This window comes from Aphelocoma coerulescens, chromosome 28, assembly GCF_041296385.1.
Source record: "Aphelocoma coerulescens isolate FSJ_1873_10779 chromosome 28, UR_Acoe_1.0, whole genome shotgun sequence".
Taxonomy (NCBI): domain Eukaryota; kingdom Metazoa; phylum Chordata; class Aves; order Passeriformes; family Corvidae; genus Aphelocoma; species Aphelocoma coerulescens.
In genome coordinates, this window is record NC_091041.1 from 3074964 (window position 1) to 3196859 (window position 121896).

The window sequence follows — 121896 nt, forward strand, 5'->3', positions numbered from 1 at the left end:
TCCCTCAGGGCAGGATTTGCTGGATGCTTTCCCAGCTCAGCCCCAGCTCTGGAGTCTGTGCCCAGTCTGCCCAGTTTGGCTCTGGCAGGACCCTCTTCCATCCCTCCCCCTCTGTCCTGGAGGCGACCACGACAACAGGACCTTGCTACAGAAACTGGGAGATGCTTTTCCACCGATTTGTGGACACGTGCTCAGTCTCACACTCCTCCCTAGGGCTGCATTAATGAAACAAAGCTCTGGCTGGGATATTTTATTTCCGCTGGGCGCTCCCACCTCTGCCTCCGGAGCCCTGTGCGTGAAAGATCAGAACCCCAGATAAAAACGGGGGGGTGAACCATACATGGACGTGCTCACGAGCAATCTTCTGGATCTGCACACACGTCTGACAGGAAAAGTCATGGTTTTCACTGAAAAACCCAGCACTTTCCACGTGCGCTGCAGATCTCAACAACAGATTCGGCCGTGATCTGCTTTCCAGGGTGCTCAGTGCTGCCTGCACCTTTCCAAAATCGAGTTATAAGGGTTCACTCTGCTTCAGAGAGCAACACTGGGAGTTTTATAGTGAGACAGAAAGCAGGAGAGCCAAACCCCTGAATACTCTGTTCTTCCCTGGCCCAACCTGTCCCACCAGAGTTACTGCAGAGGCTCAGCTGAGGAATTGTTTAGAAGCTTTCCAGAGGCAGAAATCAGTTGGTTTTGTAAGAGACTTTTAGGGTTTAAAACACTCAGCCCCTGCGGGGTTTTTTGGCCAAAATAAGAGGGAATCTCAGAAAAACGTGGCTGTGTTGGGCATCTTGGAAGCAGAAGGATTTTCTGTGGGATCTGAGTTCAGGGTTGGAGTCAATCACTGAGAGAGGCTGGGGTCTCTTCCAGCTCTGTCTCTGCCTGTCTTTGCTGTCCAGTTAATTCCTGATAGGCAGAAACATCTCTGAAGTGCTGGGAGAGAGCAACTGGTTTGGGTGAAATTGTCACAAAAGAAGGTTTGAGGCTTCACATATTTTCTGCAGGTGCTGGAGTGCTCCTGGTGTACTTGGTGGATCAAACAACCCCAGAAATGGTGCTTTTGCTGCTCAGGGTTTTCTGCTTCGCAGTTTTCTCATCCAGTGCTGCCCAACCCAGCCCCGGGCAGAATCCAGAGAGTCCCACTCACTCCATCCCACCCACTCCAAGCCCTTGCCAAAGCTCCAGGTGGGTGAACTGGGAGGCTCAAGGTTCTGCTTTGGGATTTAACTCTTGCAGCAGAGGATTTTCTGAGCATCCCAGAATATCCCGAGCTGGAAGGGACCCTCAGGGATCATCAGTGCAGCCCCTGGCCCTGCCCAGACACCCCAACAACCCCACCCTGGGCATCCCTGCGAGCGCTGTCCAAACGCTCCTGCAGCTCTGGCAGCCTCGGGGCCGGGACCATTCCCTGGGGAGCCTGGGCAGTGCCCAGCAGCCTCGGGGGGAAGAACCTTTCCCTGAGCTCCATGCCCAGCCCTGACCCAGCTCCAGCCGTTCCCTGGATGTGTCCAGGAAAGATTTAAAATTGCTCCTGTCTGCTCTGGGAGCTCAGAGCTCCCACCTGCAACACCTGGAGGGATTCTCCCAAAAGCATTTCCCTGTTCCCTGTCCCTTCCAAGGCTTGAGCCCAGGTTTTGTCCAGGGTGAGGAGAGCTTTGCTCCTTGCAGAGGTGCTGCTGGTGCTCTGCCCTTGTGCCACATCAGTTCTGGATTTCGGGGTGGCTGAGGGGTGACGTTGATGATCCCTGTCCTGAGGGTGAGGACGATGAGGGAGGCAGAGGAGCTCCCAGCAATGGGCTGGAGTTTTCCCAGGTGAAACACTCGTGTTTGCACCGTTCTGCCCCCAGGAAGCACATTCCTGCTCTAGGAATCTGGGATCTGGGGCTGTGAAGGAACAATCCCTTGGTCACCCTTACATCTCTTCTACAGCCAGCGAGGCTCAGAACTGAAGTTCTTGTGCTGTTCTAAAATCCCGTGGGATTTTCAGAAAAATCTGGCATTACCTGAAGCCTCTTACCCCATGCCTTGTGCCAGAGCCCTAAATCTGTCTGAGTTCTGAACTCCCTGCAGGAATTTTGTGTTGTCTCATCCCCTCAGGGGCACCCAGGAGGTGAAGTGGTTGCTTTGCCGTGAACTTCGGGCTCATTCAGAATAAAAAGAATAAAGAGAATAAAATAAAAGAATAAAACGACTGTGGGTGTCTCCCAAGGTTCAGGTGACAAGCCCTGCATAAAGTTTCAAATTTTTCAGCATTTATCCTGCGGGGTTTGGGTGCATCTGTCCCTGCTGAAGGAATTCTGTCACTGAGGGACTCCTGGATCCTTCTGGAAGCCAAAGAATGGCTGGAGAGGCTTCAGTTCTATGATTTATCAAAGCACGGCTTGGCCAAGCTTGGCTTGAACTGGGAGATGCTGGGATGGTGAACCCCAGGGGTCAGGAGCAGTCTGAGGTCCTGCTTCTGCTGCAAATGTCACATTAGGTTGGGAATTGAGGTTCCCACATTCCCCCTTTGGTTCTTGCTGCTCCCAGGGCAGTGGGGGATGGCTCCTGGATTGCCCAGGGAATGTTTGATGCCCCAGGAAACGCCTTCCCAGCTCTGTGGAGAAGAGCCAGGGCAATGGAAACCTGGACTGATGGAGCCTGCACTGGAATCTCCTGGCTGGAAGGTCAGAAAGTGGAAAATTAAAACAGAAAGTTTCGGAGCAAGGAAGTTTATTGAGCATCAGATGCTCTGGTTGGAGTTTTAACAGAGGAAAGATGAACCTAAGGCTGAAATCCAACCTGCCACAAGGAAGGGAATTCTGCAGGATCCAGCTGAGAGCCCAAAATCCTACGTGTGGAATGTCCTGGTGGTGGGTGATGCTCTGGAAGGGTCTCCAGGGAGTGGCAGCTCAGACTTTGCCTGAGCAGTGCTGGAACTTTATTTCAAAGCAGAGAGAGAACGTTCCTTTCTTCGTCTGTGTTCTGGGGATTAAACAGGAATCCTGGCTGGGCAGGACTACAGGGTGGCCAGAGGAAATTCCCAAAGAGGAAATTCCCAAAGAGGAAATTCCCAAAGAGGGAAATGAAGACACCTGGGAAGTGAGAGGGGTGCACATGAGCTCCTGTGCTGCAAGAAACGCTCCCCTCTGCGGGGTCAGGACATCCCTGCACGTGAGCGGTGATTTGCCAGGGGCAGTGGGAATCTGCTCCCACATTCCCTGAGTGTGGCAATGCTCCCCTCACTGGCAGCTTGGCATCCCTGTTTTCCTCAGCAGAAAGCTGAGGCAGAGGGAAATGAAAGGGTCAGATCTGGCCAGGGCATTGTGTTTGTTTTTAATTACGATGGCAAAGGGGTTTTGTTCCAGTGATTTGGGTGGGATGTGGGCAAATGGAGTTATCTTGGACTGGTTCGTGTTCTACCCTCGTTGCCTCCCTCACTGGGGCTGGAATTTGATGCCTGGCTCTGTTTGGAGTTGGTGGGAGCTGCCCATGGCCCCCATGGGATCTGTCCCATGTGCTGGGCTCTCTCTGCTATGCCCATTCAATTCCACACCCAGCAGAGCCTTTCCTGGTGCCTCTGGGGTACTACAAGGCTAAATCAGCACATCCAGGGATCAAAGCTGGGTTTAAAAAGGCACATTCCTGCTCTAGGGACTAAGCAATAGACTGACAGCTTGTATTTCAATATAATGTAATGTAATGTAATGTAATGTAATGTAATGTAATGTAATGTAATGTATTTTAATATTTTCAATATCTTTCAATATCTTTCAATATCTTTCAATATAGTTCATTATATTATATTAATTGTATTTATCATATCTATGTCTATACTTTAGGATGTACTTAAAGCCTGTATTATGTTACCCAAGCATCAAACATTGGGGGTGTTCACCTGGGGAGGAGAAGGCTCCAGAGAGAGCTCAGAGCCCCTTGCAGGGCCTAAAGGGGCTCCAGGAGAGCTGCAGAGGGACTGGGGACAAGGCCTGGAGGGACAGGACCCAGGGAATGGCTTCCCAGTGCCAGAGGGCAGGGATAGATGGGATATCGGACAGGAATTGTTCCCTGGGAGGGTGGGCAGGCCCTGGCTCAGGGTGCCCAGAGCAGCTGGGGCTGCCCCTGGATCCCTGGCAGTGCCCAAGGCCAGGCTGGACATTGGGGCTTGGAGCAGCCTGGGACAGTGGGAGGTGTCCCTGCCCATGGCAGGGGTGGCACTGGATGGGATTTAAGGTCCCTCCCAACCCAAACCATTCTGGGATTCCACGGCTTTGATTCCCAACCCATCCATTTGCTGTAACCACCTAATCCTCCCTATGAGTCCACAGAAATTCCTGGGAAATCAAGCACTAAAAAAAAATGTGTGAGGCCTCCAATCACCCGGGAACAATTATTTGAACTTTTGAGTATTTCCAACCCTCCAGAACTTCCCGCTTTGCCCCACAAAGAGCCCTCCCTGCTCCTTTCTCTTCCCAGCCACGTTACCCAACTCAACCCCAAATATCAGAGGTGAAAAAGAAATCCTTTCATTGCCACACTTCACCTTCAGCCTCTCTATTTTGTGACTCCAGTCCCACCTGCTCAGGGTTTGGGTGTGGAAAAGCTCGGCTTAACTGACACATCTTTGTCCTTTCTGACCTTTGCAGCTCAAGCTCTGTGCCTGGTTGAGTGGGTTTGCATCACAGATGGAAGCTGGGCATTCCCAGGAATTCTGCTTTTTGTGGAGCTGGGTGCTTTACAGAGAGACTATGGCATCATCCTGGTTATCTGAGAGTTTCCAGGAAAGCCTCTTTCCTAAGTTCTTAATGGGAATTAACTTTTAAAGTTTTATATTTATACATGTGAGCTCTAAATCCTACCATGGCATCACCCACATTTCTTTAGGAAACCCCATTCCTGGCAGCATAAGCAAAGTTTCCAGAGAATTGGGTCCCTCTTCCCAGGAGGGAAAAGGAGGATGAGGGATTGAAAACAGCAGAATCATAAATAAATAAATCAGGAAGCACAGCCCCACAGATCTGTCTGCTCACCCACTGCCAGCGAGGAGCCTGATCCCTTCTCCAGTTCTTCCCTAGGATGGGCTTTCCTGATGTCCCTGTGGGGTTTATTCCCAGTCTAATAGATAGGAAAGGTTTTCTGAGGTTCAAACCCACCTTTCCCTTGTCCCAGGTTATTCCCTAACACCCCAGACTGTGTTTGGGCTGATTTGGAGCTGTGCCTGTTTTCACCGAGTAGCAGCAGAGGAGATGCCAAAGAAATCCAAGGAAATAAAAGTGACTTTGCCTCTGGATCTCAGTCTGTTTGTTGTTAGGATGGGCAGCAGCAAATCCCTGAAGTGCTCTGGAGTGTTTGGAGCATTATCCAGCAGGTGCCAGGTATCCTAAATCCTCCCACATTGCCACCAAGATCCTAAACCTTCCCACACTGCCACCAAGACCCTAAACCTTCCCACACCGCCACCAAGACCCTAAACCTTTCCACACCACCACCAAGACCCTAAACCTTCCACATTGCCACCAAGACCCCTTTCCACACTGCCACTGAGACCCTAAACCTTTCCACGGTGCCACCAAGACCCTAAACCTTCCCACAGTGCCTCTGAGGCTCGCAGGAAGTTTAAAGAGAAGCTTCCAGAGTTCTGATGCCATGTCCAGAGGCAAAGGGACGGGGATGGCTGGCCAAGAGTGTTGGACCACGAGCCATCATCCCCTCATCTTCTGACCCATCTAAACCCCCTCAGCTTCCAAAAGGACGTGATGCCCCCAACTCAAGTCCATTTTTTTCCAGTGGAGTGATCAGTGGGAAGACAAAGGTCACATGAGGAATTAATCTGGAATCTTAACACCAACATTTCACGGGATCCTCCTCCCTCCGAACCCCCTGATGCTGCAGAAAGGCACCGGGCAGGGAGCAGAGCAGCCATGACGCAACCGCCACCCAAGACACCAGCAGCGATCGAAAAGTGCCTCTTACCTGCTCTGCCGAGGAGCACAGCAGCTTCAGGGGCTCCCCTACAGCAGCTGGGAAGCAGGAAAGGCAAAAAGAGGGAAAATAATCTCTGTTGAGTGAGGGTTGTGCCGATTTTGGGAAAGAAGAGGCCGCAGCATCCAGTGAGAGCTCCGGCATTCGCAAACCACCTCTCGCTGGGTTTCTCTGAAATGTGACCCTATTTCCTTGTTTCACAGGAAAGGAAAGGAGATCAAACAAAAGCTGTGCTGCTCTGAGGAGTGAAAGAGCTCTGAGATCTTCCCCGTGCCAGGGCAGGGGTCTGCTGTGGAAGGGAACAGATCAGAGGGAGGTGGGGAGGAGCTGTTGTTGTTTAAATGAATGTTTTAGGGGGAGACATTGCTTGGGGAGCAAAGTTCTCTTCTTGAGCAGCTCCCACCAAGCAGATGTTGGTGGGAAGGGAATCTCTGTGCATGAGGGTCTTTGCCACAGGATCACAGAATCAGCTGGGCTGGAAAAGCCCTCTGAGATCATCGAGTCCAAGCTGTGCCACATCCCCACCTTGTCCCCAGCTCAGAGCACGGAGTGCCACTTCCAGGCCTTCCTTGGGCACCTCCAGGGATAGGGACTCCAAACCTCCCTGGGCAGCCCCTGCCACGGTCTGACCACCCTTTCCATGAGGAAATTCCTCCTGATGTCCACCCTGAGCCTCCCCTGGCACAGCTTGGGGCCATTTCCTCCATCCTGTCCCCATTCCCTGGGAGCAGAGCCCGATCCCCCCAGCTGCCCCCTCCTGTCAGAGCCGTTGTCACACCAGGCTGTGCCTCTTGGAAATCACAGAGGAGTAAGGAAAACTGAATTTCTTTGGATTTTCCACATCCAAGCCAGGAGCTACTGAGAAAGGCCCTCTGTGAAGGCCTACAAAGCTCTGATGGACCAGAGCTGGTTCAGGAACCCAAGAAGCCTCTCATGGCCTGGTTCTCCTCCCTATTTCAGTGATATTTTGTGGTGCCAGAGTGGCCAGAATGTTGTCAGCTGGGCTGGGGACCTTCCATCTCCAGTGCCACCATCCATAGCAGGGCTGGGGACATTCCATCTCCAGTGCCACCACTGTCAGCTGGGCTGGGAACCATCCAGCTTTGGTCCCACCACTGACAGCTGGGCTGGGAACCATCCAGCTGTGGTCCCACCACTGACAGCTGGGCTGGGAACCATCCAGCTGTGGTCCCACCACTGACAGCTGGGCTGGGAACCATCCAGCTTTGGTCCCACCACTGACAGCTGGGCTGGGGACTGTCCAGCTCCAGTGCCACCAAAGGGTGTTTATGTTTTGCAGGGTTTCCAGCTGCTCCTCAGGGCCAGGCCTCCCTTTCCAGAAGGAAAAATCCCCGTGTTTCATCCCCATCTCGCTGCCACCTGTCCTGGAACTGATGGGTTCAGGAACAAGGGTCAGCCTTGGAGAAAGGCTGTGGCACCACAGAATCATGGAATGCTTTGGGTTGGAAAGGAACCTTAAAGCCCATCTTGTTCCAACCCCCTGCCATGGGCAGGGACATCTCCCACCAGATCAGGATGCTCCAACCTGGCCATGACTAATTCCTGCTGAATGCAAAGAGGTGTCCCAAGGACAAGGTTGGGCAATCCCGAAGTTTCTTGCTTTTGCTGGCAGAAAATTGTACTGTAGAAGTCGGGACTAAGGAAGGCCCTGATCCCAGCAGGATGAGCTTAGTGATGTTCAGGACTGATTGGAATAAAAGAATTTGGGAATAAGGTGGGATTGGCAGAGTACAAGGTGTCCCTGAGCATCCCTCAGCCCCATGGAATGTCGTTGCCGAATCCCCCCAGGAGCCCTTTGTTTACATTTTCACGTGGAGCTGTTCACGCCGTTTACCCAGAAATCCACAACAAAGCTTTTTCCAAGGACAAGGTGAGATCCTGAGGTGAAAATGCAGCACCCCAACACCCCTCCCCCACAGCGCCCTCAGCAAAACCCACCTGAATGTTTGTCCTTTGTCCCAAAATCCCCACAAAATTCTGGGATCAGGCACAACGATCTGGACAATCCTTGATGGCTCCGCTCTCAAAGCCTGTGGCTCCTTCCAGCCGGAGTTACACGTTTGGGAAACACCGACCCTATTTTATTTAACACCTGGGACTAATTAAGCCCAGCTTTACTGTTGGGCAATTAGTTCACATGTCTGTGCCCCGGTGGAAAAACAAACCCATTTGTTTCGCTCGCAGGTTCTCAACCTGCAGCCTCTGGGCTCCAAACAAAGCCAAGCACTTTGTTTATTGCTGCAGTAGCTGAAGGGCTGAATGGAGCTTTGTTGTGTTGGGTGCTGAACAGCCATAAAAAGGGTGAGTCTGTGGCCAAGGAGCTTGTCCCAACATGGACTTGGGGCCAGGCTGTGATGTAGAGCCAGAGCTGGGAACTCTGCCCAGGCCCTGCAGTTCAGACATAGCAAGGGAGGGAGAATATTTCATTTTATGTACAGAATGCTTACACAGAATTACCCCATCAGGCCTCAGCACCGTTCCCTGTGCATCCTAATGGCAGCTGGGATGGAATCTGCAGCCTTTTCAAGCCTTCAGATGAGCCCTGGCCTCGGTGCCGTGCGGGGTGGATGCGTTGGGCGTCATCCAGCACCACTGGGAAGCACCAAATCAGCCTGGAAGTGTCGGTCTTTGTGCTTCCCTGGGGTTCAGGCCATCATCCCAGGGGGTTTCCATCATCCCAGTTGGGTTTCCATCATCCCAATGGGGTTTCCATCATCCCCCCGGGGTTTTCAGCATCTCAGTGGGGTTTCCATTATCCCAATGGGGTTTCCATCATCCCAGGGTGTTTCCATCATCCCAGTGGGGTTTCCAGCATCCCAATGGGGTTTCCATCATTCTGGCAGGGTTTTGATCATCCCAGTGGGGTTTCCATCATCCCAGGGTGTTTCCATCATCCCCCCGGGGTTTCCAGCATCTCAGTGGGGTTTCCATCATCCCGGAAGGTTCCCATCATCCTGGCAGGGTTTCCAGCATCCCAATGGGGTTTCCATCATCCCAATGGGGTTTCCATCATCCCAGGGTGTTTCCATCATCCCAGTGGGGTTTCCAGCATCCCAATGGGGTTTCCATCATTCTGGCAGGGTTTTGATCATCCCAGTGGGGTTTCCATCATCCCAGGGTGTTTCCATCATCCTCCCGGGGTTTTCAGCATCTCAGTGGGGTTTCCATCATCCTGGCAGGGTTCCCAGCATCCCAATGGGGTTTCCATCATCCCAATGGGGTTTCCATCATCCCCCTGGGGTTTCCATCATCCCAATGGGGTTTCCATCATCCTGGCAGGGTTTTGATCATCCCAGTGGGGTTTCCATCACCCCAGGGTGTTTCCAGCATCCCGGAGGGTTCCCAGCATCCCGGCCGGACCCGGCGCGCTCCGTGCAGCCACAGGAGGGTGCAGTGTCCCCGGGCTGCTCCCGGAGCCAGGCACGCTCCTCTCCATCCCCGCGCCCCGGACAGCGAGGATTTCAAATATCTGCTGGAAATTCAGCCTCGTCTCTTCATCCTAGGGGGAGGAAGGAGCTGGGTGATTTTGGAGATGGAATTTGGGGGTTTTTTCTTGCCTGCAAAACCATTTTTTCAGGCAGATTTTCAGGCGGTTTCTGATACCAAGCTCATCTGGAAAATAAACTTTCTAGCGACCTCAGGGACTGAAAATTCCTATTCTTTATGCTATTTATCACCTCCTCCTCTTTGCTGTGAGCCTCTGGTCTTTTTACCATTCCCTGTTTTCCAGGATTTGTGCAGGTGATAGAAGTCTTGGCTTGTGAGGGTGGTGCAGCTCCATCCCCTCCTCAGAGACAGGTCAAGACTGGAGTAAAGCCCGGTTTTGGAGCTGGTCTGGTGCAAATCTGAGGGTCCTCGGAGCAGTGCTGGGTTGGGGGAATTTGCCTTGTAAGTCAGGAGTCTCTAACTCTGTATTTACCACCCAGGAGGGACTGGAAATTCTGCAAATCAACGGAAAAGAAGTTTTCCAAAGGGTCTGGCAGAACAGAGCTACTCACCGGGGAAGGAAAACTGGGAATCTGCCCCTCAGTCCCTGTTCATTCCATGCTGAGTGTGTTTGAGACCAACTCCAGCAGACAGAACACCCCTGGAATGGCACCGGGCCACGCTCGCAGCAATTAGTCTTCCCTTGGCCAGCAGCAGCACCATTCAATTAAACCCCAAATATTTTGTTCAGTTGCTCTTTTCTGGGTGTGCTCTGGGGGCTCAGACAATGGCCAGCGTGGCCTGGGGAGGAAGGAAACCACTCTGTCCACCCAGCCAGGGAACTGGCCCAAAATCCAGCCCAGCAATCAATCCCAGTCCCTTTGAACTCAGTTTTCCAGTGCAGAGCCAGCCCTTTCCAGTCTGGACAGAGAGAGTGGCTGGAGTGGAGCTGGGGGCTGTGATCTCCCACCCTCAGCCAGCTCCTCCTGGGAGCAAAGGATGTTTTCCTTGTTTTTTCAGGGCTATTCGGATCAGCAAACCTTCCAGGCAGCACAAAATGTTGGAGGACTCAGGAGGTCCCTCCTGGGCACCTCCTGCTGCTGCTCCATCCCAGGAGGGGCATTCAGAGGGCTCCAAAAAGGCTTTAAACAAACTCATGGCAGAACATGAATTACAGCTGGCACAGCTCCTGCTCAGGTTCATCCTGCTTTGCTGACAGCAGAGGATTCAGGAGAATCTGCCACAAAAATACCACAGCTTCTTGCTTTTTCCTTCATCCCTTTGGTTTGTTTTTTTTCAGGCCAGCATCCCATCAGAACACGGAGCTGGCCAGGCCTTTGAGGCTTTTTTCTTTCTCCATCCCCATCTCACGGTCTGGTGGCTGCAGGCTGGTGCTGGGGCAGCCTGGGTGGCACCAGGGACCGTGGCCAGGAGCTCCCGTGGCTTTGGCACTGGCTGTGCCTGGAAGGGTCATGGCAGGACACGAGGCTGCAGGGGCTGTCCTGGTATCCACGCCAACTGCCCAGGGGTGCAAATCCCATCTCGCTGTCCTGGAGCCCCCCTGCAATCCCCTGCTGGGGTCTCGGGTTCAGGGAGTTCGCTTTAATACATATATATAATATATTTATATATGTTACATCTCCCCCCGGCAACTTCGCACCCCTTAACTGTTCATTCAACTCCTCCTGGAAGAAAAGGCACCTCCGGGGTGGTTTTGGGGTTGCTCTGTCCTCACAGAGGGCTCAGGCTGGGGGTCCATCCACACCCTGGCGCTTCCATCCTTTCCCCAGGGCCCCCCTCTCTTCCCAGGGAAAAGCAGGGCAGCTCGGAAAGGCTCCTTTTTCCAACATTTGCGGCACTGCCAGGTAATTCTCTCTCCACCGAGGCTCCCAAACTCAGCTTTGGAATCCCAGAGCCGCCTTCAGAAGGGAGGAGGAAATGAGCTCCTGCCTTTCATTGTTGCTGATCTCTGAGATGTCCTGAGCGGGGGTTGTTTGGAAACAAGCAGCATTTGGTTATTTCCAGTGCTTATTCTCCCCTTTGGAGGTGGGTTGTCCTCGGTGGGACACTCCACGGTGGCAGCAGGGCAGGAGAATGCCGGGATCACCGGAGCCAGCGGGGCCCGAATGATGTAACTGCAGAGGGAAGGGACTTCTGAAAACATCGGCGAGTTCTTGAGGGCTTTTTTTCGATTCAAAGCCAATCCCTGCCATTGCTGTGAGCACGGCTGCCTTTCAGGCCGTTTCCTCACACACTCCCTGGGTTTTTAAAAGCATTTGGAAAGCTCCGATTAAAATGAAGGATGGGGGTGGTGTTTGTTGTTGCGGGGGGGGGGGAGGAACCAAACCAAAACCAATCCTGGCTTGCTTTATCTGCTTTGTCCGCCACTATCAGCACGAGGTCTCTGCTTTATGGCTTTTCCTGGGATGTTTTATCCACCGGGGAGCCGCCGGCATCGCCTCCAGGGCTGCCCCGAGCTCCCTCCCTGCTCCTCCACAGAAAGGCTGATTAGTTTTATACTCTTTCAGCCAAGACCTGCCTTCTGCACTGATGTCAGCAGTCAGGGCGGGACTTTTCCAGCCTGTGGGTTTGGGGATTTTTTTTTTCTTTTTTCCTTTTTTTTTTTTCTCTTTTGGATAATCCTGGCAAAATTCCTGAGCAAAGTTGTTGGTTTGTTTTTTTTTTTCTCCCTCTTTCTTTCTTTTTTTTTTTTTTTTTTTCTCGAGCAGCCCCTATCCATGTGCTGCCTCCGAGCTGCTCTCTTATTACTGCTCACTTCCTGAAAGGAGACTTTTTAGCAAAGGCTCCAGCTCCAGCTCTGCCTGGGTCTGACAGAAGAAGGTTCTTGAGGAAGGCGACACAAACCCTCAGCCTGGAAACTTTCTGACACGCGCAGGGCTGAGGGGGAGAGAGGAGCTTTTGGCTGCTGCTGGGAAAAAGAAGAGAAAAAAAAAAAGAAAGAGAGAGAGAGAGAGAGACGCTGAAGGAATTAAAAGGGAAAAAAAAAAAAAAAGAAGAAAGAAGGGAAAGCACTCGAAAAGGTAAAACGCTCTTTAAAATAATTTTTCCAGAGGAGACTCTTTGAGGTTGGAGTGGGGTGGTCTGGGGTGGAGGGAACGCGAATGTTCTTTGAAATCAGAACCGTCTCCCTGGAGAAGGAATGAGCCCGGAGAGCCTTGCACGCTGGAAAAACATTTATGAGAATGAAAACCATGTTCACCCTTCCCCAACATTCAGAGTTTCCATAAAAACGCAGGCTTGTGTTTCAAAGTGGCTGCAGGCAGCAGGAGCCGGGATCTCGTGCGCTGCTCCCCCGCCTCCCCCAGCCCCTCTCGGCTGCACTTTTTTAATTGCATTAACCCAGGGATCGAATGTTTGCTGCTCTAAACCCCAAATCTCCTCTGCTGGGCTGCCCGGGGCGAAGCTCTCAGTTACAGAGAGCAGCAGCTCCGAGCCCCGCTGCAGAATGAAGCGTTCCTCGCTGCCTTCATTCCTGAGAATAAACACAGCCCGCGCTCTCTCTCCCTCTTTCCCTGTCTCTCTCTCCATCTTCAGGAGCTGCCAATGCCTCTCTCCCTCCTGATGTGCTCAGAGGATTTATAAAGAGTCTGCCCTGAAAAAGTTGCAGTGTCACCGACTCCTTGTGCATCCCCAGGCGCTCGGCCCCACTGCTCCGCTCGTTTCTTTCCTTGCTTTGATTATGTTTTAAAGGTGTTTTTTTTTTTTTTTAATTATTTTTTTAAAAAAGATAAATCAATCCCTCAGAAGATGTTATTTTAAACATCAAAGTAAATATTAGTGATGGTGAGATGCCAGAAGATTATCTCATTAGAGCTGAAGGAGCTGGGCTATAAATAGAGAGGAGTTTATAAAATAACCTTGGCAAATATCTGCCAGAGGGGAAGAATCAACCAAGAGGGAAGTGCGGAGCTGCGCCGGGGGCAGGTACCCTCTGCAGCAAAATGTAACATTGCACACCGAGGCCCATTTTTGGGGACTTTGTTTTGTGGTCAAGATGCAAACCTCAGGGGGCGTTTGTGTTCCTGCCCCAGTCCCTGCCGATATCCCTGGTGCTGGACACGGCTCGGCCCCACCAGAGCTCTGGTTCTGGTCGTGCTCGGTCTTATTCTCCTTAGCAGCGCCCAGCGGTGCCAGGGTGGGATGCAGGGCACGGCTGGGCATGGCAGGAGGGGGTTGGGAAGTCTTTGTTTCCCTCTGGTCTCCCGAAATGCTCTGTGGGACGCCCAGGTGATTCCCAGCGCCGGGATGTTCCCTGTGTTGGGAACAGCCTTGCCTGGACTGTTCCGAGATGCCTCCATCGGTGAGGCTTCCTCCAGTTCTTGGGAGGTTGTTCCCAAAGTTTCTCCATATATGGAACGTGCTGAGTGCTCCAGTTGCTCCATCCTCAGCCTCCCGCTGTTCCTGCTTCGCCCCAGGGCAGCACCCTCTGCTCCCCTCCTCCTCCTGCCATCCCAAAAACCTCCCGGCGCCTCTTGGGGCGGCTCCAGCTGCATTCCCCAAGCGGCTGCTCCTGGGGTGGAATGGGAAAGGTGCTGTCATCTCCTGCAAATCAGCTCTGCCCGGATAAGGCTGGGGGGGCCGAGCTGTTTCCTTTGGCACAGGGAGGCCCCGATAAGCCGGGCCTGAGCAGCCGCGGAGGGGATGAAGAGGAGCCCCGAGGGGAGGAAGGTGCTGCTGCTCAACATAAACAGTGTCTGCTCCTCAAACCTGAAACATGAGAGGCTCTCTTATCACCCATGGCTTCAGGCCACCCAGGGACTGCTGGGGAGGAGCTGCTGTTCTCACCATTCCATGAAATCCTGGTCCAGGGACAGCCTGGGCTCCGCTTCCCAAAGGAGCAGCTGCAGGAAGGGCCCTCAGCGCAGGATGCACCCAGGGATGATCCCATGCAAACCCTTATCTCCAGCTTATCTGAAACCCCCGGCTCCAAACCCCACTTTTCTGGCCAAGTTTCCAGCAATTAATTCCTTCTGAGCCAGGAGCACCGCAGGATGTGTTTGTCACGTCCTGTCCTGCCTCGGTCTTGAGTTAACACAAAATGAGCTTGAAACAAACAGAATTGGGACCAAACTCGTCACGTTTTCAGAAACAATCGCTGGGTGATGGCAGCTCAGATGTGCTGAAGACACACAAGGCACAGAGGTCTTCGCTTGACCCCACCACTGCAGGAAATGTTTGCAGGGCGAGGAGTTACAAACATTTCCCGGGAATCTGTGAGCAGGTCGGATCTCATGCGGCGACTGGGGAGTGAGACACGTGGACAAGCACCAGCCTGGATACAGCCTTGTTTTCCAGCACTGAGGGAGGTTTAAAGGGACACCATCCAAGCCAATTTTCCCACCTTGGTTACTGTGAGGGCCTTCAGTGAAGTCTGCAGCCGACTGAAGGATTGGGGGAGTCTCCACTGGGAAACTGCCGGAATATTTCAGCTCCGTCCGACTTCAGCGGAGCAACATCAGCGCACGTGTGAAGTGCAGGGTCTCCATCCAGCAGCACCATTGCTGCTCCTCTCTCACCTTCTGCATCCTCCCAGGCTGGGAAATGCTTGGGATATTCCATGTCTGACTGCTCAGTGTCTCTCATGGAATCATGGAATGGTTTGGGTTGGAAGGGACCTTACAGCTCATCCAGTTTCCCCCTCTCCCATGGGCAGGGACACCTCCCACTATCCCAGGTTGCTCCAAGCCCTGTCCAGCCTGGCCTTGGACACTTCCAAGGGTGGGAGATGCACAGTTTTACACTTCTGTTTATCACCCATTACCAATATTGTGTTTCCTACTCTTCCATGGTAGCTTAATTTAAAAGGAAAAATGAGTTTAAATGAATCTATTCCTGTGCAGTCCTGCAAATCTTCTTGAACTCAATCACTCCTAAATGTTGGTCCCAACTGAGCTAAACTGGCAGGTGAACTCCTGGCCTCCTCCTGTGGGATTTGTGACCTCGGTGGGAAGTGGTTTTTGACCAAATGAAGGTGCAAAGGATGAGTTCAGTCCTGTCAGGGTTAGGGACTCTTCATTCCCTGGCCATGGAGGAAGGAGCTGCATCTGGGCCACACCATCTGTGTTTCCCTGAGTAAAGAACCTACAGGGAGGGGAAAAGGGCCCAAAAACTCTGCCCAGCAGAGTCCCGGAGCTCCCAAGGAGCCAGAGCCTGGGCATGATCTGCAGGTCTGTCAGGGCTGGAGGGATTCCACAGCCAAAGCGTTCTGCAAGGCTTCATCCCACAGGAGGCATCCCTGTCCCTGCAGGGCTCCCCTGGCATGGGGTGACCTGTCCTGGGGCTGTGGGTGCCTCTGTCAGGGTCACTGCCCTGCACCAAGGGGACCCCCGGGGTCACTGCCTGGGGGTGACCCCATGGTCCTGCACTGACTGTTCCCTTGGCTGTCACCAAATCACTCTTGGTTTGTCCTGCTGTGGAAGAAACATTCTCTGTGTCACCATGATGTCACTTCTCTGACTGGTTCTGGTTTCCTGGGAGGACAGGGAGGTCCAAACTGGCTTTGCTGCTTTAGGATCCCTCTCCACAGCTCCCTGCATTTCCTCCGAGCCATGCCTGTGACCCCGTGGCACAGCCTGGGCTGGGTGGTCCTGATCCAACATCAAAGGTTACCCAGTTCTGAGAGTGGGATGGGACCAGAGACCCCCTCATGTCCCTTCCAACCTCACTTATTCCTTGATTCAGCCTGGCAGGACCAGCTCAGCCCAAGGAGCTAGAGTGGGCCATGCTGTGGATCCGTCCCCCTGGCCAGGACTGGGCCACTGCTGGATGAGTCTGTGCTGGGACAGTGACAGAAGGAGCTGCTGAGCCCTGGGCTCACTGCAGGTCTGTCAGTGCTTCTCACAGCTCTGCTGGAGTCACCTCAGAGGCTTTTCTGGGGAAATTCAATGGAGTTCTCCAACTCCAGCCTGAGACTGTGGGGGCACAAGGTGCGGCACCTGGTGACAGCGGCTGTGGGGGACTTTACCCTCCCCTGTAGCACGTCCAGCCTGATAACCAGACACATCTTTGTCGACTGGGAGGGTGGGCAGGCCCTGGCACAGGGTGCCCAGAGCAGCTGGGGCTGCCCCTGGATCCTTGGCAGTGTCTAAGGCCAGGTTGGATGGGGCTTGGAGCAGCCTGGGACAGTGGGAGGTGTCCCTGCCATGGCAGGGGGTGGAACTAAATGAGCTTTAAGATCCCTTCTCACCCAAACCATTCTGTGATTGGGGTACGGCCCTGTCCTACAGCCTGGCTGACGAAGAGCCAAACTGCAGGTGTGAAGCTCGGCGTGGGAGAGCTGTGACAGCTGCACAAACCACATAAACCACGCTCCTGCCTCAGCTGGGACTCCCAGCACGGAGCAGCTCCCGCCTGGAGAGGGCCGGGGGGGTTCCGCAGGTGAGCGGAGCTCGGTGTTGGCACACGAGGATGTTTGTGCAATCCCGGGGCTCGGTGCCGTGCGGGGGTGGGTTGTGTAAGCACCGGGACTGCTGGAGGGCAACTGCGGGAGCCAGCCCTGCCGGGATGGAGCCGGGAACCAGCCCTGCCGGGATGGAGAGGGGAACCAGCCCTGCCGGGATGGAGAGGAGAGCCAGCCCTGCCGGGATGGAGCCGGGAGCCAGCCCTGCCGGGATGGAGAGGAGAGCCAGCCCTGCCGGGGTGCAGGTGGCTGGGTCAGTGTCTGCTTCCCTGCCCACTCCGAGGTGTGAGCGCTCCCGGCCTTTCCCAGAGCCTGGGACGCTTTCCTGGCAGAGCCCTGGTGCCGCTCCGTGCGGGGAGGAGCAGCAGGGGCACAGGGAGAGCTGCCCGTGCACAGGCCCGGGAGCTCTGGATGGAGCTCTGGATGGAGCTTTGGATGGAGCTTTGGATGGAACTTTGGATGGAGCTCTGGACGGAGCTTTGGATGGAGCTCTGGATGGAGTTCTGGATGGAGTTCTGGATGGAGCTCTGGATGGAGTTCTGGATGGAGTTCTGGATGGAGCTCTGGATGGAGTTCTGGATGGAGCTCTGGATGGAGCTTTGGATGGAGCTCTGGATGGAGCTCTGGATGGAGTTCTGGATGGAGTTCTGGATGGAGTTCTGGACAGAGCTTTGGATGGAGCTCTGGATGGAGTTCTGGATGGAGCTCTGGATGGAGTTCTGGATGGAGTTCTGGACTGAGCTCTGGATTCTCTTCTGCCTGTGCTGAACCCCACAGAGAGGGAGCACTTCATGGAGGCAGAGGCGGCCAGGGAGATGCCGCATATAAAAATGGCATTTGGGCATGGAATATCCGCAGGAATGGGATGGCAGCACACGGCGGGTGTGGGCATCAGACCTGTCTGCAGGTGGTGTGTGTGTGTCCACATGCAGGTAACATGTTATCAACATGCAGGTAACGTTATCCATGTGCAGATAACATCTATCCACATGCAGATAACATGTACCCCCATGCTGATAAGGTGTTATCACACGCAGATAACGTGTATCCATTTTTAATCCACATACAAACCCCACGTATCCCCATCCCCAGCAGACAGGCAGCTGCAGCAGTGTCCTGGCTGCATGTGGGTGACACGTGTGTCCCTACACTCCTGGGACATGTGTGTGTCACTGGCAGGGCCCTGTGTGATGGGCGATGCACTCGGTTAATGGCTGGCACTCCGTTAATGACTGGCACCCTCAGTTAATGACTGGCACTCCCTGGTGTAAGTTAATGACTTGCACCCTCAGTTAATGGCTGGCACTCCGTTAATGACTTGCACCCTCAGTTAATGACTGGCATTTTGTTAATGACTGGCACCCAGTTAATGACTGCCCGGTCTCTTTCTAATCCCGCCACTCTGTGCCTGGCTGGAGCCAGCGAGGAGAGCGGTGGCAGAGCGCCAGCAAGTCTGGGTCACATGGAGCGGCTCCAAACTCTTGCATAAGTCCCGTCTGAGAGTGGACCTGCTTGGTGGAGTCCTCTCTCTAGAGCAGAGGGAGTCCCAGGATGGGAGCACTGGGAATCTCAGTGCCCACCTTCCACCCCGCTGGAATTTGGCAGCTCCAGCAGGGCTGAGCCTTGCCCCGGGCCCAGTTCCCCATCCCGAGGAGGATCGGAGCTGGCACTTCCCTGCTGCTTTCCTGCTGAGGACCTCCGAGCATTTTACCACACTTGGAGAAGTGCAATGACCCCGGCGTTCCAGATAGGGCCAGATCCTTATGTAACACAGGGATAGGATTTCCAGAAAGCCAAGCAGGCGGTGTCAGAGCAAGGTCGCTGCTCCCAGCTCTCCTCTCACTGCCCTGCCTTTGGCACGGGCTTCTTTTGCCCCTTTGCTGGCAAAATTAAAGATTTTGGAGAGGAGCGAGGGGGGAATTCAGCCCTTTCCTCACCACGATTGCACTGCATAGATTTGACTGTGAAACAATTCTCGTGTTTTTGAAAGAAACCCTCCTCCCACACAGTGCTGGAGCGAGCCCAAAGCCCCGTGAAGTCGCTGTACAAAGGGATGCAGGGTGTGCCCGGCCAGAGCACAGCAGGGCCGGGTGTGGAGCACCACGGAGAGCCTGCAAGAGGGAGCTGGTGGTCCAAAGGCAGGGAGGGAGTGCCCCTGGCACCCAGGCTGGCACCGGGGTGCTGGCAGGGGGACAGAGACCCCGGGTCAGACCCCTCAGCTTGCAGGGTCACACTGGCAGTGTCAGTCTGGATTTCCCACGTTGCTGGGGAGCGCCTTTGGATGGGGTCGGATGTGATTTGAACGGTGTGAGAACGGCATCTCCCCTCCTGGGGAGCTGAAATCGGACCCGCAGTCACTGCGGGGTGCAAAGAACGGCTCTTGGGGCGAGGTGAATCAACCCGAGCGAGCCAGGGGGGCTGCACTGAGCGCCCTGGGCCCCCTCCCAGCCCCGAGGGTGCCAGCAGGGAAGGGACAGGCAGAGCCCTTGGCATTGCACGGGGGGGGGGATTGGTGTCAGGGGCGAGCAGAGGGGTGGCAGGGCAGCCAGAGGGTGGCTGGGCAGGCAGGAACCATCCCAGGGCTGGAGGCTGCAGCGTTCTGGGAACAGGGATAACTCCGTGTTTCTAATTCTTCACTCGCCGTGGCCCCAGAGAGGCCACGCTTGGAGCAGCAAAGCAGATTATGGCTCAAGTTCTTGTTTTGTGTTCTGCAGACCTGTGACTTTAACCCCTTGCTCGCAGCTTGCAGATGCTCCTGGCAGCAAAAATGCTGATTTCTGTGGGTTTAACCCCTACAGCTGAGAAATGACTTCCCAGTGGAAGTCCTGTCGTGCTGGCAAGATGACTGCGGGAAGACTTCTGCCATCTGCAGCTCAGCATGTTTTCCACTTGGCAGCCCAGCCAAATGTTTTGTCGGGAATATCAGGACGTTCTCCTCCTGCTGGAAGCCGGGGAGGTCTCTCGGACAGCTTTGCATCCCCCACGTGCTCACCCCGTGCCGCGGGAGGAGCAGCCTGGTGGGGGGAGCGGGGCTGTTTATTCCGTGCTCAGGAACGTGCAGGAACCTGCCAGGAGCCGGGAGCAGGGAGCTGGGAGGTGGCTGAGCACGCACGGAACACCCACGGCCCCGGGGAGTGCAGCGGGCGAGACCCCCCCCAGCCAGCAGCAAACACAGAAATGCATCACAAACTCTGAGGGACCTGCCCCTGCCGGGCCCTGGGGTGTGCAGAGAGGGGGGAGGAGGAGCAGGGATGCGGAGAGAATGAGAAGGGTTCAAATATCGCCCGGGCCAGGGAGGGATTGTCCCGCTCTGCTCTGCACTGGGGCAGCCTCACCTCCAGTGCTGGGGGCACTCTGGGCACCACAAGATCAGAAGGGTCCAAAGGTGTTGGAGAGTGTCCAAAGGAGGGACACGGAGCTGGGGAAGGGTCTGAGGAGCGGCTGAGGGCACTTGGCTCGTTCAGCTGGAGCAGAGGAGACTGAGGGGAGGCTCCTGGGGGCTGCAGCTCCTCCCGAGGGGAGGCGGAGGGGCAGGGGCTGAGCTCTGCTCTGGGACAGGGACAGGAGCCCAGGGAACGGCTGGAGCTGGGTCAGGGCTGGGCATGGAGCTCAGGGAAAGGTTCTTCCCCCCGAGGCTGCTGGGCACTGCCCAGGCTCCCCAGGGAATGGTCCCGGCCCCGAGGCTGCCAGAGCTGCAGGAGCGTTTGGACAGCGCCCTCAGGGATGCCCAGGGTGGGGTTGTTGGGGTGTCTGTGCAGGGCCAGGGGCTGCACTGATGATCCCTGAGGGTCCCTTCCAGCTCGGGATATTCCATGGTTCTATGCACAAATCTTTGATTCTGTGATTCTGGAGCCCCAGGAGTGGCTGAGGGAGCTGGGAAAGGGGCTCAGCCTGGAGCAAAGGAGGCTCAGGGGGGACCTTGTGGCTCTGCACAAGTCCCTGACAGGAGGGGGCAGCCGGGGGGGTTCAGGCTCTGCTCCCAGGGAACAGGGGCAGGAGGAGAGGACACAGCTTCAAGTTGCCCCAGGAGATGTTCAGCTTGGATATGAGGAAAAATTCCTTCACTGGAAGGATGAAGGTCGATTCCAGCTGAGCGTTTACAGCCAAAACCTGAGGCCCTCCATGAAACAGTGACCGCAGGTGACAAGGGGACTGTTGTGTCAGGTGACTTTGGGATCAGCATCCAGGAGCTACCTGCACTAAGGAGCTGTTGTGTGCCCTGAGGGGCAGCTGGGACCCCAGCAGCAGGAAAGAGCCCCCTGTGTGTGGCAGGGGACCTGTGTGGGTGGTAGGAAAGCCTGAAAACCCTGGTGCTGCTGCTGCCAAGTGCCCTTGCTGCACTGGCACAGCCCCTGGGCCACAGATCCCTGCAGTCCCTGCTGTGTTTAACTTGGATTCCGTAGCAAATGAGGCCTGTGGAGCCAGCCCGGTCCTCACAGCTCTTCCCCCCAGAGATAAACTCTGACCTGGTGGAACAACTCCCAGCCTGGAGCGGCTGGAGGAGCAGAAATCCCTGTGGTGCTGTTTGTAGGGGCTGGCAGGGCTGCTGTGGGGCTGAGGTGCTGCTCAGCCCCTTGGGAAGCTCAGGGGGCACCCATTGCTGAAAAGGGACCAATCTGTGGGATGTGGCACCACGATAACCCTGATAGCCCCAGTGTGGTTATGGGGTGGTGACAATTCCCTGTTTTACAGAAGGATAAAATAACCTCGAGGCTTTCATTCCTTAAAATAACACAGCCCAGAAATGTCTTTGGGCTGGTGCAGCTGTGGGGTCCTGCTCCCACTGCTTTCCCACTGTTCCCAGCGCTCCCACTGGGGTGCTGCTCTCACTTCTCCACTGCTCCCAGTTCTCCCAGTGCTCCCATGCCCGGAAGCTGTCAGTGGAAGGCCTGGCAGGGGGTGCACTGCAAGTATTCCCTCCCCCCCGGGCAAGCTGGAAGCAGAAATCTGTGTTTGTATTTATTTCTCCCTAAAAAAAAAAAAAAAAAAAAAAAAAATTAAAAAAAGGGAAAAGGACACCTGAGCTCATAATTTGCAAAAGTTGGATGAGAAACCTGGAAGCCGCCGGGCCCTGCATCTTTAAAAGCAGTTAAATTCCTCTTCTCTGCACTAGGAGGCACCTTGAACCTTCCTCTTGGCCCCGAGCAGCGCCCATCTGCTTCCTATTACCTTCCCCTGGCGCTGCCTCTGGAGCCGGCCAGGCAGCCGAGCTTCCAGGGAATTCTGTCTGCAGCGCCGCGGCTGAAATGAGGAACAGTTGCCATCCGCCTCGCTCTTTCTTCTCTTCTCTTTGCGCTTCATTCCAGCTGGGATTTTACACACCCCCCCCCCCGCCTCCTTCCCCAGCCCCTTCCCCCCCGCGGGTTTTTGGGGTGGCAGAGGTGACCCGGCCGCTGCGGTGGCACCGTCGCCTGCGTCCCTCGGGTTCACGCGGCCAAAGCCACCTTGGCACCGGGAGCCGGCAGCGTCAGCGCGAGCCGAGCCTGCCAAGGACAACGAATTCCTTGGGAAGGAGCAAATCGGAAGCGGCCCAAGCGAGGGAGGCACGAGACCGGAGAGGTCACCCCGTGCCCCCGAGCTGTCCCCGAGCTGTCCCCGAGCTCGCCCAGCCCGGCCCGTGGGACCCCCGTGTCCCGCCGGGGCTCCGCGATCCTCGGGGTTGTCCGGCCGCGGAGCGAAGCTGCGCAGTGAGGTTATGGAAAAGTTGATAGGGATGGAAGCACCAGCGCTCCTCCGGCTCTCTGCTCCTTCCTCCGGCTGCTTCTCCTGCTGCTCGGGGTTTGGGAATGAAGCACCGCCGGGAAGGGGCCGTGTTTTCCCCGCTGCCTGCAGGGAGGGATCGCGGCCGGGCCCTTCCCCCGGCCCGGCCCGCAGGAATTTTGCAGCTGTAATTCCCGAGTTGTGCTGCTCCGAACGCGCCTCCTTCCCCCAAGGTCAAGGCTGAGGGCTCCTGGCGCCGGCGGCTCCCGCTGTTCCGGGGGATGCTGAGCAGCCGGGAAGGGCACAGGGGACACGGGGGCACCGCCGAGGGTCATGGAGAGGCGGGGGGAGCACGGGAAGCAACGAGAGACTGGATGGAAAGGGTTCGACAGCTGGAAAACAAGGGAATTCAGCGCTGTGAAGCCCAGGAGAAAATACACTTGAACTGAGCTCCGTGGGCTTTGGAGCCGTGACAGGATTTGAGAGCTGGAATCTCGAGCTTTAGGGAGATGCCGAAAAATGCTGACCTAGGAGAAGGCTTTGCTTTCAACTTCTCCCTTTTCCAGCCCAATTCCCGCAGCCTGGAGCAGGCACAGATCAGCCCCCACCTGCCACGGCCCGGGGGTGGCACCACAGGTGGCACCACAGGTGACGCTGTCACCAGATCTCGGCATCCTCATGTGGGGGTGCAACGGGGCAGAATTCCTGCCCCAAGCCTCTTCCCCCCTTTCCCTGCTTCCCGTTACCTGTCCCAGGGAAAAGGAGCAGCCCAAGGTGGGAGTTTTCCCCCTCAGGCCGTTTATTCTCAGGGCCACTCGCAGGATGCACAATTTTGGAGGCCACCATCATGCTGTGTCCGGGCTTTGCAGAGGAAAACCTGGCAAGTGGCCCCAGATGGGATCGGGGAGTCCAGGCCAAGGCCTCACCGAGGATCTTTGGCCATTATTAACTGTAAATGAGCAGTGAAAAATCCTAATCTTCAAATTATGCAACTCCAAGTTGTGTTTAAAGCTGCGTGTTTCATCTGCCACCATTTCTGCCTAGTAGGGAAAAAAAATCATTGATTTAGGTTAATGGCTTTAAACTGAAGGAGGGGAGATTTAGATGAGATTTTAGGAAGAAATCCTTCCCTGTGAGGTTGCCCAGAGCAGCTGTGGCTGCCCCTGGATCCTGGAAGTGTCCGAGGCCAGGCTGGATGGGGCTTGGAGCAGCCTGGGATGGTGGAAGGTGTCCCTGCTCTTGTGGAATGAGGTGAGCTTTAAGGTCCCTCCCAACCCAACCCCTTCTGTGATTCCCACAATAAATTTGGGGCAGGAATGATCTCCTGGATTTGTTCCTCCCCTGTGCCACCTCAGGCCTGTGCTGGGTGTCACTCCGAGCCCCGGCAGCACAAATGGCACAGAAACGATGGGAAAACAGGAGCAGGAATTCACTTTCAGGGATTCAGATTCCCATAAGGACACGAAGGGGAGCACAGCAGATCCCAGGAGGACCCGGATCCCCTGCCCTGAGCTCTGCCCAGCCCAGCCTTGGCTGTTTAAACCACCCCAGAGAAGAGCAAGGCAGGGGTTAAGGATGTTATTCCAAGCGTTTCCTTACTGGGATGAGGACCACACACAGGCCCTGGCTGTTGACACCTTTGGAAAGAGCACCCTCCTCCCATCCCCAGCCTCTTCCCAGGCTCAGGAGCTCATCCTGCCTTTCTCAGGGAGCTCATCCTGCCTTTTTCAGGGAGCTCATCCTGCCTTTCTCAGGGAGCTCATCCTGCCTTTCTCAGGGAGCTCATCCTGCCTTTCCCAGCCCTGCTCCAGCACCACTGCTGCAGATCTTTATCTGTCCCCTCTGTGGGGAGGTTTGTGTTTGGCTGCGGGGCTGCACCACTGCTGGGATATTTGGGATTCTCCGGGAGGTGAGGGATGTGCTGCACTCGTCCCATACTCATGGAATGGCTGGACAGGAACAAAACCCCACAGGTTTTGTGCAAGTCCCCAGCACAATGTGAGTTTGGTGTAATGGCCTCAGACTGAGTGGGAATTCTCTGCCAGCCAGGAATCTTTCACCGGAGCAATCAGCAAAGCGTTTTCAAGAACAAATGCCATTGGAATCTTGGGATCCGTTTGTGGATGGGGTTGAGGGTGAGTTCCCTGAATGGGTCCTTTGTTTTCCATCACTTTTTTAGGCTCAGCCAGTACACTCAGAGCTCTCCCCTCAGTGCAGTGACAATCCTTGAAGTGTGTTTGAAATCCGGGGAAACCGCAGAGGAGATTTCTGGGTTGCTGCTCACCACCCCCCTGCCAAGGCTGTTATTTCCTGCTCTCTTTAAGGGATCGAGTAACCCAAGGCAGTCTCGGGGCTGCGCTTCCTCGAGAATTCCCACTGATCCCGAGCTCCAATCCACAGGTACCTGATAGATCCCAGCTGGGAGAACCCCCGGGAGTGCAGTGTCTGCAGAGCAGGAGCTGATGGGGTTAATTCATCCTCAAATTCATCCTTTCCTCCTCTTCTCCTTTCCTTCCATCCCACTCCTGCCTCCTCCAGGATCCAGCTTTCCTCATTCCCCTGCCGGCCTTGTGTCCTTCTCCTCCATCCCTTCACTCATCCCCACCTCTCACCCGCAGGGGCAATGCCGGTGCTGGGGATGAGCCCGTGCTGACCACTCAGTGCTGGCCTGGCACTGCCCACACCCCGCCAGCCTCGGGAGAGCACGGAGCGGCCGAGGATGCCTGCGGAGGGACCCGGGACTCCTCTCTGGACATAAGGGGTGGCCGAGGGAGAGACATGTGGGGACAGAGCCCTCCCAGCCGGCACAGATCTCCCTGCTCCGACGCGAGCGGCGCTGACCATGGCCACAGCTTGGAGGCTCCTCACCTGGACGGTCACCCTCGGCCTGGCTGTGGGCACCTTCCCCGGCTACTCCTTCCAGTCACAAGGTACAGGTGGGATGGGATGGGATGGGATGGGATGGGATGGGATGGGATGGGATGGGATGGGATGGGATGGGATGGGATGGGATGGGATGGGATGGGATGGGGAGCTGGATCCATCCATGGACAGGGGAGTTGGATTCACTTCTGGGGAGGGGAGCTGGATCCACTTGTGGGGAGAAGAGCTTGATCCAGCCATGGTGAAAGGGAGCTGGATCCACCCCTGGGGAGATGAACTGGATTCCCCTGTGGGGAGAGGAACTGGATCCACCCTTGCTGGATCCACCCATGGGAAAGGGAGCTGGATCCACCGCACTGCTGCTGGCAGAACCCTAACGCTGGCCTGGGAGGGACTTTGGGAGCAGTGGAGACACCTCCAGCGCTAATCCTGCCCAGCTCCTCCCGCCCCCCTGGCCGGGGTTCTCTGTCAGCCCCCAAGGAACGGAGGTGTTCTGCTCTCAGGTGTTGCACTCGGTGGCTTTCGGAGGAATTCAGAGCGGCGGGGTCAGTGCAAGGCCGGAGCCGTGATGGGCTTGGGAAGGAAGGAGCTGTGGTGGCAGCAGAGGCTGTGCTGGGAGGAGCACAGTGTGTGCCTGGTCCTGGGCATGTCCAGGGCTGGAGGACGGTGCTGGAGCACCCAAACCCTCTGCCCAGCTGAGCCCGGACAGGAACGTGCTGTGGGAGGAGCAGGGTTGGTTTGTTGGTTTGTACACGCGTTTTTTTCAGTGTGTCTGTGCCCGTCTCGTGTGTCTGTGTCTGAAGGACTCGAGTTTACACAGAGTCACACTCGGGGACTGCGAGGACAGGGGAATGTGGGTCTCTTGTCCAGAGCTTTGTGCTTTTGCACCTGATTTTATTCCAGGTTAGGAGAGAAGGGGCCGCAAAATGGGGGGGAGGGGGGAGCCTTGAGCCCAACCTGGAGTACAAACCACCCTCACAGACAACAAAGGGGAGTTAAACTGATCAATGGCAATATTTGTAGGATTATTCCTTAAGAAGCAGCGTGAACTCTGCCACCAGGCACCAGAGAGAGGTGCGAGGAGCGAGCCCTGGAGCAGGGGATTTATCCATGCAAGCTGTTCAAACCTTGGCAGGGTCACACAGCCATAACCCTGCACCCCTCGCGTGCCCAGATCAGCCCTGGCAGGGCCACAGCCGGTGGCATTCCCGGGCTGGTGAGCGGGGCAGGCCATGGTGCCCAGGGCCATGAGCTGGCTGCAGAAGCAGAGCTGGGAACAGGGACAAAAGCAGCCAGAGCCCCTCAGCATCCCGGGCAGGCAGCACCAGGAGAGCAGCCAGCCCCAGCTGGGAGCCGGGCACGTTCTCCAGGCAGGTCGGGATCTGAAGGACACCCAGTTCCTGCTGCTGCTCTCCACAGGCTCTGGCAGTGCCTGAGGGGCTGCTCTGGGCCTCCCGTGCCCCTCAGTTCACGCTCTGCTCCATGTGCAGCCCCCCCGGGACGCGCTGTGGGATCGGCCCCATCCCAGCTCCCAGCACCGGGACCCCCCTCTCCATGGGGTGACACAGCTCCATTAAACCCGGGATTAACAGGGATTAACCTGTGCTCCCCTAGAGCAGGCCCTGAGCAGCTCTGGGGATGGGGCCCAGCCCGTGGAGTTGTTGGGATGTGGTGCCATGGGGTGGATGTGGTGTGCTGGGAGCACCCATCCCATGCCAGGGCTGCAGCCTGTCCCTGCCCAGTGCCTGTCCCCCACCCTGTCCCTGTCCCCCACCCTGTCCCTGTCCCTGTCCCCCACCCTGTCCCTGCCCAGCCCCTTTTCCCTCCCCAGTCCCTGTCCCTGTCCCTGTCCAGTGCCTGTCGCTGCCCAGTCCCTGTCCCCCCACTCGGTCCGTGTCCCTGCCCAGTGCCTCTCCCTGCCCAGTCCCTTTTCCCTCCCCAGTCCCTGTTCCTGTCCAGTCCCTGTCCTCCACCCTGTCCCTGCCCAGTCCCTGTCCCTGCCCAGTCCTTGTCCCTTTTCCCTGCCCAGTCCCTTTTCCCTCCCCAGTCCCTGTTCCTGCCCAGTCCCTGTCCCTCACCCTGTCCCTGCCCAGTCCCTTTTCCCTCCCCAGTCCCTGTCCCTGCCCAGTCCCTGTCCCTGTCCCTGCCCAGTCCCTGCTGCCCCAGGGGCCCCTCTTGCTGGCAGAGCGCTGTTTTTGGCGTCAGGCTGTTGATGTCACCCACCGCCTCTCCCGGCTGCTGGGACAGTTCCTAATCCCCGCAACGCCCTCTGGAGAGGGTGAGGCGCTGTTATCTCCTGGGAGCAGCTGGAGAGCGAAGGGCAGTGTTATCCCCGACCCCAGGGACTGGCTGCAGGCCGATCTGGAGCAGGATTCCCGTGCCCCACGTGCACCACTCCACATCAGCGTGTTTGGTTTGTGCAGGAGGGAGATTAAGGTGTCAGCCCTGAGCTCTAATTATCTTCGTGGGGAGCAGCAGCCTGATGCTGAAGGGCTCTCCAAGGCAGCAGAGAGGTTCAGAGGTAGCCTGGACACTCAGGGTGCAGCTTGTAACAGCTCAGGGAGCAGCTGGAATCGTTGGAACAGCTTTCCCAGAGGAGCTGTGGCTGCTCCATCCCTGGCAGTGTCCAAGGCCAGGCTGGACATTGGGGCTGGGAGCAGCCTGGGACAGTGGGAGGTGTCCCTGCCCATGGCAGGGGTGGGACTCGATGAGCTTTAATGTCCCTCCCAACCCAAACCATTCCAGGATTCTGGGAGCTGACCGAGGATTCAGCTCATGCTCACGGTGCTGGGTGGGTTTTAATCCAAAGGGAATTCCTGCTGGACCCTGGTGTAACTGTGGGGACAGCTCAGACATTCCCATTTCACAGAGCATCGGGTGGGGCTCATCCCGCTGTTCCCAGCTCACGGGTGAACAAAGGGCCCTTGGAGGATGCAGTGAGGCTGCCACGGTGCCAGGGCAGCCTGGACCAGGGGATCCCAGCGCATCTCCACAGCCATGCCTCGGGAATCCTGTCTGGGCTGCAGCTGGGGCTCTGCCAGCCCCTCACTCCCTTTGGTGCCAGCACCACAGCCTGCTTCTGCTTCCTTCCCATGCTCCGAGCAACTCATGAGAGAGGAACAAACCCTCCCTCCTCCATTTCCCCTTCTCTCTCCCCTTTTTGCTCAGCTCCCCCTCTGCCCCTTTCCCTCCCTGTGCCATCCCTGCTCCATTGCCACCAGTAGTGGGACCCTGGGGTGCCTCTCTCCCCAGCCCACCCCTCCTCCTTCCCAGCTTTCCCCCCTGCTCTCTCCCTGTGCTCCCCTGGGGGTGCCCAGCGTCCTGCCCAGCCATGAGCAGGCTTCCCTGGAGAAAGGCTTTTTATGGCCTCCCTTCCTGGCAGTCTGACAGGGCTCTGGCAATGCCAGGGCTTATCTGCAGCACAGACCCTGCTGGGCACAGCCTGGGCCAGGAGCTGCTCGTGGAGTGGGAAGTGCCTGAGGGGCAGAGGGCACAGGAGGGAAGGGCTGTGGGCTGGAATAGAGGGAGCACGAGCAAGACAGGGGTGAGGAAATGCAGGAATTGGGAATATGTGGGATGGTGGGAGGATCACGCGGGGTTAGGGAGGGAGAGATCCAAATCTCTTGGAGCCTGAACTGATCTTTTAGGGCAGAGGAAGGAGGCAGTTGTGGCGCTGGACAGTCTCCCTTCATTGTCCACGTGACACGAGGCTGTCAGCAGAGCTGTCACACGTGTGACACTGGATATTGGGAATGTCACATTGAGGTGGGATATTGGGAAAGAATATCCCACCTGGGAGGGTGGGGAGGGGCTGGGATGGAATTCCCAGAGCAGCTGGGGCTGCCCCTGGATCCCTGGAAGTGTCCAAGACCAGGCTGGACGGGGCTTGGAGCAGCCTGGGACGGTGGAAGGTGTCCCTGCCCACAGCTGGGGTGGAATTGGATGAACTCTAAAAGTCCCTTGCCACCCAAACCATTCCATGATTCTATTCCATGATTATTTTTTCCATGTGTGGCATTCCCACTCCACAGCACCACTTCCCAAACCATTTTGGTGATGCAGGGCACTGCTCTTGGGCTCTTCCTGTGCCTCAGTGTCCAGAGGGACATCCCTGAGGAGATGCAGTGCCCACCCTACACCAGCACCAGGTTCTCACACACCACCTCACCCTCAGGCTCTGGACACCTTTTTCCTCCTGGAAGCACCGTTCAGGTCAGGATAGAGCCTCCAGCCCAGAGTCCCAGGCCCTTTGTAGCCACAGCAAGCACAAACCACCCTCTGATTCACTCTTTTCCAAGCCCACATGGACTGCAGAGAGGCAAAAAGGAAAACAAAACACTTCCGACAGCAAATTTTTCCAAGCCTGAAGTCATTTCTAAGTGCAAAAAGTCGCCCTTGTTTGCCCGGCCCCATCACAGGGAGGTGCTGGGATGCAGGGAAAGCTGGAAGTTAAAAACTTAATCATTAATTCTGGCAAGGCAGAGGAGCCAGGAGTGTTTATGGTCAGCAAAGATGGGGGCTCACCCCTAACCCCAGAGGGTGGAAGGGCTGCCCCGTTCCTGGTGGCCGAGGAAAGCACTCTGTCAGGCTCCCCCACTGGAAAACAGAGGGAAAGGAAACTCGGCAGTGCTGCCCGGTGGTGAGGGTGCAGTTTGGAGCTGGCCGAGTTTCTGATGGCCGGGAAGGCTTTGCAGGTGGGGGCTGTGGAACCAGGCAAAGTTCCCTGGAACAGCCCAGCCCCTCCTGTTTTCTCGGGAAACAGCAACAAATGGGATGCAAAAAGCACAGGAAGACTTTTCCAGAGGGAACAGAGGGAAAATCCCCTCCCATGAGGGCTCAGGAGGCTCAAACCCTCCAGAGGCATGAGGGGTTCAGGAGGAGCTCCAGCACACAGATATTTCCCATCTTCAGCCCAAGCCTCCGGGGCTGAGGGCTGTCAGACACAGCCAGAGCTCTGCTCAGATCCAATCTGGCAGCCCCTGGGACATTTTCCTTTGAAAAGGAGGAGTTTTTGCCGAGCTTGCAGGGTGCCAGTTTGTTGGGGGCAGAGGGGCTGGGGACAGTGCCCTCGTCACAGCCTGGGTGGCACCGCACACACTCAGAGCTCAAGGAGCTCCCGAGGAGCTGCTGAGCCAGGCTGAGCTGAGAAAAACCAATCCAGGGAGCTGGGAAGGCAGGATGGGGTCACAGACATCTGTGACTGGGAATTTGGGGTGTCTGACTTCCACTCCTGCTCATTTTCAGCACGGCTTGGGGAATTCTGGTTGCCCTCTCTCCTGTTTCGGTATCAAGATTGGCATTTCGGTGACTTTGTGCCCCTGTGGCCCCTGCCGCTCTGATGGGGGGGTTGGGGTGGTGCTGGTTTTGTGTTCTCAGAGTCAGCAGCTGCAGATGTCCCAAGGAACCCACAGGAGACTTTTCTCCTGAGCCACTGTCACCCCAAGGCTCCTTCTGCCTCCCGTTGAAGAGCCCTCATGGATGGGTCTGTTCCTGGAAGGATCTGGGTCCAGATAACCCCCCAAAGCTCAGAGCTGGACTCTGCACAGCCTGGATTCCCTCTGCCCAGTGGAGATGGAAGGATTTGGGATACTCCAGGTCCAGAGCCACAGTCGGGGTGTCCTGAAGGGCCCTTTGGGCCAGGCTGTTCCTCTCCATCACCCGCAGAGGAAGAAGTTGCATTCCAAAAACTGCTATCCCAAGGCTCTGTAGGCTGCAGGGTTTGGGGAATATCCCAAGGATCCTTCAGGCTGGGCAGAGCCTTGAGATGCCAATTTTTGGAATGCTGTGACAGGACCCTGGGCTGGCTGTGGCCACGCTCAGGCTGGCATTGCTGGGTGTCCAACTCCCTCAGCAGGCTGCCATCCCCACGTGCATCATTCCCATGCGTGTCCTTCCCTCCCCAGAGGAATTCCTCTCCAGCCTGGATCACTATGAGATCGCCTTCCCCATCCAAGTGGACCAGAACGGGGACTTCCTCACCTTCGACATGCGCCGGCAGCTGAAGCCGCGGCCCCGGCGCTCCCTGCCCTACGAGCCCTCGGAGCAGCAGGTCTTCTACAAAGTCTCTGCCCACCACACCCAGTTCCTGCTCAACCTGACCCTGCACTCCAACCTGCTGGCTGAGCACTTCACCGTGGAGTACTGGAAGCGGGATGGCATGGACTGGCAGCACGACTTCCACGAGGACTGCCACTACGCCGGCCACCTGCAGGACCAGTACCTCAGCTCCAAGGTGGCCATCAGCAACTGCAATGGGCTGGTGAGTCCAGCTTTCGCCAGCCAGGGGCGATGCCAACAGCTTTGGTCCTCCAGCAGGTGGATCCGTGTGGTGGGAAAAGCTTGGGATTGGTGGCAAGTGGGAATATCCCACACTGGCATCACAATCGGCGGAGGGCGCGGGCATCCCTCGTCACGTCCGTGGGGGTTCCTGATCCCTGTATCACTGCTAGCCCAGTTTCTGGGCCTTTTCCCATTGGTTTTGATTGGAATGGGATAATCCTGGCTCTCTGGGGTTCCCCAGACCTGGCTCTCACCAAGTTCTTCCAACAGCAACGGCAAAAATTGTTTTGCGTGTGCTGCTGCGGGCGGGGAGGGATTTCCCAGCGCCGCTGGAATGTCAGGAGTGCATCCAGATCCCTCCAACTGCAGATGCATTCCTGGGGTTCCCAGTTGCTTCTGCCCATGTTTTAGGAGCTAAAAAATTGTCGCTTCTGAGGGGAAAGAACTGAAATAATCAGTTTTTCCATATGAAAAAGGGAACGTCAAGACAGGGCAAGGTGGCATTTCCTCAAAACCAGCAAGGCTGCGGGAAGGAGGGTGGGAATGGTTGATTTTCCAAGTCCTGACAGCTCAGACTGAATGTCCTGGTCCTAAATATCAGCAGGGAATCTTAGTGGTGGACATGAGTGTAAGAACAGCTGAGCTCTGGGCCAGGTTGCTTGGAGAGAGTGAGATCTTGGGAGATCTTTAGGAACAGGCCAGACAAAAGGCTCTCAAAACCCCTCCAGGTATGATTCATTAGCTGTCCCAGCCCTGGGAATAGACTGAGGACTTCCATCCCTATTTTTCTGTGATTTTCTGATATTTCTGGCTCTCACAGCACATTTCCTGAGCTGCCAGATGGAGGGATGGAGCAAACAAACCCCGTGAGTGAATCCCAAGGCTGATGGCTCCCTTGGAGGGGTAGAAAAAGTCTCTCCAGGCCAGGTTCACATTTCTGCTGCAGCCCCACCTCCTTGCAGCATTCTGGCAGTGAGGAAGAGCTTCCAAACGGGAATGAATTCCCATTTGATTTATTACTGGGTGACCCTGCCAGAACAGTGCTGTGGGTTATTAACAGAAATGAGAATCTGACTCATTATATCGCAGAGTCTAAAGTTTCCAGCTCACAGCCAACACTCCGAGCCGCTTCCCGAGCCCTTTGTTTGGACGTGGGAACTCTGCTCCAGTCCCAGGGAATTTCGTGGTGCTCCCAGAGGGTGAGCTGGGTGCTGCTGGCAGTGAGAGGGATCTGGCATCGCCCACCCCACAGGGCAGCAAGGCTGGGGCAAGCACTTGGAACTGGGAGAATTCGGTCCCCAGGCTGTGTTTAGCTCTGGAGAGGCACCAAGAGCTGTCTGGAGGAAAATGCAGCCAGGCACAGAGAGGGACAGGGGGTCATCCAACAACCTCTCCTCTGCCTGAACTCTGTCCTTCTGCCCTCCGGAGTTACGGACACGGCGAGGATGGGGGAGGGGAACGTTGGGCTCAGTCAGGACAAGTGGGGTCAGGAATTTGGGCAAGAGGAGCCTGGAATGTTTTTAGCTGGTAGAGAGGGGGCTGGACTTGCCGTGGGAGATGTTGTGCAGCGCTCTGGGTGACCAGTAACCCTGATCCACTCGTGCCCACCCTCATCCCCAGCAGGCTCTGCTCCAGGAGGGCAGCACCCACTTTGTAGGGGACAGAAGGGGGTCCCCAGGTGCTGGGTCCTGCTGAGGGGGCACCGCACTGACCCGGCTTTGCACGGGTGATGCTGCCCGGGCACTCGGGCGCTGTGGTGGTGACCGGGCACAAACTGGGACCCGGTGCTGGGTACGGGGTGAGCTGAGCACGAGGAGGAGGGAAAGGGGTTGTGTCCAACAGCAGTAGCAGTTCCAGGCCATCCTCCTGTCCTCCAACTCCCACATCCCTTAGGAATTCCTGTGCCTGCAAGCACAGAATTTGGGTTTGAACCACTTTGGTTTTGAACACTCCCAACACAACCCTCACAGTGCATCAGCTTTGGATGCCAATACCTGGACATGCTCCCAGTGACTCCTCTTCCCAATTTCTGGACACTCAACCATTGACTCGTCTTCCCAATACCTGGACACTCTCCCAGGGACTCCTCTTCCCAGCCACAGGCACTGTCACCCCGGCCCGAGGGCAGGCAGGGGGCAGGGCTCACCCCACACATCTCCCACACCCTGCTGGGCTTCAGGCTCAGCCAGCAGAAAGTCACCCAGTTCCCAGAGCCACAGAACCACAGAATATCCTGAGCTGGAAAGGACCCATGAGGAAATCAAAGTCCATCCTGGTCCTGCACAGGACAGCCCCGACCCCACCACGTGGCCTCTGTTGGAAGCAAAGGGTGACATGGTCCGTTCTCAAAAATATTCCATGTTTTGAGCTGCCAGAAGGGCCAAGCAGCTGGGAGCCTCCAGGGAGCAGCTTTGCCTCAGCTGGAATCCCTGTGTTTGATCCCAAGAGATCCCAAGGATCCAATCACAGCCAGGAGAAAACACTGAGCAGAGAAGGGATGTTCTTTCCCCTCTTGTGGCAGAGGAACAGCTAAAGGTCAGGTCCTCATCAGAGAATCCCAGAATGGTTTGGGATGGAAGGGACCTTAAATTCCATCTCGTTCCACCCCCTGCCATGGGCAGGGACACCTTCCACTGTCCCAGGGGGCTCCAAGCCCCATCCAGCCCGGCCTTGGGCACTGCCAGGGATCCAGGGGCAGCTTTCCTGGTTAGTCCCCTGAGCCCAGCACGGACAGGAGTGCCCGGAGGGACCCAGATGAGGAGGAATGGACTCAGGTGGCTCCGCTGCCACACGGCTCTTCCAGGAGCTGGGAGAGCTGGCCCAGGCCGGGCTGTGGTGTGAGCTGACAGTGCAAACCCTCCCCGCTCTGCAGCTGACCTGCGTGAATCACACACAGGACATCCAGCCCAGCTCCCCCACAAACCACAGGGCTCTCTCAGGACCTCTCCCCACCCCCTTCACCAGCCCTGTGTCACATCCAGCGCCCAGCCCTCAGAGCTCAGCCCTTGGGGTCAGCGATGGGACAATCTTCAGGCTGCTGTGACATCCCAGCCTCGCTGCTGGAAGGTGCCAGGCAGGCGTGGAGCCTCTGCAGAGGTTGGGGTGAGCACATCCCTTTTCCAGCAGGATGGGTTTGGGGCAGGACGCGCTCTCCCCGCCGGTGCTCTCCCCCCATCCTTCTCACCTCCTTCCCCCCATCCCACAAAGCCTTTCCAGCTGGCTCTGCCGGCACTCGGCTCCCGCCGGAGCCCGGCCAGGGTAACCTCACAGTACCTCGCTTGTGTTGGAAAAGGTGGAGCCGAGCCAAGAGCAGCAGAGCCCGGGGCAGGAGGAAATCCCCCGGCACTGGGGGCCGGGATTCGCCGCGCACACACTGCCCCGATTGAGCTCCGGCCGGGGAGGGGACAGCGACAGCCCCGGCAGGGAGGGACTGAGCCCCCCGAGAGGCTCCCACACCCGGTGGTGAAGCTGTTCCAGGCGGTACTTCCAAGGAAGGGATTGAATTCCCTACTCCCCGTCCTGGCAGAGCAGGGCTCCCATCCCTCGGGCACAGCGGGAGCTGGAAAAGCGCTGTCCCTTCCCAAGGATACCCCTGGAGGCAGGGCAGGGGTGTCTCTGCACCCAGAGCTGCCTTTGCACACAGGGAGGGGGGTGACAGCCGGGACTTTTGTCTCTTGGACTTTTGGGATCCTGTTTGAGCCATGCCGGGCACATTCCTGTGCCTTGCCACTTGCTGGTGAAGTTCAGCTGAAGGGACACCGCATTCCTTGGAGAATTCAATTCCTCAGTGCCAGGAATTGGGATGGAGCTCGTCTTGGGCTACCAGAAACTTTTTGGGTTGCTCAGACCTTTCAGGCAGAGGGAACGTTGCTGTGAGGGTGGAGAGGAGGGACCTTGCAAGTCCCTGGTGGGTTTGGTGACCATCCCACCAGGATCTGCTGCTCCTGGCTGTCACTGCCTCGTGTGGGTCCACTCTGAGAGCAAAGCCTGGGCTCACAGAGATTGAGTCAAAGAATCAAAACCTAAAATAAGGCAGCAAACCCCAGCTCATCTCACTGACGTGGCCAATCCGAGGTGTACGAGGGGCTGGGATGCCCCATGCAGGCTCCAGAGAAGGGGTTTGGCTCTGCTGGTGGCCCCTGCTTAATCAGCCTTCAGATTTTGAACATTTGGGGTGTTTCCCAAAGCCTCTGAGTATCCACCCCTCTTTGCAGCTCCGAGTTCCCAGCTGGTGACGATGGTGCTGAGCTGCTCGGGAGGGTTTTTTGGGGAGGCTGAGCTCGGAGCTGCAGTGTCTGAGCGGGCGGTGTTTGGGATCCCCCAGGGATCCTGCTGAGACCGAGTGGGTGGAATAGGAAACAACTCATTCATAACTCAGACCGTGATTTCCAGAGGACTTCAGTGAACACAGATGTCCCAAGGCATCCACCACCATCTGGCTGGGCTTCCTCTGCTCTGTGGGTTCCTGCAGCTCAGTGTTTGTGCAGGATTCCTCCACAACTTTTGTCAGTCCCCAGAAAGTCGGGGCCAATCAGCAAAACCCTCACTGCGAGCAGCCACCTTTGTCCCGCAGCTCTCTCTGCACCTCGGTTATTGCCTCCCCTCTGTTCCCTCCTGCAGCACGGGGTGATCGTGGCGGACGAGGAGGAATATTTCATCGAGCCCCTGAGCCCTGGAGCCAACGTCAGCGCGGGGGGAGAGGGCAAGGGCAGCCCCCACGTCGTGTACAAGCGCTCGTCCCTGCAGTACCCGCACATGGACGCAGCCTGCGGAGTGCTGGGTACGTGCTCTGTCGTGATCCGCTCGTTAAAGTCCTGAGAAATGCCTCTGCCTGAATCAAGGTGCAGACGAGACCATCTGCCAGTGGCAGCAGTGTGGGTTTTATTTGATAGTAAATAGGAGAGAGAGAGAGAGAGAGAGAGAAGAGAGAGGAAGAAAGAAATAGAAAGTAGATGTGTTGGACAGAAAGAGAGTGGCAGGGACAGGATAAGGCAAATATCACCACTCCATGGATCCCAAGGATGTTTTGTTGGTCCTCTCCAGCTGGTCTTGGTGGTGAAGGTCCCCCCAAAAAGCACAGAATCCCATGGGTTAATAGAGCTGAGGCCGGGTAGGAAAACCCAGGCACCTCCCTGGGGGGGGAATTTGGCATTTTCTCTTACAACAGAGCCCGGGTTTGCTGCATCACTGCAGCCCTGCGCTGCAAGGCCTCAGGAATGACTCAGGGGGGAACTTCGGGGGGTCTTTGATGGATTCTGACACCCCCTCAGCTGCCTCTCCCCTGAATGTCCCGTGGGTGTGGCGTGTGGGGTTGGGGGCTCTGCAGCTGGGCCGGTTTGTGTAAGGGAGGATGGGTGCTCAGTGCCTCTGAGCAGAGGTTACACCCCAAACCTCCTCCCCGCCCTCATTTCGGGGGGGGGGGGGGGGAGTAAACCTGGCTTCTGCACCCCAAACCCAGCCAGGGAGGAATCTCTGCTGCGTTTGGCTTTCTTGTGGATGCATTCCTCTCCCTCAGCCTCCTTTGTTTTTCCCTGGGGGCCGGGATGATTGAACAATAGCGTTATCTTGGTGGTTTAACTTACAGTCCAAAGTCCCAGTCAGGCACCTTCAGGGAAGCTTCTTTGGTTGTAGCCTCTTTATATTTTGTGATAATGGGCAAAACTCTTTCATATCAATGTTTGAGGCATGAACTGTTTCAGTCTCTGACACGCTCCCACCACCTCCTCCTCCTCAATCCAGCCCGAAACAGGCTGGGAAAATCCTGCCAGAACAGGTCCACCCTGCTCCCCGTGGCAAAGAATCAAATTTATCTCCCAAATTCCAGATTTTTCTGTGTTACTTTTACCCATTTCTGGTGGCCTGGGCTCTGGGAAGCTCCCAACCTCTCCTCCTCGCAGCAGGGCTTTAAAATTTGTAAATAGAGCATGGAATAGAAGAGGAAAAAAACACCTCTTGTTTTTCTTCAGAAGAATCCTCCCGGATTTGGCCAATTTGCAGAGTGTTGGGAAATCACAGCTCACGTGTGCTCAGCACAGCCTTGGCTTTGGGGTTTGGTCACTGCAGGTCCTGTCCATGTGGGGATAACTCTGCTGCTGATGGGGACCAGCTGGAAAAGGGCCTTGGAGGGTGGGATGTGGGGCCTGGTCCAGGATGTTTAGTGAGGATGGTGACCGCACATCGACCCCATTTCTGCACCTCCAGGGCTTTGACCCCCAAAAGACCCACAAAGGGCTGCCCTGGCCTCTCCCCGTGTGCCCTTCTGGTCCTTGCCCGTCCCACCAGTCCGTCCCAGAGCCTGGCTGGAATCCCTGGCCCTTGTGAACAAGCAAAGTTTCGCCGTCTGCCCAAAAGGCTGCGGGTCCAGAGGATGCCACTCCCTCAGCCCAGAGAGGCTCCCTGAGGCTGAGGGCAGATGCCAGCCCTGCAGCAGGGCCCGGTGGTGTTTCGTGGGTCAGTTTGTGGGGACAGAGCAGAGCTGGCCCTGCTGCTCCTGCTTGGGTGTCCCTGCAGGGTGTCCATCACTGCCCCAGCGGTGACACTTGAGCAGATGAGGTGTCACTGCTGGAAGGGATGGAGCCTCTGGGGACACCAGGGCACTGTCACCTTCTCTGAGTGTCCCCAGACTCACCAGCACCTCTGGAGCCGCCCTGTGCTTCCCTGGCCTGCTGCCCATCCCAGCTCCCAAAGCCACGCTGCATGAAGCTCCAGCAGACTCCCCTCGTGCTGACTCTCTGCCACATTCCCCAGCTTCCAGAAATAATTTAGCCCGCTCCTGATTGCTTCTTGGAAAGCAGAGATGTGCAGTGGGAGCCACGGGCCAAGGGGAGTTTAGAACAACCACGGTGCAACGGCCCCAGCAAGGCCACCCCATCCCCTTGTCCTGCAGGCTGGACCTGTCCTGTCCTGTCCTGCCCTGTCCTGCCCAGCACTCCTGGTCCCTGAACACCCCCAGGAGCTCCCCTGGATCAGCTGGAGGAGCTGGAGCTGGGAGGTTGTGGGGCTGCCTGGGGTGTGCCCGTGTTCCCAACCTCGCTGGGTGTTTGATGATCCAACCTCAGAGCAGGGGAAAGGATCCAGCTGGATCTGCTGGCAGGGCAGGAGTGGGGCCGGAGCCTCCCAGGCACCTCCCCTACCCTGTGGTGGTCTCCAGGAGGGGAATTTGGAGCCGATGGCCCTGCTGGGGACATCCCCAGGCTCAGGTCAGCAGCGCTGGAAGCAAAGTCCTACAGAGCTGCTGCTGCTGCTGCTGTGGAGGCTGCAGCCCTTTCTGTGGTGGAAAGGCCAAGTCCTAAATCCAGGTCCTGGCAGGAAAAGGGAAGAGGAGAGGGTCTGCAAGGGCTTCATTTTCAGGTTATGGTTGTGCAGTCTCTAAACGCAGCCTGGGGCAGAGGTGAGGGCAGGGCTGTGCAGCCCGGAGGGGTTTGGGGCTGTGGTGGGATGGGCACAGAGCTGTTTGGCAGGAGGGGACAGGAGGGCAGGTGAGATACCAGCAGGAGCCTGGGGACAGCCCTGGACTGCCTTTGGGACATTTTCTGTGTCCACACGTGGTGCACAAAGAGCCCTCCGTGGCCTTTCCTCCCCTCGAACCCACCCCTCACCCCTGTGAGCTGGCAGCTCCTGCCCGAGGGCACCAGAACCGTCCCGTTCCCTCCGCAGATGAGAAGCCCTGGAAGGGGAGGCACTGGTGGCTGAGGACGCTGAAACCCTCCCCTCTGAAGCCATCGGGCAACCACAGCCAGCGGGGGCAGCTGCCCCTGAAGAGGTCGGTGAGCACCGAGCGCTACGTGGAGACCCTGGTGGTGGCCGACAAGATGATGGTGGGGTACCACGGCCGCAGGGACATCGAGCAGTACATCCTGGCCATCATGAATATTGTAAGTGTTACACCCACACCAGGAACCTGGCGGGCTGGGCGGGAACTCCTCTTCATCACCCCAAATATCCCGGCTGGGAAAACTTTTCCTGCGAGGAGTGGGATGGGGACGCAGTGGGGGAATCGGATCTGTTGCAGGCTGGCAGTGGCTTCTCCCCAGGCTCAGAGCAAGGCTTTGGGGTCAAAAATCCTGCCAGGCTGCTGCTGCTGGTGGTGAGCAGTGGGACCCCGGAGGCCGGAGAGGTCAATCTGGCCGGTCTGGCCGCGCTACGGCGGATCCGGGCTGCAAGAACAAAAGCCTTTCTTTGAACAGCATCTCCCAGCTCAAATTAGCATTGCAAATGCGGCCAGGCGAGCTGAGAAACACATGGGAAAGCGTAAGGACAGGGAGCTCTCACGCTTGGGGGCTGAGCAGCGAGCGGGGCCGGCAGAAATCGCCCCCCCGAGCTGTGGCTCTGCTTTGGGGCACTGCTGGCGGCGGGGTACCAGGCTGGATCCATGAGCAGCCTGAATCGGCCGTGCTGGATCCTCCTGCGAGGTGAGACGGGCTGGGAAGTTATCCATCAATCCCCTGAAAGCCCCTCTGGGACGGCTCTTTGTCCCGGCCTCCGCAGGATCGCTTTTCACGGCTTGCATTTCTAAAGCCGACGCCAGATTTCCGAACAATCCGGGTTCGAAGCGTTTCATCTGCTCTGCAACACCCACAGACGGCACATTCCCGGGGCATCTGTGCCCTCCCTCATTCCCGGGGCATCTGTGCCCTCCCCGATTATTCCCGGGGCATCTGTGCCCTCCCCGATTCCCGAAGGATCTGTGCCCTCCCCCATTATTCCCGAGGGATCTGTGCCCTCCCTCATTCCCGGGGGATCTGTGCCCTCCCCCATTATTCCCGAAGGATCTGTGCCCTCCCTCATTCCTCAGGGATGCTGTGCCCTCCCCGATTATTCCCGAAGGATCTGTGCCCTCCCTCATTCCCGAAGGATCTGTGCCCTCCCCGATTATTCCCGAAGGATCTGTGCCCTCCCCGATTATTCCGGAGGGATCTGTGCCCTCCCCTCGGCAAAGTTCCATCCCCGGGGCTGCACAAAATGCCAGGAACAGGGGCTTCCCCCAGCTGGGTTCTGGGCAAGGAGCAGGTGCTGCGGGATTTTGGCTTCACTGCTCTGAGACAGCGAACTCTGAACGTGGTTTAGGGAATTCTGCAATCCAGGTGATGGTGTGGAGTCCTAGTCCCACCCCTGCTTCCCAAAAAATTGCTGTGTTCAGACCCCAGCCCCGACTCCCTGCAGTGCCCAGCCCTCCCCAGCTCGTCCAGCCACAGAGCTCATTTTTAAGACTCCTCTTTTCTTGTTTCTTGGAGGTCAGGTTGCCAAACTTTTCCAGGACTCGAGTCTGGGCAATATTGTCAATATCCTGGTGACCCGGCTGATCCTGCTCACCGAGGATCAGGTAAGCTGGGCTTTGCTGAGCCTCTCCTGTCCTGTGTCTGCCCTGTGTGTCCCCTCTGGATGTCACTCCCAGGAATTCCCCCCCCCCAGTGCAGTCTGGCTGCTCCACATCCTCCCAACGTCACTGGGGGACTGGGCTGAAGAGACCTCTGGGAATCTGATTTTTACCATGATAAGGTGACTTTAGGGAGGTTTAAGCAGCTTGAGTTCTCCTAAAGCCCCAATTTTCTTGCTTTCCCATGAGAAACTGGGGGTGTCTGCCGTGGTGTCAGCACTCTGCCAGCACGGAACGGGCAGTGCCTTCTCACCAGAGCTTTCCTGGGCTCACACTCTCCCACTGCTTCCATTCCAGCCCACGCTGGAGATCAACCACCACGCCGGGAAATCCCTGGACAGCTTCTGCAAGTGGCAGAAATCCATCGTCAACAGGAACGGCAACGGGAACGCCATCCCCGAGAACGGCATAGCCAACCACGACACCGCCGTGCTGATCACCAGGTGAGCACCGTCCCTTCGGGGGGAGGTGGCAGCTGTCCCCAGCCTCTGCCCAAGGGGCTCATCCAAGGCTCCCTGGCCCTCAGTTGGATGCAGATTATTGCAGTTCAGATGGTTATCACCTTCCACTCCACTCCAGATGGTTATCACCCTCCAGTTCAGTTTGTTATCACCCTCCACTCCAGTTCGTTATCACCCCCCAGTCTTCCCTCAGTCTTTGCTGGGCTCTCAAGGAGCTCAGTTTGCAGCCACGGGGCGTTTCTGCCCCAAAAGGCAACAGGAGCCCAACCTGGAATCCTGGAGCTTCCTGCCAGGATGGAGAGCCCTGTCAGCCCCTGCTCTGAAAGGGGAAGAGGATTCCAGCAGGATCCTGTGACTGGGACCGGCGCCAGCAGCCCAGGATGTGGCTCAGCTCATTTTAGGTGCCTCTGTGTCAGGATGAGCTCTCTCCTTGGAACAGCCCTGCCCTGCCGGTGTCCCTGTGCTCCTGTCACCACAGGGGAGGTCAGCGCAGGGACCTGGGTGCTGGGTCAGGCCCTGAGAGCTGCGTGAAGGGCTCTGAGCTGCCACACCCAGGACAAAACACCCATCCGAAATGGTGGGTGCTCGAGCCTGGGGCAGCAGAGGTGTGGGAGGGATGGATGGATGGATGGATGGATGGATGGATGGATGGATGGATGGATGGATGGATGGATGGATGGATGGATGGATGGATGGATGGAGGGATGGATGGATGGATGGATGGAAGGAGGACACAGAGAGGATCACAGGCACAGTGGAAGGAATGGCAGGGAGGGAGGGGAGAAGGAAAGGAGGGAGGGAAGGAGACACAGAGAGGATGACAGGCACAGTGGAAGGAATGGCAGAGTGTCTGGAAGGCCACAGGACAATGGAGGGGATGGGGAGTGCTGAGCTCTCCAAGTGCTGCCGGCTGCGTCCACGATTATCCCTCCAGTCCCCACAAATCCCTGCTTGGACAGAGGTGAAACATCCCGGGAGAGGCCCGAGGCAAACCCAACATTTGTGCCTTTCCCCCCTCTCTTGCGGAGCGGGAGAAAGCCAGGAAAGGAAAGTTCTGGAGAGGGGAGTGTCCAAGTGGGAGCCGCTTCCTTTATCCCTGCGCTGCTCTCCTGCTCCGGTTCCAGCGCGAGCCTGGAACATCCCATGGACAAGACCCCACAGAGGAGCGACAAAAGGGCCCCTCGGACCCAAATTCTCCCCCTCCCGAGGGGACCGCGGCTTTTTCCTGCCCTCCCTCCGCACGCGTGGGATGCAAACGCCGGCTCCGAGCTCTCTGTCCTCCCTCCAGATGTTGGAGCCAGCCCGGAGCCGCTCGCTGGGCTCGGACAGCGCCCGGCGCATCCGCCCCGGCCCCAATAAATCCCCGGTGTCCCGATAAGATCTTGCTGAGCTCGGGGCTTTTTTCTCCTGCGGGGACGTGTCCAAGCGGAGCCTCCGAAGGCTTTAAAGGCTCAAAACAAAGCCGCGAATGTTCTGCGCTCGCTCGGTTTCCTGCTGAGAGCAGCGGAGAGGTTTGGGCAGTTCCAGGGAGTGCCAGGGGCCGAAGGGATAGGAGCCATCCCCGGGAATGTGTCGCACTTAACTCCTCGTGTGCTGGCACTTCTCACCCAGCACCCTCATCCCTGTGGGGTCACCGGGGCGAGCGGTCCTGCCCGGTGTCCCCAGACCCACACTGGGGTCACAATCCCCTGTCCTGCTCACCCCATGGGTGTCCCCAAACTCGCACTGGGGTCACAATCCTCCATCCTCACCCCATGGGTGTCCCCAAACCCACACTGGGGTCGCAATCCTTGGTGCAACCCCATGGGTGTCCCCAGACCCACACTGGGGTCACAATCCTCTGTCCTCACCCCATGGATGTCCCCAAACCTGCACTGGGGTCACAATCCCCTGTCCTGCTCACCCCATGGGTGTCCCCAAACTCGCACTGGGGTCACAATCCTCCATCCTCACCCCATGGGTGTCCCCAAACCCGCACTGGGGTCACAATCCTTGGTGCAACCCCGTGGGTGTCCTCAGACCCACACTGGGGTCACAATCCTCCATCCTCACCCCATGGGTGTCCCCAAACTCGCACTGGGGTCACAATCTTCCGTCCTCACCCCATGGGTGTCCCCAGACCCACACTGGGATCACAATCCTCCATCCTCACCCCATGGGTGTCCCCAAACCCGCACTGGGGTCACAATGCTCGGTGCAACCCCAACCCGGCTCTGGGGTGGCCCAGCCCAGCTGCCACTGGTCCCCCCACTGGTCCCACCCTACCCAGCTCTCAGCCTGGCCCCTTTCAGCCCAGATTTGCAAACCCCAAATGTTTATCTCTGCAGGGACATGAGAATGTTCCCTCTCTAACCCAAACTCTTTTGGAGCTGCTGGCTCTTCCCATTTTGAGGGTGCTGCGTTTCCATTTGGAGGAGGTTTTTGCTCTCCTTGTTTTGCCTTTCCTTGTTCCCTAATGAAGTGAAAACAGCGGATTCCTGGATGCAAAGGCTGGAAATCGAGGCCAGGAACAGAGGGAAGAGTCACCTCGAATCAACCCAGATTGGATTTGTTTGGGAAATTCTCAGTACAGCACTGAACTGAAAGAAGAAAAAATACAAAAAATCACTTGAGCGTTTTCATGAAACCACAGCGGGGTTAGAAATGGAACATGTTTTCAAACTGAAATGTTTTCCTTATTTTTATTTTATTTTTAATCAGAATTACCGATTTTTTAATCAGAAGTGCTGATATGCCCCATCCCTGGCAATGCCCAAGGCCAGGCCAGGCCAGGGCTTGGAGCACCCTGGGACAGTGGAAGGTGTCCCTGCCATGGCAGGGGGTGGAACTGGATGATTTTTAAAGTTCCAACCCGAACCATGCTGGGATTCTGGGTTTCTCTATTTGATTGATGCCATTTCCTGCACCTGAGCTTACAGAGCAGAGGTTGGCCCTGTCCTCTCCCCCCTGTGCCTGATGCCTCCCGGGAGTGCTGGGGAGCAGAGCTGGGCCCACCCAAACCCAAAGAGCTCCAGCTCTGTAACAGCCTTGTCCCTGTTGATTTATGGAATCAAATTTATGGAATTGAGGTCGGAAAAGGCCTCCAAGATCATCGAGCCCAGCCTTCGACTGACTCCCCATTGCCACCAAACCACATCCTGAAGTGCCGCATCTGCTCATGTTTTTAACACCTCCAGGAGCGCCCACTCCACCACCACTGCCCAGGGCAGTTCCAGTGCCTGATAATCCTTTCCATGAAGAAATTTTCTCCAATATCCAACCTGAGCCTCCCCTGGCCCAGCCTGAGGCCGTTCCCTCTCCTCCTGTCCCTGTTCCCTGCCAGCAGAGCCCGACCCCCCCGGCTGCCCCCTCCTGTCAGGGACTTGTGCAGAGCCACAAGGTCCCCCCTGAGCCTCCTTTGCTCCAGGCTGAGCCCCTTTCCAGCTCCCTCAGCTGCTCCTGGGGCTCCAGACCCTTCCCCAGGTCCGTTCCCTTCCCTGCTCATGCTCTACCACCACGTTTCATCAAAACCAAACCTCTGGCCTGGCTCAGCTCTGTCCCAGAGTTGAAGGACAGGAAATGCCATTATTAAAAACCCTCAGTGAATCCCAGTCTGGGCAAAGTGGGCATTGTATAACCTGGACCAGGGATGTCCTGCTTGTCACCATTGGTGCTTCCCGTCCCAGGAACGTCCCACAGGCTGGTTTGGAATGGTTTGGATGTGAACACATCGGTGAAATGACAGCCCCCAAAATCAGACATGTCCTTAACGCTGCCTTCTCTCCTCCGCAGGTACGACATTTGCATCTACAAGAACAAGCCCTGTGGCACCCTGGGTGAGTGGGATCCTGACACCCCCTCAGCAGCTCCCAGCAGCACGCAGAACCTCGGGAATGTGGCGAGGGTGGGCTGTGCCATCCCCTTTCCAGCTGTGCCATCCCCTTTCCAGCTGTGCCATTCCCCTTTCCCACCTGTCCCATTCCATTTCCAGCTGTGCCATTCCTTTCCAGCTGTGCCATCCCCTTTCCCACCTCTCCCATCCCCTTTCCAGCTGTGCCATCCCCTTTCCCACCTGTCCCTCTTCTTTTCCCACTTGTCCCATCCCCTTTCCCACCTGTCCCATCCTCTTTCCAGCTGTGCCATTCCCCTTTCCCACCTGTCCCATTCCATTTCCAGCTGTGCCATTCCTTTCCAGCTGTGCCATCCCCTTTCCCACCTGTCCCTCTTCTTTTCCCACTTGTCCCATCCCCTTTTCCACCTGTCCCATTCCATTTCCAGCTGTCCCATCCCCTTTCCCACCTGTCCCATTCCATTTCCAGCTGTGCCATTCCCCTTTCCCACCTGTCCCATTCCATTTCCAGCTGTGCCATTCCTTTCCAGCTGTGCCATCCCCTTTCCCACCTGTCCCTCTTCTTTTCCCACTTGTCCCATCCCCTTTCCCACCTGTCCCATTCCATTTCCAGCTGTGCCATTCCCTTTCCAGCTGTCCCATCCCCTTTCCCACCTGTCCCCTTCCCCTTTCCCAGCTGTTCCATCCCTTCCCAGTGAAGGTGAAGCTTTGCCCCAGCACCAGCAGCAGAGCCAGGACCAGAGCAGTGCTTTCCAGCCTCTCCTTCCTTCTGTAAACACCAAACCAGCAGCCCTGAGGACTGCTCCATCCCTGGCTTGAGCCCAGCCCGATGATTAAGAACCACTCACATTTAGGGTTTGTCCATGGCCTGGTGGAGCATTCCTGGCTGGGCAGGGAGAAATCCGGCGGTTTTGTGATGCCTGTAAAGGGAGTTCTTTATTGACACAGACAGACCCTGCAGCTCTCCCTGGCTGCAGCTCCTCATTTGTCTCGCCCTGGTCTAGACGAGCAGGCAGGGAGGGATTTCTGCCCTGGATCACTGCAAAGGGGAGAGCTGCTGGATCTCTGACCTGATGGGGCTGCAGAGGAGGAGCCTGGGAGGGAGGCTGAGGCTGGAGGTGCTGGGCTGGCTCAAATCCTTCCCTGGCCTGGGGCAGAGGCACAGTTGGTGCTGCTGGGGTGGGCAGAGGAAATTTGCTGTCAGAGTTCAGGGGGAATATCAGCATCATCCAGTCCTCCAAATGGAGCCAGGCTGGTGGGTGCCAGGCTGGATTCCTGCTGGTTGCCAGGCAGAACCAAGGTTGGATCCTGGCTTGCTCAGCTCTCCCTGGCCAGGTTTGGGTGCCCCAGAGCTGGTACAGCCCATCTGACATTCCCCCACTGGGGTTGTGCCAAGGGCTTCTCCCCTCTGCACCATTTGGATATGAAATTCAGAGGATTTTGACCCTGTCTTAGCATTTCTGAGCCTGTCACTGTTAATTTATCATCAGTGCCGAGTGACCACATCCCGTAATAGCCATGAGTCCCTCCCACAGCCCCGTGCTCTGGTGAGAGGGAGCTGGTTGCGCCCAGTGTTACAGAGTGTGAAGCACATCGGGCAGTCCCCACACCCCTCCGTGTGCCCTCAGACGCCCTGTGGTGGCCCTGTGTGACAGCCCTGTCCCCCTCCCCAGGCCTGGCCCCCGTGGGCGGGATGTGCGAGCGGGAGCGGAGCTGCAGCATCAACGAGGACATCGGCCTGGCCACCGCCTTCACCATCGCCCACGAGATCGGCCACACGTGAGTGCGGCACCACGGGCACCCCGGGCAGCTCCTGCTGGTTTGGTCCTGCCAACAGCGGCTGGAAACCCTTCTGTGGATGATCCAGATGTGTTGATGCCTTGTGGGACTGCCTGAAAACAGAGGCTGGACCAAACCGAGAGAAGAAAAAGCAGTTCTATGAATTGAAGGGCCTTCAAGTAGTTTTAGGGCAGACGAAGCCCACCCAGTGGCTACACCCAAAAAATGGACAATGGGTCACGGGTTTTCATGCTTTAATTGATGCCTTGGGATTTAGCTTTTCTATTTTCAGACCCTGTACTGCTTTAGTGTGCAACTCTAAAACTCCACACAGCCTGTTAGCTACTGTTAGACATAACAAACCCTCTCCAGGCCTGGACTCAAGGACACCTTGTTATCCCAGGCCCCAGAATATGTAAACTGAGCCTCTGGGAAGGGGGGAGCAAACTTGGGGTAATGACATCATTCCCTGAAACTGTAATTGGACTAACCTTGATATGCAAATAGACCAAACTTATAAAAGTGTGAAAAACCTGTGACCCGGGGCCCATCTTGGGTGCAGCCCCTCAGGAGCTTTTTGGCTGCCCAAGGTGTTCCTATCGAAGGCCCTCTATAAATACCCACTTTTATTCCCTTCATCTTGTCTAGCCTCTGTTTTCAGGAAGCCACTCCAAGGCATCGTTATAAGTTTGGTCCATTTGCATATTGGGGGTTAATCCTCCAATTACAGCTTCAGGTAGTGAAGTCCTTTACTCCAGGTTTGCTCCCCACCAGCTCACTGTTGTTTACATTTCTCGAGGCCTGAGGCAGTGAGGTGTCCTTGATTTTCAGGCCTGGAGAGGAATTGTTTTGTCTGACGGAGATGGGAGAGCAGCAGCTAACAGGCTGTGTGGAGTCTTGACACTTTATTGGGCCCTAAATTGAGTCTCTCCTGATGGGAGAGAATTTGCTGAAAGTCCTTGCAAGGCGTTTAGAAGATGAAGCGAGATGTCTTCTGTAGTTTCAATGCTTCCAGATAGTTGTTTATTAAGTCTTATCAGAGAAACGGAGCCACTGTGACCCAGGTACAGCATGGAAGGAGGAAAAATAGGAGTGAGAGTGAGAAAGACCAATTATCAAGATTTACACGGCCTTTTAAAGACATTTTAACCAATAGTTACTAAAAACGTACATTATTTTCACTTTCTTACCAATTATTCAGTAACACGACTAGGAACTGTGGAATTCTCTATCCAATCAATCCAAACTACTTTTACTGAAAAATATGGAGTGGTAGAAGAAGGAGAAGAAGGTTTAGAGAACGACAACAATCCTCCACTTTGATATTTTTTACTCTTATCTATTTACTATAAAAAGAAGCCCAAAACCTCTAAATCTTTCACCATATGACAATCTTACATCGTAGTCTATCACCTAATTCACACCGCTGTCTTTTCTAGCTGTTGTCTGACTGTTGGTAATTTTCTCCAAGGTTTAAAGCTATACCAGTGTTGTCCAGGCGGGGTAAAAACCCTTAAAAACAGGCAGAGAACTATTCTCGGCACTCTGGGCTCCTACAGAGCCTGGAGTTGCAGAATTACAAATGTGTGAGCAGCACAAGAGCTGAAATCCTGAGGCATCCGTGTCAAAGCCCGGCTGACCTTCTCCTCTCCGTGCCGCGGCCGTTTCCAGGTTTGGCATGAACCACGACGGCGTCGGCAACAGCTGCGGCTCGCGGGGCCAGGAGACGGCCAAGCTGATGGCTGCTCACATCACCATGAAGACCAACCCGTTCGTGTGGTCCACGTGCAGCAGGGATTACATCACCAGCTTCCTGGAGTAAGGAATCCACCTCTCCCTGCCCTTCCTCCAGCCTCCCCCAGTCTCTTCAGAGAGTGGGGAAAGCCAAACGAAGCCCCCAAATCCCCCAGCGCTTTCTCTCTCGTCTCCCAGAGCCACGTTCTTTCCTTCTTTTAGGCTTTCCCGTGTTTTTCCTGCCTGTTGAACATCTAAACCCATTTGTGTTGCAGCTGGGAGAGCTTTATTTGGGTTCCCCACGTCCAGAAATTTCCCAAACAGATCAGTCCCTCCTGGAGGCGTTTGGGTGGTTCTGAAGTGAAGGAATTGCAGGGAAGGGTTGGTGTGGTGGGGAAGGAGGGTCTGGGGACAGGACTGGGTCTGCGTGGTGCAGGCGCTTTCTCCAGGCAGTGAGGAGGAGTTTTCAGTGTGAATGAGCACAGCAGGGGAAAGATTTTGGTTTTCTTTTTTTCCAAAGCACCTTTAGGATTCAGGAGAGGGACAGGACAAGGGGGGGTGGATTCAAACTGGAAGAGAGCAGTTTAGATTTGGTATTAGGAGGAATTTCTTTGTTGTGAGGGTGGGCAGGCACTGGCACAGGGTGCCCAGAGCAGCCATGGCTGGCCCTGGATCCCTGGCAGTGTCCAAGGCCAGGATGGACGGGGCTTGGAGCAGCCTGGGACAGTGGGAGGTGTCCCTGCCCATGGCAGGGGGTGGACTGGGATGAGCTTTAAGGTCCCTCCCAACCCAAAGCATTCCATGATTCCATGATTTAGGCTCCTAAATCCCAGAGTTTCAAGGCTGTCATCACGCCTGAGCCAAACCCTTGTGCAGGGTTCCGGCAGCCCCTGGGTTTCTATCCCAAAACAATCAGTGGGGATCCATTTCGGTGAGATTCTTTGTAGGACAATGGCACTTCCTGAAGGAAGGACTGGCAGGGCTTGAAGGATGACTGGAAGCAGCACAAGTGTGGGGTCAGTGTGGAGGGAAGCCCCTGGGGAGTCTGAACAGCAGAGCTCAGCTCCTGGAACGCAGCAAGAGGAGCAGCCACGGCTCCTCCCCGAAGGGCTCCCTCTGTCCTGCAGGGCTCGGCCAAACCTCGTGGCTCAGCAGCAAATCCCACATCTGTCCTGCAGCTCGGCCACAGCCAGGCCTGTCCCCCACGCTGGTGACCGAGGCACGTGGCACGGCCAGGCTGCCTCGTCCTCCGCTGACCCCGAGCTCCTGGCAGGGCCACAGAAGGATGGAGAGTTCATTCCTGCTCCTCGTGCTCCGTGCTGGCCACCCCGGGCTCCAGGAGCCTCCACTGGCACATGGGGTGTGCAGGATTTGGGGATGGGGGTGATGACAGCGGCCTTGATTTAGGGGGAACTCAGAGAGCAGCGGGAAAAGGGGAGGGAGAGGCGTTTCTGGCCAAGTTTGGATGCTCCTACAGAGCTCTGGTGAGCAGGAGGTTGGGCCTGGAGCTGGGGGCTCCGGTTGCTCGCAGCTGGGGCTTCACAGCTGGGTGGGGGAGCAGCCCCTCTGCCCACCCGCTGCCCACTGAGGGTGCTGGGCACACCGGCCTGGGCACACCGGCCTGGGCACACCGGCCTGCACTCTGCCACAGGGACAGCCAGGGGCTGGCAACAGCCAGCGGAACGGCTGGAGCTGGGTCAGGGCTGGGATGGATCTTAGGGAAAGGTTCTTCCCCCCGAGGCTGCTGGGCACTGCCCAGGCTCCCCAGGGAATGGTCCCGGCCCCGAGGCTACCAGAGCTGTAGGAGCGTTTGGACAGCGCTCTCAGGGATGCCCAGGGTGGGGTTGTTGGGGTGTCTGGGCAGGGCCAGGGGCTGCACTGATGATCCCTGAGGGTCCCTTCCAGCTTGGGATATCCTGGGATTCTGTGAACCCTCAGATCAACACCTCCAGAGTTACCTTGGAACCAGGATGTGCTTCCCAGTCTGGGGCACACAGCTGGAGGGATTTCAGAGCTGCTTCTCTTGCCCAGAGCAGACCCAGATTTGTCCTCTCAACCCCAGTGGAGCCGGGAGTGGCGGCTGCCGATCCCACCCCGGTGCTCTCTCTCCCCTCGGCCTTCCTGAGCTCTGATTCTCCCTTTCTGGTTGCAGCTCTGGGATGGGATTGTGCCTGAACAACGCTCCTCCCAAGCAGGATTTCATCTACCCCACGGTGGCTCCGGGCCAGGCCTACGATGCCGACGAGCAGTGCCGCTTCCAGTACGGAGTCAAATCCCGCCAGTGTAAATACGGGGTAGAGAGCCTTCCTGCTTTACTATCGGTTCCCAGGGCCGGAGGAGGGGGGATGGGGGGAAGGAAAAGTCCATGGGGCTGTCCCTGCTGCCCACACCCCTGTCCTGCCCCAAACCAAGGGCACTGTGGAGTTCCCGGTGAGCTCCGTGCTGTGCTTCCCTGGGAGAGCACGCAGCAGGGGGTGTCCCATCCGTAAATGTTGGTCCCAGCCCAGTTTGGGTCAGGTTAATCCCACGGGAAGGGATTTCTTGCCTCTTCCTTGGCTGCTGGTGGTCCCCAAGGCCCCACCCATGCAGGCTCCCCTCTCTTTGCATGAGGACGTATTTTCCATAATCCTCACCAGAAGTCATTGTGCTGCTCACACAAACCCAGGGCAGTGGTGGAGTCCCCATCCCTGGAAGTGTCCAAAAACATGTGGCTGTGGCACTTGGGGACACGGTTTAGTGGTGGGCCTGGCACTGCTGGGTTGATGGTTGGACTTGCTGGTCTTAGAGGGCTTTTCCAAGCTGATTGCCATGATTCCGTGACAGGAGGAGAAAAGTCTTTGTCCCGGGTGAGGTGAGGGATGTGCTGGAGGTTGCTGCCCACGTGAGCCCCATCCCCACCACCTCACTGCCATCCCCTGGTCTCTGAACCCAGAGAACCACTGAAAGGAAAGGCTGCTCCAGGAGAAAAGAGGGTCTGAGCTGGGCACTTTGCTGTTCTTCATGTCCTGAACGTTGCCAAGGGCCTGAGCAGAGCCCCTCTGCATGGAAGGGCTGCCTGAGCTCCTCAGAGCACCCACGTTCCTTTAGGGAAAACAGAGGAGCCAGCAGTGGGATGCACAGGCAGCAGGGGCACATTTCCTCATGGAAAAGGTGGCCAGGGGTTGGAAGGGGCTGCCCAGGGAGGTTTGGAGTGCCCATCCCTGGGGGTGTCCAAGGAACGCCTGGATGTGGCTGTCAGTGCTCTGGGCTGGCTGAAAATCTGGGGGTCAGTCAAAGGTGGCACTTGATGATCTCAGAGATCTTTTCCAACCCCAGTCCATGCCCTGGAAAGCTGTGAAGGAGCAAACACAGCAGCTCAGGGTTTCGTTTCTCTGTCACTGTGCAAAGCCCAGCCCAGCTCTGCTGAGTGCCCCAGGGTGAGCCACGGCACGGTCAGTGAGGGACGGTCCCACACTGCCCCAGCTCCTGGAGGTGTCCCCCGCTCATCCTGGTGAGAAAAGGGCAAAGCTGATGCCTTGAACAGGGCCCGGGGGCCTGGAGCCTGCTGGACATGGGGCAGATGCAGCAGGAGCAGTCTGACCCCAAGGAATGGTGTCCCATGGTCGTGGTGTCCCATGTCAGGTGCCACCCACCAGGGTCTGTGCCCCTGCTCAGCTGAGCCACAGGCAGGGAATGGGAACTTCTCCCTGTCTCCCAGTTAATTTTTAGCCCAGGCAGATGCTTCCTGTGTATATCCAAGGATCACAAAAGATTCCCGGGGTGACCCCTCCAGCCCTGTGGTGGTTTGGGATAAACCCAAAGGGCACCAGGGCTCGATTGTGTGTGGGTAAATCCAGGCCAGTGCGTGAGCCCACCCTGTGCCCCTGGACACAAACCCCAGAGGGATGGAGCCAGCAGGGCAGCACCCCTTCCTGCAGGCCAGGAGAGGGGGTCATAGATGGGTGTCATGAGCATGGAGAGGATTCCAGGGCAGGCTGGATGAGGCTTGGAGCAACCTCATCTAGTGCAGGTGTCCGGGGCTGGAACAAGGTGATCTTTAAGGTCACTTCCAACCCGAACCAATCCGAGAGTTGATGGTTGGAGTTGGGAGGTCACCAGGAAGCCCTTGGTGACAGGAAAAGGGGCTCCTGCTTCCCAGTGGTCACTCTGGCTCTGCCAGAGCCTGAAGATGGGAAAGACTCTCTCCTTCCCCTGCTTAAAGCCATCTCCAGCTGGGCTTGGGAGAGGGAGGTGGGAGCCAAATTCCCCTTGCAGCTCTGACCCACAGCCCTGGCACGGACCCCGCCGGGTTTCCCTCTGCCAGCTCTCCCTGGGGCACTCTGGGTGCTGGAGGGGAGCAGAGCAATCCCAGCTCATCCTTCACAGAGGATTCCCAGTCTCTGACTCAGCCTCTCCTGGGGGAATCGGTGCTGCTCCGGCTCAGCCGTGGCCAGGGGCAGGAATGTGGGGCTGGGGGGCAGGATCGGCCCGGGGGTGAGGAACGGGCTGTTACCTCCCTGGGGACAGGCGGCCAGAGCTGCCTGCTGGGCCACTCCTCCCCCGGGCTGATGGTCACTGTGCCAGGCAGGAACACAAGCCAGAGTGTGCCCAGCTGGCTGAGAATGCCCTGGGCATCCTGGCTCATATCCAAAGTGGTGTGACCAGCAGGACCAGCAGGGCAGGGACTGTCCCCTGTGCTGAGGCATCACAAACCCTGGGGTCAGTTTTGGGCCCCTCACGACAAGAAGGACATGGAGGGGCTGGAGCATGTCCAGAGAAGGGAACAGAGCTGGGGAAGGGTCTGGAGCATCAGGAGAGGCTGAGGGAGCTGGGAAAGGGGCTCAGCCTGGAGCAAAGGAGGCTCAGGGGGGACCCTGGGGCTCTGCACAAGTCCCTGACAGGAGGGGGCAGCCGGGGGGGCTCAGTGTTGTCTCGGGTGACGAGTGACAGGACAAGAGGAAACGGCCTCAAGTTGCTCCAGGGTGGGTTTAGGTCGGATATTGGGAAAATTTTTTTCACTGAAAGGGCATTCAGGCATCGACTGCCCAGGGCAGTGCTGGAGACCCCATCCCTAGAAGTGTCCAAAAACGTGTGGCTGTGGCACTTGGGGACAGGGCTTAGTGGTGGGCCTGGCAGTGCTGGGATAATGGTTGGACTTGCTGATCTTAGAGGGCTTTTCCAAGCTGAATTCCATGATTCCGTGACACTGGCAGTGGCAGCAGCCGTGGCAGCTCAGGCTCTGCTCTCCCACCTCAGGACAGTTTCTGTCACTGAACCTGTTTGACATTTCCTGGATAAGCTCAGTCACCCCAAGCTGCTCCTGAAAAGCAGCAAGTTTTCCATAGGTTGTTTCTGTAGGAATAGGAGCAGGATGGGGACCAGAGGAAATGCAGGAAATGAGACTTTAGGGGCTGCTTTGCAGTTTGCAGGTGCTGAAGTCCAGCCTGGGGGGATTGAGTGACACACGAGCTGGAAAGGGCCTGAATTTCCTGATTTCACTTTTGGGTGGGTCCTGCGACAGCCAAGGGAAGATTTTTGTTTGCTGGAGCTCAGAGAGGTCAGGATGGGCTGAAGCTTGGGATCTGTGGCTCCGGAAACCTCCTGGAAAGAGGTCTGGAGTCCTCAGTGCCACCCTGGGGACACAACTGCACCGAGCAGACCCCGAGAGCAGAGGTGCCCAATTCCGAAGGGCTGGCTCAGGATCTGGCATTATTTTGATTATTCCAAAACCAGCTCTAAAACTTCCAGAGGAACCTTCCCTTTGGGATTCTTAGGCTGGCTGGAGGTGGCCAGCAGCCAGGTGGTCACACTGTGAGCAGAGACACCTCCAGCCGTGCTGTCGGTGCTCCCAGGGGGTCCCAGATTCCCGCAGAGGCAGTGCTGGGATGCTCACGGCAGGAGCCAGGAATGGGCTCAGCCTCCACCACACAGATGCACAACTGGGAACATCCCTCAGCCCTGGGAAGAGGGGTGAGGACAAGGACAGGGAGATTAGCTCCGGTGCCACCGAGGTGCCCAAGGAGAGGTGGCCTCTGTGGCATGGGCTGGCTGTGAGTCGGCTCTCGGAGTTCCCTCCACATCCAGGGAATCCCAGAAGGGCTTAGGCTGGGCCCAGAGAAGGGGGACAGCTGTCAGTGGCCTCGGGGTGACCGTGGCCAGCAGCACCTGGCAGGGTTTGGCCTCGTGTTGCCCCCACCGTGCTGAAGACACTCAGTGTCCCCATGTCCCACCCAGCTGGTGCCTCCCGGGCGTGACGCTGCCCCTGGCACCAGCAAATCCTAATCTGGGTTTTGTTCCTTTGTCTCTGCCCCCCTCCCCGGCCCTGTCTCTCCCCACATCTCCCTCTTTCCAGGAGGTCTGCAGCGAGCTGTGGTGTCTGAGCAAAAGCAACCGCTGCATCACCAACAGCATCCCCGCGGCCGAGGGCACCATCTGCCAAACCAACACCATCGACAAGGGGGTAAGGCAGCCCTGGGCACCGGAAAGAGTTGGCACAGAGGGGTTGGATCCCTTTTCCAGCAAAAAACAGGATTACTGTTCACACTGGGGGTGTGGAGTTGATTTAGGAGCACCCAACAGCCGGTCCAGCCCTGACTTCCAGAGCCCAGAGCTGCCCGGGATGGGGGCTGGGATGTGCCAAGGAGCCCAGAAATCACCCCAAAGTCCAGCTCAGAGCTCAGCTCAGGCAGTGCTGGGATATGGGATGTGGAATGTGGGATATGGGATGTGGGATATGGGATATGGGATACGGGATATGGAATGGGGAATGTGGAATGTGGGATACAGGATATGGGATATGGGATATGGAATGGGGAATGTGGAATGTGGGATATGGGATATGGGATATGGGATATGGGATATGGGATATGGGATATGGAATGGGGAATGTGGAATGTGGGATACAGGATATGGGATACGGGATATGGAATGGGGAATGTGGAATGTGGGATATGGGATATGGGGTATGGGGTATGGGATATGAATAGGGAATAGGGAATAGGGAATAGGGAATAGGGAATAGGGAATAGGGAATAGGGAATGTGGAATGGGAAATCCCTGCTCCAGTGAGATTCTTGGTGTCACCCCTGAGGCACAGCAAGGTCACCTCAAGCAACGCCATGTCCTTAAATGAACACCATGTCCCCAGGCCTGCTGGGATCTCCTGGGATCCCCTGGGATCTGCTGGGCTCTCCTGACTGGCCTGAGAAAAGGGATTTTTTTCCCCAGTTTTCCCAGATTTCTGCTTTCAGAGGAACTTGGGAAAAACTGATTATGATGAAACCTTGGGGTTTCACCCTCAGCAGGGAGGGGAGGGCAGGATTTTTCCCGACCATGAATTTTGCCTGGATTGCTTCATTCCCTGCTCCTCCCACACCCGTTTTCCCCAGCATGGAGCGAATGCACCGCTCAAACAAAGAGCCTCTGCACACTGGGGCAACGGCGAATCAGGGCTGGGACATTCCCCCTTCCACTCGAAGAAAAGTAATTCCCAAGCAACATTTCAGATCCTTAGGAAGCGGGAGGAGCTGGGGTGCGGGGGAGACTCTGCCAAATCCAGGATTCTCTGCAAGCACTGCTCTTAGTGCTGCTGGGAATCGGGGCAGAGAGGAGCAGGCAGCTCCCGGGGCTGCACATCCCTCCTGCTGCACATCACAGGGACTACGGCATTTTTCCCCTCCTAGTCATGGCTTTTTCCCAACTTTTCCCACTTTTAAATATCCCTTTCCCCCCCACTTTGTGACCACTTTTTATCCAGGGTTCTTCAAACGCCTTGAGGGATGTGGCAAAGCAGCCACAGCCCCCCAGGATTTCTGGGAGCTGCTCCCTGTGGGGATTCTGGCTCACTCTGAACCCCCAGTTACCTTCCTGTGCTTATCCTTTTGGATCCATTTGTTCTTTGGGAGGGATTTGATGGCCTCAGCTGGAAGGAGATGCACTTTTATGCTGAGTGTCTGCATTGTCCCCAGCTGGAGCTGCTGGGGTGAGCCCTCGACCTTGGCTGGAGCAGCTCTCCAAGGTCTTCTCTGGCTTCTCCCTCTCCCCTGGGGAGAGCAGAGGGAAGGATCAGGGGATTTGAAGTATGAACTATTAAAGGAGATGGAAAATTCCTGTGCTCTGTCCCCCAGTGTGGGGGAAGGCTGAGCCAAGCTCTGCTGTGCCCACATCCCAAACCTCTGGGTATTTCCTCCTCCCAGATCCTCCTTTTTTTAATTAATCGATCTCCTGTGATTGTTATGGCTTCGCCTGTCTTACCCCAAGAACCCACAGTGGCATTTTTCCCTCCTATCCATGTCTTTTTCCCAGCTTTTCCCACTTTTAAACATCCCTTTTCCCCCACTTGGGAAGGGAAGGGAAGGGAAGGGAAGGGAAGGGAAGGGAAGGGAAGGGAAGGGAAGGGAAGGGAAGGGAAGGGAAGGGAAGGGAAGGGAAGGGAAGGGAAGGGAAGGGAAGGGAAGGGAAGGGAAGGGAAGGGGTCACAGCCCCTAGGAGCTATTCCCAAGATGTTGGAATATTGTGGAATATCCAGGCTGTGCCTGCAGAGCATCTCCTCCACCTTTGGAGAGGTGCTGGCGCTCCCAGGGATCATGAGCTGGGATTCCTGGGAAGCCACCGTGCGTTTTTCCCAGCTGCCCATGGAGAGCTGGCTCGGGAGGAGCCAGGAGAGGCCGTGCCAGCGGCTCCAGGGTGGGTTCCCAGCCCCTGGAAGGAGCACACGGCGCTTTCTTCCTTCCCGGGATTATCCCAGCCCCCGGGGCTCCGTGTCCGGCACCGCGCCCGGACAGCGGCGGCGGCTCTGGCACCGTCCCACCCCTCGCATGGCTGGGGACTCCAGGGGGTGTGGGACGTGTGCCAGGGCTGAGGGAAATATTTCATAGGCAGATTTGCATGAGCATCTGTCTGCCAGTAGGACGGGGACAGGCAGATTCTTTAGGGATCCTCACAGAACGATGACACAATGCTGATGTTACGATTTAAACTTGATTTTAACCCGGGCCCTTTGCTGATCAGGACATTTGGGACACGCCAACCCCAACCTGAGCTCCCAGTACGCCCAAAACTCACTCTGTGCTGGGAGGGAGCAGCTGGCTGTGGGTGTGTCCGTGTCCCCTGGGATCCTGGCCCTGCCCAGCAGCAGCAGCTCCAATCCAAGACCACCTGGAAGTGTGCCAAGGGCTTTTATGAGATGTGAGCTGTGGGACCCAGGACCTTTCTAGAGGAGAATCCCAGACTGGTTTGGGGTGGAAGGACCTTAAAAGTCATCCAGTGCCACCCCTGCCATGGGCAGAGAGACACCTTCCATAGCCCAGGGTGCTCCAAACCCTGTCCAGCCTGGCCTTGGACACTGCCAGGGATGCAGGGGCAGCCACAGCTGCTCTGGGCACCCTGTGGGATGGGACCTCTTGCCCGTGGCTGCCTGTCCCCCAGGACTGGGGTGGGAACTGGGGACACTGGTCCCACTGTGTGTGCCCAACCAGTGCCAGCATGACCCGAAGGAGAGGCGAGCGCCCTTTGCCTCGGAGAATTTGGCTCCGAGGCCGCTGCAGCTCCAAGCTCAGATCCCTCAGGATCAAAGCCAATCCCAGCCCTGAGCTGGCTCCGTGCCCTGTGGAGGCTCTGGGAGAAGGAGCGCCCGTGCCCGGCGTGTTCAGAGCTCTGTGTCCCCGCAGTGGTGCTACAAGAGGGAGTGTGTGCCCTTCGGGACGCGGCCGGAGGGCGTGGACGGAGCCTGGGGGTCGTGGTCATCGTGGGGGGAGTGCAGCCGGACGTGCGGCGGCGGCGTGTCCTCGTCCGTGCGCCACTGCGACAGCCCCAGGTACGGGGGGGGGGGGTGGTGGCCCTGTCACCACGGCCCTGCAGTGTCCCCAACCCTTGGAAGGCACATGCAGGTGCCTGTGCAGCCCCACAGCCAGCTCCTGGGGGGAAGGAGCTGTGCCGGCTGTGCCTTCCCTCCTCTGAGCCCTGGAAGTGCCTGAGGGTCTTGAGGAGTGAATGAAGCTGGCCCTGATGGCACTGCCCTGAGGAGACAGGAGATGTTCCAGCTGGAGAACTGGCTCATCCAACAGTTCCTGCCTCTTCCATCTCTGCTTTTTTGGGAGAGGGTGGGGGGAGGGAAGGCAGAGAGAGAAGGAAAAGCCCCCTCAGGCCGTTCTCCATGGAGCAGGTACATCATCCTGTTACAATTCTGATAATAATCCACTCTCCCAGTGCCACACCAGCCCTGTGCCTGTCCTTTGATATCACCTGAGCATCAGGGACAGCTGCACTGGGGTCCCTGCGCACAAAGCCGGGCCCGCTTCCATTTCAGTGATGACTCCTGGAAGGTTTGGCAGGTTTTGAATGCCCTTGCCCAGCTCTGTGCTCTGTGTTGGTGTCGGAGCTGCAGCACACCCCAAACCCCGCTGTGCAAACCCTCTGTGCACTCAGGGAGATTTTAGGGGCTGCGCTCCAGCCGTGCCCAGCCAGGCAGGATCGGTCCTTGTGGCAGAGCAGGGTTGGGAAAAGCCACCTGGGGCAACCACCCCAAGCTGCTGGGGGCAAAACCCTGCCCCAAACACGGGCTGGAGCTGTTCCAGCATCTCCTCTCTGCTTTGGCAGGCCCACGATCGGAGGGAAGTACTGCCTGGGGGAGAGGAAGCGCTACCGCTCCTGCAACACCGACGTGAGTGGTGCCGGGCCCGGCACTGGGAGGGATGGGAGGGATAAAGAGGGGGGATCAGCCCTGTCCGGATGGGATCAGCCCTATCCGGGGGGCGGGGATCAGCCCTGTCCGGGGGGATCAGCCCTGTCCAGGGGGGATGATCCCTGTCTGTGTGGGATGAGCCCTGTCCCGGTGGGATCAGCCCTGTCCCAGTGGGATCAGCCCTGTCCGGGGGGGGATCAGCCCTGTCCCAGTGGGATCAGCCCTGTCCCAGTGGGATCAGCCCTGTCCGGATGGGATCAGCCCTCTCCACACACAGGTGCAGGGTGCTCTGTGCACCGTGGGATCCCCGGGAGGAGGCGGAGGAGGAGGAGGCGGCGGGGGAGGGGCAGGGCGGGGTGTGCCGGCAGCAATCCCACAATGGGAATTCCGGGCAGGACCAGGCAGGTGTGGGAGATGGCTCCGGGGGCCGGGGGGGGGGGCTGCACGGACCTGCGGGATCCAGAGGGGCCCGGAGATAAGGGGGGAAGCTCAAGAGGATTCCAGCTCTGCCGGGACAGCACTGCCTCTCGGCGCTGCTCAGGAGGGGCTGGGTCAGACTCTGCTTCCCCGAGCTGAGGGTTAAACCCCAAAGATTTACACCAAAAACTGTGGGGAAGGGACGCTCGGATGCTTTGGAGCTGGGGAATTGTAGCTGTAACACCCCCGAGCTGCTGGTGAGGACAACAGAGGGGTCCTGGTGCTTCCCTGCGCTTTGCACTCGGGTTTGAGGGATTGTTCCCGAGGGTCACACCTCAGCCACAGCTCCTGCGGCCCCTCCTTGTGCTCTTGGTCTTCAAATCGTGTCCAGCTTTGCAGGAGAGACACTCAGGGCGCCCTGTAGCAGTGTGAGGGCTGCTGTCCCTGTCCTCAGGGGCTGGTGGCAGTGCCCCATTGTCAGGGCTGCTGTCCCTGTCCTCAGGGGCTGGTGGCAGTGCCCCATTGTCAGAACTGCTGTCCCTGTCCTCAGGGGCTGGTGGCAGTGCCCCATTGTCAGGGCTGCTGTCCCTGTCCTCAGGGGCTGGTGGCAGTGCCCCATTGTCAGGGCTGCTGTCCCTGTCCCCGAGGGGCTGGTGGCAGTGCCCCATTGTCAGGGCTGCTGTCCCTGTTCCCGAGGGGCTGGTGGCAGTGCCCCATTGTCAGGACTGCTGTCCCTGTCCCCGAGGGGCTGGTGGCAGTGCCTGGAGCAGCCCCTGCCCTCCTGGCCACCCCAGCCCCACACCAACCGCTGGCTGTGTGACCACAGGACTGCCCGCCGGGCTCGCAGGACTTCCGAGAGCTGCAGTGCGCCGAGTTCGACAACGTGCCCTTCCGAGGGAAGTACTACAGCTGGAAAACCTACCGGGGAGGTGAGTCTGGGGCAGGGGCTGCTCACATTTGCTCTCCTCACGCTCCGCAGGGATGGGTCTCGTGGTCTGAGGGGTGTGGGGATAGGTGGTGAGGATTTCCGCAGCTCTGGTCTCCCTCTCTGTGCTCCTGGGATGTGCTGCCATCCTGCCAGGAGTCGCCTGTCCCCCCGTCCCAGGTCATCCCCCCTTTCACTGCTCTGCCAGAACCAATCCCAGCAGCTCTGGAGCTGTTCCAGCTGCTTTCCTCCAGGCTGGTTCCTCAGCTGAGGGAGCAGAGGACGATGGAGAAGAGCAGGGAATGTCTGGTGCCTGATGGGGAGGAGACAGAGCAGGCAGGGAAAGCTTCCTGAGCAGGAGAAGGGATGGGATCCCATGGATCCTCCAAGGAGCAGCACTTCCCTCTTCCTGAGGTCAGCCGTGGGTCCTGCAGAAGGGTCTGGCGAGGAGAGGGGGCAGGAGGAGGCTCCGGGGCAGAAATCTCTCAATAATGAGGGGGGAACAGCTCATCTCCTCCGTGGAGTTAATGAAGTGGCCTGGGGAAATCCTTCCCAGCTGTGCAAACAAGCCCAGCCCCCAGCGGGGCTCCCACAGCTGGAGCAGCTGTGCCGAGGCTGCAGGGGATGGATCGATAAAAATGTAATGAAATTGTGAGGCTGCAAAGTCCCCCAAAGAGCCCGATGGATGCCGAGGTGGAAGGGAACCCTGCAGGCTCAGACCTCTCTCCTCGCCAGGCATGGCCCGGGGCTGGGTTGGCCAGCTGAGCATCGCCCTCGAGGTGATGCTGATATGGATTTTTGGCTGATATCTGATCCTGATATGGATTTTTTGCTTTCATGAAGAGCCCCTTCCTCTCTCTCTCTGCTTCAGCTTCCTCTGCCATAAAATGAGTGGTGGAACCTGTCCTGGGAGGCTGAGGGTGCTGACAGTGCCAGGTTTTGAAGGGATTCGGGAGCTTCATCTCCTCTTCCTGCATTGGCTGGGGGGGACGGTCACAAGGAGCACTTTTATTTGATTTATTCAGTGTCAGAGGGTGTCACCATTGTCCCCTGGGGTGGCCTAGGGAGGAACCACGGACTGGGGAAGGTCAAGGAACTTCTTTGCACAAGTTTGGGCTCTCTCTCAGGATTGGGGAGACCTGGTTTGTGTTCAGCACCTAAAGGGGGCTAGAAAGAACGACAGAGAATTTTAGCAAGGCCTGGAGTGCCAGAACAAGGGGGAATGGCTTCCCACTGCCAGAGGGCAGGGCTGGATGGGATCTTGGGAAGGAATTGTTCCCTGGGAGGGTGGGCAGGCCCTGGCACAGGGTGCCCAGAGCAGCTGAGGCTGCCCCTGGATCCCTGGCAGTGCCCAAGGCCAGGCTGGACATTGGGGCTTGGAGCAGCCTGGGACAGTGGGAGGTGTCCCTGCCCATGGCAGGAGTGGCACCGGGTGATCTTTGAGGTCCATTCCATCCCAACCCCCTCTGTGACTCCGTGACTTCAGCAGCACGAGGACCTTCATCCTCGTGCCTGTGGGGTTTTGTGACCCTTGGTGGCTTTTGGGTGTCAGAGGCACATCCTGGGGGAGGTGAGGACGTCCCTTGCACCTCCCCCTTCTTCACGTCACAGACCCGACCCCGGGGAACGGCCCCCTCCTGTCCTGTCCTGCCATGGCCGCTGCCATCCTGCCGTCAGTCCCTGTGTTCCCCCGTGCCACCAGACCCTGGGATGGCACTGAGGGCTGCTCCTCGTCTCCTGGGCTCTTCCAGCAGTGCCCGGAGCGCTCGGGTGTGGAGGTGTCAGTCCCTCCCTCCCTGCTGGCACCAGCAGCTCCCCAGGAGCCCTCTTCGCTGGCAGCCTCATCCCTGGGCATTCCTCCCTCCAGCTGGCAGGAATCTGCTCCTCAGCTTGGTTTTAGGAGCTGATCCCCACCCTGGGTCTCTGCTGAGCCCCTTCCCCTGCTCAGCTCAGCCGCTCGGGCTTCCCAAAAGGGTGGGTGGGTGGGTCCGGGGCTGCCTTGTGTCCCTCAGAGGCTTCACCCCACGTTTCTTCGGGAAATATCCTGGGCACGGAGCACCCCCACCCTGCAGACAAGGAGTGCCCCGCAAGCCTGGAGGAGGGGGCCGCCAATCCTGCGGGGATTTGGGAAGGGAAGAAGCCTGACCTGAGGTCGGGCTGTGTTTGGGGCTGTTTGGTTCCCAGCGATCCCGGAGCCCAGAGCGCGGGGTCGGGACGCAGAGCCCCGGAGAGGAGCGCTGAGCTCAGCAGTCCGCAGATACCGCGTGGAATGCGGCTTTAATTGTTTGTTTACTTTGCTTTGTTCGCTCCGTTCTTCGTTTTTGCTCTTGGCCGATGCGGGAGTTCGGGGTGGGAGAGGGATGGGAGGAGCAGGAGCTTGCGGAAAACAGGAGAGTGCTCGTCAGAAATGGTAATAAGGTTTAATTCCTCCATGGGAGAGGGCAGGCAGGAGGAACAAAACATCCTCGGAGGCAGCAGCCGACGGAAAATACTCGATTTGAATAACTCTGTTAAACACGCAAAGAAGGAACCACGGCAGACCCCGAGTGAAGGGAGGGGGCCAAAATCTGCGGGGTGATGCCTGGCTGGGGCTTTCACCTCTCTGGGACAGGGACAGGAGCCCAGGGAACGGCTGGAGCTGGGTCAGGGCTGGGCATGGAGCTCAGGGAAAGGTTCTTCCCCCCGAGGCTGCTGGGCACTGCCCAGGCTCCCCAGGGAATGGTCCCGGCCCCGAGGCTGCCAGAGCTGCAGGAGCGTTTGGACAGCGCTCTCAGGGATGCCCAGGGTGGGCTTGTTGGGGTGTCTGTGCAGGGCCAGGGGCTGCACTGATGATCCCTGAGGGTCCCTTCCAGCTCAGGATATTCCAGGATTCCATAATTGTATTTAGCAACATTCCCTGGGCAGGCTCAGAGGTCCCACTCATTTTGTGGCAGTCGCTCTTCTCCCATCTCCAGGAGTTCCAAGGCACGTTGTGCTGTTTCAGAGGACCTTCCTGGGGTCCAGATTGCCCTCACTGTGCTCAGTGCTGCTGTCATGGGGACACAGTTGTCCCTGGAGCCACCTGCACAAGGACAGGGGGATGCCCAGGGCACCTCTCGGTGCCAAGGACACTCCCGTTCCCAACAGATGCTGGGCAGTGATTCCAGTCTCCTTTCCTCTGGTGGCTGGGATGGTGACCTGGCTTCCAAGGGCAAATCCTGCCTGGGAATTGTCCCCAGGGAAGGTGAGGGGACTGTCCCAGAGCTCAGGTGGCCCAGGCAGCTCGCTGGAGCAGTGGCAGTCAGTACCAATGCAGGGTCACCCCTCCCTCCTTCCTCCTTCGCTCTCCCTCTCCCTGTTCCTCTTCCATGGGACTTTGAAGGGCAGGAATTCCCCACGGGAAGGCCTTTCCCAAGTGACCAGTGAGGAGAGCCAGCAGGATTCCTCCCACACGGAGCAGTGTGACCACGGGAGCCGAGTCCCAGCTCCCTGCCCGACCCCCAGGGGCAGCCCCTGCTCTCGGTGGCTGCTGAGCTCCCCCTGCTCAGCAGCTGCTTCCAGAGCCTCTCCAGGGGCTTGCCCAGGCATCCTGCTCCCAAAAATGCCTCCAAGCTGCTGAATTCCCCTCTCGAGTCTCCTCCTGCTCCTCCCTCTCCCAGCTTTGCTCTCTCTTCTCCCCAGCTGCTCGCAGGTGCTCCCAGGCACAGCTGGGCCCCCTCCCCTCCCTCTGCCCCTTTGATGTGCTGGGTGGAGTTTCCAGTTCTGCACGTTCCCATTCCTCCCATCCAAGGTGCTTCCCAGCCCTGGCACAGGGAGCAGGACCGTGGGTGGTGCCCCCGGGAGGGAACTGCCTCTGCCAGGTCCGTGCTGGGATTCTGGGATGCTCAGGAAAGGCAGCAAATGCCACAGGCCATGCCAGGATTTGATAAAATCCAGCAGCAGGAGCCAGGGAATGCTCTGCTGGACCCACATCCTGCTCCAGGCACTGTATCCAGATATCCAGGGTGTTCCTGGGGTGATGCCCTGGCAAAGGTTTTTGGGGAACAGGAATTCCAGCTGTAATGTGAAGGTCCTTCCCCTTCATCCTTGTGGTGCTGTCGTCACCTTTGCTGGGAAGGATTTGGGATCCACCAGCCTCGGACAGACAGGGATGATTTCTCTGGCCCAGCAATTTGGTTGTTCTGCTCCGGCAGCTGGAAAAACCTTGGAAAGGTAACTCGGGAGCTGCTGCCTCAGTTTCCCTGCTGGTAAAGTGGGTAGAGGGGTGTTGGCAACTTGTCAAGAGCCAGGAGTGACCCAGATAAGGACAAATCCCTTTGTGTCCTTCCCCATCACATCTCCCAGGCTGCAGAGGGACTGGGGACAAGGGCTGGAGGGACAGGACACAGGGAATGGCTTCCCAGTGCCAGAGGGCAGGGCTGGATGGGATCTTGGGCAGGAACTGGGATATTGGGTAGGCCCTGGCACAGGGTGCCCAGAGCAGCTGTGGCTGCCCCTGGATCCCTGGCAGTGTCCAAGACCAGGCTGGACATTGGGGCTTGGAGCAGAAGGGACAGTGTCCCCCCAGGGGTCAGCATCCAGCTCAAGGGCCTGCATCCCTCCTCCAGGGGGATCCTCCTGGTTTTCCACATCTTTTCTCTCCTCGGTGGCCCCATTTGAAGCTGTGCTCCTCTCCCAGGGGGTGTCAAGGCCTGTTCCCTCAACTGCCTGGCCGAGGGCTTCAACTTCTACACGGAGCGGGCGGCAGCCGTGGTGGACGGGACCCCGTGCCGGCCGGACTCCAATGACATCTGTGTCAACGGCGAGTGCAAGGTGCTCCGGGGCTGGGATAGCCTGGGATGGGACAGGGACAGACCCCTGGGATGGGGGGACAAGGACAGACCCCCAGGCAGGGGAGTGCTGTCCTCAACCTGCTCCCACAGACATGGGATGGGTGGAGGGTTAAGAGAGCTGGGGGTGCTCACCTGGAGAGGAGAAGGCTCCAGGGAGAGCTCAGAGCCCCTTGCAGGGCCTAAAGGGGATCCAGCAGAGCTGCAGAGGGACTGGGGACAAGGCCTGGAGGGACAGGACACAGGGAATGGCTTCCCTGTGCCAGAGGGCAGGGATGGATGGGATCTTGGGCAGGAATTGTTCCCTGGGAGGGTGGGCAGGCCCTGGCACAGGGTGCCCAGAGCAGCTGGGGCTGCCCCTGGATCCCTGGCAGTGTCCAAGGCCAGGCTGGACATTGGGGCTTGGAGCAGCCTGGGACAGTGGGAGGTGTCCCTGCCCATGGCAGGGGGTGGGATGGGATTTAAGGTTCCTTCCCACCCAAACCATTCTGTAATTCCGGGATTTCTCTGCCTGGACACCCAGTGGGAGCGGGAACATTCCCACCCTGGCCTTGTGCCCATCCCCTCTCCAGGCATTCCCTGCCTCAGGGACGGGTCTCTGCACCCCCAGGCACTTTGATATTTCCCTTGCAATGGGATCCGGCGGGAGCTGTAGAAGTTTAATTACAGGAAAGCGCGGTGGGAGCGGCCAACGCCCCCCAGCAGGCAGACAGACAGACAGACAGACGGGCTCCCTGTGGGTCTGTCTGTCTCCCTTCCGGTATCTCTGGGATCTTTTTGTCTCCATGGGGCTGCGGAACAAAGGGGGATTGCACCAGAGGGAGCCGCAGCCGTGCTGGTGACCCGAGTGCCACCCCGGGACAGAGGCCACAAGGACGCGTGGGCAGGGACAGGGCATCCCTTGGGTGCTGCAGCTCCACACGGGCATCCCAAGCTCTGCTAGATCCCAGGATTCCTGCCTGCACCCTCCCAGCCTCGGAGAGGGGTGGCAGAGGTGACGCTGCTGAGGTGTCCGGGGCACTGAGGGGACCAGGGCAGGTGAGGGGAGGGAAGGGCCCCCCCAGGATGGCTCATTCCTGCTGCTCCCTCCCGCAGCACGTGGGCTGTGACCGAGTGCTGGGCTCCGACTCCAAGGAGGACAAGTGCCGGGTGTGCGGGGGGGACGGCAGCTCCTGCGAGACCATCGAGGGCGTCTTCAATCAGTCCTTGCCCGAGGGAGGTAGGGAACAAACGGCCTGGTCACCCTCAAATCCCTCCTCCACCTCGCCTGCCCCTGGGGGCGGGCAGGGACACATCCCGGAGAAACATCCCAAGGGGTAGGGCCGGGCTGGGAGGGAACAAACGCCTGCTGCCCACCAGCCAAGCCGTGCCCCAGCCCCCACTGGCACCCAAATCTCGGGCACAGAGCTCCAGGCTCCTTCCCTGCTCTCCAGCTCGTGCTGGGAACCAGGGCTGGGAGATGCCCATGGAAATCCCAGCTCCACTGCACATTCCCAGTACAGCCAGTCCCACCACGAGGGCCCATGCTGCAGATCCACTCCGTTTTGGTGCCCCAAATGCTTTTCCCATCCTTTCCCCATGGGTAGGGGGTTGGCTCATGCTCCCCTCCAGCAGCCCAGGGCAGCTCTGGGACTGGAGGCTGAACATTCCCACTCAGCAGCCCCTGGTTGTCCCACAGGTTATGAGGAGGTGATCCAGATCCCCAAGGGCTCCGTCCACATCGACATCCGGGAGCTGAACCTGTCCATCAACTACCTGGGTGAGAGGCAGCTGGGGAGGCTGAAATCCCAGCCGGGCCCGGCCGTTTCCCTGGGGTTAACAGGCTCTGGGAAAGGCCCGGCAAGGAGAACGTCCCACCCAGGCTGGGATTTGGGATCAGGGGAAGGCAGCAGGGCAGGGTGTCCCAGGCCAGCGTGGGCTGCGTGTCCCCCGCTGTCCCTGCCTGTGCCTCTGCCCTGTGTTTGCATCACAGCCCCGAGCAAACCCCGCAGCTCCTGGCACTGCCTGTGGCTCCCTGGCATCGCCCTTCTGCCAGCCTGGGGATTAAAAACGCTCACATTTTCCTCGGGCTTGGTTTTCCAGCCTCGCTCAGTCCCGCTTTCACAACGAGGATTTTTCTTTCCCCTTTTTTCCTCCCTGTCCCCCGAGCAATGCCAGGCAGGGCAGGGTGCCCACCCTGGCTCCCTGCCGGCTGCCTGCAGGATTCTCCTGGCATCATCCCTCCAGCCCAGCTCCCTTTGCTGGGATCGGAGGTGCCGCCATCCCTCCCTGCCCAGTGTGTGGGGACTCCTCGTGTCCACCCACACCGGATTTCTGCTCTCTGAGGCCGCTGCCACCGAGCTCTGCCACTCCGGGATCTCTTCTGTCCTCCCAGATGGAGGGAGGGAGCATCCTCTGCCCTCAGCAGCGCCAAGGATCTTCCCTGCTCCAGGGGTCGGTGAGGGCGGCAGTGCCCAGAGCCGCTCCCCGAGTGTTGGGGAGGGGAGGGACAGAGTGGGAATGGGAATGGGATGGAGCGAGCGGTCCGATCCCCCTCTAGCGACTCTCCCGGGCAACCACAGCCCGGCTCCGGGCCCCAGCAGCTCCAGCAGCCCCGACCCAGTTCGCACAGCTGGGTTTGAGCCCGGCTTCGTGGCCACAGCTTGTCCCCCAGCCCAGCCCAGCCTGGGGGCGTCCCATCCATAAATGTTGATCCCAGCTCAGCTTGGGTCAGATCAATCCCATGGGAAGAGATTCCTTGCCTTTTCCTTGGCTGCTGGTCCCCACAGCGCGGTGCTGGCCAGGCTGAGAGCACACCATGGCTACCTTGGTCCCACCCACCCTGCTGGTTGCTCTGTGCGACCCTGAGCCAGCCCCCAGCTGTCCCCTCCCTTTGGCCAAGGCTGGGGCCATTTACCCTCTGTCCCAGCACCGCTCTGAGCCCGGCAGGCGAGCAGCACCTGGCTGAAGTTGGCCCAGGTGCTTCCAGCCTTTGTGTGACCTCCCTCCCCTGTCCCAGCAGCGCTGCGAGGGGACAGCGGTGAATATTTCATCAACGGGAAGCTCTCCATCGATCCCCCCCGGCGCTTCGACATCGCCGGCACCACCTTCCACTACAGGAGGTCCCCCGAAGAGCCCGAGTCACTGGAGGCTTTGGGACCCACCAACATCACTCTCTTTGTCATGGTTGGTAACTTCATACCCCCCCCTGTGCTCCTGGCTGGGCTAACAGGAGCTTGCCGTGGCTATGTGGGGATTGGGGCTGCTCAGCCCCTGGGGTGGCTGTGGGGAATGAAGGGACAGAGACCAGAGGTAAATTGGGCTCAATTCACACAATCAATCACAGAACTCATTAGGTTGGAAAAGCCCTTTGAGACCATCGAGTCCAACCTATGACCCGACACCGCCTCGTCAGCTGGGCCATGGCACCGAGTGCCACGTCCAGCCTTTGAAAGGGCCACTCCAGGTGGGACAGGAGCCACAATCCCTGCCTTAGGGGGCCAGTGCTTTATCCACTGGGCACTCTCAGCTCCCCCTCCCTAATCCATCAGGTTTTGGGATGATTCCACCCTTAAGTGCCTGGGAGCTCATTCTCTGATCGAGCACCACTGTCACCACTGGTGGCTGCCCTGCCAGTTCTGGGAGGGGTTGGAAAGGGGACAGGGGAAGATTCCAGCTGCCCTGGATGTTAAGGAGGCTGTGGGATGCCACCTGGGTGGTCACCACAGTGGCACTGATGTCCCAGGGGTGCCTTTCCCACAGGTGCTGGTGCGGACGGAGCCGCAGGGGATCCGCTACAAGTTCAACGCTCCGGTGGGCAGGGACGGCTCCAGCCACTACTCCTGGCACTACACCCCATGGACCAAGTGCTCTGTGCTGTGTGCAGGGGGTGAGCTCTGATGCTGGGCTGGTCTGGGGGGACAGGTGGGACCCCCTGCAGCTGTGCTTGGGCCTGTGGTTGGCTCTGAGGAACTCTGGGGTCTCTGCACGGCCCCACCCCGCTCTCAGCCACGTGGGAGTTGTGGCAGGGCAAAGAACCTGGGTGCTGTCTTCAGCTGGGCCACAGGTTTGGGTGGAAGGACCTTAAAGATGAAAATTTTCCATTCCCTGCCATGGGCAGGGACACCTCCCACTGTCCCAGGCTGCTCCAAGCCCCAATGTCCAGCCTGGCCTTGGACACTGCCAGGGATCCAGGGGCAGCCCCAGCTGCTCTGGGCACCTGTGCCAGGGCCTGCCCACCCTCCCAGGGAACAATTCCTGCCCAATATCCCATCCAGCCCTGCCCTCTGGCACTGGGAAGCCATTCCCTGGGTCCTGTCCCTCTCCAGGCCCTTTTAAACCCAGTTACCTGTGCAATGCATGGAATCATAGAATGTCTTTAGGTTAGGAGGGACCTCAAAGCCCATCCAGTGCCACCCCCTGCCATGGGCAGGGACACTTCCGCTATCCCAGGGTGCTCCCAGCCCCATCCAGCCTGGCCTTGGACACTGCCAGGGATGGAGTAAGGATTTGGCTAATCACAACAGATCTGGCCCCACATCGATGGTCTGGGAACTGAAACACCCCTGGTGCTTCCCTGAACCCTTGGCCTGGTTCCCACAGGGATTGACACAGAGGTTTGGGCCATGTCTCAGGACTTTGGAGAGCCTGGCTGGGAGGGGCTGAGCTGGTGTTCAGAAGAGAATAGAGTGGCTCAAAAATGTTCCCTGTTTAAAGCTCAGGCCTGGTCTCATATGCTAGGCATCGATCAAGTGTTGTCCCCCCTCCTTGTTCCTGTTACTCCCCAAGTGCTGCCCAGGAAGTTTCACAAGGCCAAGGTTAGAACAGGTTCGTTGGAGCATGAGATCCTTGGAATGCTGTGATCCTCCGTCCTCTGCTGTGTCCTGCCCTGGCTGGTGAGCTTTAGCATCCCGGGATCATGGAGGTTGGAAAAGCCCTGCAGGGCCATCGAGTGCAACCTGTGCCCGATGCCCACCTTGTCACCCAGAGTGCCACATCCACACACTGACCCCATCATTCCACACCATCCATTTTTCCTGGAGATGCCAGAGGAGCCCTTGGTTATGAAAGGAGAAATAAGTTCAGGCTCGATGTGCAGGGACAAGTGGCTGCTGTGTCACGTCACCCCACGGGAGCAGAGCTGTGGGGCCAGCACCCACAGCCTGGCCCTGCTCCAGCCTCAGCCTCCTCCTCCCTTTCCCCCTTCCCTCTTCTCCCTGGGCAGGCAGCCAGATCCAGTCTGTGGTGTGCAGGAAACTCTCTGATGGCTCCACTGTCCCCAACCATTTCTGCAGCACTGACACCAAAGTGCCCGAGCGGCAGAGGCCCTGCAACACCGAGCCCTGTCCCCCAGCGTGAGTACCTGGGGCACCTGCAGGGGGGAAAGCCAGGGTGGGAGAGGGTGAAATTCCTTGGGAATGGCAGCCAGGGGTGGCACTGCCTGGCTGGAGCAGCTCTGCTGGGGAATGGGGTTGGGGTTTCTCCTCTTATTCTGTCCCTTATTCAGTGAATCCCTCAGGAGTTGTCCCAGCCCCTCCCTGGCTCCTCTCCTGGAGGGGAAGGGCAGCTGTAGAGGAACTCTGTGGTTCAGCCAGAGCTGCCTGGGAGGCTGTGGCTGAGTAGGAGCAGGGCTGTGTGCAGGAGTGTGGGGATGAGCCCAGCCCAGCGTGCCCCTCCAAGCTCTGCTGTTGGCCCATCTCCAGCTGGACCATTGGGAACTGGTCCGAGTGCAGCCGGAGCTGCAACGAGGGCGTCCGGACCCGCAGCGTCTTCTGCAAGAGGAAGATCTCTGCCAGCGAGGAGAAAACCCTGGATGATGCCTCCTGCACCCAGCCACGGCCAAAGATGTTGGAGCCCTGCAACAACCAAACGTGTCCTCCTGAGTGGGTGGCCCTGGATTGGTCGGAGGTGAGTGCCAAAGGAGGGACACAGAGCTGGGGAAGGGTCTGAGGAGCGGCTGAGGGCACTTGGCTCGTTCAGCTGGAGCAGAGGAGACTGAGGGGAGGCTCCTGGGGGCTGCAGCTGCTCCCGAGGGGAGGCGGAGGGGCAGGGGCTGAGCTCTGCTCTGGGACAGGGACAGGAGCCCAGGGAACGGCTGGAGCTGGGTCAGGGCTGGGCATGGAGCTCAGGGAAAGGTTCTTCCCCCCGAGGCTGCTGGGCACTGCCCAGGCTCCCCAGGGAATGGTCCCGGCCCCGAGGCTGCCAGAGCTGCAGGAGCGTTTGGACAGCGCTCTCAGGGATGCCCAGGGTGGGGTTGTTGGGGTGTCTGTGCAGGACCAGGGGCTGCACTGATGATCCCTGAGGGTCCCTTCCAGCTCAGGATATTCTGATTCTGTGATTGACATCGTCCTCACCTCTCTGAGGGCGCTGCTCCGTGGGAGGGCAGTGCCAGTCACCAGTGATGGCCACAGAGAGCCCAGAGTGGGGGATGTTGTAGCTCAGGAGCCAGGAGAGGTGGGAGCAGCACGGGGGGAGCCAGAGCTGCCTCTGTCCCCTCCTTTCCAGCTGCCCTGACCGTGTCTCCTGTCCCTGCAGTGCACCCCGAGCTGCGGGCCCGGCTTCCGCCACCGCATCGTCCTGTGCAAGAGCGGCGACCACAGCGTGACCCTGCCCACCTCCCAGTGCCACGAGGCCACCAAGCCCCCCACCAGCATGAGGTGCAACCTGCGGCGCTGCCCCCCACCCCGCTGGGTCACCGGCGAGTGGGGAGAGGTAGGGACAGCCCTCCCCACGGGGGCATTGCAGGAGAAGCCTCCCAGCCCTTCAAGTCCTGCGGTGCCGAAGGCTTTTACCGGCCAGCAGAACCTTGTGTGGCCACCACAACTGTTCAGGGGACAGCAGGACCCCATGGCAGTGTTCTTTGCCCCCTTTTTGCCTCATTTGTGATGGTGGCCCAAGGGTAGAGCTGACCCTGGGGGTGTCCCGGGCCTGGCAGGACCCCACAGAAGTCATTGAGGGGTCCCCTTGGGTATCTGGGGGTCGGCAGGGCAGTGGCTGCAGAGCTGGGCTGGCCCTACTGACAAGCAAGGCCACTGCTGGTCCCTCCCAGAGCCCAGTGGGGTGACCCTGACAGTCCTCCCTGCCCTCCAACACCCCTCGAGCCACAGGGTGACATCGGGGTGTGGGAGGCCTGGGAAAAGCCAGGGATTTAGGGTTGGATGGAGGGATCCTCCCCGGGCCCTGGAGAATCAAACCAAGCTTTGTTGGGATGCAGGGCCACAGCACTCGCTCGTGCCAGGGAGTCCCGGCTGGGCAGGGAAGGAACCTCCAGCACCCTTTGCACCCCCTAACGCCCATCTGTGCCCACTCCTGTCACATTCCTAAAGCCGTGGTGGCCATGGCAGCTTCCTCTGTGTGTCCCCACAGTGCTCAGCCCAGTGTGGCCTTGGCCAGCAGAGAAGATCCGTCCAGTGCCTGGCTCACACCGGGCAGCCGTCCATGGACTGCGTGGAGGCTCTGCAGCCCCCTGGAATGCAGCAGTGCGAGACCAAGTGCGAGTCAGGGCCTACAGACAACCCTGAAGGTGAGGGGTCTCTGGGGAGGGGACACGGGGGCACTGCCAGCTCTGGGGACAGGGACAGCAGAACCAGCACAACACGGGTTGGGCTCTAGGGTGGGGAGAACCCATCCCTGGAAGTGTCCGAGGCCAGGTTGGACAGGGCTTGGAGCAACCTGGGATGGTGGGAGGTGTCCCTGCCCACGGCAGGGGTGGATGAGATGTTCTTTAAGGTCCCTTCCCACGCAAACCATTCCGTAATTCCGGGATTTCTCTGCCTGGACACCCAGTGGGAGCGGGAACATTCCCACCCTGGCCTTGTGCCCATCCCCTCTCCAGGCATTCCCTGCCTCAAGGATGGATCTCTGCACTCCCAGCCTGTGCAGAGGGTGGAAATGGATGAGATTTAAGGCCCCTTCCAACCCAAATCACTCTGTTGAAAATGTGGCCACCCTGTGGCCCTGATCCCCTCTGGTCCCAGGCCAGCCTGGTGTGCCACAACCCCAAGAAACGCAGGAACTGCACCTTGGCACAGAGAGGTGTTCATTAGTGAGGTCCTCAGCAGCATCTTCATCACAGCTGCATCTTTCAGCTTCCTGGCAAAACCCTCCCAGGATGCCCTCAGCCTGGCTGTGACCCTGCTCCCCCTCTCTGTGTCCCCTCAGAGTGCAAGGATGTGAACAAGGTGGCCTACTGCCCGCTCGTCCTCAAGTTCAAGTTCTGCAGCCGGACCTACTTCCGACAGATGTGCTGTAAAACCTGCCAGGGGCACTAGGACACGGCGGGACACAGTGGGACCCCCGTGGCAAAACTGGAAGGCCAAAGCTCTGCCAGAGGGCCGCCGAGCCGTGCCCTCCCTCTCCGCCCTGGGAATCTCCCCTGGCTCTCACGCAGACTCCGCTCGCGCTTCCAGCGGGAGCCGGCGTCCCCCAAACCCGCCCCCCACAGACCCCCGTGGCCCCCGAGCTTCACCATGGCAGGTTCCCAGTTAAACCACTGCAGCCCCAGCTGGATGAGTGCTGGGAGAGGGGGGAGCTGGGCAGAGCAGGGACTTTACTTGAAATTCTGACGTTGTTATTTATTAGTAGCGGCCGAGAGCCACCGAGGGAAGCGGCACCGCTCGCCCCGCTCCTGCCTCATCCCGCTCCGTGTCCTCTGGGCACCACCACGGGGGCTCGAGCACCCCCGGGGCTGCTGCCCTTCCCTCGGGATCCCAGGGGAGACAGGGAGGAGGGCTCAGGTGCCTCGTGGCGTGGCGCTGGATGAAGAGGAGCCGCTGTGGGGAGTGGGGTTGGAGCAGGGGTTTTGTCCCCTTGGTTTGTGCCCTGTCGCCTCGGGACTGGCAGCAGGGGACAGGGAGCAGGTCACGCCGTGAGCAGAGCGGTGACCCCAGTTTAACTGGGAGAGGGGGTTCTCCAAACTCTCGTGGCGACCGACTTGGATTGGGGTGTTGCCCTGTTTGTCCTTAACGCCTTTGTCACTTCTAGGACCAGTTTGTATCCCTCGAAGCACGAGCTGAGCTGGGGGCAGAGGCGTGCTCGGGGCTGCGGGGCTGCGCCAGGCTCAGGGAGCAGAGCGAGGAGGATGCAGGACAGGATCGCTCCTGTCACGGTGTCCCCAGGGCCTGGCACGGCAGGGCCCTGCCCAGACATCACCTCAGCCTCTGCTGCGGCCTCGCTTCCAAAGGTGCTTGACTTCCAAAGGTGCTTTGCCTCCAAAAGGTGCTTTGCCTCCGAAGGCAGCCTGGCCATGTGTGGCTGTAGCCTTGAGGTGCCAGTCCCAGTGCCACCCACTCCTCTGCCCGCAGGAGGCCTCCAGTGATGGGAAAAAGAGCAGGCTTGAAATTCCTTCAGGTCACCTCGTGGCCAAACCCGGGCCAATCTCTCCACGGGCAGCCCATGGAGGAGATCTGACTTCAACTCTCCAAAGCATGTGCTTTTTGTTAGCATTATAATTGTTATTACTACGATTATTTTCAGGCCTTTCCACATCACAGCGATGGGAAACCTTTGTCCAAAGCCATGTTTCATTCCCTTGGGGCCATCCCTACGGTGCAGGGAGGGGACAGCCCCCTTCCCCCAGAGCAGAGCCCCCGTGTGTTCCCTCCCAGCTGTATTTTTGTGTCCACCTGCTCCTCCAGCCGATCGCAGCTTCTCTGGTGCTCAGCAAACCTCATTTCTCTTCCTTCCTGGTGCCACGCTCCGTTCTGACGTTTCTGGGTGAGGGGAGGGGGTGTTTTCATCGTTTTTGTATCGATATATAATCTACTGGCCAATGTTTAACATACTAACTCTGAGGAGGAGCGACGTAAGGCATGAATTATAATAAAGGAGTAGCTACGATCCCGGGCACAGCTTCTGCTCCCAGTCGTGTTCCTCGAGCCCGGGGTTTGGCCTGGGCACTCACAGCACCACAATTCACACCAAAGGAGGGGTTTGGAAGCAGGGGAGGGTTCTCCCTGGGGGCCGGAGCAGGTTGGAAAGGTGGGGATGCACCCAGAGCTGCTCCAGGATATGTGGGAACACTTTCTCCCTTGGCACCCCATGGCACAGAGAGCCCTGTGTTGGTAATGCTGGGCCAGCAGGGGAGGGGGGATTCTGCCCTTCGGCCTGCTCAGCTGAGACCCCACCTGCAGAGCTGCCCCAGCCCTGGGGAACAACATCAGGAGCACGTGGAGCTGCTGGAGCCACTCCAGAGGAGGCCACGGAGCTGCCCCAAGGGCTGGAGCCCCTCTGCTCTGGAGCCAGGCTGGGAGAGCTGGGGGTGCTCAGCTGGAGAGGAGAAGGCTCCAGGGAGAGCTCAGAGCCCCTTGCAGGACCTAAAGGGGCTCCAGGAGAGCTGCAGAGGGACTGGGGACAAGGCATGGAGGGACAGGACCCAGGGAATGGCTTCCCAGTGCCAGAGGGCAGGGCTGGATGGGAGATTGGGCAGGAATTGTTCCCTGGCAGGGTGGGCAGGCCCTGGCACAGGGTGCCCAGAGCAGCTGGGGCTGCCCCTGGATCCCTGGCAGTGCCCAAGGCCAGGCTGGACATTGGGGCTTGGAGCAGCCTGGGACAGTGGGAGGTGTCCCTGCCCATGGCAGGGGTGGCACTGGATGGGCTTTAAGGTCCCTTCCCACCCAAACCATTCTGTGACTCTGCAGGGGACAGTGGGGACATGGTGGCCCAGAACTCTGCTTTTCCCTGCACCTCAAGAGGGGCCTCTTTTATTAAAAACAAACAAACAAAAGCAGCAACCAAAAGCATCCTGCTCCTAAAGCCACCCCCCAGCTCTGACCGACCACCCCTGGACAGGTGACATCCAGCTGTCACCGCAGGGTGAGGGGAAAGGTCTCACCGAGGCTCTGAGCATCCCTGCCGGGCTCTGTCCAGCAGCCGCTCCCTCCCCAGCTCGGTGACACCCAGGGCAGGGCCACCCCGAAGTCCCCCGGTAGCAAAGGCACCGTTGTCCTCGCCACCCCCACAAACGTGCAGAATGAGGAAGTGAGGGGAGGGAAAATAATTCGTCACAATCAGCAGAAAGGCAAAAAAGCATCGCTCTGGGATGGCCCCGGGCCGGCGGTGACAGCAGCCCCGAGCGCCCCGGGCCGGGGAGGGACACGGGGACATCATGGTGAGTGCGAGTGGGGCCCTCCTGGGGACCCCACCCTGCTCCCCTCGGGCACCCCGGGGTGTCACCTCCTGCTCTGCCACCTCAGGGCTGCCCCAGCCCTGCCCTGCCCTGCTCCCAGCGCGGTCCCTCGCTGCTTTGGGAGGTGCCAGGGGCCTGCCCCATGTCCCTGCTGGAGAGGGGGACAGGGGCTGGGGAGGCACCGGGGTGAGGAGCAGCCGGGGGTGGGTGTGGGCGGCTGGGGGCTGCTGTCCCCCAGGACAGGATGGGGACTGCCAGGGGACAGTGCTGGCACAGAGAGGTTTGGATTTTGCTGTCACTGCTGTGGCACTCACGGGACAGCTTTGTGTCCTCACTGGTGCTTCTGGTCTCAGCACTGGTGGTGCTGGTGGGGCAGAGTGTGGGGTGGGGGTGGCAGCCCCAGGCCAGGAGGGACCCCCTGGGTGCTGGTCCCCATGGTCAGACTTTGCAGGGCCAGGGGCTGCAGGGAGGATGTGGGGCTGCTGGGAGGGCAGCAGCCACTTCTGGAAGCTGATCTGGAGGCAGAAGAGGAAGATGAAAGCTCTCAGAATTAGGAAGATGCTCAGACTTGGGGTAAGGGGCTGCCACAGCTGTGTCCTTGCAGCTCAGAGCTCTGCTCCCCGCGTGCCTGGGGGTGATGCTGTCCCCAGCTATTTGCACCCAGACAGGAAGGGGACAGGGGACAGTGGCCAGGCTGAAACCTTCTGCCACCCACGCTTGTGGCTGTCACCTCTGAGAGGCTGCTCAGATGCTGTCACCAAAGACGCTTCCACTGTCCCCTCCTCGCCACCTGCAGTTGTTCTGTGGCTTCCTGAATGACCAAGGGACTCTGCAGCCACGATCCAGACCCCTGCCAGGGCCCAGCCCCAGGGCCAGCCCCCATCCCCAACCCCTGCCCGTGCCTGGCTGTGACACTGATGTGACAAACCTGCTGCTGCTCCTCCTCTCAAGGCTTTCTGGTGGTTTTAAGGTGTTGCTGCTTCTGGGCTCAGCCTATCTCAACTCAAAAGGTGCCACCTTGGGCTGCATCCGCTCCTTGCTCGAGGCTTGCAGGGTTCCTTTGTGGTTTGACCTCAGCTTTGAAGAAAAACATGATGTTTTGCAAGTGTTGCCGCAGGGCTGCTCCCCTCCCTGCCCAGGAGCATCCTGGCCCTGGGCACAGGGGTGGTGACAGTGCCCATCCCACAGCTGGGGGTGCTGAGGGGCTCCTCATGTGTCACCTGTCACCTCTGGAGCAAAGTCCCTCATGCACAGGGGCTGCACAGAGCACCTGGAAGGTGGAGGGGGGACAAAAGCTTCTCCCTGCTTGGCATGAGGGTGGAATGGCTTGGTCCAGGCCTCCTTCCCTGGGCAGCTTTGGCCTGGGGCTGAACAGAGGAGGGGACTGAGAAACTGCTGCCCCAAACCTCTGGAAGCATATTAATCTGTGCCCCCACTCCCCGCTGGGGTGTCACCTGCAGCCCCATCCCATGGGGGCTCCCTGGGCACCGAGCTCGGGTAGTACCAGGGTTTAAGGGATTCTAATTCCTCTACATCCTGATTTTACCCAGTTCAGTGAGCCTTGGCCCTGCAAACCCCCCGTGGCACGCTCAGGGAGGCCAGGCACGCTCAGTGCTCCCAGAAACGGGGCAGGAACCCCCAGAGCTCTGCAGACAGCCAGGACAAACCCTTCATGTACCGTGAGGCGGTGTTTTCCTCACAGCTGGGCTGCACCAGGTGCCCCAGCAGGGCCAGGAAAGCCCCTGAGCTGGCCCAGGGGAAGAGGAGGTGAAAACAGCACTGACAGCTCTGAGCAGTCGTGGGGCTGAAGGACAATCTCTGGGTGTCAGCTCAAAACCTTTGAGCTCTCAGTGCAGGAAATCCTATCTGCCTTAACGTGGCCTCGATCAGCAGCCCAGAGTTTGGGGTGATGGGGACAGGGCACAGAGGTGTTTGTCTGCCCATGGGCTCACTCTCCCGAAGCCCAGGGTTTGGACCAGGCTGGAGTGAAGCTGGGAAGCTCCTGGGGTCTCTGGCAGCTCCCTGGGTGACACCACGGTGACCTGGAGAGGACGGCTGAGCCTGCCGGTGTTTTTCCAGATGGATTTTCTGGGGGATATTAAGATGAAGGCAAGAAAAAGGCCCATAAACAACCAGGAAGAAGAGGAGAAGCTCCCTGGGTGGTGTCAGGCTGTGTGGGCAGCCCTGGACCCCCTGAGCCCCCTGAGCTGACCCAGCTCTGTGCACCCCAAGAGAAGCCGGTGGGACAACACAGCCAGAAGCCCCTTCAGCAGCTGTGGGGGCTTGACTTGCATTTGGGGTTTGGAGAGGGGGCACAGGGGGTGTTTGGGGTTGCAGAGCCCAGGGAGGAGGGAGATGGACAGGGGAGCAGCACGTGATGGAGCCAGCTTGTGACAAACACCCCAGGGTGGTGGTGGGGGGCTGGGGGCACCCAGCAAAAATCAGGGGCTGCCAGGAGCCTCCAAAGGTGTCAGGATTCAGAATCCTGAAATCTTGAGAGCCTGCAGGAAATTCAAGCAAAAGGGGAAGAGAAGAAGAAAAGGGAACTGGAAAGAGTAAGAGGCCAGGGCTGATGGGGGAGAAGTGAAATCGGTGACAGGAGCAAGGGGGGTGAAAGAGGAACCGTGGGGATGGAGACAGAGGAGCCACAGACCAGTCTAGATGGGGCATCCCCTCCTGGGCACCGTGCCGGGGGCCACATGGGCACCACAGCTGTGCCCAGCTTGTTTCTGGAGACATTGAGGATGAGGGGAGGCCTTTGGGTGGCTTTTGCATGATGAAATCCCCCCCTCCCAGCCCAGGGCTCTGTTTACCCCACAAGGGCTGAAATCCCAGGCCAGTTCTGCTGCTGCCCCACAGCCCCCGGGGGACAGAGCTGGGCGAGTTGGGGACAGCTGGGCAGAGGGTGCTGGCATCTCCCTGGGCAGAGCCAAGGGGGACAGGGGCACAGTGGTGCAAGGAGGATGTGGGGGTGCCGAGGATGCCACCACCACCCTTCCCCTGCGTTGTTCTGGCTCACAATCTCTCCATCAACTGCTTCTTTATCCTTCATTAACCCGGGTGAGGGGGGCTGGGGCAGCTCCTGTCTGCTCCTCTCCGGCTGCCCGGAGGTGAGGAGCGATCCAGAGGGTTGGGACAAGCCCCAGAGCACTGAATTTCCAGCTTTGAGAGTTCCCAGGGTGGTCAAACCCCTCCGTTTGCACCGCGAGGTGCCCGGTTTGGAGTGACAGCTGAGCCGGGGACCGGTCCCAGCTGCCGGCAGCTCCGGGGGTCAGAGCCAGCCCTGGTGGCAGGAGGTGGCCCTGGTGGCAGGAGGTGGCCCTGGTGGCAGGAGGCGGCCCCGGCACAGTCGCTGTGTCCCTGTGCCCCCAGGGCAGCAAGGAGCGCTTCCACTGGCAGAGCCACAATGTCAAGCAGAGCGGCGTGGACGACATGGTGCTGCTGTCCAAGATCTCCGAGGAGGCCATCGTGGAGAACCTCAAGAAGCGTTTCATGGACGATTTCATCTTTGTATCCTTGCCCAGGCAGTGGGGACAGGCACAGGGAGCGGCAGGGATGGACTCCTAGGCTTTGTTGGGGCGCGGCAAACTGGAGCTGCCCCAGCGCTTGCGGTGTCCTGCTGGGATGGGATTGGGATGGGCTGGGGGAATGTCGCCATTCCCGAGCTGAGCTGCACTTGGCAGAGACACAGCACCCAAACCCCCTGTCCTACCATGCCCCAGGACCCACTTTGGTCCTTCCTTTGCAGCCACAGAGCCCCGAGCAAAGCCCCTCACCCGCAGTGTCCCTCTGTCCCTGCACACCGGGAACCCCCTGCCTGTGACGGGGGTGGCAGCAGTCTCCCCGGTGGCAGCAGTGACCATCGTCCCCTGTTGCTGTCACCCACCCCCAGCGATGCCCACAGCATGTCCTGGCTGCTCTGCACCCCCCACAAATCCAGGCAAGCCCCGGGTGGAGCGGGAGCATCCCCGCAGGCACGAGGCGGAGGTGCCACCCCTCGTCCCCAGCGGTGCCAGGACACGGGGGACACCATCACCCAGCCCGGGGACACGGAGCTGCTCCAGCTCCCTGCTGCCATCCCTGAGCTGGCACTGCCGGGTGCCACAGCTCTGGAGGAGGACTGGAACGTGTCCCCAAGCCTTGCTCACCCCACACCCCCCTGGGGACGTGGCCCCGGTACCATCCCAGCTCGCTGCTCCCCAGTGCGGGGGTGGCTGTCCCTGCTGGGGACAAGGAGCAGAGCCCTGAGGGGCACAGCAGGGCACGGGGAGGGCTCAGCCCGGGCTGAGGCTCCTGCCCACGCCGCTGCATTTCCCCTGAAGATGTGATTCTGTCCTTACAAGGCGATGCTGTGACTCAGCCACCTCCCGCCACAGCCCTGGGGCTTTGCACGCGTTTGGGGCTTGGTTTGGAGTTGGCTTTTTTTGGGGTTCTTTTTAGTTTTGGTTGTTGTTGTTGTTGTTTGAGGGGGAAAATACCCCACGCAGCCTCTCTCTTCCTTTTTTTTCTGTGCTGCTGCACGCAGGGCTCTGTCCAGCCGTGACTCAACATCCAAAGCTTCTGCATTTCGCAGAAAAGCTCCCTCTTCCTGCCCTTCGGCTGCTCGTCCCCTGCCCCACTGTCCCACTGCCAGCTGGGACACAAATAGGATATCAAAGGCTTGGGATGACCCCACCTGCTCCATCCCCAACCTCCATCTCCTCACCGTGCTGGGGGCTCATCCCCATCCCGCTGCCGCACCAATTCCAGGTGCAATTCCCTGCTTTTCCGTGCCTCTGCCCGCACGGAGTGACTCGGGGATGCTGCCGGGAAGGCAGCAGAGTGGCTGCTGGGCAGGGAAAGGCAGGAGCTGCAGCTCCTCTCCTCTTCGTGCCTCAGTTTCCCTGGATATAAAACCAGGATGGGCTCCTGCTGCAAAAGGAGCGTGAGCAGAGGGTGAATTCCAGGAGGCTGCGGGATGCTGGAGAAGCTTTTGGAGCCAATCCTCAGCCAGACCAGGGAGTTGAGGGGATGCTCCTGCAGCCATCACACCCCAGGGGATACTCCAGGGCCGAAGACGCGCTGGGAGTGCCCCAAGCCACGGCAGCAGAGCAGCTCTGCCTGTGCCGAGCTGGAATCCCTCGTGGCATTCCTGGTGCAGCTGCCAGGACGTGGCAGGGACCCCATACCCACCTTCCTGCCTGCGGGGTGGGATTGGGCAGTGGGAAGAGGGGACATGGGACGGGACACACGGCCCTTGACTTGCTGCCCAGACCTACATCGGGCCCGTGCTGATCTCCGTGAACCCCTTCAAGCAGATGCCGTATTTCACCGACCGGGAGATCGAGCTGTACCAGGGCGCGGTGAGGCTGCCGGGGGCAATTCGGGGTTAATTCCGTGCAAAACCCCCAGGAGCGTCCCCTGAGGGTCCCCATCCTCCACAGCCCCGTGGCTGCTGCAGGGGTCAGTGCTCCTAACGAGACACCCAGCAGCAAATCCACATTCCCGGGAAATTCAGCTCAGAAATGCACACTAAAGCAACCCAAACATGGTAAAATGCAGCTCAGCCCCAGCGAGCTTCCCAAGGAGGAGGGGAGGGTTAGGAAACCCCAGACATGCTGCTGATGAGTCGATGTTTGTGGGAAGAGGCTGACTGTCACATGGGCAGAGTGAGGGGGATTTGGGGAGCTGGGGGCTGCTCTGTGCTCAGCCCCGCTGTCCCTGTGCCTTGTTTAGGGTCAGTATGAGGAGGCTGATTCCCCTGTGGGCAGTTAAGGGGTTTGGGGAGGGGAACTGGGGGCTGCTCTGTGCTCAGCCCCATTGTCCCTGTCCCCCGGTTAGGCCCAGTATGAAAATCCCCCCCACATCTACGCCCTGACTGACAACATGTACCGGAACATGCTGATCGACGGGGAGAACCAGTGTGTCATCATCAGGTACTGGGGGACACCGGGCCACAGCTGGGGTGTCACTGCCCCTGGGGACATCTGTCCCCACCACCCGTTCTCCCCCAGCTCAGGGGTTTCCCAGCTAAGATGTAGCTGAAGAGTGGTGGCTCCTGGGCTCTGGGGTGTCTGGAGGGACCCCCTGGGCCACCAGGCAAGGCTGTGACCGGGGGGGTCCCAGGCAGGGCCAGAGCCTTGTGCAATGCAGCTCTCCGGGGCAGTGTTGCAAGGGGGATGGTCAGGATGTGGGGCAAGGCCCGACACTTCCCTCTGAGGCTCCCGAGTTTCCCTCCTCCCCTTCTAAATCCGGTGACGAGAAATTCAGTGTTGCCTGGAGCAGCTCACCGAGCCACGCTTTGCTCACAGCGATACCCCTGGGCAGCCCCATCCAAGGGGGGTGGCCACAGTCCCCACAACTCGCTGTCACCCTCTGGTCCTGCTCCAGGACCCACCCCAAAACCCCCAGGACGGGTGGCTCTGGTGGGGGCATTTCACATCTCCTCTGCTTTGGCGTTTGCACAGCGGAGAAAGCGGAGCCGGGAAAACGGTGGCAGCAAAATACATCATGGGCTACATCTCCAAAGTGTCTGGGGGTGGGGAGAAGGTCCAGGTAGGTCTGTTGTCCCCCCTGCCACTCATCATGTCACCTCCCAACTGATCCCCAGCACGCCAGCCCATAATCCCCACAGCTGATGGTGGCACTGTGGCCACTCCAGGCCTGGGGACACGCAAAGCCCCAGATCTGTCCCCAGGCCTGGAGGGGGACCCAGCTGTGCTCAGCCCTCCCCTGCTCTGTCCCCAGCACGTGAAGGACATCATCCTGCAGTCTAACCCGCTGCTGGAGGCCTTTGGAAATGCCAAAACTGTCCGGAACAACAACTCCAGCCGCTTTGTAAGTGCCAGGGAAATCGCAGGCAGGTGCAGGGGGTCAGCGCTGCAGCACAGTCACTGACCCAGCTGGGTTGGAAAGTTGACCTTTGAGATCGAGTCCAACACTGCCAAGGCCACCACTGGGCCATGTCCCCAAGTGCCACATCCACAGGGCTTTTAAATCCCTGCAGGGATGGTGACTCCACCACAATCTGTTCCAGTGCCTGACCACGCTTTCAGTGAAGGATTTTTTCTTCATATCCAATCTAAATCTCCCCTGGGGCAACGTGAGGCTGTTTCCTCTTGTCCTGTTGCCTATCAGCTGGGAGAAGAGACTGACCCCACCTGGCTCCAACCTCCTTTGGGGCAGTTGAGAGAGCGATGAGGTCTCCACATGAACCATAAAGTCTTCAGCCAGGGATTGCAAATCCCAGCATCCCAAAAAATGCAGTGGGGAAGGGGTTGAGGAGAATGAGGAATGAGGAATCCCCCCAGCCAGGGCCACAGCTCTGAGCAGGATCTGTGCCGGAGCAGGGAAAATACTTCGAGATCCAGTTCAGCCGGGGTGGAGAACCCGACGGGGGCAAGATCTCCAACTTCCTGCTGGAGAAGTCGCGAGTGGTGAGCCAGAACGAGTGCGAGAGGAATTTCCACATCTACTATCAGGTATGGGGGTGGCCTGAAGCCACCGGGCTGCAGGGGGAGGCCAGGAGCTGGGTGACCACAGCCCCCTGTCCCCTCCCAGCTCATCCAAGGGGCGTCCCAAGAGCAGCGGCAGAATTTGGGCATCATGAGCCCGGATTATTACTTCTACCTGAACCAGACAGACACCTACCAGGTGGAGGGCACAGATGACCGCAGCGACTTCCATGAGACCATGGTGAGTGCCCGGGAGGGAGGGGAGTCCCCAAAGGCTCTGGGGCCGGGCGGGGGCTCACGGGGTCCCTGCACCCCCAGAACGCCATGCAGGTCATCGGCATCCGCGGCGAGGACCAGCAGCTGGTGCTGCAGATCGTGGCAGGGATCCTGCACCTGGGCAACATCAGCTTCCGGGAGGAGGGCAACTACGCCCGGGTGGAGAACGCTGACTGTGAGTAGCCAAGCGGCTCCAGGGGACAGCTGGGGATGGTCACAGGGACCCTCCGGAATCAGTTGCAAACTGGCAGTGGAATTGTCTGCCCGGGGAGGTGGTGGAGTCACCGTCCCTGGATGTGTTTAAAAAAGGACTGGGCATGGCACTCAGTGCCGTGGTTTAGTTGATGAGGAGGCGTTAAGGTCATAGGCTGGACTTGATGATCTCAAAGGTCTTTTCCAACCTAGTTCATCCTTTGATTCTGTGGCTGTGTCACAAATCCCCTGGTGGAGGAGGGAGGCAGCAGCAGCACCTTCCCCACGTTAGACATGGGGAAACTGAGGCAGCGAGCAACTGGCTCAGCCAGAACTTAATTAGCCGGGGAACAGATGGCAGGTGTCACTTTGGGAGAGGAAGGACCCATCCCATGTCCCCAGTCATTGTCCCACTGCTGTCCTTCACACTTGGATGGGGCTGAGGGCTTCAACCGTGGCTGAAGCCGGGTGGGGAGGACACAGCCCTGACCACCCCCGCTCTGCCCAGCCCTGGCCTTCCCTGCCTACCTGCTGGGGGTCGACCAGGAGCGCCTCAACGAGAAGGTCACCAGCAGGAAAATGGACAGCAAGTGGGGCGGCCGCTCCGAGTCCATCACCGTCACCCTCAACGTGGAGCAGGCGGCCTACACCCGCGACGCGCTGGCCAAGGGGCTCTACGCCCGCGTCTTCGACTTCCTCGTGGAGGTGCGTGGGCCTGAGAGGGGATGGTCACCCCCTGCTCCAGGACCCAGCCAATCCCACCGCCCTGCACCCACACCATCCCCTCTGTCCCCACAGTCCATCAACCGGGCGATGCAGAAGCCATACGAGGAGTACAGCATCGGGGTGCTGGACATCTACGGCTTCGAGATATTCCAGGTGTGTGTGGCTGTGCTGTAGGAGCCCAGCTGGGAATGTCCTGCCCTGCTCCCACAGCAAGGACAGCACCTGGATCAGGTGGCCACAAGAAGGGTTCCTGGAGTAGCACCCAAGCACTGGTAGTTGGGGTCCCCCCGATGAGCCAGAGGAGCAGAAGACAACTCAGCACCATTTTCTCTTCCATCTCTCATGCAGAAAAACGGCTTTGAGCAATTCTGCATTAACTTTGTGAACGAGAAGCTGCAGCAGATCTTCATCGAGCTCACTCTGAAGGCAGAGCAGGTACAGGGGGGCTGGGTTGGGGACTGTGGGGCTGTGCCAGCACCCCAATTCCCGCAGCCCAATTCCTGCAGCCCCCTCCTCCCCGGCACCACTGGAGCAGGGGGTCTGCAGCACATCCCAGGGGCTCGGGGCCCACCCAGCTGTCCCTGTGCTTCCCCAGGAGGAGTATGTGCAGGAGGGGATCAAGTGGACACAGATCCAGTACTTCAACAACAAGGTGGTGTGTGACCTGATAGAGAATAAGCTGGTGAGTGGGGTCCCCTCTGCTGGGGAGGCTTTTTGGGGAGCAGAGGCACCCAGGGACAGGGGGCTGGGTGGGTGCTGAAACCAGTCCTGCCAGGGAGCAGAGAATCCCAGACTGGTTTGGGTTAGCAGGAACCTTCAAGCCCACCCAGTGCCACCCCTGCCATGGGCAGGGACACCTTCCATTATCCCAGGCTGCTCCAAGCGCCATCCAGCCCGGCCTTGGACACTTCCAGCACCCGTGAGAGAGCACCAGCTCTAAGCTGTGGCTCAGCAGGAAGCAGCAGTGTCCAGGTGCAGGATTGGGCCCTGCCACACCCATGGCTTCCCTGTCCCTGTCCCAGAACCCTCCCGGGATCATGAGTGTCCTGGATGACGTGTGTGCCACCATGCACGCCACGGGCGAGGGCGCCGACCAGACCCTGCTGCAGAAGCTGCAGGCGGCTGTGGGCACCCACGAGCACTTCAACAGCTGGAACTCAGGCTTTGTCATCCACCACTACGCTGGCAAGGTAGGCAGGGCACCCCAAACCCCACACCCTGTGCCCCACAGCCCCACCAACCACAGCTGAGGTCCCCTCCTGTCCCATCAGGTGTCCTATGATGTGAACGGCTTCTGCGAGCGCAACCGGGATGTGCTGTTCACCGACCTGATCGAGCTCATGCAGAGCAGTGAATAGTGAGTCTGGCAGTGCTGGGGTCCTGGGGCACCCCGAAAGGGCTGGGGCACAGGGCAGAGTCCTCAACATCCAGACCTTAAGAGCTGGTCCTGCCTTTGTGGGCATCACAGCTTCGCATCGCATCCTGTATCGCTCGATGGGCATCAGGGGTATCCCAGGGCTGGGCAGAGTGGGATCATGCACCAGTGGGATCATCCACCAGTGGGATCATCCACCAGCTCTGGTGGGTGGTCAGGGAGGAGGGACTCAGTCCCACAGTCCAGGATTTCCCAGCAGCAGAAGGCAGAGCTGGAGCTGGCCTCAGCTCAGGCCGTGCTGAGCCTGGGGACCCTGGCAGCTCTCACCTGGGGACTGTCACCTCCCTTCCAGCGGTTTCATCCGGATGCTTTTCCCAGAAAAACTTGATTCTGACAAAAAGGGAAGACCGACCACCGCAGGCTCCAAAATCAAGGTGTGTCCCATGGGCTGCAGAGCAGCAGCTCCTCTGGGGTGGTGGCAGGGACTGTGCTTCCACCATCCCCTTTGATGCTACAGAGCTCGATATTTGCACCAGAAACAGGCCAACGACCTGGTGAACACACTCATGAAGTGCACCCCACACTACATCCGCTGCATCAAACCCAACGAGACCAAGAAACCACGGGACTGGGAGGAGAGCAGGTAACCAGGAGCCCACAGAGCCCAGGGAATGCCACCCTGGGCATGGAGATGTGGCCAGGACCAGCTTTCCTCCAAAAACTGCAGCCCTGGGCTGGTCCCTCCAAGCTGTTCAGACCCAGCGGAGCACACGGAGCTTGTGGGGACACATTGCCCTCTTTAGGTGCATCTTTAGGTCCCCTCATGCCCTGTTGTCCCACATTGTCCCTCCCTGCTCCACAGGGTGAAGCACCAGGTCGAGTACCTGGGGCTGAAGGAGAACATCCGGGTGCGCCGGGCAGGGTTCGCCTACCGCCGCCTCTTCCACAAGTTCCTGCAACGGTGAGCGGCTGCTGGGATGGGGCTGGCAGATCCCACAGCCCAGCCGTGACCCACAGCACCTCATTAGAGGGAAATTCCTCCCTGTGAGGGTGGCAAGGCCCTGGCACAGCTTCACAGATTAAGAGAGTTGGGGGCATTCAACCCAGAGAGGAGAAGGCTCCAGGGAGACCTCAGAGCCCTTTCCAGACCCTAAAGGGGCTCCAGGAGAGCTGCAGAGGGACTGGGGACAAGGCATGGAGGGACAGGACACAGGGAATGGCTTCCCAGTGCCAGAGGGCAGGGCTGGATGGGAGATTGGGCAGGAATTGTTCCCTGGGAGGGTGAGGAGGCCCTGGAATGGAATTCCCAGAGCAGCTGTGGCTGCCCCTGGATCCCTGGCAGTGCCCAAGGCCAGGCTGGACATTGGGGCTTGGAGCAGCCTGGGACAGTGGGAGGTGTCCCTGCCCATGGCAGGGGCTTGGAACAAGATGGGCTTTAAGATCCCTCCCAACCCAAACTATTGTGGGATTCTGTGACCCTGGTTTCTCTCCACAGCTACGCCATCCTCACCCCCGAGACGTGGCCGTCGTGGCGCGGGGACGAGCGCCAAGGGGTGCAGCACCTTCTGCGCTCGGTCAACATGGACCCAGACCAGTACCAGATGGGCCGGAGCAAGGTGTTCGTCAAGAACCCCGAGTCGGTGGGTGGCCCTGACCCCTCTGGGGACACTGCCCGTGGCTGGGCATCACTGGGGAGGGTTTGGGGTGTCCTGGCTCAGCACTGCCTGTCCCTGCCAGCTCTTCCTCCTCGAGGAGATGAGGGAGAGGAAATTCGACGGCTTCGCCCGGGTGATCCAGAAGGCCTGGCGCCGGCACATCGCCATCCGCAAATACGAGCAGATGAGAGAGGAGGGTAAGGCCGGGCAAAGACAGGGACAGGGACACCCCAGAGCCCTTCTAGGGTGCCTTTCAGTGGGACAGCCCAGCTGTCAGAGCAGCAGCCTGGCTCCTGATCATGGCACTAATGGTGACTGGGTGATGGAGGAGCCGGCCCATGAGATGTTGGGAGTCTTTTCCCACTCTGAAAGGAGAGCGCAGATTCCCTGCTCTTATTTCCAGCTCTGGGAGGGGCCATAGGACAGAATCAGATCCTTGTGCTGTCTCACTCTGCATTTCACGGCCTGCACAGGGATGGAAGGGAGTATCTGAGAGTCAGTGTTGGCAGAAGGACGGGACAAGCTACTGGTCCCTGCCTGACCCCATAATGGATTTTCCCAAGCGAGCAGCGAAAAATCAAGGAGGAAAACCCAGAAAGCAGCTGGGTCCATCCCTCCTTCCCACAGCAGGAGGCTTTCTGAAGGCAGTTAATGGGTTTCAAAGCCAGCCAAGCTCAAGCAGCTGGGATTCCTCCCATGGCATAAAACAAGCCCCACTCCTTGCTGCCACGAACCATGGCTGGTTCGGGGGGCTCTGAGCCACCTGCACAGACCCCTGTCCGACCTGCCCCTCTTCGGGGTCCCTCCAGCCGCCAGCATCCTCTACAACTTCAAAGAGCGGCGCAGGAACAGCATCAACAGGAATTTCGTGGGCGATTACCTGGGCATGGAGGAGCGGCCGGAGCTGCGCCAGTTCCTGGCCAAGCGGGAGCGCATCGACTTCGCCGACTCCATCACCAAATACGACCGGAGGTTCAAGGTACACGGACACCCCTGGGACTGGGGACCGGCCAAGCTGCAGCTCCTGCTGGCTTCCCTCGGGTGGGATGTGTGTGTGGGGCTTGTGCCCCCCAGAAAACCCCCCCTCACCCCCTTCTCCTGCCCTTTCCCAGCCCATCAAGCGGGATTTCATCCTCACCCCCAAGTACTTCTACCTGATCGGGCGGGAGAAGGTGAAGAAGGGGCCTGAGAAGGGGCAGATCAAGGAGGTGCTCAAGAAGAAGGTGGAGCTGCAGGCGGTGAGCGGCGTCTCGCTGAGGTGTGTCCCTCCCCGTGGGCTCTTCACGGCTGGGCGTCCCCTCTCACCTCCAGCAGCCTCTCCATGGCCTGGTGCTCCCCAGTCCCTCATCCACAGGGGCATCCAGCCCTGAGGAGGAGGCTCCCCACGGGGTGCTTTGCAGATGGGGCTTTGGATGTCAGGCATCCAGTTTTCCAGCTAAATCGTCTCCAAATTTCCTTGTGGTGGACCCAAGCCCAGTGGGGTCCCCAACTCCTCCCCAGCCCAGCTGGCACCAGCCCTGCCCCCCACTGACACTCCCATGTCCCCCAGCACCAGGCAGGATGACTTCTTCATCCTCCACGAGAACGGTGCCGACAATTTCTTGGAGTCCATCTTCAAGACGGAGCTGATCAGCCTCCTGTGCAAGCGCTTCGAGGAGCTCACCCGCTCCAAGCTGCCCCTCTCCTTCAAGGACACGTAAGGATGGGGGCCAGGAGAGGGGACAAAGCAGGACAGGGTCCTGTCACCGCAGCCTCACGGCTTCTGTCTCCCCCAGACTACAGTTTCGGGTGAAGAAGGAGGGCTGGGGTGGCGGTGGCACCCGCAACGTCACCTTCGTCAGAGGACAGGGCGACGTGGCCGCCCTCAAAGCTGGAGGCAAAACCCTTACGGTCAGCATCGGGGATGGGCTCCCCAGGAATGCCAGTGAGTGCCAGGGCACTGGGGGGTGGCAGAAGGGGGACGCAGGAGTGCTGGGAGCATCAGGGTGGGCTGGGTGTACCCTGTGGGGTTTGTGTCTCACCCAGGAAGGAGCCATTTCTGCTCCGGGGATGGGGCAGCACGGGGAGCTTTGGGGAACAGGGTACAAATGGGGGGACAGCCCCTACAGCTGGCTCTGAGGACTGTCACCTAACGGGGGGCTCGTGTCCCCCCAGAGCCCACAAGGAAGGGGGCAGCGCAGGGCAGAGGTGGCAGCAGGTGTCCAGCACCCTCCCGAAGTGCCCCACCAGCACCCAGAGGTGAGGAGGGGGTACCAGGGTGGGGGATTCCTGGGGGTGCAGGCCGTGCATGGCCCCCCTCTAATGCCCCCCCGGGATGGGGTGTTCCAGGAGCCTGCAGGAACGGGGGTCCCCAGTTCCCCCACAGCGATGGCCGGGCCCAGAGGGACACCTACAAGATGCCCCAGAAGCAGACGCGGGGTCCCCCGGCCGCGGCTCTTCCTGCCCGCAGCGCCGGCCACCAGCCCAGGGCACGGCCCCCGTCTGAGCACAACATGGACTTCCTGAACGTGCCTGACCAGGGGGTGGCTGGGTAGGTCCTGTCCCACGTCCCTCTCCCTGCCCCATCCCTCCTCTCCCACTGCCGCCAGCACCGGGAGATGCTTTCCCCTCTGAGGAGGGAACCAGAGTGGGGCAGTCTGGCTTTGCTGCAGGACACATCTCTCAGGCTCTTGTGCATCCCAGTTCTCCCAGTCCCTGCACTGGGAGCACCCACCTGCAGGCACAGAGCATCCTATGGGTGTGGGGCAGTGGGATGGGCAGCTCATCCTGCCCCAGTAGTCCCAGTCCTTGAACTGGGAGCACCCACCTGCAGGCACAGGGCACCCCATGGGTGTGGGGCAGGAGGGTGGGCAGGATGAGCAGCACATCCCCTGCCCTCCTGCCCTCCCGGTGAGGACTCCATCCCTCCCACCCCTCAGGATGCAGCGCCGGCGCAGCGTGAGCCAGCGGCCGCCCCCTGCCCGGCGCCCCAAGCCCCAGCCCAAGGTGGAGGGGCCGCGGTGCCAGGCGCTCTACCAGTACATTGGACAGGACGTGGATGAGCTCAGCTTCAACGTTGGGGACGTCATTGACATCCTGATGGAAGGTACCAGGCTCCTGCCCTGCCCAGCTCCTCTCCTCGCTGTGCTGGCACCACACCTGACTTTTTATCCCCTTCCCAGATGCCTCCGGCTGGTGGAAAGGCCGGCTGCACGGCAAGGAAGGGCTTTTCCCTGGGAATTACGTGCAGAAGATCTGAGATGGAGGACAGGAGAGGGTCACCATCCTCCCACCCCACCTCCAGACGCTGTGCCCAAGGCGCCAGTGGTGGCTCCACGAAGTTTTTCCACCAACGCTGGCGTGGAGCGAGCGCTTCCTCAGGAGGCCCCCGGACTGTGCCGGTGCCAAGCGCTGGATCCCCTTTAGCTGGGGGCACCCCTGCAGCAAGGACGGGCTCTTTGCTGCTTGTTCGTACCCTGGGACTGAAACTGCCCCGTGGTATGAAGAGATTCGTTGTTAATAATTATGGGAAATAACCAGACTCAGCAATCTTGACTCAAATATTGAGTTTGGGGGTTGTATTTCACCCTGGCGCCAGCTCCCACTGTCGCTGTGTGACAAGAGCTGTGACAGGGCAGACACAGAGCAGAGTTCCCCCCACAATGAACCCTCCAGAAAACGCTGAATACACAAACCAGCTGTCCCAGGGATCCGGCTCAGGCATCTCCACATCCCGCTGCGGCTCTGGATGGCTCAGCACAGCCGGGGCAGCGGCGAGGCAGAACAGGAGCAGGGTGCTGTCACCACTCCCTGATTTCTCCCAGGAAAACTCCAAGGATCTCTCAGACAAAGCCCACGGAGCTGTCACAGCTTTTCCTGGCCGTGTTAGAGGGGTGCTGGGCCCTGCAGCTGGCGGGGGCCGGGGGTCTCATCCATGAGGGGCCAGGATCGATGCGTGGGGTGGCACCCGCGATCCTCGGCTGGCCCGGCTCCAGGGACATCCCAAAGCCCCGGGGCAGCGGGACAGCTGGGGCTGGGGGTGCTGCGTGGGGGCTGAGGCCCACCCGGGGCTGCTCCGGGAGGTTTCCAGCAGGGAGAGGGAAGAACAAGGCCGGAATGTCCGGCTCATGTCCGGCTTCCCCCGCTCCCCCCGCCAGGCCCTGCGCCGGAGGAAGTGACGACAGCCTGATCCCACAGAGCCCGGCCTGATCCCACAGCCAGCCCTCCTCTTCCTCCTTCCCTGATCCCACAGAGCCCGGCCTGATCCCACAGAGCCCGGCCTGATCCCACAGCCAGCCCTCCTCTTCCTCCTTCCCTGATCCCACAGAGCCCGGCCTGATCCCACAGCCAGCCCTCCTCTTCCTCCTTCCCTGATCCCACAGAGCCCGGCCTGATCCCACAGCCAGCCCTCCTCTTCCTCCCTGATCCACAGAGCCCGGCCTGATCCCACACCCAGCCCTCCTCTTCCTCCCTGATCCCACAGAGCCCGGCCTGATCCCACACCCAGCCCTCCTCTTCCTCCCTGATCCCACACCCAGCCCTCCTCTCCCTCCCTGATCGCACAGAGCCCAGCTTCACCCTCACACCCCAGCCCTCCTCTTCCTCCCTCCCAAGCCCCCACTGGAGCTGCCGCTGTGTCATACAGACCTCCCCACCTTAGATTTGGGGCTCCAGCGGCATTCAGGGGACCCTGTGTCCTCCAGGGTGGGGTTAACAGAGGACAGGACCCCACTGGGATGGGAAGTTCCCCATGGAATTGCAAGTTCCTCACAGCCCCATGCTGGAAATTGTGGTTGCACTCCCTCCCATGATGGGCTTTTCCAGCCCCTGCAGTCCTTGGGGTGATTTTTCCTGTTAATCACAGTTTTTCAGGAGTCCTTGCACTGCAGAGTGCAAGGGGGAGGTGTCTGGTTTTATTGTAATGAAAAACAGCGGCTTTGGAAACTCTGGGGTTTAGGAAACTCCTTCCTGCACCTTCCAGGTCCTTCCTGGGGGCTGGTGGAGCAGGAATGGGGGGCACCACCCCATCAGTGGGTGCTGTCAGTGGGAGCTGGGAGCTGGGCCAGCTCAGGCACTCCCTGGAGTGCTCCAGAGAGCTCCGGATGCTCCAAAGGGCTCCAGGGGCTCCCAGGAGTTTGGGGGTCTCTCAGGATCTTGGAGGGTCCAAGGAGCTTGGGCTGCTCCTCAGGGCCACACATGAGCTGGAGCGGTGTTCCCAGGAGTCCGGGGCATTCCCGGGAGTCCGGGGTGCTCCCAGGAACTTGGGGTGCTCAGAGGGCCCTGGGATGCTCCGAGGGTCTCCCACAGGGCTCAGGGTCTGAGCACCCCAGGATGCTCTGAAGCCCCCAGGATACTACAAAGCCCCGGGATGCTCTGAGGATCCCAAGATGCTCCAAAGCCCCCCAAAGCCTCAGGATGCTCCATGACCCTGTCCCTGGAATGTTCCAAAGCCCCTGCGGTACTCTGAAGTCTCCTTGGATGCTCCAGAGCCCCAGGACGCTCAAAAAGCCCTGGGATGCTCCAAGGCCTTCAGGATGCTCAAGCTCCCGGGATGTTCTGAGCCCCTGACATGATCCGAGACCTCCGGGATGCTCCAAAACCCCCGGGATGCTCCAAACCCCCCGGGATGCTCCAAATCCTCCGGGGTGCTTCGAGACCCCCAGGATGCTCCAAAACCCCCGGGATGCTCCAAAGCCCCCGGGATGCTCCCAAACCTCGGGATCCTCGAGCTGTCCGCAGCCGCTGGGATGCGGGGTGGGGAGAATCCCCCGGGAAAAGCAGCCGGGGGGGGGGAGGGCGGCAGCGGGGCGGGGCTGGTCCCCTCCCGAGGCCCCCGCCCGCCCTTCCGCACGTTCCTTCCTCCCCCCCGTCATCCTCCTCCTCCTCCTCTTCCTCCTCTCCCCGCTCTCGCGACAGCTCCGCACAGAAAATGGCCCCGCGGCCGCCCCGCCGCTGATGCGCGACCCGGGAGGCGCCGGCCCCGCCGCAGCCCCGGTACGGCCCGGAGGGACCGGGAGGGACCGGGAGGGTCCGGCGGGCACCGGGGGAGCCGAGGGGGGAGCGGCACCGGGGGGAGCACCGGGATCGGGGAATGGACCGGCACCGGGGGCTTTACCGGCACCGGGGATGCACCGGCGGGGGTGTACCGGCACCGGGACTGTACCGGCACCGGGGGCGGGGGTACCCCGGCACCGGGGTGTGCTGGCACCGTGGTTGTACCGGGCCAGGTGTGGACTGGCACCGGAGCTGGATCGGTACCAGGGATAAAGCAGCACGGGGGGATGTGCTGGCACCGGGGGTGCACCGGTGTCGGGGGATGGACTTGGGACCGAGAGCTGTCCTGGCACCTGGGGCTGGAGCAGCACTGGGGACAACAGCGGTACCGGAGCGGGGCCCGCGGCACCGGGGCTTTGCAGGGAGCCAGGACCTGCACCAGCCCCGGGGCTGCTGCCCACAGGGGCTTCGGGGCACGGGGCCACTGCCCATGGCGGGAGTGGCCGTGGGGGTGCTCCCGGGGCTGTCACTACCTCCAGGACTTGTAGCCATGGGTGTACGGCCCATGGGGGGCTACCAGCCCCAGAAACCGGTAGCCATGGGGGCTTCCCGTGGGGTTACCCCCTGTGGGGCAGACAGGGACAGGGAGCCCCGGGAGCCACTCGCCCTGCGTCCTGACAGGTGTGTGGCCTGTGGGAGCACCAGGACCCCCCTCACATCCCGGGATGCACCTGCCAGGATCTCCCTGTGGTTCCTCCATCCTCCCAGACCTGTGGGAGCCGCTTTGTTGCTGCCAGAGCCGGGGGCTCCTGGCCTTGGCTGTGGTGTGAACCAGCCTGGTGCTGCTGCTCGGGGTCAGCTTTGCCCAGCCTCAGGGAGGAAGCCCCACCATCCCCAGGGGGCTCCTGAAGGAAAGGAGGGGGTTTTTTCCAGCTGCAGAGCTGATGCAGCTGGGTGGATTGGCCATCCACAGGCAGGCAGGTAAAGGGGGGCACCAGGATGGTGTGGGCATGTGGGGAAATGGCAGCAGGGCTTGGAGGATACTGGGGACCCCCAGGCTTCCCCCCTGAGAGGGAAGAGGGGCCTGAGCTGAGCTGTCCCCGTGGCCACCATGGGGATGTGACAGCGAGGCCGTGCACGGGGCTCGTGTCACCCCTTTGGATGCTCACCCTGTCACTGGGTTCGGGGGGGCTCCCCGGGCTCTCCATGCGGGTTCTGAGTTGGAAGGCAGGGAGCCCACGCAGGGAGGGGCAGAGGCAGCGGCTTTACTCCAGCCCATGCTGGGGTTGGGGCACCCACCTTGCCTGGAGCATCCTCCCCCCAGCACCCCCAGCTCTCTGGGGTCTCCCTGCCATATCTGGAGGCACCAGGAGAATCCACAGGGTGTGTTTGAGTTGGGGCTGTGGATCTGAACCCCGTGGCACTGGAGGAGCTGTGCCGGTGGCACCGCCGGCGCGTCCTCCCCCGGCTGCAATCACATGAGCCCCTTGTTCAGAGCCTTTGTCTCATCTCCTGCGCCGAGGAGCCGCGTTTGGGGGGAGCCTCCTCATCCTCGGGCCTCAGAGCACTCACTGAGATGCTCAAATCGGATTATTTGTCCCATTTATCCTCCCGGGGTGGGTTGAGAAAAGTCTCGGGCTATGGATAAAGCCCCCGGATGGTTTGAGGGGGATGAGCTGTGTTAATTATTCACTGAATCAGCAGCAGAGCCTGCGCGGAGTGACCGGCAGCTGCAAACGTCCTGCCCACCCTCGCGGCTGGCAGCCCTGGAAGGGTTTTTCGGGTCCCTGTTCACTCCATGGGGGTTGGGATGAGGGAGTTTGGTGTCAGCAGCTTTTTGGGGAGGCTGAACCTGTGGCAGGAAAACCCTGGGGATAATGACAGCGACAGCGGCGGCTCCGGGCTTGGGGGTTCCAGGGCAGGTTTGCACTGGTGGTCACATCTCAGGGGCAGTCGTGTCTCTGGGGGTCACATCTCCAGGAGAGTCACATCTCGGGGGGTGTCATATTTCTAGGGGGAAGTCCTGCCTCTGGAGGAATCATGTCACCAGGGGGTCACATTTCTGGGGCAGTCACATTTCTGGGGCAGTGACATCTCTGGTGACCACAGGAGGTCACTGGGGATGGGGACAGTGGCAGGTCAGCAGCAGCTGGGTCGGGGTGTCACAGACAGTCCTGCAGGAGGAGAAGTGTTGGCCACCGTCCCATGGGAGGTGACAAATGACAGCAAGATGATCCAGGTGCCACCTGCTCTCCAAAACCCAGTCCCTGGGCACAGGGTGATGCCATGGTGCTGCCACCGTGTCCTCTGCCATGTCACCCCTGTGGAACATCGGGGCCACAAGCCCAGCGTCCATCCCACCTGCCCTCACGGGATCTGCTCAAGAGGCATTTTCCCAGCTTTTCCAAGAAAAAAACCAGCTTACAGGGCATCACTGGGATGCTGCAATGGGGAAATGGAGAGCGGCTTCTGTGATCCCAGAGGGACAGGACGGAGGTTCCAACATGCAAAGGCACTGCTGGGTTTGACCCTGGAGCACCAGGAGCTCCCTGTCCCCTGCTGCAGCGCTGCTGAGGAAGAATTTCCCGATCTCTTGGAAAAACTTCCCTGTGCTGTAGCTGAGCTCCTAGTTCCGTGGCTGGATCTGGAGGCCATCGGTGCCAAGGGTCTGCCAGGGGTCCTGAGCACAGGCTGTGCCACCCAGCTTTGGTCCAGAGTGGCATTTCCAGCAGGGAAGCAGGAATTTTTGTTCACTGCAGTCTCTGGCAGCTCCGAAGGTCCGACGGCTTCAGGGTCGGGCACCAAAACGTGGCGGTGCCACAGGGACACTGCCTGGGGCTGGGCAGACAGACACAGCCCTGCCTCGAGCTTTTCAGCATTGTCTCCCCAAAAAGAAGATTCCCAAGACCTTTTTTCCCACCAAAACCCTCATTTCTACCTGATAAACAAAGCTCCATTAAACTTTCTCTGTTTACCCCATGTCCTGCAGGAATGAAGGATGGAGATGGAGCATCCCCTCCATGCAGGGCTGAATTTCCCCTCCTGGCCCATGACCAGCCCCAGCCCTCCCCCAAATTCCCTGTTCCATGGCCAGTCCCCCTCCATGGTTGGCTGATTCCATCCCGAGGCCGCTGAGCTGAGAAAACAACAAAAAAAAGCCCCACAACCGACAGACAAAGCCGGGAGCAGCCACAGCAATAATCCCACATGGATTTTTCCCCCCCTCCCTGATTTATTTCCCACTGGGCTGTGATCCCAGCGTGCTGGGTGTTGCAGGAACAGCTGCTGGGTCCAGCTTGGCCAGGCTGAGCCCCGCTGGGCCAGACCCCCCAGAGCTAAAAGCTGGGAAAATGCCTCTGGAGCAGATGTTAATGGGAAGGATGGGGTGCCCCAGCCAGCAGAGCTGATCCCCAGGGAGATTTCCCAAGGAGTTATTGAGCTCTTGGGGAAGCATTGGCCAGTGCCCACTTCACAGCCCCAGCACTGATATTTATTACTATTGCTATTATTATAATTTTTATCATTATTATAATTATTACAATTATGATCAATTTCATCATTATCATTATCAGCATTATCATAAATATTTTTACCCTCTCATCCTTTTTATTTTATCCTTTTGTCCTTGTTTTCATCATTACTTATGATTTATTAGCATTATTATCACCATTATGATCATCATTTTCTCTCTCACTCCAACATTAAGACGCTACAGAGAAGTCTCCCAAACTGAGGGGGTTTTCCAGATGGTTTTCACTGGGAATTAGAGTTTGGCTTATCCATGTGGGAGCCTCGTGCCAAGGTGTGGTGAGGCCAAGCCGATGTCATTTTGGGCAGGAGCTGTCCCCACATGCCCATCACCAACTCCCAGTCACTCAGTGGGACCTGCTGCTCCTCCTGGCTGGAAAACCCTCTGGAATTTTGAGGGGAGCCCCCCCAGCCTTGGGAGCAGGAGGCTGGAACAGCTCTGGCAGTCCCTGTTTTGGCTGTGCCTTGGAGGGGATCCTGCACTTTGGGGCGATTTTTGGCTACAGATGCTGTGGGCTGGACATGAGCAGGATCCTGGTGACACCTGTGGGGACATTTGGGGGCTTTGGGGACACCCCGGGGCCGGAGAGGCAGGAAGGGACAGTGCCAGCTCTGGGTTCAAAGCCCCTGTGAAGCCAGGATCTCCTACGGGCTCGGCCCTGGGTGGGAGGGTCGGTCCCACGGCCATGGGACACCGAGGAGGAGGAAAAAGAGGGAGAGGAGGAGGAGAAGGAGCAGGAGGAGGGAGTCACCATGGTCCCGGGCTGGGATCTGACCTCCCTCCCCTGCTCCCGGTGCAGCATCGCCGGGAGGAGCCGCCGTGTCCCTGTGCCCGTGCCCAGCTCCGGCCAAGCCATGAAGACGGAGAAAGACGAGGCTTTGGCCACCTTCTCCCTGCGGGGGAAATTCGGCACAGAGGGGGCAGGTGAGTGCCCTCAGGGGTGGTGAGAGGAGTCAGGGAGGAGCAGGGGGGACGCCTTTGTCCTAGGAGGTCCCTTTGGCCGAATCCCACCCCATGGGGATGTGCCCAGCTGTGCCAGGATGTGCCTGGGTGTGCAGGTGGCATCACCCAGCATGTTCCAGGCACCATCAGGCTTCACCCTCCCACCTCAGCTTTTCCTAGAGCAAAGCCCCTCCCAGCTCTCACACCCTGGAGGGCTCCAGCCCTCTCCAGCCAGACCCCCCCGGCCCCGTTCCGCTGTTTTTAAGGGATGGAGAGGGCAGAGGGGTGGTTTGGCAGGGCTGAGCCTCACACCCTCTCCCCGCAGGCTGCAGTGCCCCAGGCCTGCCCAGTGCCCCGATGCCGGGGAGCGCAGGGACCCCGGCCCCGGAGCTGCGGCCGCTGAAGCGCAGACCCGTCCCAGGTGAGCCCAGCCCCGCCCCGGGGAGGGGACAGCGACAGCCGGGGCACGGACGAGCCCGACGGATCTGTGTCCTTGCAGGGAAACACTACCAGTGCTCGAGCTACGGCTGCAAACTGGCCTTCCCCAGCATGCAGGAGCTGATGGACCACCTGAAGGTCCACTACAGACCCACGCAGTCCCTCGAGGGTAAGGCCAGGACACCCCACGTGCCCTTTTTTTGGGTGGGAGGGAGCAGAGCAGGGCTCAGAGCTGTGGCAGGGCCCGTGGTGGTGCTCCAGGAGATGGGAGTGGGGGGAACGTGGGAGGTGCTGGGGACCCAGCAGTGGGGCTGTGCCAAGCTGGGCTGGTGCTGAACGTCTCTCTAAATTTCTCTGCTCAGGCAAAACCTTCCACTGCCCCACCCTGGGCTGCACCGAGACCTTCCCCAGCATGCAGGACCTAATGGCCCACATGAAGGTGCACTACAAGCCAAACCGCTACTTCAAGTGAGTCCCGCTGCTCCCTGTCCCCATCCCGTCCCCTCTGGGGACACCTGGCAGCTCCCGGGCATCCCCGAGCCCCCCTTGCAGCGGGCTGGGCTGGGGGCGATGCCGAGGGGAGCGTCAGCACTGACGGTGCCTTCCCGACCGCCCAGGTGTGAGAACTGCCTGCTGCGCTTCCGGACACACCGCTCGCTCTTCAAGCACCTGCACGTCTGCTCCGACAGCACCAGCGGCCCCGCGCCGCCCCCCAGGGCCGACAGGCCCGTCCTGCCCCCCGCTACCTCTGCCCCGGAGAAGGAGCCCCCGGCCAAGCCACCCGAGGGGCTGCCCAAGCTCCCGAGCGCTCTCCGGCCCCTGGAGAAAGAAGCCATCGTGGCGGGCGCGGACACTGCCCCGGCGGCGCTGCCCACGGGGCTGCCCGAGCTGCCCGGCTCGCTGGAGCCGCTGCCGCTGGTGTCACCGGCCCCCCACCCCTTCCCGCTGCTGGAGCCCGGCCTGTTCGGGCCGTCGTCCTTGACTCGGTTCTCGGGGCCACCCCCGTCCTCGGTGCCGGGGCCGTTCCTGTCCTACGTGCCCCCCTCGCCCTACGGCCTGGCGCAGCCCCCGGCTCAGCACCGCCTGCGGCCCTTCCTGCCGGGCCATGGCCCCCCCAGCGTCTCCAACGCCGTCTGGAAGAAAAGCCAAGGTGAGCGCACAGAGCCGTGCGGGACAAACCTTCTTCTGCTCCCACCTTGACCAGCAGCAGCTCCCGAGGAGGACCCGCCGCCACCCAGCCGAGGATCCGGCCCCCTCCTCCCCCTCCATCCCAAAAGCCCCCCCCACAAAGCCCCGTGCCACCTGTGCCAGCCCCTCTGTGATGTTCGATTGGGCAAAGCACCGGCGACCGCCGAAAAAAAACGCCTCCAAATTCTCCCGGCCCTGCTGCTCCCCGGCGTGCTGGGGGTGCGAGGCGGGGGGGCCGGGCCAGGCCTGCCCTCCCACGTGTCCCCCCCCAGGGAGGGGAAGACCTAATGCTTGTCTTGCCCCTCGATTCCCTCCGCAGGTGTGAGTGTCAGCCCACTCCTCCCATGCTTTGGCTCAGGAGTGACTCCAGGTTAGTTTGGCACCTACTGGGTGGGGGCTGCTTTCTGTCACGGGGGGGTTTGGGGGGCGGCGGGGGGGGCCACAGGGGACGGGAGAGGCCCCAGGGGCACTGCGGTGCTCCCCGGGGAGCAGAGGGGGAGGGAGGGCTCCCTCCTTTTCGGGAGCCCCGCGGAGAGGGGATGCGGCCCAGGTGGGCTCGGAGGCAGGGGGGTTCCGGCTGCACCCCCCCCAAAACCCCCCAGGCTGGCCCCGAGGGCAGAAGCAGCAGGAGGAGGAGCAGCAGCAGCAGCAGCTGCCCGGGCTCCAGTGCCCCCAGTATGAGCCCAGGCTGGACCCCTGGCTCCCTGCTCCCAGAGTCGGGGTCCTTCCCTTGGGAAGGGAACCCCTGAGCGTGTGGGGCTCGGAGCGGGGGGGGGCTCCAGCCCCCGTAGCCCCGCGGCACCAGCCGGCTCCGGGCGATCCCGGCGGTGATCCCGGGGCGATCCCTGTGCTTCCCTGCCCGCCCGTCCTTGCAGGGCACTCCTCCAACAGCCGCATCGTGTGGGAGCACACGCGGGGCCGCTACAGCTGCACGCAGTGCCCCTTCTCCACCGCCTCCCGCGACGAGATGACCCTGCACACCGAGGACCACCGCAAGAACCCCCCGCCCGGGCGCCTGGAGGCCGAGATGGGTACGGGAGGGACCCGTGGGGACCGCCCCGGCTGCTGGGATGTCACGGGGATGGGCTCCCTGCCCCGCTGGGATAAGGCACATCCCGCTCGCTCTGGCCAGACTCCAGTCCCTGGTTCCCCAGCCTGCAGCAGTGCCCTGGAAGGGTTTGTGTGCCCTCCCTGTGGCCCCAGTCCCTGCAATGTCCTGGGCGGTGTCTGTGTACCCTCCCTGTGCCCCCCAGCCTGTGCAGTACCCTGGGGGTCTGTGTGCCCTTCAGTGCCCTCCCGGTGCCCCCCGGCCCCTGCTGTGCCCTGGAGGGGTCCATGTGCCTTGCCCTCCCTGTGTCCCCAGCCCCTGCTGTGCCCTGGGGGTGTCTGTGTCCCCTCCCAGTGCTCTCCCTGTGCCCCCCAGTCCCTGTGATGCCCCCGGGGGTCCATGTGCCCCTCCCCGACGTGCTGACAGTTCTCTCCCCTCTCCCTGCAGATTTCGGGGTGGGCCTAGCTCCGTTCCACGCCAAGCTGCCGCCGGAGATGGAGAACTCCCTGTACTCTCAGCTTTGATGCCCTCGGCTCCCACGGGACTCTCCTGCGCCTCCCATCCCTCCCCTGAGCCGGGCAGGGGGCACAGCACAGCCCCTGCCACCGTGCTGGGACAGGGACCCCTCCCTGGGGACAGGAGCACCCCCAGCCCAGCCCGCGGTGCCACAGGGGCGGATGTTTGCCCCGGAGTTTCTCCCCTTCCTTTTTATTTTCGGAAACTCTCCAGCACCCGGAACCCCTGCATCTCCCTCCCCTAAAGGTTCTGTTGCTTCAGCCCCGGGGGCTCTGGGAGGAGCCCGGTAGGTTGTCAGGGGTTAGTGGACTTCTCTGGAATGAGATCTCGGAATAATAAATGGGAATTGTACAGGAGTGGCGGCCGGGAGAGGCTCTGTCAGTCCCGTGAGGACTGGGGGTGATGGGGGAGCGGGGCTGGCACTACGGAGCCCCCCCAAAACCAAAGGAGGGGACATGGGGAGTGCAGGGGGGTGTGACCCTCTGCTCCCGGGCTGGCCCTGCCAGGGGCTGCTTTGGGGAAGGAGAAAGGGAAGTGTTTGGGGGAGGGGAAGGTCTGAGGAAGGGGAAGGGACGCTCCCTCCTCCCCCTGCCAGCACATCCCAGAGCATGCAGGGCTCCTGAGCAGCAGGGCTGGAGCCTCTGCCAGCTGCAGCCCAGCACCCAAAGCAGGGTGGGACCCCAGCCCGCAGTGCCTGTCCCAGCCCTGCCGCAGGCAGAGGTGCCCGAAGAGGGCATGGAATGGCACGGGAGAGCCCTTGGGAGGGGCAGGGCCCCTGGTGCCCAGCCCGGGGGGGGCTGCACCCCCTGCACCCCCCGTGGGAGCACCCTGGGGCTGCCCAAGTCCCGCTCTGCCGGTCCCAGCCCAGCGGGGTGAAAAGTTTGCTGCAAACTGGTTTGAGGGGAAGCGTGCTGGGACGTGCTGGTGCCTACGCCAGCGCTGGCTGGGAGCGAGGGATGGGAGCGATGGGAGCAATGGGAGCAATGGGAGCACCGGTACCCCCTGCCCTGCTGCTGCCAGCCCCGGGCGGGGACACAAACACCGGCATGGGGCTCAGAAAGGCCCAGTGGCCACCTAGGCGGGGTGGGCACCCCTCCCTCCCTCTGCCATCCCCTCCCTCCCGCTGCCATCCCTGCCCAGGGCGAGCAGCACCCCGGGATGCCCCGGCTCGCTCCTGCGGCCCCCCCTGAGCTGGGACCGTGCCCTCCCCAGTCCAGCCCGGTCCCCTCGGGCCCTGAGCAGGGGGACGGACACCCTGAAGTGTCCCTGAGCTGCTGAGACCAGACAGAGTGCCAGCTCATCACAGAGCCAGCACGGGGTCACAGAACCCCCTAAGGGGGGCAGGGGGCCCAGCTCAGCCCCCATCCCCAGCTGGCACAGCCCCGGCCCCCAGCCCACTGAACACTCACCTGGTGAACGCCCACCCCGAAAGGCAGGAGGGAGACCCTTCCCAAGCTGTGCCTGACCCTGGAACCGGTTCCAGCCACCTCCAAGGGCAGCACTGGCCCCTGAGGGCCCTGCAGACCCCACCCCACAGCAGAGCCCCCACTCCGTCCCCCCCAGCCCAGGCTGAGCCAAACCCAGCCCTCCCGGTGACAGCCCCTTCTCCCAGGAGAGACCCGAACCTGCCCCAAGCTCCCACTCAGAGCATTCCTGGCTGTTCCCAAGGCAGAGGCAGCCAAGCTAAGCTCCATTGCAATGGATTTTTAAAAACTGAAGTCTTTATTAAAATTTTATCCAAATTTTGTAACAAAAGATACAAAAGGGCTGGAGATCCTTATTTCTGGGACTAGTCTGACCAATCAAAACCTGACAGTTACTAGGCTAATATAAAATCCATACAATCTGCTAAAAATGCAGGGAAAAAAAATTAGAAGTAACTGCTGCTCTGACATTTCTTTTTTTTTTTTAAAAATTCCTTAAACATTTATAAGTTACTCAGTTTTGCATTTTACAGGATTAGTTCTTCTCCGAATGGTCACAGCGACTGTACAATGCAAGAGACACCAGCGAGAACGAAGCGACGGGAACGGGGCTGTGCTGCAAACACACCCCACAAACCCCGGGAACGAGGCTGTGCTGCAAAACACACCCCACAAACCCCGGGAACGGGAACGGGGCTGTGCTGCAAAACACACCCCACAAACCCCGGGAACGAGGCTGTGCTGCAAAACACACCCCACAAACCCCGGGAACGGGGCTGTGCTGCAAAACACACCCCACAAACCCCGGGAACGGGGCTGTGCTGCAAACACACCCCACAAACCCCGGGAACGGGAACGGGGCTGTGCTGCAAACACACCCCACAAACCCCGGGAACGGGAACGGGGCTGTGCTGCAAACACACCCCACAAACCCCGGGAATGGGGCTGTGCTGCAAACACAGCCCGAACCCCCCTCGGAGGGCAGGGCTGGAGCCTCGGGGGCCCGCAGAGCGCCCGGAGCACCCAGCGGGAATGCCACAAAGTGCCAGTGCTTGTCTGCACCCCTGGGGTGTCCCCATCCCCCCCGCCCCGGGGTCATTCTCCCAAGGGATGTGCTGGCCGGACACCTCTGGGGTGAGGGAAGGTGGGAATGGGGTTGGGAATGCTGCACCTGGCTGGATTCCCCAAATCCTCCCTGCAGCCACCTCGGGGTGGCATCAGCAGCACCCCCGCAGCAGGGACACGAGGGGGGAGCTGGATTTCTGCTCCGTGCTGGGAAAGGAGGAGGAGGAGGATGCCCAGGCCAGGCTGGCACCGAGGGCCTGTGCAGAGGTGGCACTGGCTGGCAGAAGGACCCTGAGAATTTACAGGCTAACACGGTCTGCAGGAGCATCACAGTGATCGTGGCTGAGCGGGGCTGTGCAGTGTGACACGGATGGAGGAGCAGTATCCCCACACCTGCGTTCCCTATCCCTTCCCAAAGGTGCTGCAGGGGTACCGGGAGCCTCCCCGCAGCACAGACACGGCCACGAAATCCCCACTCGCTCAGGACAGCCCAAGGGATGGGTTTCAGGCAGCCACTGGGAAAAATGTTCCAGTTTATAACAAAAATAGGAAAGCAAGTGCAGGGCTACTGCAAGGTGCATCGCAGAGGGACCAGGTCATGCAAGCAGCCCCCTCCCTCCCTTCCTCCCCCCAAAACCCCAGGCACCCCCCATCCCCAGCACTAAAAGCATCTTCAAGCATGTCCAGAGATCACATCACCATGATTTCAGAGCTGAGACACCCTCAGGGATCGTTCCGAGTCCACGCAGATGAACCAGATTTTGCACCCGAGATGGCTCAAAAAGCGTCTTCAGAGCCCTGGGCTGAGGGCACGAGGGTGGCAAAGGCCTTCTGTGCTGGCAAGGTGCGAGCTGGAGCTCTGGGTCCAGTGTGGCACAGCTGATTTCGGACACAAAGATACCCTAAGGAGGAGATTTTTTTTTTTTTTTTTTTTCTCTTTTTTGTGATTTTTTTTTTTTTTTGCAAGCTGCTGCACAAACCACCGAACGGAGAAGCCTTTGGTCATGAGATACTTGTGAGAAAGAAGTGAGCCTTGTATGGAAGATTCCCCTGAATGCCTACAGTATTCTAAATCTTAAAAAAATATATTGTGGACGCTGCAGCCATACAAAGGGGGAGGAGCAGGAGGAGTGGGAGACGGGGATTTACAGTCTCACACAGACACAACGGGGAGGTTTAAGACAAGCACAGTCAGAGTCTGTAAAACTGATTGGCTCGCTGGGATCAGTCATCCTCATCGTCCTCTTCATCCTCTGCATCTTCCTCTCCTTCATCCTCTAGACTTCGTTTTCTCTTCTCCCCACACGGATGGTCTGCAAAGAGAGGGGAGGATTCACCCTTCAGCCCAGCCCGGGGAGCAGCAGCTGAGCTGTGGAGCTGGGAGCAAGCATGGGGCAGACTGGCACCATCTGGGAGCAGATCCACCCTGCCCTGCTCCTCGTGGAAAAGCCTGGGCTGGCAGGAGACACCAAAACTTTCCATGCCCTACAAGCATCCTGCATTTCAACAGCTGAAAAGGGGAGGTATTTGTTGAGCACCCTCAAAAACGCAGCATCTGCAGAATTCAGGCACTCCTGACCAAGCTCATGGCCCCTCTGCTGACACTGCTGAGGCCTCAAACCCTGGGGACAGTTTTGGGCCCCTCACAAAAAGGACATGGAGGGGCTGGAGCGTGTCCAGAGAAGGGAAAAAAGCTGGGGAAGGGTCTGGAGCCCCAGGAGTGGCTGAGGGAGCTGGGAAAGGGGCTCAGCCTGGAGCAAAGGAGGCTCAGGGGGGACCCTGGGGCTCTGCACAACTCCCTGACAGGAGGGGGCAGCCGGGGGGGCTCAGTGTTGTCCCAGGTGACGAGTGACAGGACAAGAGGAAACGGCCTCAAGTTGCTCCAGGGTGGGTTTAGGTTGGATATTGGGAAAAATCCCTTCAAGGACAAGGTGGTCAGGCACTGGCACAGGCTGCCCAGGGCAGTGCTGGAGTCACCATCCCTAGAAGTGTTCAAAAACGTGTGGCTGTGGCACTTGGGGACAGGGCTTAGTGGTGAACGTGGTGGTGTTGGACTCAGAGGGATTTCCCAACCTTAAATCTTCATCCAAGATTGTTTGAATTCACTCCAGCCACAAGACTCTGTTAATACTTGTCTGGGTGTTCATGTCTGTCACAACCAGAGGAGTCTGGCCCCAAGCTCAGGTCTAAGCTGGGGAGATGAGAACGTGTCCCCAAGAGATTCCCTCACTCACTCCTGAGACAGAACCCTGCTCCTGCATGGCCCATCAGTTCCCAGAGCTGCTTTTCTAAGCCACTGACCTCTCACATGTCCCAGAATTATCCAACATGGCTGGAATTTGGAGGTCTTGAAGCCCCTCTCCCCTCCCTGTGTGACCCCTGATGATGACACTGCTCGGTCCCAGCTTGGGCAGAAAAGCTGCAGCAACACCAGCCCTGCCCTGAGGCTGGGGAAGCTCCATAAACATCAAATATTTGACTGTTGAGGTAGCTCTGCAAGAAATCGGTTTGTTAGGACTCAACTCACCCTCTTCAGCTTCATCTTCTTCATCCTCCTCACCATCTTCCTCCTCATCTTCCTCCTGGAGTTCAAACAAGAGGCTTTGTTGCAAGAACCACAATTCCCTGAGCAGTAATCCCAGTCTTCCTTCCCTTCTCCCACCCCGCTGAAGCCTCAGGGTGGCAGGAGAAGCTGTTGGTTCTCCAAGAGCTCCTCACATCCCCACGGACAGGGCTGCAAACTCCTCAGATCTGCCCCCAGAGAGGCTCCTGTGGGTCACCAGACAAGGGACAAATGCATGACCTGGTGCTGAACCAGTGACAGCCTCACCTCATCATCCACTCCATCCTCCTCCTCTTCACCTTCCAGATCATCGTCTTCATCTTCCTCGTCATCAATGACTTCTTCATCCAAATCGTCTTCCTCCTCATCATCCTCCTCCTCCTCACCTTCTACCAAAAGGGGGAGGGAGGGAAGTGCCCCAGTTCCCAAATCCAGATACCCCTCACCCCTCGGTGCTGTGTGAGCAGCAGGCAGGGCTCACAGAGCATGAGGAGGGACAGCACCAAGCCCTGTCACCTCCCAGGCAAGTGCCATCCCTCCCCAGCCCTATGGAGAAGGGGGTGGGGGCACCCACACAGCCCCTATTCCAGTGCCAATGCCCATTTACACCCAGAAGTGGGAAAGGGGTGGTTCCCCAGCAGGAAAACCAGGAGGAGAGAAAATCCTCACCTTCCCCGTTCTCATAGTCATCTTCCAGTGCATCCCCATCTGCTTCGGGGTCTGAGTCAGGGGCTTCCTGCTCGTCAGCATCGAAGCCATCCAGGTAGGTGAGCTGGGGCAGGAGGGCGAACACGCTCTCCCGGTAGTTGATGAGCATCGTCACCTCGCAGTTGAATAGATCCAGGCTGTGGAGGTTTGGCAACTTTTTCTGCAAAAAATCAGTTTATTAGGGTTATTTACAGCACTGTCTGAAGATCAGGCAGCCGAGGCTGGGTGGCTGGGGCACTGCTCAGGGCCAGCACTGAAGTGGCTCTGCCCCACGTGCTCCTTGGATGGAGAGGAGTCACTGCCCCTGCTCACTGCGAGCACTGGAAATTTCTGTGCAGCTCCTCTGTCCTGGCTTCCCCTTCTGGAACAAACTCTCTGTGTATTTGCAAATCTTTCTCTTTCTTCTGAACAGGCCCGGAAAGCTCAGGAGTCGCTGAGCTGGGCTTATCCTGCCCAAAATATCAGGCAGAACACCAAGGCAGAGCTCAGGGAGAGCTGCAGCCCGGGTGCCCTTGGCACAGCCCATCACACCGGGCACCACGCCAAGGAAAGGAGGAGCAAAACAATCCCAAATTCCTTCTGGAGAGAATGGATGGATGAAACAGCCAACGAGACAAATGCCCTGAGTCAGACCTTCCAGGTGTCCCTCACAGCAAGAGCCTTCCTGGGGCAGCTCAGACGGAGCCTCAGAGGCCTTTTCCAACCTCCCTGATCCTGTGGCTCTGGGAATGGGGCCCTGCAGTGCTGTGACAGCAGAATCTTTGGGCTGATGTGACAGATGCCCTCACTGGTGTCCAGTTACCTCATTCCATGACACCCCAGGTGCCACCTACCTCCAGCTGCCTCCGACCCTTTCCCGGTCCCTTCTCAGATGGGCACTGAGCATCCACAGTTTTACTCATCCAGCCCCATTTCACGCTTCTTTTAGCAACTGGCTGCTGCTTTTCCAGACTGAGGAGCCATTAACTACTGGCCAAGCCTCAAACTGGGATCAAATCTGTTCCCATAAGAACCACGAAGTGCTGTTGGAACAGTTACCAAGACGTTGGATTCCTGCTGCACAGACCCATTCCCCAAAGGAAACGCCATCCCTGGGATTCCAGCACAGCCTCCACTCACCAAGGGCTCCAGGGTGTTGATGTCTTTGATCTTGTTGCCGCTTAGATTCAAGTGTGTCAGGTTGGGAGTTTTCTCTGCTAGAACTTCAAGGCCACCAGAAATCCTATTATCACTCAGCTCCAGCTGAAGGGAGGGAATATCACATGGTCACCAAGTATTTCAGCTCGTGATGCAGGGAAGGAAATTGCCCGGAGAACCTGGCTACAGTGGGCACCCAAATTCCAGGACACAGAACAACAGGTCAAGTTTTCCCTTCAAACCCCTTTCCCGCAGGGACACAGCCCTGCCAGCCACCCCCATGCTCATCAGTGCTCCAAAATCCAAAATATTGGTGATGTCACGAAGCTTCTGCCAGCAGCACAAGAGCAAAAGCAGGAGAGGAAGGGCACTAAACACCTGAAGAGCTCAGAAGGGTTTGGTTGCACGCTAAAACCGACCCCTCTCACTTGCTCAGAGAGAGAGGAAAGAGCAAAATTGTCAACGGCCTTTTTCTGGCAAATACAGGAAAAGCAGCAGCCACCAGGGGCAGCACAAGGACCAGGGCTGCCGGGGATGGCACCAGAGCCCTGCCTCACCTTCCGGAGCTTGTTGAGCTTGGGGAGGTTGGACACGGACAGCAAGTTGATGTTGATCATGCTGAGGAACTCCAGGTTCTCAAAGTCTGAGGAGAGACCGACCACCTTGCCATCCTCTGAGCGGCAGTTGTCCAGCACCAGCTCCTTCACCTGCACAGAGACACCACAGCTGTCACCACGCCTGCCACAGTGACACTCTCAAGGTGACATCACCGACACATCCAGAGCGCGGCTGCGCCTCGAGTTCCTCCTCACTCAAATTTAAGACCTTAAGGCCAAATAACTTTTGGTGGCAGTCCCTCAGTGTGGTTGGGGTTTCACCCTTTAAGCACAAGCCACCAACACACTCCTGCTGTCCCCACCAAGGTCCCCATCCTGCAGGAAGCAGCAGGCAGGGGTTTGGAACCACGAGGTCACATCGCCACGCTCCGCACACACAAGGCATCAATAAAGCTTTCAGAGTCACGCTCCAGGCTCTGCTAACGAGAGGCCAAACGAGGTCAGCTGGGTTTGTCCCCTTCCACTTTGTCCCCCACACCACTGGGGTGCCGGAAAACCCATCCCCAGAAGATTGGCCTCCCTGTGACAGTGTCCAGTGAAGTGACACGGGGGCCTGGGCAGGCCTCAGCACACGAGCTCAACCTCAGGCTGGTGACACAGGACCACTGATGGCATCAAACATCGTACCCAGCACGGATTCCACACACAGGAACCTTCACTAGCCAGGAATTCAGCACAGGAATCAGGACCACAAAGCACCAACACAGAACTGCTCCCCCCAAACACCTGGGGGGAAACATCTCCGTCCCTCCCAGGCCCCCGACACAGCCTTGGCTCTCCCAAGCCACTTCCAAACCCTGCTTTCACCCCACACATTCTTGACAGCAAGATGCAAAAATGAGCCTTGGCCAGAAGGCTCGTGGCGCTCTCCAAATTCCTCCTTCGCAGCGCTCCCATTTTACCTCTCCTGCTCACATCAGCCAACTGTTAGGGAGTCATTTTAAAACCACCCTGCCTTCCCAGCGGGAGAGTCTGGGGGCTGCTGTGCCATCTTTGCCACCTTCACAGCACAAGCTCTGAATGAATTATCGCTTCAAACTCCTCCAGTGGCATCGCTGCTCGGGGCTCTGAGTCAAGGCTCTGCCAGAAGTTTTGGAGCCGAGTGTGTTTTGCTCCCAACACCTCAGAAAAGGCTCCAACCAAGCAGACACTGCCACCGTGGCGGATGTGAAGGTGGTAAAGGCCAGACCTGGGTGGCTGCTGCTGTGCTGTGTGGGCACAGAGGTGAGCCTGAACTCCACCAGGTTATCATGGAATCCTGGAAAGGTTTGGGTTGGAAGGAACCTCAAAGCCCATCCAGTGCCACCCCTGCCCTGGGCAGGGACACCTCCCACTGTCCCAGGCTGCTCCAAGCCCCGTCCAACCTGGCCTTGGGCACTGCCAGGGATCCAGGGGCAGCCACAGCTGCTCTGGACACCCTGTGCCAGGGCCTCCCTGGAGCAATGAACTAACCCAGCCAAGCTCAGCTTTGCCCCAGACCGGGCCCTTTCTGATGGCCCAGGACACGCTGCAGTCACACAGAGCAGGTCCTGGGACAGCCAGGGACACCCAGGCCTGACCCCGCTGGCTCTGCAATTCCTGGCGTCACTCCACGGGGACCAGGCGCTCGCAGCTCCTCCTGCCCAGCCGCTCTGGTCCTGCAAATCCCCTCGCCATGCACGAAGCCGCTTTAATCTCCACCCAAAGCCCCGCTCACCACTCGTTCCCACCGTGCTCGGGGGCCACGGCCCGCAGCTGCCACGACACCGAGTGTCCCCGGGGCCAGGGAGGGACCGGCCACGGCCCAGCGGGGCGGCCCGGGATGGGGAGAGCCGGGGAAAGGGAGATCCAGGGAAAGGGAGCGGGGAGATCCAGGGAAAGGGAAGCGGGGAGATCCAGAGAAAAAGGAGCGGGGAGACCCAAGCAAGGGGAAAATCCAGGGAAGGGGCGGCCGGGGGAAGGGAAGATCTGGGGTAAGGGAAGACGCGCGGAAGGGGAGACCCGGGGATGAGGCGGCCCCGGAGTGGGCGCGCAGCGCTGGGCCCGGCCCCGCGGCCGCCAGCAGAGGGGAACGGGCGGCCCCAGCGGCACCTTAAAGGCTCATCCCCGCAGCCGCTGCCCCCTTCCCGGGGCGGGGGGACCCGCGGGAGCCGCTCCGGCCCGGCCGGGCCCCGCTAACATGGCCGAGCCGCCATGGCCGCGCGGGGCCGCCCCGGGCCGGGCCCGCTGACTCCGGCGCGGCGGGGCCCGGCCCGGCCCGGCCCGCTCGCTCCCCGCTGCCCCCCGCGCCCCTCCGCGGGCCGGGCCGGGCCGGGCGGGTCGGGTCCCCTCACAGCCTCCAGCGCGGCCCCGGGGCGGGCGGGCCCCGCCGCGCACGTGCGCGCCGCCATGCCGGGGCTGCGGGCCGGGCGGGAGCGCTCCCGCCGCCGCGCTCCGCGCCCGCCACAACCTCCCCATCCCCGCGCCGCCAAACCCGCCCGGTCCCCGCCGTGCGGGACCCCCGCGGGCCGCTCTCCCACCCACGGCCACCCCCTCCCCCCTCCCCGCAGCACGTGCCGCCCGCCCGCTCCCCGCCGCCGCCGCACCTCGCTCGGCTTCTTGTTGCGCAGCTCCAGCGTCAAGCGCTTCTCCATCTCCATGCTCCCGCCGCTCCGCCGCCGCGCCGAGCCCGAGCCGCGCTGCGCTCCCGGTGCCGCTCCCGGTGCCGCCGCCGCTCCCGGCCCCGCCGCGCTCCCGCCCCCGCCCGCGCGCGCCGCCGCCGCCCGGGCAGGAAGAGGCGCCAACGGCAACAAAGGCGGCGCGCGGCAGCGCCCCCTGGCGGCACCGCCCCGCCCCGCCCCGGCACCGCCCGCGGCCGCGGGTTCGAGTCCCGGCGCCGCCGCCCTCCCAGCGCGGGGCTCCCACCGGCGGCGCCGCCTTCCGCAGGCACGGTCCCGTCCCCAGGCACCGCGTTCCCATCCCCAGGCACCGTGTTCCCATCCCCAGGCACCGCGTTCCCATCCCCAGGCACCGTGTTTCTATCCCCAGGCACCGTATTCCCGTCCCCAGACACCGTGTTCCCGTCCCCAGACACCGTATTCCCGTCCCCAGACACCGCGTTCCCGTCCCCAGGCACCGCGTTCCCATCCCCAGGCACCTCGTTCCCGTCCCCAGACACCGTGTTTCTATCCCCAGGCACCGTATTCCCATCCCCAGACACCGTGTTCCCGTCCCCAGACACCGTATTCCCGTCCCCAGACACCGCGTTCCCGTCCCCAGGCACCGTGTTCCCATCCCCAGGCACCGCGTTCCCGTCCCCAGGCACTGTGTTCCCGTCCCCAGACACCGTGTTCCTATCCCCAGGCACCGTGTTCCTGTCCCCAGACACGGTGTTCCTATCCCCAGGCACCGTATTCCCGTCCCCAGACACGGTGTTCCCATCCCCAGGCACCGTGTTCCCGTCCCCAGACACGGTGTTCCCATCCCCAGGCACCGTGTTCCCATCTCCAGAGCCACATCCCCATCCCGAGGCGCTGTGTTCCAGTCTCCAGCAGTGTGTTCCCATCCTCAAGCACCAGTGTTCCTTCTCCGGAGCCACATTCCCATGGTTCCATCTCCAGAGCCATGTTGCCATCCTCAAGCACAGTGTTCCCATCCCCAGGCACTGCGTTCCCATCCCCAGACACCGTGTTCCCATCCCCAGGCACCGCGTTCCCGTCCCCAGGCACCGCGTTTCCATCTCCAGTGCCACATTCCTGTCCTCAAGCACCGTGTTCCCACCCCCAGGCACTGTGTTCCAGTCTCCAGCAGTTTGTTCCCATCTCCAGAGCCACATTCCCATCCCCAGGCACTGTGTCCCAGTCTCCAGGACCGTGTTCCCATCCTCAAGCACCATCGTTCCTTCTCCAGAGCCACATTCCCATTCCCAGGTACCATGGTTCCATCTCCAGAGCCGTGTTCCCATCCCCAGGCATTGTGTTCCAGTCCCCAGAGCCACATTCCCATCCCCAGGCACCGTGTTCCAGTCTCCAGCACTGTGTTCCCATCCGCGGGTACCACGATCCCTCCTCCAGCCCCACGCTCCCATCCCCAGGTGCTTCTGACAACTTCCTGACTCCTGATGGCGGAGCCAGCTGGGGGTCAGGCTCTTCTCCCGAGTCCAAGGCACAGGACAAGAAGAAACGGCCTCAAGCTGCTCCAGGAGAGGTTTAGATTGGAAGTCAGGAGAAATTCCTGACTGGCACAGGCACTGGCACAGCTGCCCAGGGCAGTGCTGGAGTCACCTCTCTGGGAGTGCTCAAACAACGTGTGGCTGTGGCACTTGGGGACAGGGTTTAGTGGTGACCTTGGCTGGGTTAATGGTTGGACTCGATGACCTCAGAGGGCTTTCCCAACCTCAACAATTCTCTGATTCCACGTTCCCATCCTCAGTGCCACATTCCCATCCCTAATGCCACATTCCTGTCCCCAGTGCCGTGTTCCTGTCCCCAGTGCCATGTTGTCCCAAGCGCCACATTCCTGTCCCCAGTGCCACTTTCCTGTCCCCAGTGCTGTGTTCCTGTCCCCAGTGCTGTGTTCCTGTCCCCAGTGCCACATTCCTGTCCCCAGTGCCATGTTCTTGTCCCCAGTGCCACGTTCCCATCCCCAGTGCCACTTTTCTGTACCCAATGCCATGTTCCTGTCCCCAGTGCCACTTTGCCGTCCCCAGTGCCACATTCCTGTCCCCAGTGTCACTTTCCTGTCCCCAGTGTCACTTTCCCATCCCCAGTGCCACTTTCCTGTCCCCAGTGCCGTGTTCCTGTCCCCAGTGCCACTTTCCCATCCCCAGTGCCACTTTCCCGTCCCCAGTGCCACTTCGCCGTCCCCAGTGCCACTTTTCTGTCCCCAGTGCCACTTTCTTGTCCCCAGTGCCACTTTCCCATCCCCAGTGCTACTTTCCTGTCCCCAGTGCCACTTTCCCATCCCCAGTGCCACTTCCCTGTCCCCAGTGCCACATTCCCATCCCCAGTGCCACATTCCCATCCCCAGTGCCACTTTCCTGTCCCCGGTGCCACTTTCCCATCCCCAGTGCCACTTTCCTGTCCCCAGTGCCACTCTGCTGTCCCCCTGCCGGGCCCCTGTCCCAGCCCATCCCAGGCCGTGCTGGCCCGCGGGCCAGGCTGATAAAGGCAGGGTGTTGGTCGGGCTCTGGGCTGAAGGAAGGACGAGATAACAGCGGGAACTCCCCGTCACTGCGGGGCTGGGGTGATGTTTGTCCCTCCTCTCATGTGACAGGAGCACACAGAGCCCTGGGCTCGTCCTGGCCAGCCACAGCCACGAGCTCCAGAGCCTGGAATGCTGCTGGCGTCACAGGGCCAGGACAGGGACAGCGGGGCGGTCACTGGAGGTGACCCTGGGCACAGCTGCCCTTGCAGGGGGTGCCAGAGCTGCTGGGACTCCCCACAAGGCTGGGCAAGGTCCCCACCACAACACGGGGCCACCGATGCCAGGGACCCCGCACAGGAGGAAAATTCCTGTGGGATGTGAGCACTGCTGCTGCCCCTGCAGTCAAAACTGCTGAAAAAGGAGCCAGGGAAATCTCTCTGATCCACGACCAAGGCTCCAAGTAAACAGGAACACGAGGGCTCACAGGCCAGGCCCCACCATCCCTCATTGTCCCCTCTGGCAGAGGGCCACCAGCCTGCCTTGTATGGCAGGAAATGGCTTTGTGGGCCACTGGGGGTCATTTCTGCCACTCAGCTCCAACACCAGCCTGCTTTTACCGGGAGGAGCAGAATGAGAGGGGCTCCAGCTCCAAAGGGACCAAACCCACTCTTTTTCAGAGCAGATAAGAGCTATCTCCATGTAGAAAAATTGGCTTTAATGCGTTTTTGGCACCTCTGTGACTTCTCTCGCCGAACACAGCTCGGTTTCTCCAGCCAGAGAGCTCCCAGCCAGTGGGGCACCACATCAGTTCCCCCTCCTTGGGGTGGCCCTAAGGAGACACCCCAAAACACCCGGTTCTGGGGCTGTGTGGAGTTGGGCAGAGGCGATGGAGGATGAGTTTTGGGGGCACTGAAGGAGCGGGAGAGCAGCCCAGGGCTGGAGTAAGGACAAGCTCTGACTGCCCTGCCCGGCTCAGTCACATCCCCGCGGGTCATGCGGGGAAGGGGGTTTTGAATCACGGGATTTTTTAGGTTGGAAAAGAGATTTAAGATCATCCAGTCCAACCATGAGGTCCAAGGCCAGGCTGGGCGGGGTTTGGAGCAGCCTGGGACAGTGGAAGGTGTCCCTACCCGCGGCAGGGGGTGGATGGGATGAGCTTTAAGGTCCCATCCAACCCAAACCATTCCTTGATTTGATGATCCTACAACCACCGAGCCCAGTCACAACCGGGTGGTTCGGGGTGATGCCAGGTTCCCTCTGGTCCTTTTCGGCTCCTCCAAGCCCCGCTCTTGGGGGAAAAGGCAGATCCCGAGGGGTCCCCGGGACCCCGCTCCGAGCCCCCCGCCCCGGGCAGCGCAGGCGGGAGATGCTCGGGGCGATCCCTCTCGCTGATCTGCATTTGTTTCAAGGTTCTTTCACGTCCCCTTTGAGGCTCGTTTCCTGTGCTTTGTAGCGAACAATGGCCCGTCCCCCCCGCCCGGCCGGGGTGGCTTTGTGTCCCCTCCCCTGGGCCGCGCTCCCCCGGGGGCTGAGCTTTGTGTTTGCCTTCCAAGAAAGCCCCGGCTCCGCTTCCCCCGGGCTGATTCCCGAGCTGCGCCTTGCAGCGGGTGTCTGGGAGATGCATTCGCGGGGATCTCGGTTCTCTGCAGACGAACGCGGAGCCGGTAATTCGCTGCCGTGCGGGTGACAGCGCCGGGAGCTGGACTGGAACTGCTGACAGGGGCTGAAATTCAGGTCTGCGGCTTTTCAGGCAAGCTGGAGCACGGATGCCGGGAAGAAAACCGCATTATCTGTGTGTTATACAACACAACATCATCGGCCCGGGTTTTACAGCGCCTTAACTGCTTCGGTCCCGGCCCGGTGCCTCCCCAGAGTCACTGGGGAGCCCTGGCTGTGCCACAAGGAGCTGCTCACCGCGGCTGTCCCGTCCTCAAAACAGGCACAAGGATCCCCCAGATATCCTGGTGGATGTAGATCCCCAGCAGCCAGGAGAGCTGGGGGTGCTCACCTGGAGAGGAGAAGGCTCCAGGGAGGGCTCCGAGCCCCTTGCAGGGCCTAAAGGAGCTCCAGGAGAGCTGCAGAGGGACTGGGGACAAGGCATGGAGGGACAGGACACAGGGAATGGCTTCCCAGTGCCAGAGGGCAGGGCTGGATGGGATATTGGGAAGGAATTGTTCCCTGGGAGGGTGGGCAGGCCCTGGCACAGGGTGCCCAGAGCAGCTGGGGCTGCCCCTGGATCCCTGGCAGTGTCCAAGGCCAGGCTGGACATTGGGGCTGGGAGCAGCCTGGGACAGTGGGAGGTGTCCCTGCCCACAGCATTACCTGGAATGGGATGGGCTTCAAGGTCCCTTTCAACCCAAACCATTCCATGATTCTGTGATAAGACAACTCGCTCCAGAGACCCTCAGGGCACATCAACTTCAGTGAAGATTTACAAGCCAATAGGGAATCTGCTTCTGCTATCTGGGATACCAAAAAAACCCGAAACAGTCCCCATGTGCACCCCAACCACCCCCAAAGGGGAGGCAAAAGAGGTTCATGCAGGCCCTGGTAGCCCTTAGAAGAAATCGGTAGAACTGTGGACCAGTTTGGGGTGGAAGGGACCTTAAAGATCATTTAGTGACAACCCCCAGGAGTTTTGTTTTGTTCGTTTCTCTGGTAGAAATCAGGGATCTAAAACTCTCAGGGTCCCCTGGCCCCCTCATTCTCTCCTGTATCCCATTAATCCCCCTTTCCTCCATACCCCAATCATCCTTCTGCCCCTGGGTCCCGATCTGCCCTGGGTGCTCCCTTTCCCCCGTATCCCACCCCAGGTCCTCCATCTCCTGCTGTACCTTGATCTCCTCTCCTCTCCCTGAACCCTGGGTCCCCCCTCTCCCACATACCCCAATCCCCCCTTTCACCCTCACAGTCCAATCCTCCCTGTCCTCCGATCCCCCCTATTTCCTTGCACCCCAATCTCACCTCTCTCCCCAAACCACCATCCTCCCTCTCCCTCTGTACCCCAAACTCCCCTTTCCCCCCGCAACCAAATCCCCCCTTTCTCCCTGTACCCTGATCCCCCTCTTCCCATGCACCCCGGCCCCCACTCTCCCTCTGTACCCCAATCCCTCCTCTCTCCCTGTACCCCAAACCCTTCTCTCCTCCTTTACCCCAATCCCCCCTTTCCTCCCGTACTCCAATCCTCCCTTTCCCCCATATCCCGATCCCCCCTTTCCCCCCCTTTCCCCCATATCTCGATCCCCCCTTTCCCCCATATCCCGATCCCTCCTTTCCCCCCTTTTCCCCATATCCCGATCCCCCCTTTCCCCTCTTTCCCCCATATCCCGATCCCCCCTTTCCCCCCCTTCCCCCATATCCCGATCCCCCCTTTCCCCTCTTTCCCCCATATCCCGATCCCCCCTTTCCCCCATATCCCAGTCCCCCCTTTCCCCCGTACCCCGTTCCCCTTTCCCGCTCTCCGGCTGCACCTCAGCCCCGTTACCCGCAGGGGGCAGCACCGGCACGGCCACGGGGGGGTCCGGGACGCGGTGGGGCCCGGAGGGTCCGGGGGGACCCCGGGGATGGGGCGGGGGGAGCAGGGGAACAGCAGCGCAGGAGGGGGGTGAGCACGGCTGGGGCCCGAGGTGACCCCGGGCACGGTGTCCTGGTTTGGGATAACGCGGATCCGGATAACGCGGGTTTGGGATAGTCTGGGATAACGCGGGTTTGGGATAGTCTGGGATAACGCGGGTCTGGGATAACGCGGGATTGGGATAACGCGAGTCTGGGATAGTCTGGGATAACGCGAGTCTGGGATAACGAGGGTTTGGGATAACGTGGGTCTGGGATAGTCTGGGATAACGCAGGTTTGGGATAGTCTGTGATAACGCGGGTTTGGGATAACGCGGGTCTGGGATAACGCGGGTTTGGGATAACGTGGGTCTGGGATAATCTGGGATAACGCGAGTCTGGGATAACGCGGGTTTGGGATAACGCGGCTCTGGGATAGTCTGGGATAACGCGGGTTTGGGATAACGCGGCTCTGGGATACCGTGGGTACTCCCGACCCGGCGCTGCCGATGTGGGATGTGCGACCTCCAGGAGGCTTTTCGGGATTCGGGACGAGGCGGAGGCGCCCCGAGGGTTTGGGTGGCACCAGGGTCCCTCCGGGCACTCGGCAGAAGGGTCTGAAGCGGGAGATGTTGAGTGCCACCATTAACCCAGCAATGCCGCGGTCCCCAGGGGCCACATCCACGCTGCTCGTGAGCACCTCCGGGGACGGGGACTCCGCCGCTGCCCTGGCAGCTGTGCCAGCGCCCGAACGCCCTTCCCGTGAAGGAATTTCTCCCGATTTCCAATCTAAACCTCCCCTGGCCCAGCCTGAGGCCGTTCCCTCTCCTCCTGTCCCTGTTCCCTGCCAGCAGAGCCCGACCCCCCCGGCTGCCCCCTCCTGTCAGGGACTTGTGCAGAGCCACAAGGTCCCCCCTGAGCCTCCTTTGCTCCAGGCTGAGCCCCTTTCCCAGCTCCCTCAGCCGCTCCTGGGGCTCCAGACCCTTCCCAGCTCCATTCCCTTCTCTGGAGACGCTCCAGCCCCTCAATGTCCAAGCTGTCCCCAGGACCTGAGGAGCCTCAGCAGTGCCAGCACAGGGGACAGTCACTGCCCTGGGCCTGCTGGCCACACTCCTTCTGATCCAAACCCGGTGCCAGTGGCCTTCCTGCTCCCCTGGGCACACGCCGGCTCCTGTTCAGCTGCTGCCTCTGTGCCCTGCAGTAATTAGCTCAGCTCTGCAGTAATTAGCGGTGGATTCTGGCATCCCTCTGCCGTGTAACCATGAAACAGCACCCGGCCCCTATCTCAGAGCGGATCTGGAGGCACCTGGCAGATCCCTGCCCGATCTCTCCGATAGGGAGGCTGAGCCATGCAGGGAAGGTGTTGATCCATCATCCCTGCACAGAGCCCGGGCCCAGCTGCTCCCAGGCAGTTCAGCATCACATCCATGGCCTTGGAAAGAGAAGGTGGGAATGGCTCTGGCTACAGCCCCAGGGAGAGACAGCAGGGATGTGCCTGGGGTGGGATTTGGGGAGCCAGGGCTGCCTTTGGGCGCTGTCCCCACCTCACCTGCACATGGAGTTGTCACCTCCAGCTGCCCCAGCACCTCCCAGGCTGTTTGCAAGACTTGGTAAAAATTAATTCCTGATTTTACCAGCCCTGCAATGACCCCCAGCTCAGCCAGACCAAGCAGGAACACCAGGAACAACCACGATGGCAATTCCTGCTTGGCCCTGCCGAGGGATTCAGGATCACCTGTACAGGAACCAACACCCAGAGAGGCCACAGAGAAACCCAGAGCTTACACAGGCACCGACTCAGGTGGGAAATGGACTCCAGGTGCCTCAGGCCCAAAGGTGCACCCCTGGTTAGGGTTAAATAATGCTGCATCTTCTGGGATGGCATTTCCAGGGACCCCAGGAGCACCAAAGGGCACTTCAGCCCAGGGTTACGACACATGCAAGCAAACAGGCAGGAGTCTGTGTGTAGGATCCTCAAATGTCACCACTTTGGGGTTTACAGCTCACAAATGAGGGCTTGAAGCAGCACTCGCATCCTCCTTGGAATGTCACCATGTCCTGTCCCTGCACCACTTTGCTGCCACCTCAATTGTGCTTCAAGTGCATCAGGTCTCAGCCAGCTCATGACACTTCTGCTCAGCGTGGCCATGGACAGGTGAACCCTGAGGTCTTTGCCTTCCCTGGCCTGGGCTTACACTTGTCTGGAGAATTTCTGTGAACAGGTAGGAAAAACTCAGGATTTCTCTGTTTGCTCCCACAGCGCTGCTCAGTCAGAGCTGCTCTTGCCCCTAATTCACATGGTTTGTGCTAATATCCTGTTTTTTTGCAGGAGAAACACTGGAGTGAGAGCATCCCTGGGAAAGCTGGAGCTGCTCCTCCTCACCTCCATGGTCCCAGAGCACAAGGGGCCTCTGTGCTCTGCTCCCGCCCTGCAGGGAGATCTCAGGATGCAACAATAAGATTTGGGAGCCATCCCTCTTTGGGCAAGAGTGCCACAGGGAGAGGCTCACTGTGGGTGGGATGGATCCCTCTCCCAGTTCCCATTCCAGTTTCCCAGTCTCAACAACAGGGGAGATAGGCACGGGCTTAGCTTGGAGGCCAGAGCAGCCTCCTCCTCTGTCACCAGCCTTGTGCAACCCTCTGGCCCTCTCTCCGAGGGTGTGGGAGAATCCCTGGCAGGCAGGAGCTGCTCGGGGTCCAGCCAGGCTTGGGAAACGGCTCCAGGAGCACAGGAGAGCCCCCAGGCTCCTCCTGCACCCCTTGCCAGTGTCACCCTCCCCAGTCTCCCCCATCCCAACCCCTCACACCCCTGTGTGCCTCCAGAGCTGGCATGGGGTGGCCAGATCCTCCTCAGGGCTGATTTGACAGCCCGGAGCTGTTTTGATGCCAAGCTCCATCCTGATGCAAACAGGAAGTTGAAGCAGTTGCAGCAGCCAGGGGTTATTTTGGGCCCTTCAGCTTCGCCTCGGAGTTGCCTGAAGACTCAGACTTTTGGGATTAGTTGGTTTTATTAGTTGGAGATGGGTTTTAGTCCCTGCAGGGAGAGGGAGGAATTAAAAGAAACAACGTAGTGGAGAATCAGGAAGTTATTAAATGAAGAAAGGAAATGTCTCTGCAGGCGAGGGCTGGCGAGGGCCAGGGTGGATGTTCAATAAAAGGAGTGTCCCCAAACATCTTCTCCACAGAATTTGGCCCATCAGATGCCTGGTTGCCCATCAAATTGTACCAGGGGAGGTTCACATTGGCTATTAGGAAAAATTCCTTCGTGGAAAGGGTGTTCAGACATTGGAACAGGTTGTCCTGGGAAGAGGTGGAGTTGCCGTGGCTGGAAGTGTTCAAAAACCCTGTGGATGTGGCACTTGGGGACAAGGTTTGATGGTGGCCTTGCCAGTGCTGGGGTGATGGTTGGACTTGATGGCCTTAGAGGGCTTTTCCAAGCCCAGGGATTCTGTGATTCCATGTTTGGTGATTCCCAGTGTGCCTGGGGCAGCAGCTCTGGGAGATGGGGACAAGTTTGCCAATAGATCAGCGCTGGCACAGCCCTGGAAATGGCATCAGAATCTTCCCATGGAGTGTGCACAGAGGGGGAACGTCCAGGGACACTCCTGCACCTCTGTGCCCTTCTCAGGCTTTGCCAGTTCAGGTGACAA

General features: G+C 59.3%; 4 protein-coding genes and 2 long non-coding RNA genes across 13 annotated transcripts; 4 read left to right on the forward strand and 2 right to left on the reverse strand.

Moving 5' to 3' along the window:
• Positions 1-2887: 2887 nt before the first annotated feature.
• LOC138099652 (uncharacterized) lies at positions 2888-8016 on the reverse strand. The gene is made up of 3 exons (XR_011146752.1): positions 7924-8016; positions 5956-6002; positions 2888-3077 (listed from the first exon to the last, which is right to left on the reverse strand). It is a non-coding gene; the product is annotated as an uncharacterized lncRNA (long non-coding RNA).
• Positions 8017-8197: 181 nt separating this feature from the next.
• Positions 8198-75626, forward strand: ADAMTS10 (ADAM metallopeptidase with thrombospondin type 1 motif 10). 4 transcript variants are annotated; one of them, XM_068997062.1, is made up of 26 exons: positions 8198-8286; positions 12141-12452; positions 25150-25461; positions 31318-31673; positions 36314-36473; positions 39350-39567; positions 40932-41015; positions 41367-41512; positions 45302-45345; positions 47033-47138; positions 48810-48956; positions 51025-51166; positions 55204-55311; positions 58520-58665; positions 59448-59511; positions 60776-60878; positions 65532-65665; positions 66778-66901; positions 67361-67441; positions 68684-68847; positions 69424-69550; positions 70886-71015; positions 71364-71568; positions 72196-72372; positions 73027-73183; positions 73822-75626. In XM_068997062.1, the coding sequence occupies exons 3-26, from the start codon at positions 25374-25376 to the stop codon at positions 73929-73931; spliced, it is 3321 nt and encodes a 1106-aa protein (XP_068853163.1). In that variant the 5' UTR covers positions 8198-8286; positions 12141-12452; positions 25150-25373; the 3' UTR covers positions 73932-75626. The 4 variants fall into 4 exon arrangements, with proteins under 4 accessions (XP_068853163.1, XP_068853164.1, XP_068853161.1 ...); XM_068997063.1 differs by lacking the exon at positions 8198-8286 and adding an exon at positions 24577-24666 and having other exon boundaries at positions 11989-12452; XM_068997060.1 differs by lacking the exon at positions 8198-8286 and having other exon boundaries at positions 11989-12452.
• Positions 75627-76693: 1067 nt separating this feature from the next.
• Positions 76694-92571, forward strand: MYO1F (myosin IF). Of its 3 annotated transcripts, XM_068996923.1 has the most exons (28): positions 76694-76768; positions 80159-80296; positions 82039-82128; positions 82607-82701; positions 83233-83320; positions 83513-83602; positions 84115-84246; positions 84326-84460; positions 84538-84670; positions 85196-85392; positions 85486-85566; positions 85762-85848; positions 86009-86095; positions 86436-86603; positions 86685-86770; positions 87141-87222; positions 87325-87431; positions 87651-87749; positions 88284-88428; positions 88526-88640; positions 89253-89422; positions 89556-89701; positions 89993-90139; positions 90219-90367; positions 90598-90681; positions 90772-90973; positions 91362-91528; positions 91605-92571. In XM_068996923.1, the coding sequence occupies exons 1-28, from the start codon at positions 76766-76768 to the stop codon at positions 91679-91681; spliced, it is 3300 nt and encodes a 1099-aa protein (XP_068853024.1). In that variant the 5' UTR covers positions 76694-76765; the 3' UTR covers positions 91682-92571. The 3 variants fall into 3 exon arrangements, with proteins under 3 accessions (XP_068853024.1, XP_068853025.1, XP_068853026.1); XM_068996924.1 differs by lacking the exon at positions 90598-90681; XM_068996925.1 differs by lacking the exon at positions 91605-92571 and having other exon boundaries at positions 90219-90333; positions 91362-91450.
• A 1760-nt stretch (positions 92572-94331) lies between these two features.
• ZNF414 (zinc finger protein 414) lies at positions 94332-102426 on the forward strand. 2 transcript variants are annotated; one of them, XM_068997103.1, is made up of 9 exons: positions 94332-94416; positions 98745-98869; positions 99213-99308; positions 99387-99494; positions 99688-99793; positions 99943-100475; positions 100833-100883; positions 101389-101544; positions 102009-102426. In XM_068997103.1, the coding sequence occupies exons 2-9, from the start codon at positions 98800-98802 to the stop codon at positions 102083-102085; spliced, it is 1197 nt and encodes a 398-aa protein (XP_068853204.1). In that variant the 5' UTR covers positions 94332-94416; positions 98745-98799; the 3' UTR covers positions 102086-102426. The 2 variants fall into 2 exon arrangements, with proteins under 2 accessions (XP_068853204.1, XP_068853202.1); XM_068997101.1 differs by lacking the exon at positions 94332-94416 and having other exon boundaries at positions 98698-98869.
• A 1352-nt stretch (positions 102427-103778) lies between these two features.
• On the reverse strand, positions 103779-112304 carry LOC138099632 (acidic leucine-rich nuclear phosphoprotein 32 family member B). 2 transcript variants are annotated; one of them, XM_068997007.1, is made up of 7 exons: positions 112156-112304; positions 109532-109681; positions 108957-109079; positions 107799-107997; positions 107397-107518; positions 107094-107148; positions 103779-105879 (listed from the first exon to the last, which is right to left on the reverse strand). In XM_068997007.1, the coding sequence occupies exons 1-7, from the start codon at positions 112207-112209 to the stop codon at positions 105791-105793; spliced, it is 792 nt and encodes a 263-aa protein (XP_068853108.1). In that variant the 5' UTR covers positions 112210-112304; the 3' UTR covers positions 103779-105790. The 2 variants fall into 2 exon arrangements, with proteins under 2 accessions (XP_068853108.1, XP_068853107.1); XM_068997006.1 differs by having other exon boundaries at positions 107397-107515; positions 112156-112291.
• A 7294-nt stretch (positions 112305-119598) lies between these two features.
• On the forward strand, positions 119599-121380 carry LOC138099809 (uncharacterized). Its single transcript, XR_011146769.1, has 3 exons — positions 119599-120047; positions 120249-120468; positions 120576-121380. It is a non-coding gene; the product is annotated as an uncharacterized lncRNA (long non-coding RNA).
• Positions 121381-121896: the final 516 nt, after the last annotated feature.

What these genes read in the sequence shown, in the direction of transcription:
- ADAMTS10 (XM_068997062.1), top strand. Translation starts at nt 25,374, where the DNA reads ATGGCCACAGCTTGGAGGCTCCTCACCTGGACGGTCACCCTCGGCCTG. An exon ending in CGCAGCCTGCGGAGTGCTGG is followed by an intron (nt 36,474 to 39,349) that starts GTACGTGCTCTG and finishes TTCCCTCCGCAG; the next exon opens with ATGAGAAGCCCTGGAAGGGG. An exon ending in CCAACACCATCGACAAGGGG is followed by an intron (nt 55,312 to 58,519) that starts GTAAGGCAGCCC and finishes GTGTCCCCGCAG; the next exon opens with TGGTGCTACAAGAGGGAGTG.
- LOC138099632 (XM_068997007.1), bottom strand. Translation starts at nt 112,209, where the DNA reads ATGGAGATGGAGAAGCGCTTGACGCTGGAGCTGCGCAACAAGAAGCCG. An exon ending in AGCTCAACAAGCTCCGGAAG is followed by an intron (nt 109,080 to 109,531) that starts GTGAGGCAGGGC and finishes CCCTCCCTTCAG; the next exon opens with CTGGAGCTGAGTGATAATAG. An exon ending in AGGATGGAGTGGATGATGAG is followed by an intron (nt 107,149 to 107,396) that starts GTGAGGCTGTCA and finishes TTTGAACTCCAG; the next exon opens with GAGGAAGATGAGGAGGAAGA.
- ZNF414 (XM_068997101.1), top strand. Translation starts at nt 98,698, where the DNA reads ATGGTCCCGGGCTGGGATCTGACCTCCCTCCCCTGCTCCCGGTGCAGC. An exon ending in ATTCGGCACAGAGGGGGCAG is followed by an intron (nt 98,870 to 99,212) that starts GTGAGTGCCCTC and finishes CTCTCCCCGCAG; the next exon opens with GCTGCAGTGCCCCAGGCCTG. An exon ending in CGTCTGGAAGAAAAGCCAAG is followed by an intron (nt 100,476 to 100,832) that starts GTGAGCGCACAG and finishes TTCCCTCCGCAG; the next exon opens with GTGTGAGTGTCAGCCCACTC.
- MYO1F (XM_068996923.1), top strand. An exon ending in AACCAGTGTGTCATCATCAG is followed by an intron (nt 82,702 to 83,232) that starts GTACTGGGGGAC and finishes GCGTTTGCACAG; the next exon opens with CGGAGAAAGCGGAGCCGGGA. An exon ending in ATTTCCACATCTACTATCAG is followed by an intron (nt 84,247 to 84,325) that starts GTATGGGGGTGG and finishes GTCCCCTCCCAG; the next exon opens with CTCATCCAAGGGGCGTCCCA.